Genomic DNA, 138,833 nt, shown 5'->3' with positions numbered 1-138,833 from the left:
CTGGGCTCCCAAGTCTGATAAGGGCCCTGCCCTTCAAGAGCTCCCAGTGTGGTTAGATGGTGGGCAGTGGGCATAGAAATTGTGCAGCTGGTCATAGAACAGGCCATCTGGGGCCTCTGGGGACACAGAGAGGGCCTGGGAAAGCCGCCCAGAGAAGAAATGCCTACATAGAAGTCTGAATGATGACTGGGAGATAGTGGGGGCAGAAAGCCCCAGGTGGAAGGAACAGCATGTGCAAAGGCCCAGAGGCAGGAAAGAAACTAGGCTTGTTTGAGGGAATCATGGGAACATATGGCTGGAGTCTAGTGGGGGCATGTAGGAGGAGAATGGCAAGAAGGGAGTCCAGAGAGGAGGGCAGGGCCAGACCTCTCACCATGAGCGACCCTCCTACTATGGAAGGGTTTAGGTGGCACGGTGTGGGGCGGGGGCAAAGTCGGAATCTGGTTTTAGAAAGATCATTCCTGCTATCTGGTACAAAAGCTGTGGTCGACATTCAGGCAGGAGATGAAGTGGCTTTGGCAGCGGGGCTGGGAGTGGAGATGGAAAGGGGAGTCTGGCTGGACCGGGAAGAGGGGCAGGAGACAGGTTTGGTAGGATTTGGTGTTGGCTTGCATGGAAGGGGGGAAAAGAGAAGCAAGAGTCACAGGGCCCCCAGAATCCTGGCTGGCACCAAGGGGTCCCTCCCAGACACCCTACATAATCTCTCATTTGGTATCTGTTGCGTCATTGGTAGAGACAGTAATACCTACCCCGATGATGTCTGGGCCGTATAAGACCGTGCATGGAAAGTGCTTAGCAAGTGCCTGGTTCCCACGGTAGCTGGTGGGGCTGGGGGAGGGTCTTATTACTCCAGGGACCTGTCATCTTGGTCGTTGTCCCTATGGGTCTTGTGCTGGATCTTTTGTATTCCTTAGGGTGTATCCTAGAGCAGGGGTCCCCAGCCCCTGTTAGGAACTGGGCCGCACAGCAGGTGAGCGGCAGGCGAGCGAGCGAAGCTTCATCTGTATCTGCAGCCGCCAGCATCACGGCTTCAGCTCCACCTCAGATCGTCAGGCATTAGATTCTCATAGGAGCCCAGGTCCCTGGTGCCAAAAAGTTTGGGGACCACTGTCCTAGAGTATGCCTAAGGATGAGTGGGGTTGCTGGGGCTGCTCAAGCCACCGACCATGGAGGCATCTGGGATGGAAAAAGGCAGTGCCCCACCCCTCCCCAGCTAGAGCAGAAGGCCAGCCTTAAGCCCCTTCCCCCCCAATGCCCGATGCCCAAGGTGGGACTGGGCCCTCGGCTCTCATCTCCCCTCTGGCTGACCTTGGGTGGGAAGGGTCATCTTCGAAGTTATCTGTGATGTTCTCATGATGCTTTGGGGGTCTGACCCCTGACCCTAACCAGGGTTGTAATCCCTCTTCCTGCTTTCAGGTAACCTCCGTGGCTACAACCTGGTAACCCCGAGCCTGACAGCCCCCAGCCTGACACCCCCTCAGCTGGGCACCCCAAATCTGCAGCAGTTCTTTCCCCAGGCCACTCGGCAGTCGCTGCTGGGTCCCCCTCCCGTCGGGGTCCCCATAAACCCCTCCCAGCTCAACCTTTCGGGGCGGACCCCCCAGAAACAGGCCCGGACCTCTTCCGGCACCCCCAATTGCAAGGTGAGTGGTGGCTGGGGTGGAGCAGGTGGGGACGGGGTGGGAGAGGGCTTACCTGAGGATCCGCCCGCTCCCTGCTGTGGCTCACACGGGCCTCTGGGCAGGTCACACTCCTCTTCCTGCCTCAGTTTCTTCATCTGTAAAATGAGCAGGAGGTACGTTGGACTTGTCTAGCGTTTTCCAAACTTCAGATAGTTAGGAACCCCTTATGTGATTTTGCCATGTCGAAACAGGAACAGGATGATCGTTTACTTAATATTTCTTTTTTTAAAAAAAGTCGGAGTATAATTGACATATAACGCATTAGTTTTAGATGTATTCTACAGTTCTCTTTAAGATCAGCACAGCCCAATGGAATTAAAATGCAAGCCATATATGTAATTTGAGTTTTTCTAGTAATTACATTAACGGAGTAACACGAAACAAGTGGAGTTAATTTTATTCATATATTTTATTTAACCCAATATATTAAAAAATTATCATTCCAACATGAAGCAACGTAAAAAGAATGACGATATTTTACATTCTTTTTTTTTTTTTTCTTTTGGCATTAAGTCTTAAAATCTGATGTGTGTATTTTATACTGACATCTCAGTTTGGCTTGCCACATTTCAAGTGCTCAGAAGCCACCCACATGTGGCTAGTGACTCCTGACTGGGAAAGCACAGTGTTAAATGAATTAGGTTCTTCTCAGTTACATTTAGGAAACTTCATATCACTACCTAAAATTTAAAATCAGTGTAAATTAACTGCCATACACAGAAGTAAAAGAAAGGTAATCGGGGTGGAATAATGTTATAAAAATCCTGAACTCGACAGTGTTGCCATTTGAAGGTTCTGAGCCTGCACCCCTGGCTCCTGCTGGTTGAGAGGTGGTAAAATTGTCAAAAAGACTTTCCCTGACATAAGCAGAAAGACTCAAGGAGACTTGCAAAGGGAATCACGTCCTGCCTGAGTCCCCCTGCAGGGGACTCAGAAGTGCAGATGACGCATCTGGCCCGGAGATCCTGGGGAGCAGGGTATTGGGGTGGTAATGATGGTAAGACATTGATGCAAATAATGCTCCCACCAGTTAATTAAGACTGTGGGAAATGCCACAAAGGGGAAACCCCAGGCCCACTGAGGACCTGTCCTAGGGATCTAAACCTGCTCCGGGGTCAGGAAGGCTTTCTGCAAGAAGGGCCTTTGAGACTTGGGATGAAGGCCTGGGGCAGGAAGAGGCCTGGGGCTTCCGGGAACCTAGAAAGGCCAGTGTGGGTGTAGAAGGGGGAAGGGGGAGAGTGGAGAGAGCTGCGGCTGGAGGGGTGGGTGCGGGGCAGAGGTCAGATTGTGTAGGGAGTCGGGGAGGTGGTGTCAGACTCTGGGTGAAAAAAGAGTACACTCCAGGTCTACAAGAAACACAGGAGGGTTTCAGCTTGCAAGAGACAGGAGACATGATCAAGTTTGCCTTTGAGAAGGATTCCTCTGGCGGCTTTGTGGAGACGAGGGTGGGGAAGTCAGGAGGCAGCACTGCAGCCAGGAGAGGGCCTGTGTCCCCAAACGTGGGTTTACTTGACAGGTGGCTAGATGGAACTCCCTAGACACCATTCCCAGGGTGTTTAGGATCATCTCTTGGCAGCTCTGGGGCCAGGCCCGTCAAAAGTCCCCAGGGCCCTTCATCTCCTGGTGGACTATTGCAGCTGCTGTTGGGCAAGGATGTGCAATGGTGGGTAGTGGATGTCAGATATGGTTTCTGAAAGGAAGCAGGATTCTTCTTCCCAGACGACGCCTGTGGAAGACGGGGCAGACCCCCCAGAGGGGTCTGAGGAAGCCACAGAGCCCCGAACAGACACACCAGGTGAGAGAAGTCGCTGGCCCTTCAGAGGGGACACAGGTTGGGGCAGGTGGGCGTAGGGTTGGTAATGGCAGTAGATCTGGGAGGCAGGGATCCTGGTGGGGGGTGAGCCCAGGTCCCATCCCCCAGAGCTTGTTCGTGCTTCACCTGCCACTGGCAGTCACTCATCCGCTCTTCATTCTAGATCGAGATTCCCCTCCCTGCCCAGATGGCATCGCTAAGGAGAATCATGCTCCAGCACCTGAGCCAGAGTCTTGTGAGGCATCTGAGCCACCAGCTAAAAGGTCTAAGAGGTAACTGATGCTGAAAACCTGCCGGGGTCCAGGAAGCCTGTACTCCCATTCCTGCAAAGGCAAGTGGGTGTACGTGGGGGCAGGAGCCTTTAGGGGGAGAGGAGCAAGGAAGGGGCTTTGGCTTCTGGCTTGGAGGAGGGCCAGACCTAATTCTGCGCCTCACCTGGGCAGACAGACTCTAGTGCCTTTACTGTGACTGAACCACCTGGAAGCAGACGAGGTGGCCCAGCTGGAGGGGTGAAGATATGCACCTGGGACCTCGGAGTGGCCAGAGGGTGGGCAGCTTTACAGGGCCTTGGATACATATTAGCAAGTTGTAGGAGGCGGGAGCGAGTGACCTTGCCGATTTATTTAGGTGACACTGGGGCCCTGAGAGTCGAAGGCCTCGTCTTAATACGCAGCTTACGTGTGGTAGAGCAGTGATTGGAGCTTGAGTCTTGGCCTTTTTAGGGAGCCCCTGGGGCCAATTGGAAGACATGAATTTGATCTTCTTTTGATCCTGCCTAGCTCAGAGGAACCCACAGAGAAGGGGCCCCCAGGGCAGCTACAGGCGAAGGTCCAGTCACAGGCCCGGATAACAGCACCGAAGCAGACACAGACACCTGAGCTGCTGCCTGAGCCGCCAGAAGCCCGAGTGCTGCCACGATTCCAGCCCCGGGTTCTGCAGATCCAGGCGCCGGTGCAGACACAGACTCAGCCACAGATGCCACCAGTGGACACCCAGGTGCAACCAAAGATGCAGAAGCAGGCACAGACACAGACCATTCCAGAGCACTTAGTGCCACAGCAGCTGCAGCTCCAGAAAGAGGAGGCGGAGCCACTGAAGCAGGTGCAGCCACAAGTGCAGCCACAGGCACATTCACAGCCCCCAAGGCAGGTACGGCCACAGCTGCAGAAGCAGGCACAGACGCAGACATATCCACAGGTCCAGGCAGAAGCACAGCCCAAGGTCCAGCCAGTGGAGCATCCACCGGAGCAACCTCCCTTACAGTCGCCAGTGCATCCACCCGACCGGACCCAGGAACAGCCTCAGACCCAGCCACAGGTGCCAGCATCGGATCCAGCACTGGTTCCGGTTCATTCCACTGTGCCAGAGATGCCGCCTAATACGGTAGAAGCTGGAGCAGGTAAGTGATTGCTGGCTCCCAGCTGGTCCAATGACGGGACAGCTCTTTCCTCCCTACCCGGACCCTTCTTTCCTCCCATGGCACTGTCCAGCCCTGACTGGGTGCTGCCTGGGATCGAGGGTTGGATCTAGAACCAGGATTTGGGGCCATTTACACCAGAGGCTTCAAGGCCTTGGCTGTGGGCAGAGAAGGTGGCCCTTGGGCCCAGGTCTCTCTGAGCCAGGTGAGAGATGGACCCTGGGAAACAGAGCACATCTATCATTTCAGGCCTGGAGGAGGCCTTGACGGAGCCAGTGGGCGCCCAGGCCAGTGTGGAGGAGACCCAGGAGGAGCTGACCGGTGGCCTGGATGTGGGAGAATGTGAAAAAAGAGCCGGAGAGATGCTCAGGGTGGGTAGCGACGCTAGTGGGGCAGCGTGAGGACCACAGTGCCCAGCAGTGGCAGGGCCTTTCCTGCCCCAGCCCACCTCGGGGCCCCTTGTGTCCCCCTCCCCCCCGGGAAATGGACCACAGCCCCTCTGCCTGGGTTTGACAGTGGTTCATCCAACTCTCATGCTGTTGTGTTGTCTTCCCATGCCTTTGCCCTGAAGATCCGGAGGTACTTTTGGTGACAAGAGTCCCTTCAGCCCGCTCATCCCATAACAAGGGCCCCTAGTCCCCTCACATGGGTATCATTTTTCTAGTGCAGAGAGCAGAGTGACAGCCTGTGCTGGGGGTTTGGGTCCCAGCTCCGCCTCACGGTGAATTGTGGCCAAACCCATTTCTTTCTCGTGTTTCCATCTGTCATGTGAGGAGTGGGTTGGGTAGACTTGAGGTAGGTAGGCCTGGCTTTCAGTCCTGACGGTACTGCTTCCTAGCTATGTGGGCCTGGGGCAGTCACCTAGCAGCTCGGAGCCTGGAAAGTGGGCCGTAGGAGGGCCCGATGCGATGTTCAGCACCGGGGCTGGCCCACCATCGATGCCCAGCTGCTCTGCTCCTGCTCCCGGTGCAGGTGTGGGGTGCCGGGGGCTCCCTGAAGGTCACCATCCTGCAGAGCAGCGACAGCCGGGCCTTCAGCACTGTACCCCTCACACCCGGGCCCCGTTCTGGTGACTCTACCTCTGCCACCCCTGCTGCCACCAGCACGCCCTCTAAGCAGACCCTTCAGTTCTTCTGCTACATCTGCAAGGCCAGCTGCAACAGCCAGCAGGTACCGCCAGCCGGGCCCTGGGCGGGGGGTGGAGTGGAGGGTCTGTGCGGGATCCCCGGCCTGCTCTGTCCACGGGGGGAGGGGGGCCTTGTGAGCCCCACCCTTGGCAGCTGTGCATTTGCTCAGAAAACATTTTCTCACCAGCCATGAAGGGAGGGGTTTAGAGTCAGGCAGAACTGGTTTGAATCAGCCCTGACCAGCTGTGTAGACCTCCGAAGGTGAATTCTACCCTTTGTGCCGTGATCGTCTCACGCATCAGATGAAGAAACATTTAGAACCCAGCTCGTCGGGTGGTTCTGAGGATTCAGCGACTTGACGCTGAAGTCCTGAGCCCCCGGCCCAGCCCAGCATGAGCCTAGCGTTCATAACAGCATCATGCTTGTATTATTCCTTCTGGTGCTGTTGTTACCTCTGTCCCACTTTGCCTCACCTGGGCAGAAGGGGGACCTGGACATTAATGAGACTGCTCCTTGTCCTTGAGGCACTCAGGGTCTCCAGGAGGAGCAGGAGCTCTGGCTGCCATGTGCTCACTGTGTCCTCTGTTTCCGCCCTCTGGGCCACACAGCATTATCAGCGGTAGCAGGGCGGCCATGAAGCCGAGGTCGGAGGCCTCCTCCCCGGGCCCCAGGCCTGACTGCTGTTCCGGGGCTCACCCCTCACGCCCATCCCTCACTCCCACCTATGCAGGAGTTCCAGGACCACATGTCGGGGGCCCAGCACCAGCAGCGACTCGGGGAGATCCAGCACATGAGCCAAGCCTGCCTCCTGTCCCTGTTGCCTGTGCCCCGGGATGTCCTGGAGAGAGAGGACGAGTGAGTGGGGGATCGCGGAGTGTCTGTCCTGGGGGTGGGCAGTCTCACGGGCCAGGTGGGGCTGAGAGGGGCCCCGAGTCTGCCATCTGCAAGGTCTGCCTTTGTGTTAAGCATCACCCTCCCCCAGAGGCCTCTTCATGCCATTACCTTTGTGGCCTTGGACCTCAGTTTTCCTCATCTGTAAAATGTCCTGGGGAGGGATGCAGTGAACCAGTTCCTGAAGGTTCCATCCAGGCAGGAACAGTGTGGCCATCCACGTGGGAAGGAAGTGGGTTGTGGCACTGGGGCTGCTCCCCTGTCCCCCTGGCATGTGTGCTGACCCCACCATAGGGGCACGATGGTGAGGGTCAGGTCATTTTGTAGCCTGAGGTTAGAGCTACTCTGCCTCTCCCCCTTTCATTGTCATGTGTGCTTGGTCGATCAGACACCCCATTGGCCTTCCCGGAGCCTGGGATCAACTCTCCGGCGGCCGTGGGGCGGGGGAGGTACGGGGCGGGGGCAGGTGGAAGCTGGAGGCCCTTTCACAACCCTGTGGGCAGTCACAGAGGCCTGCTGGGGCTGGGAGGCGTCATCAGTGAGAGAAGCAGGTCGGTGTTGGATCGGGCCATCCTGGGGGACATGGTGGGCTCTGCGTCACAGCTGCCCCTCAGCTCCCGGTCCCGTCCCTTAGTTTTTCAGGAGAGACCAGAAACGCAGATTTGTATGTGAAATCTCCCAATTTCAAAAGGTTAATAGCTAGTTCAGAATTAAAACAAACCCCAAGGAGGCCAAATGAAACCCTTTCTCAGGCTGGACGGGCCCTGAGGCAGTCGTCAGGGACTCTTCCGTGGGCGTTTACGGAGTTATAACTTGAAGTCACAAGTGGGGTGAGGGGACAGGAGCTCCGAGTGACAGGGAGCAGCACTGTCTCCAAAGGCGGCTGTGTCTCTGTTAGTCCTCAATCTGAGAACAATTTCCCTGCGTGGTTTTGCAGTATGTTCTCGAGCCTTAAACATCCCCCTGCCCCCTGACCTAGGAGTCAGACGGGTGAAACAATCACACAGGAGAAAGGTGACTGGCTCACAAAGATGTTCCTAGCAGAGTTAATGTAATCGTGAAAAAATGTAATTAGGAATTGTCTAAAATATCTCAAACTTGGAGATTAGTTGGATCATTAAGTTTAGCCCATGTGGTAGAGCAATTAATAAACAGGAGAATGGCGGGAATTTATGTCTGTGATCCAGTGTCAGGTTAGAACAGGATTCATAATTGCATTTGCAGAATGAGCTTGATCAAGTCCAAATAAATCTCGTGACACAAGAACACTGAACAGGTGGGGGGATTCATCAAACTGGCCGATGACATCTCCCTCGAATGCTGACTTGGCCCCGAGGCCACGCAGACAGTGGCAGTCCTGTGCCAGGCCCTGGGGATTCTGGGATGGAATGCCAGCCTGTCAGAGCCCACCACGGCCCAGTGCGAGTGGAGACAGGATCAGGTCCTGCCAATTCATCACGGACAGTGTGCGGCAGGGGCACTTTGGGGTCTCAGCGGGAGCCCTGGCTTACTGGGATGGGGACAGGTTCAGGAATGGAGGAAGGGAATAGCTCTGGGAATGACAGGGCATTTAAACCGCAGGAGAAAGAGAAGTTTTCAAGGCCAGATAACTTCAGTTGCGTCACTGTCCTGGTGGCCCCCGGTATCCCGAATGCTTCTAAATCTCATTCCCCGCCCCTCGGTTTTCCTTGGTGGTTCTTGTTTAAGTATTGGTCGAGATGAATCTCAGAACCATTTTAAGTTTCCGAAAAATATCCTGTTGGAAAGGCACTGCATTTATGGAGCATCTGGGAGAGCTGCTGTCTGTCCAGTAAGAACATAATGTCACACTCTGCTTGTTTTGTCCTCATTCAGAGAGCCTCCTCTGAAGCGCTGGTGCCACACCTGCCAGGTCTACTACATGGGAGACCTGATCCAGCACCGCAGGACACAGGACCACAAGGTATGAGGGCCTGCGCGCTGTGAAGGCGCCTCCGTGTGCTGTCTCCAAGCCAAGGGCTGGGAAGGAGGTCGCCCAGGTTGGGAGTGAAAGTCAGGGCCAGCCTGTGTCTCTGCAGGGCCAACACTCGTGAGTGTGGCTTTTCGATGAGTCCGTCGTGTTTCTTCTCTGGGCTTCAGTTTCCCCGTCTGTCCAGCATGGCAGAGCACCATCTCACCTTGCCGTTCAGCCGTGGGGCTCATGGGGCTCCTTTGGCGGTACCCTCTCTCCCTGTTTTCTCTCTGTCCTGTCTCTCTCTCTTGCCATCTGCCGTCCCCTCTCAGAGCCAGCGGCAGAGGGAGGGTACCTGTTGCCCATGCTCTGGTACAGGGGCAGAGTACAGCCAGCTGATCACAGATGTGGTGGCCTGCAGGTGGGGGGTGAAGTCTCACCGGGCACTGCCCGGCTGCACATGGAGACACTGCCCGCCACCCGCTTGGTCTGCCCTCCTTTCCCTAGATCGCCAAACAGTCCCTGCGACCTTTCTGCACCGTTTGCAACCGCTACTTCAAGACTCCTCGCAAATTTGTGGAGCACGTGAAGTCCCAGGGGCACAAAGACAAAGCCAAGGAGGTAACCTCAGTTCTTTCTGGGGGACATGGGGGCCCAGAGAGGTACAGAGCCTTAGCCAGAGCCACAGAGCAAATTGAGATTTATCCCAGTCAAAACTCATAGCAGGTCCCGTGGGATTGGGATTCCCAGGGGTGTGGGCTCTGTGGGGCATGGCACCTTGGCCGCCCTGAGCTGACCTGAGCCCTGGCCCCCTCCCCCGGGCAGCTGAAGACTCTCGAGAAGGAGATAGCGGGCCAAGACGAGGACCACTTCATCACAGTGGACGCCGTGGGCTGCTTCGAGGGTGATGAGGAGGAAGAGGAGGAGGAGGACGAAGAAGAAATCGACGTTGACGAGGAATTCTGCAAGCAGGTGCTTGGGGAAGGAGGGGGTTCGGGAGGCAGGCTGGAGGCTAGAGTCAGCCCAGGGGGACTTTGTCCCACTTCCTAGGGGCCAAGAGGCACTGTGCTGGCCTTTCTAGACACTCATGCCTGCCACAATTTAGTACTAATAGGAGCTATATTCTAGATGATTATAGGGTAGCAGGTGAAATATGCAGGGGCCCCCAAAGCTGGCTGAAATTCTGACCTGTGTTGAGGAAGGGAAAAGGCATCCTGGGCTGAGGGAACAGCGTCAATAAAAGGCATGGGGGGGACTCTGCGTTGTGTATAGGAAGCGTCAGTGAAGATGATGACGACGGTGAGCAGTCGACATTTTTTTGAGCACCTACTACGTGCCAGACTTGCACCCAGCACTTTCCTGCAGAATCTCACCAACCTGGATGCCAGGAAGTGCGACTCCAGAGCCTGTGCTGGGAACGCCCTCGCTCCTCTGTCGTCCATGAGTGGGGAGCTGGAGGGTCCTGGATTCTTTTCCGTTTAACCAAAGTTTCCAGGGCACCTTTTCTGGGCCAGGCCCTGGTGCTGGACACCAGGGATTCGTGGGGACCAAGGCCTGGCCCCTGCTCTCACAGAGCTCCTGTTACGGTCTAGGGTGGTGACGGAGCACAGAGGGGCTATGGATGGAGGGTTGTGAGGGTGGCCCTCAGCCCTGAGCAGCTTCGGGCTGAAGCCAGCTGTGCTACTCAGTGGTCAGCAGTGGTGTCCTGGGCAAGCCTCTTGGCCTCTCTCAGCCTCAGTTTTCTCTGCTCAGAAGTAGTAGCCCCAACTCAGGCTATGAGGAAGGGTTGCAGCCCAGAGTGGCAAACGGAAGTAGGTTCACTCTTTGAAGTCATGTTTGCCTGGGACACAGTGCAAGGCACTGCTAGGCATGGCGGGGCTGACGTGGCTGGAGTCAGATAGCCTTGTCTGGAAGGGGCATATGTCCAGCAGGTGTGATGAAGGGTCCTAGATCACTTGAAACTCACAACCCCCCAGGACTGAGGTCACTGCAGCATCAGCTAGAAACTTAGGGACCTGGCAGGGGGCTCGCAGTTAAGAATGTAACCAGGACTTGGGACCCACAAGGGTTCACCACCCTGCACCTCCCCAAGCCAGCTGTGTAACCCCAGGCACTTGAGTGGGCCTCGGTTTCCTATTACGTAAAATGGGTGAACCACAGAAGATTGTTGTGAACATTCAGTGAGGTGACATGTGTGATGTGTTGGGCACACCTGGGATGTATTATGGCCACTGGGAGCAGGAGGGCTTCCTGGAGGAGGGGACTGAAAGCATAGATTGGGAAGGGTACTCTGGGAGGCAGGATCAGCTGTGCAGAGGTTCAGAGAATGCCACCCACAGCCTCCTCGACATCAAGGGGACGGTATGTTGAAAAGCATGGGTGGGTCCCAGGGGTCCCCTCACCTGCATTCAGGGGGTGGGGTCTGGGGGAAACCAGATTTGAGGCCCACACTTGCATGTTCCAGGTGAGGTCCAGAGATACATCCGTAGAGGAATGGAAAGGCTCAGAGACCTACAGCCCCAACACTGCATACGGTAAGACCCCAGCCCTGACCCCAGCCTCCAAGTGACCCATCCCAACCATGGCATCCTGGCCAGGTAACCTGTCCCCTTGTCATCTTCTTTTTCCCTCAGGTATGGACTTCCTGGTGCCCGTGATGGGCTACGTGTGCCGCATCTGCCACAAGTTCTACCACAGCAACTCAGGGGCGCAGCTCGCCCACTGCAAGTCCTTGGCCCACTTCGAGAACCTGCAGGTGAGCCGGGCCTCCTGCCCGGGACTCAGACTCCATCCGAACTGATGGAGATGATGGCCAGTGGCCACATCCGTCCTGTGCTTGACCTTGGCCCCGAGGCCCACCCAACAGGGAGGCCCTTCCCACAAAGGGAGCCAGAGCCAGCGTGGTGCCGGGCTCTTTCCGCTGTTGTTCTGGGGGGTTGCTAAAGGCCAGGCCGCTAGCCCTAGAGCCCTGGCCCAGGGAGTGTGAGCACATCACACGGGGTTGCACAGTATGTCCACTGCTGTCTCAGCCTGGTTGGGGAAGCACCTGCTGGCCAGGAGCACACCAGGTAGGAAGGGAGTCCCACCTCACCTGTACCCTCTATGTCTAGAAATACAAGAAGGCCAAGAACCCCAGCCCCACCACCAGGCCTGTGAGCCGCCAGAGTGCCATCACTGCCCGGAACGCCTTGACTGCTCTGTTCACCTCCAACGGCCGCCCACACATCTATCCCAGCGTCCAGGACAGAGCGAAAACCCCCCGCAAGGTGACGCCTCAACCCCCTCAGCCCCCACCACCCCGGCGCTCAACCCGCCTCAAAACCTGATAGAAGGAGCTTCCTACACCAGTGGCGTCTGGGTCGAGATCTGCTCTGCTTTGTAGGAGTCCGCATGGAAACTGTGACATAGTGTTTTTACTCAGAATCCAATAAAAGAAAGTAGTTTGGCTGTACAGTCCTCACCAGCACTTCTGCCTGGGTGGATGGGGGAAGGGGTACATCCCAGCCAGCTCTTAGCAGCGCCCAGCCTCTGTAGGCACAGTGTGGGGGCAGAATTGGAAGGCCAAAGACAGGTTCGCTAGCCAGGGAACCTGGGATCACACGGCACTTCACCTCTCCAGCCTGTTTACCTCTTAATGATGCATCAGGGCTGGGAAAGTACCTTCAAGTAAGATCTCATTTAATCTGGTTCCCCCCAAATTAGATGATGAAACAGAGGCCTAGAAAAGTCAAGTAACTTGCTGAAGGTCATACATCTGGTGAGTGGCCGGGATTTGACCGTGGGCCTGAGCGCTGGACCCCGGTGCTGGCCTCTCTCTCCAGCTGGACCCTGTGGAAGCAGAAGTGCAGGAACGGGGGCCCTTGCTGCTCCTCTGGATCTGAGTTCATGGTTCACTAGCGAGGACCCCGCCCTTCTCATCAGGTGACCCCGTCCACGATGAATCATCAGTGTGTGGGGCCCAGGCTGGGTTGGAGCTTTAGTTCTGCTATTTCCCCATTTGGAAAGATCCTTATAGACAGACAAGTAGATCAAGCCTGTCATTGGCCGGCTGAGGCCAAGAGAGGGCAGTGCCCAAGGTTGAACAGCATGTCTTGGTGTTGGTGTCTTAGTGAAAGGCCCCAGGACCCAGGGAAGCTAAGAGCATCACACACAGTCACATAGCATGTCCAGTGCTCTCTCAGCCTGGCTGGGGAAGCAGCTGCTGGCCAGGAGCGTACCAGGTGGGGAGGAAGCCCTGACCTCACCTGCACCCTCTGTGTCCACACAAGAAGGCCAAGAACCCCAGCCCCGCCACGGGCCCACGGCCGCCAATGCATGAGCAATGCCTGGAACTCCTTGACTGCTCTGGTCACCTGTGTCGGCCCCTGGGGTCCTCATCTCAGGACACAGGAGAGAGGCGCAGTGCTGTTGGAGACCCGTTTAATGTGGACATTCAAGGCCTGGGTAGGATGGAGAGTGCCCAGGAACTAGGCAGGCAGGCAAGGTGGGTGGGTCGCAGGTCCACACCTGGACCCCGGAGGGGAGGCCCGGTGGTGGGGGCTGGCCCAGACACGCCGAGGGGAGTACCTGAAGGTGGCCCAGGCAGGAAGACCCACCAGGGGACCTGCAGGCCAGCCCTTGAGAAGATATGTAAGTCAGGTAGTGTGTGCCCAGGCCAGAGCCTGGCTCAGGAATGCAGGGTTGGGGCCTGTTGGGGGCTCCTGGAGCCTAGGGGCTGGCATCGCTGGGGGCCTCCCCGAGCTGCTGCTGGAACTCGAGGCGCGTCTGCCGGTTGGACTCAAGCAGCTCCTGGAGGCGGGCATGGAGGTGGTCGTTCTTCTCCTCCAGGTGGTCCAGACAGGAGTTGATCTGGTCCAACATGGAGTTGATGGCAGCATATTCTAGAAGGAAGAGGAAAGAGAACCAAGGTCCTGTGTCTCTCCAGGGCTCACGGATACCTTCCCTCAAATCGTTATCCCCCATCCTGCCTCCAGAAAGTCTTTGGCAAGGCCTACTCTTCCCTGAGCCTCTCCCCATCTGGAAAATGGGTGGATATCAAAAGAGGAAAGGCTTTGGATAAATAATACCTTGGCACACCATCCTTTTTTCTAGGGTTAGGATGGTCAGGGGTAGATCCGCCAGACAGTGTCCAGCCTAGGAAGTCCTGCCGGGTGCCAATCTCCTTTCTACTTCCTTTATCTGCCTAGAGGCCAGAGCCCACATGCCCGAGTTGGGTAATCAAAGCCTCTGTCCCCAGGCAGCTCTTCTATGGCTTCTGCCCTCAGGATAAAGTACCCAGAAGACTCCAAGGCCCCACTCCCCTCTCCAGCCCCATGTCCCATGCCTTTTCCTTTCCTCTCTCACATCTGCCTCAGGCCCCTTGAACGTGCTATTGCCTCTGCCTGGAATGCACTGTGTCCTGCTTTCCCTCCTCTCTTCCTGGATAAGTCCCACTCATTCTTCAAGTCTCAGCGTGGATGTCGCCAGAGGGAGCCCTCCCAATGGCCCAGACTGGATTACGCCTCTATTCCTGATACCCCTCCTAACACTTCCATGGCCCTCGCCTCCAGATTGACTTGTGATTGTTTGTGTGCTGGTCAGTCTTCCCTACCAGACTACAGAGTTCCGTGAGAGGTGGAAGGGTCTTGTTCACTGCTGTTTCTCAGAGGTCTTCACTGCCACACAATAAGCATTTGTTGAACGAATGAATGAATGAATGAATGGATGAATGAATGAGGCCTCTAACTGCCTGGCCTTTCTGCCTTTGCTTAACTGTTCCTGCCACCACCCAGAATGCTTCAACCACAACAGCCATTTAAGGACAAGCTCAAAACGCCCCTTCTTTTGAGAAGCCTTCCCTGGTCTCCACCAGAAACCATCACTCCCTCCTCCACAGCCGCTCCTGACCTGCCTCTCTCAGCAACACAATGTCCCTTAGGACCCAAGGTCTGGGCCTGTGCCCAATGCGGGACCCAGTTCTGAGCCAGTCCATGACTCAGATACACTTCGCTGCCAGCTTAGGACACAGGGGAAGTGGCTGACAGTGTTTGGAAAAGGCCAGGGCGGGAGGAGGGTGTCTGGGATGTGGGTAAGAATATGTCTGCATTCCGGAGGAAATGCATCCATCACCCAGAGCTGGCACACCTCAGAGAGGCCAGAGTCCTGGAAGGTCTGCTGGATCTTACAGCCCACCCCTCTTGTGGCACAGATGGGGAAATCGAGGCCCAGGAAGGAAGGGACCTGCCCAGGGTCCTCCACTTGGTGGCAGAGCGAACTTGGGGATCAGGGGCACTTGGGTTTCAGCTCAGCTCTGCCCCACCCCAGCAAGTTCCTGCAGCTGTCAGGGAAAGGGAAAGAACTGGGTAGCCGTGAGGATTCAAATATATCAAGAACTCAGGTAGGGTCTGGCCACAGCAAGTACTTAATAGATGGTCACTATTACCAATGTTTCACTTTGTGTCGGGAGACACAGCCAGGAGAAGGATTTGGAGAGGCAGGTATCTCCACACCACTGGGGCCAGGCTTTACCTGTCTCAAGGGCACTTTCCAGTTCCAAGCCTTCGCCTCCCTCCGCCCCACTGTGCTAAGTCCTGTGATTTTACCAGCATCCACTCAATGTGTCTGAGAGGCCCTTCTGGATGCTCCCACCACAGCTGCCAGCATGATTACACACACCTGGCCGCTGTTCACCAGCAGTGCCCAGGGCAAAGCTGGCCAGCCCACCACTTGGCCCTGTGGGAGGTCTTCTACCTCTATTAAATGCAAACCCTGGGTGACAAAAGTGTTATAAAACTATTGGGGTGACGGATGTGCAACTCTGCGAAGATTCTAAAACCCACTGAATTGTACAATTTAAATGGATAACCTGTATCATATGTAAATGATAGCTCAATAAAGCTGTTACCAAAACAAAATGCAGACTATACTTACCCCACATTTACTAAGCCCTGCACTCTGAGTGAATAAACCAATCGCTATTACACTAAAGAGAATAATAATAAGCACTTACTGAACACTTGCATGCTTGAAACCTACTAAGTATTTTCCATTTGTTTTCTCATTTAATTCTGACACATCTCAATGCAGGAGGCACTAATTATTTTGCACATGGGGAAACTGAGGCTCCAGAGGGTAAGAAAGGGAATTGATGGTTCACTCTCCACACGCCACCTCCCACCTCCCACCTCCCGCAGTGCTGTGCACGAAATAGGCTGCTCTGTAAGAAAGTGACATTCACCAGGGCTTCGGGCCACACGGGAAAAGGTGGTAGGGAACGCTGACTCAGCAGGACGGGCGCGCCCACCCAAGACAGCCCCTTCTGCCCAGTCCAAACCAGCCACGTCTGATCCCCTCACGAGCCACCATCCTCACAGGGGCTGAACGAAGTGGCTGGAGCAAATGCCAAAAGGGTGCGTGTCCCATAAGCCGCCTGTTTCCCCATTTATAAAACGAGGACGGTTGCCCACAGTTCTGGAATGGTGCGGTTTCCAGCGACCCACCCGCAGGTGCTCGCCCTGAACCCCGAGACGGCGCCTGTAGCTGCAACTCACCCAGGGACGGGGTGCGGCGGAAGGGCTCTGCGGTCCCTTCTAAGCCCCTATCCCGGACCCGATTCCCTTTCCCAGGGGTACCCCTGGTAAAGCAAAGGTCCCTTCGGCAGTTCCCCCTGAGTCACCTGCTTCCCCGAAGCTGTCGTCCTCGCCTTCCGCGCCCGCCTCCACCGGCATGCCCAGGTCCCCGTTGGGGCCCGACATTGCGGGCTCGGGCGCCGCAAGGGCCGCGAGAAGATGAGACGCGGCGACCGTCACGCCAGCAGAGCGCGCCGGGCGGAAGGCGGCGGCGGCGAAGGCGGCGCAGAGAGCGCGGGGCCGGAAGGGTGGAACCCGCGCCCCGACGCGCCCCGCCGCGGCCGGGAGCCCCGCGGCCTGAGCTCCGCCCCGCCCCGCCCCGCCCACAAAGAGAACCGCGTCCCCTCCCGCCGTCAGGCCCCGCACCCGCACTGCCTCACAGAGGCGCTCGGGCCCCCTCCCAGCAGCCGCGCTGGGCGCTCCCGAGGCCGCCTCCCGAGAGGCCTCGGTGCTAAGAAACTCAGCCCCTAAGCCAGGGCCAGCGAGCGGGATAGAGAGGCGGAGGCAGCTGGGGGACCCCCATTCTGCCCCCCTTCCGCGCCATCCTGCCTCTGAGGACCTGCGGGTGGGCGAGCCAGTGCCTCCGCATGGTCGAAATCTGAGATACGTGGTTTCTAAAAAATCCCTTATGGCTTCGGGAATTTTTCCTTTCACAGTCGAGGTCTGTGTGGCAGAGTGCTGCGTGTGGCTGTCGGTCAGGCAAGGTTGAGGGATAAGACGGGCCCAGCCGCTATCATCTGGAAGAGGAAAGCCTGCCCAAAGCCACCCAACTACCAGGTGTTGCTCCTGAGCTGGACCCAGCGGCGCCATCGCTGCTAGGGGTCCGATCCCCGTCACGGGATCAGCTGAGAATGAAGCCCATGTCCCACCGGAGAGGGGCTCACTTACTGGAATCCTGTAAGCTATGGCCACCAGGAGGCCCCATGGCTGCAGCAGTCCTTGATCTCACACTGGTTATTCGTAGGCCTAACTTGGGATAGGGGTCAGTCGGGCCCAGTAATGTTTCTTGACTATGACAATGGGGAGGGATCCTCTCTGTCCCAGAAGCTGTTGGACCATTTCACCTGAGGAAGGTGGAGGTGCGGCTGAGTCCACACCTGTAATCAAAGTCATCACTGACTTGTTAAGCTCAGCAATGACTTCTTTTGAGTGGAGGCGAGGCCTCAGCTGAATCGGCGCCCCCAAAATTTCAGTGACCACACCCTTCCCCAGGTCAGCTGAACCTCTTGACTGGAAGGAGTGGGCACCCTTCCTCCCATCCCCCTCCAGCCAAGCCTCTGCTTCTCCCCAACCAGGGCTGGCCACACCCTCCCAGTCCCCTTGGGAGGCGCCCATGCCCATGGAGCAGGTGGCAGATAGCGCCGGGGCCATTCCTAGAGAGGGATGGATCTTTGGCTCTGAGAGGGTGCTGAGAACATGCCTGGGGACAGCTGGATGCTCAGAAGGGTGGACACGTGCATCATGAATCTGTGCAGACTCCATGCATGAGCTTTCACACCCACCCGCTGTGTCTGTGTGGTGTGTATCTGTGTGCACCTTGGCATGTTTCTGGAATCTATATGTCTCTCTGAGGGTCTGCTGCCCATCCCCACATGCTGGGAGTGTCTGTGTTTCTCCCTGGCCTCTAGGCTCACACCTATAGTCAGGTCCGGTGAGCCCAGGAGTGATTTCACATGTGGGAGAAAAACACAGGTCTGTTTTTTTTTGGATGTCCTGTGCTCATAGGAACAGACGTATTTGGATTGTTAGCACACCCACATGTTGTGACCTGCGTTTCTACTGTGGCTCTGCCTGCCTGTGTACCACGCACAGCCACAGGTGTTTCTAGGCCCTACAGGGGACACAAGGCTCTGCTCTTCTGATTGGTGAAATACCGTGGTCCCAGGGAGGGTATCTCAAATGCAAGTGCCCAGCTCTTCTTTTTCAGCCTCGCTCGTACCTCTACCCAGTGCCAACCCTGCTCAGGCCCACTCTTTCTCAGAGAGACGACCCAGCCCCAGAGAGTGCCCCTTCCCCCATTGGGGCTCCCATACCATTGAAGGAACCAGGCAGGGGAGAACTTGTCCTGTTGGAAGTTAGACTCCATAGAGAACTGGTCAGGGTCTGCAAAGCCCTGCAAGTCCTCCAGCAAGACCAGCCCCACCTACAGCCTTCAAGGATGTGGCCCAAGAGCCTGAGCCCGAGAGCTTCCTACCCGAGCCAGTCCCTGCCCTGCCTCTGGGGTCCCTGTTCCTCTCTCTGCATCTCACAAGCCCTGGCTTCATTCCGTCTCCAAGTCTCGAATGGTGGGCTGAATAATAGCCCCCAAAGACATCTGGGTCCTAATCCTTGCAACCTATGAATGGCAATTTATTTGGAAAAAGGGACTGTACAGATGTGATTATGTTAAGAATTTTGAGAAGGGGAGGTTATCCTGGATTACCCTATGGTAATATGGACCCTAAACATATTCACAGGTGTCCTAATAAGGGAGGCAGGGGGAGATTTGACTCCAGATAGAAGCGAGGAGGCCGTGCAACAACCTCCACAGAGACGTGTGGAGAAGCCACACTGCTGTCTTTGAAGAAGGAGGAAAGGACCACAAGCCCAGGAGTACAAGGAAGGAAGCTCTAGAAGCTGGAAAAGGCTAAGGCGGCTTCCTCTTGGAGCCACTAGGGGAAGCCCAGTCCTGCCTATACTTTGACTTCAGCTCAGTGAAGTTGATTTTGGACTTCTGGCCTCCAGAACTGTCAGAGAATAAATGTGTGTTGTTTTAAGCCACCAGTTTGTGGTGATTTGTTATAGCAGCAATAAGAAATTAATAAACCGGGTGACCCCGGGAGGAAACACAGAGCCCCATTCATGTCCTCAGAGTTTGATCCTAGAAGGCCCAGCAGCCCCAGGTGGTGATGGGAAGCTGTGTTGCTTGGGCCAAGGCAGAAAAACTAGCTCTGCTGCCAGAAGCGGAGACCAAGGCTTCTGCTCTGCCGGCCAGCAAGCAGGGCTCTGGCCGGTGGCCCTCTGGGTGCCCTTCTCAGTGTGGGCCTTTCTGGCCCCATCCTTCGCTCAGCTCAGGTTGCACCAAGCTGGCCTCTCCCTGGAGTCTGGCCTGGATTTCTGAGGATGTGGCAGCACCTGGTTGGGCCTGGGTCTCAGGCCTGTCTTACTCCCTGGGTGCTGAGGCTGGGTCCGCTCACAGCTCCAGTATCTCCCCACTCCTGGGCTGAGAGAGAATGGGGTAGGTGTGCGAGTCCGTGGGGTGGAGAAGCCCAGATTTCTTCAGAAGCCCGCCCCCTCTGGCCTCTGACCTTGTAAGTGGGGAGGAGCCCAGAGAGACAGTTCCTGTGTGTGATGCAGGTGAAGAGAGGCTGGGCGTGGGTGTACAGGGCCTTGTCAGGCCCCAGACACAGACCTGGCCAAGTGGTGGTACAGGCCTGGAGCCCTCAGACCTTCTGGAATCTGGAGTCCTGGCAGCTTATCCCCCTCTTCACCTCCTCCAGCCCTGCACCTAGTGGTCCAGAGGTCATCAGAACAAGATGTGGGTGAGGGACAGTGCTCTGAATGGGGTCAGCATGGACATTGCCACTGACTAGTGGGGGCTGGAGGGTGAGCACTGGGCCCACAGGAGGCTGGCAGAGGGGCAAGGGACTACCCCCGGGGACCCCCTCTGCCTGGCACAGCCTCAAGCTGGGAACGTCTCTGCCTCACCCACCGTGCACCCTTTCTGCCCTGGCTGCCATCTCCTAGCATCCACATGTGTCCTGGTGAGTTGGGGGTGACAGCATCTCAGCAACCCCCCAATCCCCTCCCGCTCCCCAGTTCTGGCTGGGCCTTTGCTGTAGGATCTGTTGCAGATGGCTGAGTCCATGCATGAGGTGTGAACCCATCAGTGTTCTCATTGGACTGGGCACCCCTCAAAGACAGGGACATGTGAGAGGTACCACTGGCCTGCGGGTGAGCCCAGGATTGGGAGCTAAGAAGTGTTAGGTCGAAGATGGACTTGGGTTCTGCGGCCTCCATCCCTTGCCGAGGACTGCAAGGGGGTCTGGGAATGATGCAAATGAGAGCCCAGGCTTTGCCCTTCCCGCTCCCAGACAGCCCAGGGGGCAAGGAGCACAAACAGGGGGCTTGGGGGCATGCATTTATTTAGCAGTCAGGGGAGGGGCTCCATCAGTAGAGTGGCCTGGGGAGCAGCTGGTGGGCCAAACTGTGAGATGGGTCTCCTGGTTCTCTTGTTGGCATCCGGGCAGGTTGGGGCAGCTGGGCAGCACCTTGGCCACAGGCCAATGTGTGAGCAGTCGGGGTGGAGAGACAGGAGGCATCTGAGAGGAATAAGTATGGCTTCAGTGCTGGGTGGGGAAGCAAAAGCAGGCCTGAGCCCCACAACCTGCTGCACTTTGGCTCCCGTCAGCCCCCTCCTTTGCCATACTCACCACTGGTTCACTCATCGATGCACTTGTCTGTGGGGAAGAGAATAGGCATGAGTGTGTGTGTCGCTGTGGACCACCAGGGCCCCTACACTGCCCCCAGGCTGCCCCAGCAGCAGTAGCAGGTCAAGGGCGTTTCTTCAGCAGAGGGGCAGATAATGTGGGAAGGTGATTGGGAGAAAAACCTGAGAAGACCTGGGGGTCACCTGTTCTCCGGAAGAGGCAAGTGAGGCCTAGCCACCTGCTTGGGCACCCAGGCCTCCTGCCCATTCACCTGATGAGCCCTGGCAGCCCCTCAGCCTTGGAGAGAGTGGCGGCTCTCTGAGTGGCCTGACTGGAGCCCCCTGCCCAGACCTGGCTGCCTGAAGACAAAGACACCTCCCAAGTCCATGGTGAGGAAGCCCCAAGGGGAAGGAGGTGATGGCCCAGGACAAAGGGGCCTGGGAGTGGGAGGAAGTGGTGGCCCAGGATGGCAGGACCTGGGGTGTAAGAGGAGGTGGTCCCGGGCAATGAGACAGGGGAAACTGGATCTGGGCAGGCCCAAACTATCTGTCAGGGAAGAACACTTAGGGGCCAGACCCCTGGGGACCCCACAGAGCCCTGGGGTGGGGCATGGTCTTCCTGAATCCAAAGTGACTCCCAAGGGGCTCCAGTGACTGGAGCATGGGACCAAGTCTGTCCTCTTCCTCTTTCCCTGATAAGGCAGTATCAGGCCTGGACAGTCCCCACATCTCTTTCTCTTCTCCCCAGTTGGCCATTACCGATTGGGACAGGGAAGAGGATGTGGTCATCGGTGAGGCCCAGGGATTTGGTGAAGTGAACGAAGTCCTCCTTCAGCTCAGGGGTCAGCTCTTTGGTCCTCCCTGTGGCCAAGAAGGCAGGTGAGTGGCCGGCAGATACTCCATAAATATCGTCCAATGCATGAATGAGCCTCAGACCCCTTACTCATGGAGAGTCTGTGAAAAGCCCTCCCTCCTCCCTGGGGCTCAGAGCAAAGCTGGCACTGGAGGGGACCGCGGGGTCTGGGTCAGGGGTCACACACCCCTTGAGTGTGCCTAGGAGCTGGAACCCCCATGCGGTGGGTGGAGACCCACCGTAAAGGGTGATCTTGAAGTACTCCTTGTTTTTGGAAACCTTCTTGAAGAACACCATGGCGAACTGGTGGTAGTTGGTGGCTACCACTCGCACGGTATAGCTCTGCACTTCAGGGTAAGCTGTGGGGAGGACAGTGAGCGGTCAGCCCTGGCTGGGAGGACTGAGCAGCTCCTTTCCCCCCAGCCCTCTACAGGACAGCATCTGTGTGGAGGCGCAGGTGTCCTCTCTGGGAGGATCCCGCCCCCAGGAACCCCAATCCCAGGGCCCAGATCACTCAGGGCATACCCTTAATGTTGCCCAGGCTGAACTGGCCGGGTTGGAAACTTGGAACAAAAGTTCTGATAAAGTAGTCACAGTTTTGGTCCCTGTGGGAGCAAGAAATGTGTGGGTGAGTGGGGAGACGCACAGCCTTGGACCTCCCGGGCTGGACGAGGTCAGGGCTGCAGCTGGCGGAGCCGGGATCCTGGTGCCTCGGGTCCAGCCCAGCCCATCCCCCACCGCGGTAGAAGGCTGAGTCTTCTCCTCTGAGCCTATCTTTGGCTGTCCCTGCCAGGGTCTGCCTTGGGCCACCTGACCCTGCTCAGACCCTCCCTCCAGCCCCCACTGCCCTGCCCAGAACAGACACTCAATGGCTCGGTGGTGCTGCCTGGAGGAGTGGCCCTCTAACTTGAAGTCTGCCAGCCCCAGCTGTGAATACACCACATGACCTTCTGAGGCAGGGTGGCTCCTTCAAGGCCCAGCCCAGAGGCCACTTTCCCAGAAGCCCCTAATGAAGTCCTGGGTAGGGTTCCAGTGACCCTCCTCCAGGACATCCCTGCTCCCTCTGTCTTATTTCCTGAGGACTCTCTCTATCCACCCCCACTACTATCTGCATGTCTGCGCTGAAGTAACCAATAAATACTGATCTAATCAAGGAAGGATGGAAGGAAGGAAGGAGAAAGGAAGGAAGGAAGAAGAGGGAAGGAGAGGAGGGAGGGAGGGAGGAGGAAGGAAGGAAGGAAGGAAGGAAGGAAGGAAGGAAGGAAGGGAAGGAAGGAAGGAAGGAAGGAAGGAAGATATGAATCCAGCACAGAGCAGGAGGATCGATGACCACCCGTCAGCTTCGGTCACCCCTTTTCCAGACATGAGTCTGCCTCTCAAACACCCGGTCCCAGGGCAGTCCCCCAGGGCATTCTCCCAGGTCCCCCATGCTCCCCCAGGAGGTGGCAGCTCTCACCTGAACAGGATGGAGGTGACATTGTAGCTGTGGTCTTCTTTCAGCTGGTAGGTGGTGGAGTACATCTTAAACTTGCCTTGCTCTTCTTTGGAAACTGCATTCCCTGCCAGGCCCACCACGTACCACTTCCCCTGGAACTGCAGGGGAACTAGTGATAAGCAGAGCGGTCCCCAGGGGTCCCCTACTGCTCTGTCCCTGATTGCACCTCTGGGTAACCTGGCCCCAGAGCCAAGAGCCCCACTACCTGTGCCATAGGGCTCCTGACTGGGCACTCAGGCCAGGGTTGGGCCTGCCCTGATGAAGCCGGCAGGAGCTAGAAGCCATTAGGCCACGAGTCTGGCAGGGATGGGGTGACTCTTGGCAGGTGGCCGGCTGGACCACCTGAGCCTCAGTTTCCTCATCACATAGAGGGACTGAAGATGTTCCCACTTTGCATGGACTATGGAGACTATGGGAGAGAGTGTGGACCTGGGAAGGTCAGCGAGGTTGGGGTGGAGATGGGGGCATGGGGCGTGGCTTCCATCAGGGGATCCAAGGGCAGGCTGAGCTGAGGCTTAGGCCCACCTTGGTCCATCATGCTTCCTAAGGCTGTTTGCCTCTCCTCCCTCCCGCTCCCACTCTTCCCAGGCCCCTTACCTGGTCATCTTGGAAGTCCTGCTGTAGCGGGACCTTGAGCAGAGGAGGGGCTGGGATCAGGTTTGGAGTGGAGGCCTGGGCCTGCGTCTGCAGGGCCCCCAGCAGGGTGAGACCCAACCACAGGAGACCTAGGGTCATGATTTCAGGGTGAGGACACTGAGCGGCTGCTGAACCTGGCAGTGGAGGAGGAGGAGGTGAGCGAGGAGGCTGGCCTGGGGGAGGTATTTATGGTCCACTTGCCGGCTCACCCCTGGGTGATTTATCGTTTGCCAAATTCAGGAAGAGTGAGGTAAGTACCAGCAACTCATGCTGAAACGTTTGGTGAGATTTCTGCCCCTTTCCTCTGTGGTAAGGATTATGCAAGATGGGGAGGAGGCGGCAATGAGAGTCATGAGGGAACATTACCTGGAGAGCCACACCTCTGGCAGGGACAGAGGGTCCCCTGGCACTCTCTGTACCCATTCCTTCTGCTCTGGTTGGCCCTGTTCGTGGTCAGTGGTTCTGATCTGGTTGAGCTGTCATCTCTGACCTCCAGGAGGCCCCTGCTCAGCCCAAGGCCAGGCTGGGGTGTGTACGGAGAGCACCTGATGAATACAGAATGCCTCACCTCAACAGATAATGTCCCATTTCCTCATTCTCAGAAGGAACAGGGAAGAATGGGGCAGCCAAGAGTAAACATCTCTGACTGGCATTGTGTGTCTTCAGAGCTCAAGGATCCCACATCCTGGTCCTCCCAGGGGCCCCACGCGGGCCCTGGGACAGGGAGGGACCCCTTCCCCAGAGGCCAACCTGAGAGGGTTCCTGCCTTGAGTCGGCCTCTCCCCTCCTCCATGCCCTATTTGCAGGAGTGGACCTGCACTGCAGCTGGCCCCTTGGGACTTGGCCCCTCCCGTGGGCCCAGTGGGACAGAGACTTCAACCTGGGCACTCCAGCCGCACCTGTAAGCTGCTCAGCACAACAGAACCCGGAGGCTGTAGTCCAAGCTCCAAACGAGAGGGGGGGACTCTGAGGGACCTACTTGAGCTGGGTGAGGTGGGCTGGGATGCGCTGGGGCCTGAAGGCTGGCTCTCCACCCTATTACTCTGGATACCAGGTGCTTTGGGTCACAGAGAGTGCAAGGACGTGGCCTCATCCTTGAGAGGTCATTGAGACCATCCGCCATCTCTGGCCACAGCCTTGAGCTGTGGAGCCCAGCGGCTCAGGCCTGAGTCCTGAAAATGTTTCTGTCATGGCTGATCCCAGCTTCGTCCTATAAAGTAGTTTCCCCACTGGGTGCCTGGCTGTCCCTGGGAGGTAGGGATGGGTCCCAGCCCCTGCGCAGTGTCTCCCAGATGTCACCATGAGGGCTGAGGCTGTCTGGACACCTGGCCTGAAGGCTGAACTGAGGTTTTGCTGGCCTCAGGAAACTGACAGGGACCTCACTGGCTCTACCCACCTGCTGCTGGGGAACCAGCACCCCCAGCCTGGGAGTCTCAAGAGAAAGGATTTTGACCAGGGTCCTGAGCTGGTGTGTAGGACACAGCCTCGGCCATCCTGATGCAGAAGCCCCCTCAGGCCCTGCCCTGCCTGCCAGTCTGGGTGATGAAACGGCAGGAAGTGGCGATGAACCAACTTCAGGGGACTATGTTGCCATGACAGCCCATGTGTCCTTCAGAGGTGCCAGTGGCCACCCCCACCCCTCATCCCCATGGCAGGCCCAGGGGCTCTGCCCCCGCTACTCTTATTGACCTTAAAAGGTATGTTGGAGCCTGTGGTGACTGTTGAATATGGGGAGACTGACAGAGGAGCCCCAAAGACTTTTAACTAGGGGAGGGGCATTCCCCTGAAACACCAAGGAGTTGCCGGATAGAATATTCTAGACTCTGAGAGTCAGGGGGTAGAGTGGCCAGTGCTTTCTGGTATGAACTGGGGAGCGGGGTAAGGCCGGTCTGCAGCATGAGAAAACCAGGGCCAGGTGCAGGAGGGGAGACGGCCCAGCTCACAGGCACCTGTTGGAATCCTCTCCACAGCTGCCGCTCCAGGCCCTTACCTGGTCACCTTGGAAGTTCGGCTGCAGTGGGACCCTGAGCAGAGGAGGGGCTGGGATCAGTTTGGGATGGAGTTCTGGGCTTGGATCTGCAGGGCCCCCAGTAGGGTGAGGCCAGACCTAGGGGCATGATTTCAGGGTGAAGAAGTTGGGCAGCTGGTGGGCCAGGCAGGCGGTGAAGGAGGAGGAGGGGAGAAGCCTGCAAGTCTCTGCCCACCCCTAATCCCCATCAGTGCCCCCTCTGTAAAGAGAGCTACGCTACAGATTCTTCGAGGCCATGCGTACGCAGTGCCAGGTACACACACGTGGGTTATTTCCACATGATGTCATCTCTGCTTCTGACTAAACCCACACGGGGCCCATGCTTCTCTGTGCTGGCTCCAGGCCTGTCCAGACCCACCCTCCTCTTCTCTGTCTCTCTGACCTCGTCTGTGTGTGGTCTTGGCCTTGGCTGACACCTGGCCATGGCTATCTCATCACTTCTTCCTTACCTGGCTGCCTCCTGCCTTCCCTCCTGGCCCAGTCCTGGAGGTCAGGCTGGTCCAGGAGCTGAGGGAGAGGATGAGTGAAGGGGACGAGGCTCACTTAGGGATTTGAGCCTCAGCAGTGTGCAGTGTCCCAGCCATGCCTTGTGGGTGGTGTTGGAGAAGGTTACTGAGAGGATGTGACCACAAGTTATCCTCGAGCTGGACCCAGGCCGCTGGAGGCTCCTCACCACCTCTCCTGTCCTTGAAGCTATGCTCTGCCCTCCATTCTCACAGTGGGTGTTGTTTTCAAGCACGCAGCCTTGAAAGAGCACTGCGTTGTTGGGACTACCTGGATGGTACACGTGATGGAACCCCATTAAGGCCTCGATGTCAACTTTAAGATTCTGGCAGGTGGGCGTGGAGATCTACTTATCTTATGGCGCCTAGACAAGCCTCATAAGCAAGTTCCCTTGCTTCTTGAAACTGCCACCTACCGATCTGGAGAGGCCTGCCTCCTTCTTCGGTTTCTTCTTGCTCTCTGTGTACAGGGGCCAGTTTGTGAACCAACAAGGGTCCAAGGAGAGTCACGGTGATGGCTGGGGCAGAGGTCAGGCCAAGCCGTGCCTGATCTCAGCCAACCAGAGGTGGGTGCCGGGCCGGTTGGAGCTGGAGGGCATGGGATCAGCAAGGGTGCTTCTTGCATTCTGCCTTAGAAGGGAGGGGTCCTGCAGGCTGGGCTGGGGATAAAGGTAGAACTCTCTGCCCACACTGCTCAGAGTCCAGCAGGGGTTCGAGGAGCGGGTCAGCTCAGCACGTACACCTCCCACACGAGGGTTGCGTGAGGACCGTGGAGTAGACTTGTTTGGACTTGGGCCGACTCCAAGGGCTCCAGGTTGGACAGGACCCTGGTGGCCCCACTCCTCGTCCACTCCTTTCCTACTAGGTCTGGGCCCTTGTTCAAGGAGGAGACTCTCGGATTCACTCTGCCCAGAGCTGGGGGCAGTCCCTGAGGCCTGAAGCTCTCAGAATGTGTGGCACTGTGTGGGGCACGCCATGCACTTGGCCCCGCTCTCGATTTTCACTGCGGCCCCAGGCTGCTCCTACAGGACCACCCAATGACCTCCCTCTCCCTCTCCCTCTCCCTCAGAGCTGTAAATGTCCCTAGTGAGGCCACAAGCCACACAGAAGAAGACAGGGCTGGGCTTTCTGAGTCCCATTCTACATCCCTTTAGCAATGGCAGGCACTTAAACACCATCCACACCTGGTTTCTCTGTGGCAAGAAGCCAGAACTCTGGCTGCTCCAGACCCCTCACTGTCTCTGGCAGGTGGCCCTTCCCACTCCACATGACCAAGAGGAGAAATTCCCAGGGACTACAGTGGCCTGGCTTTCCACACAGGGACCCAGGCCCCACCCCTGGTCTAATTGAATCAGGAAGGCAGCAAAGTGTTCTCTGTTCTTACTGCATCTCAGGAATCCAGTCCAACCCCCTGGACTGGTTTCCGGATGCTTGTGAGTGGTGTTCAGCCAGCTGCGAAGGTTGGGGTAATAGCAATGGCCTCTGACTTTCTTGAAGGGCTGGGCAAGAGGTCCCCAGGCAGGCGGTAACTAGGCTTCTTGGAGCTCGGGGCCACACCGGGGAGAAGCTTCCATGGAGATGCCCCAGGCCAGTCATGGCTGTAGGAACCCTTGGTGTCCACATATGGGCTCTCCCTGGCTGCCGCAGGTCCAAACACTCGGGAGCAGGGAGGCCTGCTCCGTGAGGGCCGTGGCTGGATTCTCTCATTTCCAGAAGCAGCTTTCCAGCCCCCAGGCCCCATGTCTCATGCCCGGGCTCACCAGGACTCACTTACGGACTTCCTGGCTCCTGCACCTTCCACCTGATGGGAACCCTTCCTGTGGAAATGCTCTGATAGATGACACCCCCACCAAATACCCACTGGATTCCTTCCCCTGGGGAGATCCTGGGGGTCCACTGGGCAGGGGCAGCAGGTCTGGGTCCAAGGCTGTCTCCCAGTTCTGGTCCTCGGGTGCCTGGCCCAAGCATGTCCCTTAGAATGGTTGCTCCTTTCATGCTGGGGCACAGACTCACCCATGCAGGTGAGAGGGCCCTCGATGACCACAAGGCGGCTGGAGGCCAGTGCTCTGAGCAGGGTTTGCAGTGGGCTCCAGGTGTCCAGCAGGTTGTGCCGTCATAGGCCTGCTCCTCCCAGCTCTGCACCCCTCTCCTGCCTGGGCTGTGGCTCCCAGCACCCCAGCAGAGGGCATCTCCACCTCGGCCATGCCTGGGTCCTTGCTCCCTAGGCCCCTGGCTGGGCCTCTGCTGGTGGCTTGTGTGAGGACGGGTCTGGCTCTCCTGAAAGGCTGATTCTCCTTTGTCCCCTGAGTGCTCAAGAGAGTGCCCAGCCCAGGGGGCAGGGTAGTAGGTGCTGGAAAGGTTAAATGACAAGAAAAAGGGAAAGGCTAACCATTAGTTTACAATACCTGTCTTCTGCTATTAAAATTTTGGTGAGTTGTGAAAGTAATTTTATTCTTCTCTTAGATATTTGAAAACAGAATGCACTCTATTCTATTATGAATCAGGAATTAGAATACTGTTGATCTTCAGGAAAGGGAAAAATCTGGGCCATACCAAAAGAAAGAAATAGCTTTTTTGTTTTTTTTTTCTGAAGAGAGTAATACACACATTTAATTTACACATCTTAAAAACCAGGCATCAGGACACTAATCTTTATGAAATTTTAAAAACGTAATAAAGAAAAGGTAATAAAGAAAATCCTTAACATAATCACATCTGCAAAGACTCTGTTTCCAAATAAAAGTCACATCATACATTCCTGGAATCAGGACATGATTGTCTTTTGAGGCCATTTTTCAGTCTATCATAGTCCGCTTGACCCACCTGGACCCCTTCTCCCCATGCCGCAAGCCCCACCTGTTCTGGGCTGCCCACACCCCGGACTTGCTCACAGAGGGACTTGGGTTCATCTCAGAAGGGGCCCTGGGCCCCAGGTGGCTTGGCCTGTGCAGGCAGCTGTAGCCTCGCTTCTGAGAGCCCTTAGTCTCCCTGGCTGAGAAGTGTCAGGGCTCAGGTCTGTCCCAGGCAGGGATCCTGGGTGCCCTGCCTGGTGCTGTGGCTGAAGCATGGGAGCCTTGTCCTTCCACCATTGGCTTCCCTCCCTGTGTGGCTCAGGGTTCCTGTAGGCTCGGTGGTTAGTATTAAATATCAAAGGTGGTGGGAAAGAGTTACCCCAGAGGGCCTGGTCTGGCATTCGAGGTCCTCAGGTTTCTGCCCTTCCCTGTGCTGAGCCCTTCCTTTCTATCTATCAATTACCCTCACTGGGAGCAGGCAGGGAGGCGGGTGCTTCCCCTAGCTCCTGCTCAGTGAGGACTATTTTAGGAACCCTTGGGAATGTAAGGGGGGTGCGGAAGGGTTGACTCTGGATCTTGGGGATTGTGGAGTCAGACCATAGCCAAGAAAAGCCAAAAGGCAAGGGATGGGCTGGATCAGCTCCTGAAGCAGCGCTCCAGAGAGGGGGAGGCTGCCTCGGAGGGGCTGCAAGGGCAGGCAGAAAGCGGTGCCCCCTGTCTTCCAGTGGTGCCGAGGGGACCTTGGGGAGGAGCCATTTGAGAAGCAATCCTGGCTGAACAGCAGTCTGGACACTCTGAAGGGCCCCTTTCCACCAGACAAGCAGATCTAGCAAGAAACAGACTCTTCATGCTCCACTAGGCTCCCAATGGACAAGGGCCTTAAGTGTGTGTTTTATAATAAGAAAGGCTGCAAAGCCAAGAGCAAAGTGTCCAAAGTAAATATTTAGAAAAGAAACCACAGAATAAATCCAAATAGGAGGAAATAAAGAGCAGAAATTAATAAAATGGAAAGGAAGATATGTAACAAGAATATCAATGCCAAAAGTTGACTCTTGGGGAAAATAACGTAGGTAGAAATTCGGAAAAATTTCTCAAGACAGAAAGCTATAAGGCATAAATAAACAGAAGTAGACAAAAAAAAAAAAGGGTTATAACTATAGAATCTATAGACATTAAAAGGGTAAGAGAATGCTATAGGAATGAAATGGGAAATTTCTCAGAAAACTGTAACTCACCAAAATGGATTCAAGAAGCAAAAGAAAGTCTGAATGGCTTTACAACCATCACAGAAATTAAGTCGGTTATTAATGAATCTTCCCGCAAAAAGAATGTAATATAACTGCACATGTTCAAAGTGCACAATTTGACAAGTTTTTAAAAATAAACCTTTAATTGAAAAAATTTTAGATTTATAGAAAAAGTGTGAACATAGTTTGCAGAGTTCCCACATATCCTGCATCTAGTTTCCCTTATTGCTATGACATCTTAGAACGGCACATTCATTACAATTAACAAACCACTATCGATGCATTATTAACTAAAGTCCATACTTTATTCAGATTTCCTTAGTTTTCAGATAATGTCCCTTTCCTGTTCCAGGATCCCATCTGGGACCCCATGTTACATTTAGTTGTCATGTCTCTTTTAGGCTCATCTGGGCTCCGACAGTTTCTCAGACTTTCCCTGGTTTTGATGACCTTCCTTGAAAATTTTGATGAGTACTGCTCAGATATTTTGTGGAATATCCTTCTACTTGGACCTGTTGGGTGTTTTTCTCATAATTAGACTGGGGTTACGGGTTTAGGAGGAAGACCACAAAGGTGAAGTGCCATTTTCATCATATCATATCAAGAGCACATATTTCCACGTGACTGATCACAGCTGATACTGACCTTGATCACCTGGCTGAGGTGTGTGGTCAGGTGTCTCCCTGCAAGATTCCTCTTCTTTCTCCTTTGCATACTGTCCTCGAGGGAAGGAAGTCACTCTGCTCAGCCCGGACCTACGGAGTGGGAGTTTTACTCCATCTTCTAAAAAACAGGGTGCCTACAGAGTTTGGAATTCTTCTGCATGGGAGATTTCTCTTCTCCCCATTTATTTATTAATTTAATCATTTATCTGTACGGCTCATGGATATTTATTTTATACTTTGGGTTATAATCCAATATTCCTTTATTTTGTTGATCAAATTGTTCCAGCCGGGTCCTTTTGACAACCTCCTTTCATTGCAGTTTTTGAGCAATTTGATAAGTTTTGACACATATAAATGTCACGAAACCATCATCACAATCAAGACAGTAGACATATTCATCACCCCCAAGATTCCTCATGTCCCTTCTGTCCTCCCCACCTCACATCCCTACCCCACCCCCAGGCAACCACCAATCTGCTTTCTGTCACATGTTTGCATTTGCTAGTTTTATATACATGGAACCAAATGGTATATAATCTGTATTGCCTGGTCTCTATCATTCAGCCTAACTGTTCCGAGATTCATCTCTTTAGTAGATTCTGGATAAGATCAAGGGCAGTGAGACACTTGGGTAGAGCCTAATGGGGTGTTAGAGAGGCTGGCAGGACTCCTGGGTTCTCCCTTGCCAACGGAAGCAGGAGCCGAAGAGGAGAAAGTGGTTAGATGGGAAAGTGGCCAGTTGGGTGGAGGTGCCAGGATTGAGGTAGGTTTGCCTGCGGGACATCTTGCTGTCCTAGAGGCAGTTGTAAACCCAGGCTGGAGTCAGGATAGGGCTGACCTGAAGCCACTAGCTGGGCATTCATGAAACAGATGGTACAGAAACCACGGTGGGGAAGAGGTAGCCGAGGCTGTGTGCACGAGGCCTAGAAGGGCCAAGACTGAATCCTGAGAAACCAGATTCGTAAGAGGCAGGGCTGCAGAATAGAGGATCAAGGAGACAGGGAAGCATGTCCGGGGGGCTTGTTAAAGAAGAGACAACAGGTCCCAAATGGAGTCACTTGTGCTAAGCCCACATCACCAGACTCAGTACCTAAGCTAACACCTAACCTAACTGCAGTTTCAACCTTCCCCAGAAATGTAATTTTAACTGGGTCAGTCTGGAATCTCCTGGTCAGTAGCAGTAATACTCCTTCCTTGTCCTTGCCTTCTTCGGCCTTTAAAAATCTCCCAACTCTTCGGAGCTCTTTTCTACTTGCTAGATGTGATGCTGCCTAATTCATGAATCGTTGAATAAAGCCAGTTTGTTATTTAATTGACTCAGTTGAGTTTTGTTTTTTAACAGAAGAAAAATGAGAGGTGGAGTCACAGAGCCACAGAGAGGCATGTGTCCAGGAGAGACTGGCCACTCAGGGCAGATATAGAGGGCAGGTCACAGAAGTTGTAGCCTGGAACAGGCCTCATGGGCTGGCAGAATCTAGGCTATGCCTGGACAGAGCTTCCTCCTCTCCTCGGTGTGAGAACCCTGGGGCTCAGCCACCTGTCCCCTGACATCACGCAGCAATAGTAGCAATAGGGAAGAAGAGCACAGCCATGCCTGGGATTTGCTCAGACTTGTGCCTAGGGCTCCATCAGCTCAGCTGCAGCTGCTTCCCCAGCCCTGAGGTCCCATGGACATTAAGCAGGGCTGTGCTTAATGCTGGCCACAGACAGGAGGCCCCTGAGAATGCATAAGGAAGAGGCAGTATAGGGATCAAGAGCTGTAAGCACTGGATTGGGCAATGTTATGGCGCGAACGATTCTGAGACCCACGGAGCCAATTGAGATTAATTATGAGCCTTTATTAGCCGGCCGGCGACTCTACCACGCAGGGCTAGAGGAGATCAGCCCCGAGCTTTCAGAGCAGGCAGCTGATAAAGCTCAAGACCATATCCTGGTGGTCTCCTGAACAAGCCAGCAGATTACAGAAGTGGAAGTTGGCTTTTAGCATATCTTTGCCCTGGAACAACACCCTTAATTAACAAGTAAATGGATTACAGAAGCAGACATTGGCCATCTACATATTTTATACAATACACTTCCTAAACCACACACAAGCAAGTAGGACAACTTCTGATATCTAAAGATATTTCTTCCCTGTAGCTGACTTAGCTAGTTCGCTCACTTGAAAATTTTCCACCCTTAACAGGCAAGCCAAGAGGCATGAGCCTGCCCTAATGTCCTGCCCAACCTTGGCCAGGAGGACAAAGGGAGTACTTTGTCAAGCATTTTGGTCACTGGATTGCCTTCCTATATTTGGCAAAGCTAGAGCAGCTGCCAGGTGGTCAAAAAATAGGGGTCTCTAAGGCTCACTAGACTCCCTAGCCGCCAGCCTTTGCCCATTCATTTTCCTATTTAATCCTGACACATCTCGGTGCAGGAGACACTAATCATTATTCCTATTTTACAGATGGGGAAACGGGCTGGAGAAGATGAAAAGGGAGCTGATGGTTCTCTCTTCATACTCCTCCACTCCACCCCTACCTCCACGCCCGCTGTGCACGAAATTGGCTGCTCTGTAAGCAAGTCACGTTCGCCAGGGCTCCAGGCCACACCGGAAAAGGTGACTGGGGATGCTGACTCAGCAGGGCGAGCGAGCCCACCCTGACGGCGCCTTCTGCTGAGCCAAGATCCACCGGCCCCGCCCCCCTCATAAGCGCCACCGTCTATAAAGGGGCTGAACAAAGTGCTTTGAGCAAATTTCAAAAGGGCGAGTGTCCCCGAATTGCCTCAGTGTCTCCATTTGTAAAACGGGGACGCCTGCTCACAGTTCTCGAATGCTGCGGTTTCCAGGGACCCACTCGCAGGGCATCTCCCTGAACCCCAAGACGGCGCCTGTAGCTGCAACCCATCCAGCGGCGCGGAGTGGACAGGGCTCTGCGGTCCCTTTCAAGCCCCTATCCCGGCTCCGATTCCCCTTCCCAGGAAGATTCCCCTGAGAAAGCGAAAGTCGCTTCCGCAACCCCCTGAGTCACCTGCTTCTCTGAAGCCATCGTTCTCGCCTCTCGCGCCCGCCTCCACTGGCATGCCCGCGTCCCCGTCCGGGTCAGACGTTACGGGCTCGGGCGCCGCAAGGGCAGCGCGAAGATGGAATGCAGTGACCACCTCCCGTACAGACGCGGGGCAGAACAGCGCTGGGCGGCACCTAAGGCCCCGGCCGCCAGGCCAGAGCCCCACCCCCATGCCAGAATTCCGCCCCGGCCGCCGTCAGGCTCCGCCCCCACGCCCCGAGCCAGGTCAACTCTCGGGAAGGTCGGACCAGCAGAGCCCCGCCCACAACCTGTCCCGCCTTCGGGTCTCCGCCCCCTCCCCGAGCACCGCCCCCTCTCGCTGCCGCTGGGCGGGGTCGTCCCGGGGCTGCCCGCCGAGAAGCCTAGGTGGTGGTGGTGGCTCCGGGCCTCATCTCCGACTAGCGAGCCCGGCAGCGGGGCGGGGGCAGCCTGGGACCCCCATTTTGCTCCATCCCGCCGTTGGGGACGTGCGGGTGGGCGAGCCGGAGCGTCCGCGTGGTCGAAATCCGAAACACGTGGTTTCTAAGGTCCCCAAACTGTAAAGAAGGTTTTATGGTTCAGGCCATAGCAGAAACGGTGCAGCGGTGCGGGAGGGCAGAAAGAGCCCGAGCTGCTGGCGCCTTCCTACTGTGGGTCGGGTCGGGCCGTTTCCGCGGCCCTCAAGGACCCGAACCCATGACCTTTTCCCTGACACTCCGAAGGGTTCAGTCTCTTTCGACTGGGAGCACAAGGTAGAAATGACTAACGAGATATTACGGATGACATTGGGGCTGAAAGACCACACAGGGAGCTACGTGGCCGAGCCGGGGCTAGTGCCCGAGTATTCCTTGCATTCGTCTGGGGTCACCGCCGAGACCCGTTACATCTACAAGTTCCAAAACAGGGTCATTTAGCGACTCCCAGACATCCCCGAGTGTGTTTCTGCGACTCTGCCGAGTGAATGAAAGCTGGGCGCCAAGCGTGCACGCCCAAACCCGCGAAGGCTATTCCTCTCCGCGCGGTGTCACTGTCACCCCTGGCAACCCGCGGGGTGCCGGAGACCCGGCTTTTTAAGGGTTGCCTAAGCCCGGCGATCTTCGTTTTGCACGCCCGCCCGCGGCGCCGGCAGAGCGAACATGGCTGTAGCTGCACGGGCGCTGTGGCCCAGCGGGCGCGCTCTGACCTGGAGGCTGGGTGGTCGACCGGCGCCTGGACTGCCGGCTCAGAACCCGGCCGGCTTCGCGGGGGCGACGGGAGGCCCGAGCCCAGCCGTCAGCACTCACAAGCGGAGCCCGCAGCTCCTGGGGGCGGCGGCGCTGGCCCTGGGGGGCGCCTTGGGGGTGTACTACACCGCGCGGTGGCACCTGCGTGCCCAGGATCTCCGCGCCGAGCTTCCAGCCACGCAGGTAAGCCTGGGCTGGACCGAGCCAGGGTTTGGGGAACTGGGGTCAGCGCCGAACTTTGGGACTTCTGGGAAGCCGCGGGGTCAGGAATCGCCTCCTGCAATCGCTTGTGACCTTGGGCAAGTGACTTGGTTTTGTCTCCGAGCCCTCAGCGTCCTCATCTGTGAAACGGGACCCCTGCTGATGCCTGCTAACTGGAATAGTTGTCTTTGTCTTAGAGTCGTTTTTCTAACTTGTCTTAAGACTTTTTAATGGGAAGATTTGGAGATCACAGAAAAGGAAAAGCCACTATGAAAGACCCTGGATGCTCCCCAGGCCACTATGACATTCTGTCGGCCCCCTCTCATCATCCCCAAATCCCATGATTGTGTATGTATTAGTATTATTAGTAGTATTTTTATGGAACCAATGACCCTTAGACTCCAGGCCCCGAGACAGGGAGGTCACGGAAGTGTCCCTGGAGCCAGCAGGTGGCCCAGCTGCCCTTGCAATGCTTTATAGACAGCACCAGCACGCTGTTCTTTGCTTCCACCTCCACCACCCACCCACCGGTGCTTTCTTCTGAACTCGGAGTGACGGGTGGTTGACAAGAAAGTGGAGTTCTTCGCTCCTCCCTGCCCACCTCCACTGGTCCAGACTCAGGTTCCCATGTGAACCCTGAGGGCCGTGGACAGCAGCTGTGACTTTCAAACATGAATGTATAGCAGGCTCACTTGGGGCTTTCCTGCGGCTCCTGCAGCATTCAAGCTTGCAGTCCAGATGTTTGAGATTTGAGGTAGACCCCACTCTGGCCAATGCTGGGCCACTGGCTGGGTTGTACCCCAGCTCTGCCCCCTCACCAATGCCACTCCCCCAATCCCAGAAGTCCCTGGGATTGGGGGAGTGGCATGGGCACTCTGAGTTGAAGCAATTGCTGTGCATCTGGGAGGGCACACCTGGGGATGTCTGGTGTTCCCTTGGGTCTGGGTACCAGGCCTCAGAAGCCCTTCTGCCATTGCTCCCCGCCAGCTCTCCCTGTCCGGCCGCCTGCAGCTGACCCTCTACCAGTACAAAACGTGTCCCTTCTGCAGCAAGGTTCGTGCCTTCCTGGACTTTCACGCGCTGCCCTACGAGGTGGTGGAGGTGAACCCCGTGCGTAGGGCCGAGATCAAGTTCTCCTCCTACAGGAAGGTGCCTATCCTACTGGCCCAGGAAGGAGACAGCTTGGTGAGCTTCGAGAGCCCCCCCACCATGCCCTGAGTTGTCCTAGAGTACCCCCGAGTTGGGCCCTGCTCTGCGGCCCTGGAAGGAACTTGAGATCTCAGCCTCAGCTGAGGATTATGAGGGCAAAGTAGCTGGTATACAGTAGATGCTCAATAAAAGCAGGATGCCATCCTTCCCCACCAACACCAAACACCAGCCTGGTCTAAGGAAGGCAGAGCACCACAGAGCTTTACGATGCAGGTTCTGAAATCAGGGTGGCCGAGGTTCAAGGTGTGGCTCTGCCCCTCACTGGCTGTGACTTGGGGCCAGTCACTTAGCCACTCTGGGCTTCTTTCTTCACCAACCAACATACTCTCCACGTTGTAGGGGTGCCTGGCACAGTGCTTGGCTCCTAGTATGTAGCTTCTGGAGTCCACCCTGCCCCTCAGTGTCGAGGAGGTCAGGTGGGTGGATGGGCAGGCCCAGACCCTGGATGCTCCCCAGGCCCTCCTCCCCATCGGCCACACTTGGGTCTCCCTTACTCTGGACCACCCTGGGAGTGGGGACTGTATCTTGGGGGGCGGGAAGGGGAGAGCTCAGTGGGCATCGGTTTTCGGGGTAAACCCCCACAGGTGGGTAAACAGTCCCCTGGTTCCACCCCACTGGTTTCTGTGGGATGCCTGGGCATCGGTGGTGTTTAGTGGCCCCTGTGGCACTTCCGGGCCTATCAGCCCCCTACACACGACTCAAACCTACCTCTCCTCCAGCAACAACTGAACGACTCCTCTGTCATTATCAGCGCCCTCAAGACCTACCTGGTGTCGGGGTAAGGAGCCCCCGGAGGCCAGGCAGGCATCCCATTTTGTTCTGTCTCCAGGGAGACCTCACCTGAGTTCCTGCATGGGGGCAGGGCGGGGCTGCTTCTCACATTTCCAGAATGGGCCACGGGCGTCCTGCTCTGAGACTCCCTTCCTCTCTGCACATCCCCTTCTGTCAGGGGAGTGCTCCCGGCGCCGGCCCCACATCCTTGCCCCAGGACCTCCTGTGTCACCCACCAGAGGGTGGAAAGCTTTTGCGGGTTGGTTGTGGCTGCACCCCAGGGCTAGGTCGGGCAGGGGTGAATAGTCACCCCACGGAGGTGAGGGTGCAGTCTCCCGGAGGAGGAGGGAGCGGGGGTGAGACTCTGGATGATTCTCGAAGGCATCCCCTGGAAGACATCATCACCTACTACCCACCCATGAAGGCCATAAATGACCAGGGCAAGGAGGTCACCGAGTTCTGCAACAAGTACTGGCTCATGCTGGACGAGAAGGAGGCCCAGCGACTGTATGGTGGGAAGGAGGCCAGGACGTGAGTGCGGCTGGGGCCGGCCCGGGGGTGGCAATGAGGGCTGGGGCGTCTTCCCCAGAGGGGACCTGGCCGAGCGAGGCACTCCGAGGGGACAGCAGTGTGGGAGAGCACGGGGCTGGGGCCAAGCCGCAGCCCGGGCTGAGTCTGCGTGAGGACCTGCTGCTTAGCCTCAGCTTCCCGTCCGTACGCTGGGCATCTAGACAGTGGGGCTGCTCCCCCACTTCCAGGCGCTGGCCTGGGAAGCCCAGCTGGCCTGCCCCTCTGTCCCCTTGCCTGCAGGGAAGAGATGAAGTGGCGGCAGTGGGCGGACGACTGGCTGGTGCACCTGATCTCCCCCAACGTGTACCGCACGCCGGCCGAGGCCCTGGCCTCCTTTGACTACATTGTCAGGGAGGGCAAGTTCGGGGCCATGGAGGGCGCTGTGGCCAAGTACCTGGGTGCAGCCGCCATGTACCTCATCAGCAAGCGACTCAAGAGCAGGTGACGGCTCACGCGTGTGCATGTGTGTGCTCATGGTGGCCTGCCCGCTGTCCCCGCCTGGGCCGGGTTGGGGATCCCCTGATGGACTGCCCCCATCCCCGCCCAGGCACCACCTCCAGGATGATGTGCGCAAGGACCTCTATGAGGCTGCCAACAAGTGGGTGGCGGCCGTGGGCAAAGACCGGCCCTTCATGGGGGGCCAGAGGCCGAACCTGGCTGATCTGGTGAGTGTGGTAGTGGCGGGGGTGCCTGACTGAGGGGCCTGTCTTTGGGGTCAGAGAGGCCCAGACTGGGAAAGATGTGGACTACATCTCCCGGCTCCCCACCTCAGAGGTCCCTGGCTCCATCTGCTGTCAGGGCCTTAAGGAAAACCAGCTACAAGAAACTGCCTTGGTTCCCATAACTGATAAGTTTAATGGAGGCGTTGGCTTCAGGCCCGGCTGGATTCAGGGGCTCAAGTGGTGTTACCCCTGCCAATTCCATTGGGAAGCATTCCCGCAGCCCGGGTGGGACAGGCTGATCGGTGGCCCAGGTCTCAGCTGGGCGCTGGGGGAGGTCTCAGGACCTGAGAGTGAGCGGGGGAAGGGGTCGTCCAGAAGGAGAGTGTGGACGTGGGGCAGGCGAAGCCTCAGCCATCCTGCACATCTCCTTTAAAGCCCCGTGAGGGGAAGCAGCCCGTTAGCCCTCCTGGGAGCTCTCACGGAAGGGAGGGCACGCGGCCACTGGGGCGGGTTTGGACGCCCCCTCCATGCCCACCGCAGGCGGTGTATGGCGTGCTGCGCGTGATGGAGGGCCTGGAGGCCTTCGACGACCTGATGCGTCACACCCGCATCCAGCCCTGGTACCTGCGGGTGGAGAAGGCCATCGCCGAGGCCCCCCAGTGAGCCGAGCCTCCCCGCTGGGAGGAACTGGGATCCAGCAGAAGACGTGGGCCGCCAGGGACCCGGGCCGCCGAGCCAGCGCGCAGCAGTGCTGTGCAGGGGTGAGGACGGGAGCGTTCTGCCTCCTGCCCGCCCCATGCCCCCAGCATTCTCTGCTTCTCACACGGGACACCTGCCAGGGTTCTGGGACACTGAGGGATGAGGCCCAGGCCCAGTTCCCTTCACAGCCCCCGAGGGGCTCGGAGGGGCTACCTGCCACCGCCCTCCTCCTCCCCTGCCTCCTGCTCTCCAGCTGTTCTCCAGGGCCCGGGGTGGCTGCCCTGCCTGTGCCCTGTGGGTGGGGATTGGGCTGGGCACCTTTCCTGGACCAGGGAAGCAGGGGCACTCCGGTTTAGGGAGAGCCCTATCCTCGGCTGCTCTTTCCAAATGCTCCCAGGACTCTGTGACATGTTTGAAATAAAGGTGGCCGCTCCCCCTCATGACGGTGCTGCGGTGAGGTCTGTGGCTGGAGCTGCACGTGGCCGCCAGTCCGGGCGGCTTGGGATGGGGCCCAGCCCTCCTGGTGACTACTGTTCATCCACTGTTACTGAGCTTTCAGGCCTGGGGTGAAAGGCTTAGCAGGCCTCCTGTCACATAATCCGTAGGACACCAGCAGGGAGGCCCAGAGATTTCCCAGGGTGCGGTCTCTGAGGGACAGACGGGGACTCTGGGTGCTGGTGCCCCTCAGCCTCGGTTTCCTTGCCTGTCATGTGGGCATAACGCTAGCCCCTACCTCACCAGGAAGTTGCGAGGGTTTGATGAGAAGCTGTGGGTCTCAAGTGCGCGGAAGGATGTCGGGCTCGGCAGGGCTGGAGTCATTCCCGGACACTGAGGCTCTGAGAGCGCAGCACCTTCCATGGCCCCCCTGGCAGCAGGTGGCCACCCTCAGGCTTCGGTCCCAGGCCTGGGATTTCACAGAGGTGGACACTGTGACGGGCGCGATACGGAGGAGCCAGCTCTGGGAGTGAGGGGGCTGTGGGTGGAACCCCCTTCTGAGCAGGGTGCCCGGGCTGGAGTCTCTAGTCCCTGCTTTTGGCAGATGAGGGGCGCGGTGGCCCACCACGGCTGGCCAGTTCACCCAACTCCATCCACTGGGTCCTCCCTGTTGGGGGTGACCGGGCAACCCTTCCAGACCCACTTGGGAGAGTTTTTAATTTTTATTCTTTATAACTTTTAAAAACAAAAACAATGCCTGTCCCTCGTGGCAGCGAGCATTCAGATGAGGCGGCAGCGCGGTGAACGCTCTGGGGGCAGACAGCGTAGCATCTGGAACCAGAGGCCTGTTTCTCCCGCAGGGCTGCTCACCACCTGCTTGTTCTCGTTCCTGTCAGTCAGCATATGTCACAATGGCTCGTTCTTGATGGCTGCAGAGTGTCCACGGCACATAAGCACCACAGCCCACTGGCCAGGCCTGTGTCGAGCACCATGAGGCTCCCCCTTCCTGTCCCCCTGGGAGTGTCGAGCATGCGGGGCTGTGGGAGGAAGGAGGGAAGCCGTGGCCTGTGGCATGAGGAACATGGAGCCTGCCACTGAGAGGCCAACAGGTATGAGGGTCCCCAGAGCCACCGCTGTGCCCAGAATGTTATCCCTACTTTACTGGTTGGGCCTTAAGTCCCAAGGGGCCTTTGCTCCAGGGGCCTGGGGTGGCCTTGGATCCTAGGGCCTCCCTCAGCAGGGCAGGAAGTAGGCCAGGACCACCGTGGGGCCCCAAGGGAGGGCCTGCCCCATGTCCTTGCCGTCCCCACCCCACTTCCCCTTCCCTTCACAGCCAGGCTCTTCCTGCCATCCTCAGACCTCGCCCAGGGTTATTCAGTGCCTCTCCAGCTGCTCAGGGAGACAGGCTCACCTTGCCTTTGTATCAGTGCCAAGTTTCCCTAAGGAAACATCTGATGTGGCCCGGCTTGGGACAAAGTGTCCACCTGTCCATAACATTGTGGCCAGGCTCTCACTGCCACAGCCCCACCCTGTGCCCCCTGCCCTTTCTGCTCCTTCTGTCAGCCTCCCAGTTATGATCCCCACCCTGGCTTCCCCTTGAGGCCCAGTCCGGCTAAGGAAGCCGTAGGTGCAGAGGGGACCCCAGCCACCAGCCACCTCCCCTCTCTCTGTTTTCATTTGTCACAGAGATGTTTTCTCCTGTTTCCACATTTCACAGAGGAGGATACCGCTGGTGGCTGACCCATGCTGGGGCCAGGGGCCTGGATCCTAACGGGGCTTTTTTTCCCTGGGGCTGCTGCAGGCACGGAGGAGCATGCCTGTGTCTCCTTCACTCTCTACTGAATGGTCCCCTTAATGAAATGTCCAGGGACTGTGCTAGCTAGACACGATCTCTGTGACTGGAGCTGGAGACTGGCTAGTCAACCCCAGGCGACCGCCGGATCACCGAGGATGTCCCCCCGGGGAAGAGGTGAGAGAACCCTGCTTCAGATTTCTCACACATTCCTTGGCCTGGTCCCCGGGGCGTGTTTTCTCAGAACCACCAGAGGGCGGTAGAGGATGCGAAGCCCTGAGATGGAACCAAGGCCTGATGCTGTCGCCTTGTGGCCAACTCGGGGATGGCAACTTCCCTGGGCAGTCTGCATTACCCAGGGACTCTATTTGCCCATCTGTAAAATGGGTTTAGCATGCAAGGGTCTGAAGATGGGGAAAGGGCCTCAAACCAGGAACCCCTGCCCCACCCTGGTCATGCTTAGGTCACGGCATGCCCTTATGGCCTCGACGGTGGCAGAAGGCCTGCAGTGAGAACACTGCCACTGCCTGCTATGACCCTGGGCAAGCCCCATCCTTGCCCTTCTTTGGGCAAGCCCTTGGAAGTCTACTGTCTGTTCTCGGGACACACTCCCTGCTCTGTTCCCAACTGAGCTCCCAGAACTCATGGTCAAGAGCTCCAGGAAGTAAGAAGGGAGGAGGGGTCTTGAGAATGGCGAGACCCCCTCCTCCCTGGGAGTCAGGAGGGCTCCCTGGGGAGGGTGAGCCATGGCTGGGCTCCAAGGATTGGGAGACTTCCAGTTTGCTTTTGCTCGTTTGTTAGGTTGTCAGAATTTTACATTTCACCTCGATTATGCAAATAATGTCCATGGTACATAAATAGAACTGGCAGATAAACAAAAAGATACCAATTTTTCACCATTCTACCACCCATAGATTTACCCACTTAATGACTTTTTGGAGTGTAGCTTTCCAGTTTATTTTTTATGTAGCCCACATATAGTACATCTCTATTTATATTTTATATGTAATAAATATATATTTATTTATCTAACAGTTTTGTGGCAAGCACTGTTTTAAGCTCTTTGCATACACTACCTCGCTTAATTCTTACAACATCCCTATGAGGTACGTACAGATATTTTACGAACGAGGAGACGGAGGCATCAGAAAGGTTAAGCAGTGTCACACGGCTAGTAATTGGCAGAGGCAGGATATGAACCTAGATCTCTTGGCTCCGGAGTATGTGATTTTCATCACGTGTCACATTGCTCCTCTTTCTAGATCAATTTGCCTGTATTTCAAATAAAACTTCAGATCACACAGGAGCTCCTCGATCATGAACACATTCCAGATCAGACTACTGTTCTCTCTCACCATTACTAATGACTGTGCAGTATTTAACGGTGCGCAGTGTTCCGTGGGATGACTGTTCCTTGCTTGATTTAAGCAGTCAAATGGGAAAGATCTTGACAGGCAGAAAGGTCTAATAGGGACAGGAGGAGTTGTAGCAGGGGAATGGTGTGGGGGGATGAATGGCCCCCAAATATATCCAGGTCCTAATCCCTGGCCCCTGTGATTGTGTGGTAAAGAGAATTTGTAGATGCGATTAAATTCATGATTTCGAGATGGAGTTTCCTGGATTACTCAGGTGGGCCCTAAATGTGATCGCAAGTGTCTTTATAAGAGGGAGATTTGACTACAGGAGATGCCACAACACAAGCAAGAGGCTGAAGTCACCCGAGAAAGAGGTCACAAGCCAGGGGATGCCGGCGGCCTCTGGAAGGCAGGAGAGGCAAAGGAATGGGTTCTCGAGAGCCTCCAGAGGGACCCGGCCTTGCGGGCACCTTGATTTCCGCCCAGTGAAGCTGATTTTGGACTTCTGGCTTCTGGAAATACAAGAGAATACATCGGTGTTGTTTTAAGTCACCAAGTTCGTGGCAGGTTGTAACAGCAGCCACAGGAGACTAATACAAGTGGTATAAGCCTGTGTGGTCAGGAAAGAGAAACTGCTCCGGTGACCTTGGGCAAGTCTCTGCCCGGTGTCAGCGTCCTCTGTAAAATGAGGGGCGGGGCCTGGGCTCTTTGGTGCAGGTGAGGTGCCCCACCCCGGTGGACGCGGTGGCAACAGCACTCTCTCTCAGCCTCCAGATGGTTCTTCCTGGGCCACAGGGGCTGTGCTGATGGCTGACAGCAGACGGCCCAAAGAAGTCATTCCTTTGTGGCCACTACCCTGCCCACCTCCAAGTCATCGGAAGCCTAGAAGCCCAGGTTTATCTTACTCCCTGGGGGCACTGGGGCAGCTGTCTGGTTCTCTCTGGCCTATTTCCTCATTCTTGGTTCCTCCCTGCCCTATCTGCTGGTCCTGCCCATCCAGCCTTGGTTGGCCTCTCCAGCCACTGTGACCTGGGCTCACCAGTCTGCTCCAGCTTTCTCGTGGGCCCTGGAGGCCAGGGACTAAGGTCCACGCCTGAGCAGCTGGGCTTAGCACACGGCGGCTCTTCCTCTCACCTTTGCCCTGTATTCCAGCCTGCTCAGGCCAGTGAGATCAGGACTGGGGCAGCCCAGCCAGGAGCCGAGGGCGAGAACATGGCCTCAGAGTCAGCAAAGCTGGTTTGCATCTTAGCTCACTGTTCACCTTGTAGGAACCTGGGGAGTCTTTCCCCTCTGAGCCGTAAGGAAGGTACTGTGCCCACCTTGCTCGAGGAAACTGAGGCTCGCAGAGGCATGAGATTTGCCCAGGCTCGCAGAGGCATGAGATTTGCCAGGTGCCAGGTGCCAAGCAGAGGCCTGCCCCACGTTTCCCAGCCCTTAATCATGGTGAGGTCCTAGGCAAGACCCTTCTCCTGGAGCCTTAGTTTTCTCATCTGTAAAATGGGGACGTGGCAGCAACAGTACCTCCTAGAACCGCTGAGGACAAAGTAAGGGCCCGTGTGTGTAGTGCCCCAGCTGGTGCTCAATAAATGTCACTCTCAAGATTTAGAGATGAAAGGGTCTAGCTTCAGGAAGGAGGGTAAAGGACCTGTCACCCAGAACAAGTGGCTGCCCCCACCACTCTCCGGGTTGGATTTCCTCTCAGATGCCAGTCAGATGCCAGGCCGGCATGAGCCTCCTCGCTGGGCGGCTGGAAGGAGAAGCGTTTCGGCGGAAATTACTCTGCGTTTGGAATCCGGGATGGGGAAGGGAGCTGGGAGATAAAATTGTTTATTAAGGACCAGCGATTTCCATTTCCTGTCTCATTTGACTTTCCAACAGCCCTTCCAGGCAAATCCGGAGGTCAGGGGCCTGAAATGGGCTCGCTGGGCTCAGACACAGGTCTCGGCAGGGCTGGTTCCTTCTGGAGGCTCCAGGGGAGAATCTGTTCTTGGCCTTGTTCAGGTCCTGCAGGCCACCTGCATTCCTTAATTTGTGGCCCCTTCCTCCACCTTCAAAGCCAGTGACCTGGGGCTGAGTCTCTCTTGGGCCATCTGTGGCTCTCTCTCTGCCTCTCTCTCACACATGGAAAGATCTCATGATTACTTGGGGCCACTCAGGTAATCCTGGATCATCTCCTTATTCTGAGGTCAGCTGATTGGTCTTAATTCCAGCTGCATCCCTCAAACAGGTCACCCGATTCACAGGTTCTGAGGATTAGGACATGGACATCCTTGGGAGGGGCGTGATTCTGCGTGCCACACCATGAAACATTTGGATGGGCCTCATTCAACCAGTAACTGTTTATTAAGCACCGGTGGGCGCCTGGCACCTACTGGGAACAGCAGTGAAGAAATCAACTGCATTACATCTACGAAAACCCCATTTCCAAATAAAGCAACATTTCGAGGTTCCCAGTGGACACGAACGTTGGAGGGAACACTATTCAACCCAAGACAAGTGGCATATGCCAGTTTCACCCCTGGGCACACTTCCGTGCCTCCCTACAGCCTCTGAATGCTAGAGGCCTAAGCAGGTTCCCCAAGCTGTTTCATACTGTCCCCGACCCAGGACACCCAGTGCTGTCAGGGGACTGGAGTGCGGACAGTTATTTAGCAAACATTTTATTGAACACTCTGTGCTTCAGGCGTCTTAGGCACTGGAACTTAGAAGGGCAAGCACAACCTTGCCCCCAGGGGCTTCATCCTTGCCAGGCGAGACAGGCACAAAGCAAATAAAGAATGTCAGGTGGGGCCCCCCAACATCTAAGTCAGAAAGATGGGCAGGAACCAACTGGGAGGCCAGGGAGGGGCAGCTGTGAGGTGGACAGAAGCCCAGTGGTGCCCAGAACGGCTCCAAGCAGGAGAGAATGACTGAGACGTGTGGAATCACAGGGCTGAGGGGGTACTGGTCAGAGCACCCTAAACCCAACAAACACGCATTCTAAAGAGGGAGTGCTTCTGAGAAGCCCAGAGGTGGCTTTTCCATGATGAGAAAATTGGGTTTGTTTTCTAACATGTGAATGCGCTGACACCGCCCAGGCCCCAACCAGAAAAATCAGGGCTCTGCCATCAGCTTTTGAAACAACTTTATTAGAAGGCTCTTTTTCAATGACAACTTCCATTTCGTTCTTAATTTGTTTTTTCACAAATTCCAGTTATAACTATATTTATATATAACGGTAATTTTTGCATTGATCTTTGCATCCTATTTAAATTGTCCTCATCAGGCCATTCTGGTGGGATGGAGGTACAACTGAGGTTGCAGGTTGACCAGCATTACTGAACAGGGGCAGCAGGTGGGGGGGTGGCGGGAGGAGCCCACGTCACAGGTGGAGTGGGGAGCTGGCTGCCCTCTCCTCTAGCCCTACCCCAAACTCACAGTGATAGGCGCCTTGCTGCCTTGTCATTCAAAAAGGGTGAAATAAAGCAATCCTCCCAGTCCGAGGAGGGATCTAGATTTCCGTGGTCAATGGAACTGAGATTTCTCCCACTCTTCTGCCCCCAACCAAACCCTCAGATCCTAAGGCTTCCTGGGTGCACGCACACCCCAACCTGCCAAAGGGCATCTGTGCAATCAGGGTCCCCCCACCTTCTACCTGTGGACAGAAGTGACGTCGGTGCTAGCAGTGGTGGGAAGGGTCGCTCCCACGGACCCCCTTCCTGTCCTCACCCCACCTCTCGGATGTTGGGAAGGTACAATCGACCATGAACATAAATATGAATAAAAAATGAACTTGACAATGACAGGCTATTAATTAAACAAATCTATAAAAATAGGTAGGACATAACTCTGTTCAAATAAATACGAAATAAATAGGCTCCAAGCAGTGTGATACATCGCGTCAGTGGAATGTGAGGCTGGTCCCACTTGCCCCAGTTGGGACTGGACATAAATCCCCAGGGGCATCAGAAACAGACTTTAATGCCATCAGCCAAGCTACCCACTCCCTTTGTCTTCCTTCTGGAAGCAGAGAATCTGCACATTTGTCCAGCTTGTCTTTCTGAACAAAACCCTTTTCTCGACAACACATAATTAAGGCCTCTAACCCTTTTCCTTCTCGCCAGGGCACGCGGACACAGGGCAGAAACTGCCCTTCGCGCTACAGCACGCCCCACTGCCTCCAGCCAGAGTGGGGACGGGACGTTGGTTCTGAGCTGGTGCCAGTCCTGACAGAACCCCGGGAGGCCCCCCAGCAGCATGGTGTGGAGGCCTCGGGGATCCCAGGACCAGTGCTCGCCTTCCAGACAGCCAGCGGTGGGGCAGGGCCTCGCCCCTGCACGCACGTGCACATCGGGATGCCCAGCTGCTGGTGAGCTCAGATGAGGTGAGCGCAGAAGCCAGACTCCTCCCTCCTCCCTCCACGACTGAGGAGTGGCTGTGGCAGGGTCGGGTGCAACCACCTTTGACCACGGGCTGAGGAGAGCGGAGTGAGGAGGGATGTGGGGAGTGGGCTGGCAGCCCTCCTCCTACCATATTAAAACAGCAGTGAGGAAGAAGCAAAGTGGGCACAGGGAAGGTGCCCACAGGCAGACCAGAGGGCCGGGGCCCGCGGCCCATGTTCTGGGTGCGAGGAAGAGATGGAAGAACTAAGCCAGCCTCCAAGCCCTGCTGTTTGGCAGGCACTGCGGGAAACGTCCTGTCCCTACTGCACATAAATAAGCCTGTGTCCTGCTGACCCCTGGACCCCAGGGAACACCAATGGGTCTTTCCTGGAATGGACATGGGGGTGGGCCAGGGTCAGCAGGACGTATCCGGTGGGCCCGCCAGCGTTTCTCCCCTCCCTTGCGGGTGCATCCCAGGGCTTTCACAGCTCGGCTTAAGTCAGCTTAGTGTTGGCACATTCACAGAATGAGATGGCTACACATCCCGGGGCCGCGGGCCCAGGATTAGCGAGTCCGCTGGGCGGCGCTGCCCTCCCTCCCGTCACCGCGACTGCACGCCCAGAGTGATCTTCAGGTTCTCGTACACCACGTAGCTGATGCTCACGGCTGGGATCACCTTCATGAAGTTTGGAGCCAGCCCCCGGTACAGCCCGAAGGCCCCCTCGGTCCGCAGGATCTGTTTGAAGAGGCTGCTCATGGTCACCTCTGGAGCGCCCTCAATGGAGGCTGCAGTGAGAGAGGCTGTACATCAGAGGTCTTTCGCCACCTCCTCCCTGGGTCCCATGGGGCCGGGCTTGGACCAGCCTTACCTTGAGCCTGCATCCGGGTTCTGACCAGAGCCAGTGGGTAGCTGGCCAGCTGGCCACAGGTGCTAGACATGGTGCCGCAGGCCAGGAGCACGAACACGCCAGGGTCTGCGCTGTTTACTGCGTAGCGCTGTAGCCAGGCGTTCTTCAGCGTCTGCAAGGGGAAGGGGGACAGGGATGAGCAAAGGTGCCTTTGAGCCCCAAGAAGAGCTCGTGAGGCAGTGAAAGGCTGGAGTAGGGGTGCCGGGGGGACACGGATGCTGGATCCCCATCACATGGGATCCGCGAGGCCACTGTAACCTGATTTACTTGGCCTGGGCTGGCTGAGCTGCTGCCCTTTGTTTATGCTGGCACTAGGGATTCCCAGGTAGGACAGGGAATGGGGATGAGGCAGGGGCAACACTCTGCCCAGAGAGCCTGACTTCCGTGTTCTGGAGTCTGCTGGGGGCCCACTGAGCCCCCAGGGCACTGTGCTCTGGAGATCTACCTGCTGAGCCTGTGGGGGGCAGAACCTAGGGGCTGTGGTGGGCAGGCAGAATGACAGGAGACCTTTGCAATGAATAGGCCGAGTCTGGAAGGAGACACTCTTTGTTGCTGTTCCAGGTCTAAGCCATCCCCAGTGGTCTATCAGGCTGGGGTCCTGACAACGGGTGGGGCCATGGCGAGGAGAGGGTTTCTGAATCTCTCCCTTTAGTTCGAGGGGCCTAAGCCTTCTGGGGCCTCACCTCGTAGACGGCTAGGTCTATCCCGGCATAGGGGATGATCCCCAGCATGTTGGGAACGTAGCCTTTGTAGAAGGCGGTCACTCCCTCTCTGGCCAGGATCTTCCTGGCACAGTCCAGCATGCCTGAGTACTGGCCCGTCTTCCGCAAGGCCATCCGGGTCTTTAGAACCTGCGGATCCCAGCGAGAGCAGCAAGTGTGAGCACGGCCCACTGCTCGTCACCCTCACCCCGACGCGCACTGCCTGCCCCAGGACCAAGGTGGCCCCTTACCTCCATTGGGTAGATACTGCTCTGGGCGATGGCCCCTGCCAAGGACCCTGCCACAAGTCTCTCGTGAATCCTCAGTGTCTCCTGGTCACTCCCAACAAGACGTTTGATCTAGAACAGGGAGTGAATAAACTGATACACCCCAGGGACCAGTGCACCCGCCCCAGTCCCACCCTCCCTCACGGAGCCAGTCAGGTTGAGCTGAGACATGGTGTCCCTGGCACATGTGACACTTCCCAGAGATGAAAGGAACTGGCTCCCAGTGGACATGGCAGCAGAGCCAGGGTCAGCCCCAGGTCCCCCACTTCCCACCTCGCCCTGCTGTCCTCAGGTACAAGTGACTGGGCATCAGCAGGGCAGGGACCTCAGCCCAGGGGAAGCTCGACAGGCAGTTGCCAGTTGGCAACTCTCCTGGGGAGCCGCATCCTCACCTGTTCGTAGGCCATAAATTTGATGGCTGACTCGGGGGCAATTTTGAGGACATTGATGCCATTGCCCCGCCAGAGTGACTTGGCCCCTCCCTCGCGAATCATCTGGGTGAACCCACCCACGATGCACATGTTGTTGCTGCGGGAGGCGTGGACCTGAGGAGGGAAGGACGAGAGGTCAGAAAGAATTCAGTGGCCACAGGGCTGCCATCGCCTGACACGTAGCCTCTTCTCACTGGCCAACAGTCAAGGTCGGCAGGCAGGCTCTTCCGTCTTGCATTCTGAAGACTTTATTATGAAAAAATTTCATAATAAAAGACTTTGTTATGAAAAAATTTCAAGCATATACAACAGTAGCTTCCATGAATCCACAATCAGCTTTAACATTCATGAAACCACAGCTGCTCCTGTCTCTGCGATGCCCCCCTGCCGCTGGGCTACTTTAAAGTATGTCCCAGGATGGTGTCATTTTACCCAAGTGAAATGCTTTCTACCTCTACAGCATTCCTGGGCATTCCCTGAAGACAACAAACTGAAGAGGCCCTGCGTTTGAGCCCCTTAGGCTCAGAGGAATGAAGTCCCGGCAGTCAGGTGACTTGCCTAAGGTCACATAGCTGTGAGGGTAGGAGAGGGTCAGATTCCAGGCGTAGGGCTCTTCCCTCTGAACCACTCTACTTCCTGGTTTCAGCTCAAGAAGGGGGTTTAGATTCTCCATCCCCAGGCTTCAAACACAGGCAGGCCCAGGAGGGCAAAGGGACAAGGGAAAGGATGACATCTTTTCTGAGCAGGTCTCCTGGCTCAAAAAGTGCCAGAACACAAGCAAGGGGACAAGCGGTGATTGGCCCCTGTTCGGACGATGCTGAAGTCCAACAGTGCATTCTTGTGCGGCTTGATTTTGCAACCCTGTCCCTGACGTTGGTCTAGCTTATCTCTGCCCTATGGACGTGGAATCTGGAGTCTGGCCCAGGTAATGGCGTCTAGGTCAGGTGAACATCTGCTTTAGGTACATCTTGTATAGGACGCCACCTGCATGTGGCGTCCTATACAAGATGTACCTAAAGAAAGGTTCCTGCCACACCCCAGTTCTCAATGGCTTCACCTGTCTATATTAGGGCCCTATAATGTGATCCCTGGCTTAAAGGCCTCAGATAAAATTAGATCGACTATGTGTGAAACGTTACCCTGGCCTGGTTCTAATGTTACCCTGTCTGAGCAATAATTCCAATCTAATTTATTGGGATAGAAAAATAAGGGCCCAAAGCAGGGCCCCAAACAAGGGACAGGAAACCCCCCCACTGAAGAGCCCCGGGGTGGAAAGCGGGAGGTTTGGGGACTGTTTTCCTGCATACCTGCATGAGCACCTTGAGTCTGTCCAGGGGGGCGGTGCAGGTTCTGGATACGGCCCCCGCCCCACCTCCGGCCACAAGGTGTCTCCACCACATCCCCGTCTGCCTCTCCTCCACCGTGAACTCATCGGGGACTGTCAGATTCTCACCCACATCAAAGATCTGCAAGGAAGACCGACAGAGATAAAACAAACAGGCCCTGACGCCTGCGGCAAAGCTTCCGGTGGACAGCTAGGTCTACAGCCTTCCACCATCCAGCATGGCCGACACCCCAAGGGACCACTCAGACGATGAGAAAGCCAAAGACTCTGGGTGGGAAACTAATACACCTCCTCCCTTTCGCTAGCTGAAGGTGGCGAAGCTCTGGTCCGTGTCTCTGGCCTTAGAGAGGTCAAGGTATAGAATCTGAGAGCACAGCTGGAAGAAAGCAGTTCCAAAACCACAGACACAGCCCTTTCAATCACTGTCAGGGAGTTCCTGGAAGAACAGCTTACAAAGGCAATTTCAGGCTGGCTGTACAAAAAGGATTAAGTCAGGGGTGAAAATTCTCCTGAAACCTGATGTGTAACCAGATCACACTGGCAGAACATTACGTAAGGACTCAGCAAATATGAGCGGGTTGCGGTGCCTGCGTAACACCCCCTCCTCTGGCCGGCAACCTGGCTGGTTAAACAGAGCCAGCTCTTCTCTGACCCCGGGGCTGCAGGTCACACCCAAAGGTCAGCCTGTTCCTACCCTAGGAGCAGTCCACTTAATTTCACCCATCAAAGATAGCACATGCCCCCCTGAGGGTGCCCTGGCCTGCGCACTGAGGGAGACAGACCAGGAGGAGTACCTCTGCTACACCTCCCCACCCCCCTAGAGCTGATAGTCCGGGGTGGATAAGACTGAAATTGAGAGGGGACTCAGCGAGGACCCGCAGAGAGGGACACACCCCGCACGAAAGGGAATCAAGGGCAGGGTGAACGCGGCCACTACGGGCGAAGCTGCACATCTGTATTTCTCAACGACACCTATGACGGGGTGAAAGGGCCGCACGCATGCGATGGTGGGGACCTATCTTTTTGCCGTGGAGGGGAGCAACAACACCTATACTACCTGTTCTCTGTAGAGCGCCCCGCCCGCCCCAGGAAGCCTCGCATTGCTTTGGGAGAACAAGGAGCATCTGGGGAGGGGTGTTTGTAGTTGGCCTTGAAGAACAAGCAGCACCCTGGGCGGAGGAACCCTGTGTTTGGGGAATGGTCAGGTCGTTTAGATGGGCTGGTGCGTGGGAAACAGGCAGGCCGGGACCCCCACCCCCACGATGGGGCCTGATGCTGGGCAACAGGGACCCTGTGGATGGCCAAAGCAGAGACCACCTTCGGGCCCTGGAAGCGTGGGGCTCACCGTGGAGTGCTTCCAGTACAGGATGATCTCGGGGATGTTTTCCACGGGGTGCAGGAGGTGATAGTCTCGCCACTCGTTCCAGTCGATGGTCATCGTGCCGTTCTTATCCATGCTGCAAGGGAAACACAGGTGCCACTTCAAAACAGGCCCCATCTGTCAGCTGCACTTCCCGCCTCCAGGTGAGTCAAGGGCAGGCACGTGGCCACCGAGGAAACCACGGAAGGTGCCTGCCCCCCAGGAGAAAAGGCGAGGTGGCTCCACACCCCACTTTGTACAAAATGGGTTTAACGGCCCACAAGAACCCTGTTCCGATCAGGCACAGAGATCAAGGAGGAAGGCAGTCACCAGGGTGACACGGATACTTACTAGGTGACAGGGCCCCAGAAGTGGCCCATTCGTATTCTGACAGACAGACAAAGGGGATGCAGAGGAGAGAGGAGAAACAACACATATAAGTGCTCGGAGCAGATGTTAGTGAGGCAAACACACAGCACAGCACGAGGACGCGCCCTCCACAGCAGCCAGGGAGTGGGCACAGGAAGCTGCTGTCCCTGACCAGCTGGCTTCGGGCCCCAGGGACGCGGAGAGGGTCGGCCAGGAGAGGGAGCCGCTGCTAGGGCTCTTCCTTGCGACTTCCCAGCACAGCAACTATGCTGTCCCCCAGGACTGCCACTCACTCTCGACCTGTCTTTTAGGGCAGCGCATCTGACTGCGGTGCTCAGTTCACTGTAAGTGGAACGCTGGCACGTGAGCCCTGTGCCCATTTCACGAGCAGGTGGAGAAGGTGTTCCTTGCTCGCCTTTCACCTATTTGAAATCCCCCCAACTAGTCTTTTCTCTTCATGGGTCACTGGTGAAGGGGCACACTGCCAGCTGACCAGGAACCCGGGAGGGCTTACTTATTCATCCCTTCAAACCGCCAGAACCCAAAGTTTGGAGAACAGGGTCAACGCAGTGAATGACACCAGAGAGTCAGTCCAAGAACCTTTCTTTATCACGGTGTATTTCGTTAAACCAAGTAAAGAGACTGGCTAAGCACTCACCTCTTGAGAATTTTTTCTGCCTGTTGTTCAGATATCTTGACTCCCAGGTCCCGCAGGGACTGCATGATCTCCTGAGCATCGATTCTTCCTGCAACAACAGAGGCTGTGAGCTGGGAGCCAGGCCCACCGAGAACCCAAGACCAGGCCTGCCGCTGGCTCCAGAGGCAATGCTCACCATCGTTCTTTTTGTCCAAACTCTTGAACACTAGCCTCAGTTTCTTCTCGTGATCTTGGAGATAATGGACGAACTCTTCAAAGTCTAGCTGCCCATCAAGGTCTTTATCACCAGCTTGTACAATTTTCTACAAAACAAAAGTAAGGTTTCATACTTTAATTCATGCATCAGCTTGGGTCTTGTGGCACCCTGTTCCTGGGAAATAATTGTGCCAACCCATGAATAGAGGTGTCCCCAGTGACCGGAGACGCTTCCCCTGCTCTATTCCCAAAGCCACCACTTGGGCCAGAACCCAAGCAAGAGCCCACCTTGCTTCCCTCTCAAGCAAAGAGGAAAAGCAGCCCCCAGAGGAGACCTTCAGACAGGCCAGCAGTGGCGGCCTTGGCGCGCTCTCGTTCCAAGTGTTCTAAAGACTAACCTGTCGTAGCTGCCAGGATCAGCTGCTTGGCTCCCCTGCAGTGCTGTCCCTGGTGCCAAGCAACTGCCCACATGCTCTCTTCCCTAATGTGCGGGTGGCTTTGGAGCTCCAGGTTCCATTGGGAACTCTGCAGCTTGCTGGTTTTATCCCTACAGGTGGCAGTGGCCCAGGAACAATCAGGGTGGCCAGGGTGAGGGTATGGGGCAGAGCCAGCCCCTGCCAATGCCTCCTTGGCAAAAACACTGTCAGAGAGAACTCTAGAGGCTGGAGTTCTTGGGCATATGTTCGATGGTGCTACAAGTCCCTGATCTCTGGGGAACTTGATGATATAACCAACCTCAGCTTTCTCAACCAGGCACTGTAAAATATGGCAGATCCACTTAGTTTAGTGACCCAAGAAAGCTTGAAGAGACCCTGCTGCTTGGCAGTGAGGTTCCAAGTCACGAGTCCTGCTAAATGCTTTACCTCTAGTAACCCGCCGCCCTCACGAACAGCTGTCTGCTATCACTTCCCCATTTTATAGAGAAAGAAATAGGAGCTCGGAGAAGATACGTCATTTATTCAAAGTCACACAGCCAGGGAAGGCGGGATTCAAGCTGGGCCTTTTGAGACTCCAGAGCCTCCTCCCTAGAGATGCTGCTGCCACCCTAAAGGTTAATCTCAAGAAGGTGAGGGACACACATGAGTCACTCCAACCCAGCAACACCCCAAAACTAAGACTTAGAGTCTCCTAAGGAAAATGATTAGAGTCTTCCTGCATTGACCAATTCTCACAGTGAGAAATGCACCCACTATCCATAGACCAATATGGGTTTCAAAGTCTTCTGGGCCAGTGTGTTTGGAAATCGATGGACCATTGGCTCGCCGGCGCTCTCCAGCAATTACAATCACAGTCACTCTCTGAACCACCTGATAGTTCTCTGTGATTGCTCAGCCACTAAGGGTGCTAGGAGGAGGGCTGGGTAGATACTATGTCACCTAACATGAACCAAAGAACCCTGTGGGTGTGGCTGGAATGTGAGACCAATGCCGATAAATATTTTATCTATTATCTAGTTATGTTAACTTCCTGCAGACATTCGTGTTCTAAGCCAAGAACGATACAAATTATGTATAGGGATCGCTCCAGATTTATGGCAGGAGCAGAAATAGAATCTACATGACATTTAGGGAGGAGGTGAATGGCAGGCACAAAGCCCTTGGGTATTCAGTTGCTCTGCCACCAAGGCGAACCATGTGCCTTACTGGGGTGAGTGCCCTGTGATACAGACAATCCAAGAATGTGCTCATTGCAGCTGATTTCCAAAACATTCTCCAAGTCCTTGATTCTCCCTCAGTAGCCGATGGGCCTACTTTCTGTCTCCTTCCTAGATTACATAAATCACCATGCTCTGCACACCATCTGACCTCTGCCCTCATGAGCACAGGGGGATAGCACAGGATAGGATTAACAGAGGTCAGCGTGGCCCTTTAGGGGCCAAGAGACCCCCACAGTCTGTAGCTGATTCCCCATCTTTAAAACGGTAATGATTTCCACTGCCTCCCTGCTCCACAGCGATGTCTGGGAGGCACCCCTCACCTCACATGTTGGTTCGTTTCACCGAGGGCACAGCCCTGCCAGCTCTGGCTCTGTAGCTACAGACCCAACTCCTGGGCCTCTAATAAGAAACCTCTGCCCCTGCCACCCCGCCCCCCTGCCTTGGCTCAGAGAGAAACAGCCCCACGGCAGCTGGACAGTACTCCCTGCTTCTCAGAAACCCTCCCCAGTCCCCAGCAAGAGAATTCCTTTCCATCTCTCCCACAAGTGCCTTCCCTATAATTCCAGTGTTCCCTGGAAGTCACATGGAAGCCAGTCATTCCTGTGACCTAACCCCTTCCCTGGCTAGAGCCACATGACAAGCGGGGAGAAAACTCGCACCTTTCACACATGTACCCCTACTGCAGCACTCATCCGCTGGACAAACACTGATAAAATGCCCGCTGCCTTCCACGGCCTGGCGTGGCCCCGGGTACAGACCTGCTTCCACTGGCGGAAGGTGGAAAACTCCTGGGAGGGGATAAAAACACTGAGTTTGAAGATGGACTTCAGCTGGGCGGGAAGCCCCTCGGACTCAAAGTACTGGAACTCAGTCTGGGCCTCCCCGATGAGCGGCACATACAGACACAGGCAGAGCATGCTGACGAGAGAGCCGGCGCTCAGCTGCCACCGGCCACCGCGGCAAGTTCTGGCAGTGTGGAGAATGGGGAAGATATGCCAGAGCACAGCTGTCATTGGCTGCTCAAGCCCCGCCCTTTTGCTTAATTGAAAAAAGTCCGCCCACTCTAAGTCCTGCCCACAGCCAATGAGCACAGATCCCTTAGGTTGCTCAAGAGGAGGGGTGTAGAGATCAGGGCTGACGTATGTCACTTGCTCCCGGAGTTAACTCTTCGGAGACAAGCCAACCATTCTGACCTGCCCTGGTATCCTACTCAAACAAACCTTCACCCTCCGGCTGCCAACCCCTCCAAATGAACAAATAGTTTTCAGCCTGTTTTTTCACAAGGTCCCTAAACGCGTCACACAATACGGTGGTTTCTGCCCCTTAGTCAATCATTCCCAACAGAAAAATGAGTGGATGTAGAGATTGACTCAATGCTCGTTGGCAAGGGTCCCAGTTTAGCTGTGAGGGTAGAAATCAGCGGTGGTGCTGGTGGTGACTGAAAGCCGGGTCCCCAGCCACCCGTGAAGTGGCCCCGCTGTGGGCTCACTCATCTGAAGCGGGGTTGCCTCCTCCCCCACCAGCTGGCTGAGCACTGGGCTGCCGTGGCCACACAGCCTTCTGGGCACAGTTCTAGCCAGCTCCAGTGACCTTTTTCCGGGCCACTCCACAATGTGGCACTTCAGAACCCACCCCTGCCCCTGGGGGCCCCACAGCGACATGATGCGGGCAGGAAGAGGACACTCTGGGCTAAAAGGTCGTTCGTTGTGCTGAGAGACCGCACCAATCTGGGGTCAGCCAGGGCCTCATTTAAGACCCATTGGGGTAGTCTCTGAAGCCCACGTTCACTCAAAATACTCGAGGGTTCAGCATAATTATAGCTTTCTGGCCTGGGAGCTATGCTGTTCAAGATGGATGTAGTTAAACTTTAAATTAATTAAAGTGAAATGAAATGAAAAATTCAGTTTCTCGGCGGCATGGCCACAGTTGGAGTGCCCCACAGCCTCATGTGCTCACTGGGCAACACTGCTCTAGATTGGCCCTTTGAGGTGAGGATGAGAGAAAAATCTCAGGTCCCGGAAAGTCAAGATTTGATCTTGAGGATTTCAGGGAGATCCTCTCCAGGCCAGCCTGCAATCTCTACCTCGTTCCTTCTCCACAGAAGGTGTCAGAGATTCGTGCTGTGGAGGAAGAAAGTACGTCACAAAGAAGAAAAAGCAACTGGTCTCGCCTTGTTCCTGCTACAGTGTACCATTTCCTAATATAGACCGAATCGCACTACCAGGAGGGATAAAAAGGGATATAGCTATCATTTGGGGATCAACAAAAGTGAAAGGAATTTCTTAATTTGCTAAAAAGCTTTTTGTGAAGAATTTGAAAAAGGGTTTTAAAATAAAATGTTGATGCTTACGCACATTATGAACCAGATTTTATTACCTCATATGACATATCGGCCCTTCTAAAAGAGATCTGATGATGAGTCAGTACAAACAGGTCTTGGGCTTCACTAACATGGATCCCATGAGATACCCAGACACAGCTCAGGACTATCCAGGTTGATTCCAGCTCAGTCTCCACCTAAATCCCATGACACTTAAGAGATACTGCTGTCAGTTAAAGCTGTCCGATCCACAATGTTCTGCTTTGGGGTTATTTTTAGAGATAAGATCTTATCGCACATCTTATCTCTCTGGGATCCTGGAAGGCAGGAGGCTATTGTTTCAAACCTTTGTACCTCCTGGTGTGGAGGGAACCATTGCCAGGATCACAGAAGGTGCTAGATCTAAGCAGTTTCTGTATGAATGAATCGGGCTTGGCAGGCCTCTAAAATCCCAACACAACCATTCTTGAAGAAGTCCTCAGGTTTTATTTTATCCAGCTCAACAAGACAATGTATTATTTTTTATTTTAAAGGAGGTTCTCATTTATAAATAAGAGCTCAATTTAAAAATGCTGATGTTCCTTTGTTAAATTATTCACGTATCCTTCTGAAACGAAAATAAATTACACAGATCTGTTGAAGTATCTTATGTCAACGATGACTAGTTGTTCCAATATAAAATGGCAGATATTTTGGCTAAATAAGTAAGTTGTCAACTGTAGATGTTAATTTCTTAATAACTGTATATTTCAAATAATTTTGGTAATCATAAATGTACCATTGAGGTTTTTTCTTTGTACCGTTGAGTTTTATGATATATTTAACAAGACAAATCTAAGAGATTTAAAAACAATTTGAAATAAAAGTAAAACCTCTGTATTATATTTGACATATAAGGAAAAATAATTAAAATTTTATCAAATAAGAGCAATGATTTTCTAGAAAAAAATAGCATGGAATCTCTTCGATTATAACAAAGCTCATTACTTTACAAAAGTATCAGGAAATGTTCTCTGAAAAATTCTACATGTGCTTATCAAGATGTTATTTTACAATGCTAATGTTAATTCTATTCCAATGTTAATTTTTTTTTTTTAGGCGAGGCAATCCTTGGTTGAAGTCACAGACTGCAAGGACCTTGTCAGTTTATGATCCCTTATTTTATTTTTTATGCCTACCTAGTTCTTCCTAGGTGGTCTCTCATCCAAGTACTAACCAGGCCCCACCCTGCTTAGCTTCCGAGATCAGACAGGATCCGGCTTGTTCAGGGTAGCATGGCGTAGGTAGACTGTATTCCAATGTTAATTTTTAAAAAGGGTTTTAATTTATGTTTATTTTGAAACTATGACCCACTGTTAATTTTTAAAAAGGTGATGACTTATTTTTATTTTGAACTGTGGTCAAGTATAACAGAATGTCTTCACTGGACAAACTTAAGTTGGCATCTAACCAGCCCATCCTTCCAAATTTCACAGGTCATATGCAGAATCACGGAAGTTCTTCCCAAGACAATTTCCAGGTACTGTGTCCAAAGTAAATGCTTCAACCCTAAAATGATCCACAGTGGGGCCCAGAGGGGCACTGGGGTCACCCCTTAATCTCTGTGGTGAGCAAACAGGTCAAGAGAGGTAGCCCAAGCCCCGGCGCCTGGTGGTGGTGGGGCCGAGCCTCACCCAGGGCCACTTCAAAACAGCACCCAAACCTGACACCACCAAAAGGAGGTTTCAGAATTCAGTTTCTAAAGAACACCTGTAAGGCTGACACAGAGAATTATGGTAAGCAGTACTTCGAATTGGAAGGTGGTAGGTGTGTGGGAAAGGCGTAACCCGAGCGATTTTAAGCTTAGCCTGAGCTATAAAAGGCAACCAAAGAAAAGTATCCGTGTTATCGCTTCGGAATACATACGAAAGAAATACGAATAAGGAAGAAGACGAAAGCAGGGCTCGAGTTTGTTCTTGTTATCGCACGCCAGCTCAGGCCCTTTAAGGTCCCGGCATATCGCGCTGTGTCTCTCCCAGTCCTGCCATCTACGATCTCTGCTCTCTTATTCTAATTTCGTGACCCAGATCTACTTTTGTTTCCTCTCTTCTGACGTCCATTCATATGACAACTCGCATTCAGGAACAATGGCGGCAACTAGATTCCCTTAGTTGATTCCCCAGGTATCATATTTCATTGACTCTCTAAAGTATCAGTTCTTCTCGGAGCATCTTCTCGCCCTCGATTCCGCCCATGCCACCACAAGCTTTCCTTGTTCTACCACTCTGCTTCCTGCCAATGAAACAGGTGCTTCCTGTCGGTGAGTAAGACAGGGCAGGTAGACTACCTTGGGGAGTCCTGCATTAGGTCATAAAGTATGTCCCCCTCCTCTGCAGTGACTCAGACCAAGCCAAAATATTAACATGCGAGGGAGCCTTGCCCGCATCCTGCTCTAGCCCCACCTACCGGTAAAACACGAACCTCATTTGCTGTTGTGGCCACAGTGTCATTTGAGGATCACGTTGCCATGACAGCCCAGTGTAGCCGGTTTCCAATGAAACCTAGCTACACTTGGCAACTAGACACACAATAAGCAAAATTCTCTGAGCTTCTGAGAAAACAGCCTCTCAGGATCCGAAAGCTTGGATGCCCCCGAGGGCCCCTCCCACTCCAGACTAATGGCTTTCTCCTCCAACTGCAGAGTAACTGTAAGAGTAAGACAAAGGGGGAAACTGGAACAGTTCCTAGTATAAAAGCTTGTAGCGACCTGACTCACTAGCAGACATATTTAAATGGGGGAAATGAGAGCAAAAAAGAAAATAAAAAAGTTAGGGCCGCTAGGAAACTGAGAAACCTGAGAGCCAACGTGAACTTGTCTATTAAGGTTTCCAGAACGTTTCGGGAGCCTCTTCCTGAGAGAACGGTGAGGCTAGACCCCATCGGCCAGTGATCACAAACCCCGAAACCTACTTCCAAGAGCAGCTGCCCGGGAAAAGGACACAGGCTGCAGAAACACTCCTACTATTCCAATGATCAGTTGATCTGCTTTTAAAAAGTCCACACTACCCAGATGTCTTTCTTGCTTCACACCAAACCGGCTGATCCATCACCCTTTTGGGGTTCCCGCCACGCCCCCGCCAGCTGATTTCCTCTCCCTTCTGAGGAACAGAGCCAGTGAAGGGTGCGGGTCTCAGGTTCAGACCCCTCGCTCCTGATTCTACAGGCCAGGAGCTAAGCTGTTCATTACAGGAAGTCCTGATGTGAGGCCACTCTGAGGGCTGGCAAGAGGTGCCAGGATGAGTCTAGGAAGAGGAGCAGTTAATTATTAAAGTCAAAAGGAGGTGACTTTGAAAGGGAGCCAGCCAAGTCCTATAATCTCTTGGCAAGCAGATCCGTAGATAAAAGTTCGTCACAAAAGATAGCACCACCGTCATTTCTGAGCTTGTCTAAAATGATCAAAAGGTAGAAAGCGACATTTCTCAGCAGCACATCTAGAGCATAATACAGACTCTGAGATCCCCACCAATCGCAAGCCAGTCCCAGACTAAGGATTCCCCTCCAGGCTTAAAGGACTGCAAAAGTTGTTACAACAAAGATCCCTCCCACTTAGCAAAGGAAAATGGAACATTTATTTCTTAAATGTAGCAATTCATTTCAACAAATGCTTTTCCAGAAATCTACAATGAGCCAGACACAGGGCAGAATCTTCTTCTCTATTTGATTTTTACCCAGAGAAAGGAGAAAAGATTCAAAATAACTAAAGCTTAGGAGGTGAACAAGGTCACTGCCACTGTAGGCAGGAGAAATCTCAGCCAGATGGTGCTTCCACTCTAATCCTGAGAACCCACTTGGCTGGTCTCATTAAAAACTACTTTCTTAAGGGAAAGCAGAGAAACGCAGGGCAAAGCTCCACACAGATTAGGAGTGTGATATCACCTCTACCCCTCCCTATTTAACCCTGGGCAAATCACTTAATCTTTCGGCACCTCAGTTTCCTTATCTATGAAAAGCGGGGTGGTCAACACTTACCTTGGCTCTTAAGAGGATCAGATGAGATAACCCACCATCAGGGCAGGAGAGGGATGGAAGGCCCTGGCACTCACAGACCTACAGACCCAAGAGAGGCACCAGCCCTGCACCTTGAGACTCCAGCCTCTCCTCTGACCACCCACTCCCTTCCTCCCAGCCCCAAAGACCCTCTGCCCACCAAGGCAAGGGGTCTGACCTCTGGGTGCAGGATAGGCTGGCCCTGCCCAACTAGCCCTGGGTTCAACTTTGAAGGTTCACCCTGTCGGCCACTTAGCTCGGTCCTCCCTACGTCGTTCAGATATGTTAAGACATAAGACACACCGTAATCGTTTGTCCTTTACTTTCGAATAGCTTTCTGGGGCCAAACGGACAAACCTAAAGCAAATCTAAATCTATTGCTTTGACCTTCCTGCCCCAGATGGCCACACTGAAGAGGTCATAGCAGGGTAATAAAGCTCTTACAGGGGCCTCAGAAAGATTCTGAACTGAAGATTTGGGTTTCTTCATTGTCTAACTCTCCTCCCTGGTCCCCAACACCAAACTGACTGATTTATAAGTCCTCTCTTCCTCCCCACAATCCAGCTTTTTCCAGGAAAATGTTCCTAGACCAGCCCCCCTAAACTAGGAGGTCCTCTTGGGGTTGTCGTACCTTAGGAAACTGCTCAGCAGGTCCGACCACCAGCAAAATGGTGGGTCTCTTTTCGGTGGCCTCAGCCCTTCCGTCCTGTTTCCCCAAAAAGCTTGACATCTTGTCTCCCTGAGCAGGAGCTGGGGTGCCTCTGACTTCGTTATCATTCCCTTCTCTGGAGCCTTGGCACCCAGCCCTAGGGAAAAAGCTGGACAGAAAATGCCACAGCATCTGCAACATCACGGCTTTCTCCCAACGTCGCCGACGGTGACTGGTCACTTTTAAGGAGGGATGTGACCACAATATCAAGGGTCGCTGGCTACACAGCTGCTTGGAAGACTAGCCTGGGGAGTTGTAAGGCTGGAAGCTCTGCATGCAGTGGCTGTTTCCTGCTCTTTCAAATTTGCTAGCACTGCTGTCGTGCCTGGCCTGAGAAATAGCTCACTGTAAGAGAGCCCCGCCGGGCTGCTGGCAATGAAGAGAGCAGCTGGAGCTTGAAAACTCACTTCTGTAGGTGAACGGTGATCAAATGTTTGGCTTTTTTAAAAAAAAAGGAAAAAGCAATAGCCCGATAGACCTCTCCCAGAGGCAGAAGCAACTTCGAGCTCTCAATTATTCAACTGTCTTCGCTCAACTAATGATCATCACACAAGCGAGGACCCGAGCATCCAGCCTGCATTCTCACTGCAGCAGGGCGCGGCCAATCACCTCTGCCGACACTACCAAGTTCATTATCCCAACCAACAACATCCCTCCAATCACAGGCGGCCGATTCCCTGCCTGCAGCCTTGTACTTCTGCAGGGAGGAGCCGATGGCAACCTCCAGATGAGCGTCCAGGCTCACCAATCCACCCCGAGCCCAACTTCCTTCGTTCCGCTGGGTTGTTTCTGGGATGACATTTACCATCAAGTTTAACATGATCAAAAGTCCCTGGCAACATCTCCTAAGACACCTAGCAATACTCTTCTTGTTCCGTGATGCCATTCTTTTCAACCATGTATAACACGATGCACTCCACCCTTGTCTCCCTGTACACGGTGAGCTGCTTGGAGACGGGAACCAAGTGACAGATCTTTCTATCCTTCGTAACCAAAACCAGACACCAATTAAGTCTGTAGACTGATCTGTGTAAATGCTTATGAATAAAAGGAAATTAATTTTTGCTCATTTGTTTAATTTACTAGCAGACAAATGCAGGGACTAGCTACCATTATTCCTTGCAAAGGTGACCCTGTGAAAGTGTTCATAACCATTATTTTTAAAACAAACATGAAAAAGTTTAATAAACTGTGTCAGGAAGAGTATAGGGAACCGCACACCCTCATACGTTGCTATGAGTGAGTATATCAGTATGACCTCTCTGAAGAGCAATTTAGTCCCAGCTACCAATACCTCAAAAGCACAAGCCCTTTGACATAGCAATTCTACTGTAAGCAATTTATCCTATAGATATATTTGCATGTGAGAAATTTGTATATACATATTTATGCTATATAGGTGATCAAATATAAGGGTTATTTTTTTGCAACCTTGCTTATAACAGCACAAGTTTGGAAAGAACTTAGTCCCTTAAAAGGAGAATGGGTACATAAATTATGGCACACCATGCAAGGGGACCCTATGCAGCTGTTAAAAAGAACAAGGCAGCTCTGTATGTACTATTGTGAAAGATAATATAAACAGAGCCACTTCAAAAAGGAATCGGGAGCTGCCAACCCAGTGGAACTGCCTTGTGGGCCTTACTCCTCAAACCTTTGCAATGTTAAAACTGGGGAAAATAACCTTTGGACTGGGTTAATTAAAGATATCTTTCGAATTAGCATCATCATGTTAGTTTATCTGCAAGTATGGAAATTCCTCCTTTAGTTTAAAAGCACCCATAGAAATTTGTTTCTTCTATTCAGGTAATTATTGCCCTTCCCTTTCTCATAAATACCCCTTGCTTTTACCTCCAAACTGGAACGCTATTTGGGTTTTTGTCTGAATCAGTGCTTCTTGAATACCTATTCTTTTGGGTCTCAAATAAATGTTTGTTGCCTCTTACTTTGGCTTTTTATTTTTAGGTTAACGTTACTATGGAACAATTTGAAAATATCTTGTTAAATGAAAAGAGCAAGGTGTAGAAGAAAGGGGATAGAGAGCATGCTGTCATTTATTTCTAGGTTTTGTATATGTGAAAATATCTCTGGAAAGACACACTAAAATTGAAAAGATGGTTTGGGGCAGGGAGGGCACTTGCGGGTTTGAAGGGAGAAAGGCAGATGGGAGATTTACTTTCACTGAATATCCTCATATCCGTGAAACTGAATGATAAGCATGTATTACCAGGCATACATATGACGATTACTTAAAAAACAACACAAGAAGGAACAGTAAGATGGTCCTTGCAATCTGTGAGGTCAACCAAGGGTTGCCTTGCCTAAAAAACAAACAAAACTATTCTATAGGTTTGGATGCTCTTTCCACCTATTAGCTATTTTATTATCATTATCTAGAAAATAGTGCGTTCATGCAACTAATTAGTTTTTTGTCTTCTTTGTTTTCAAATTGGGCACTGTCCTAATTATCCTTTATTTGTGGCATGCCCTTAATTTGGTAATCTTTTGGTTTTTGTCTTCGATTTCTAAGTGTCTCAGTGTACCTGGGTCCTTGGTTCAACAAAGGAAACCCAGAGGGATTAAAAAGCACAGCCAGCAAGACAGGGGCCCACTTTGCAACTAAGTAGTTTTAACACTGCTAAAGAGAAACCCACAGGCCAAAAATGGCGTCACTTGTGCTAAAAGCCCATGATACCGAACCTAGATTGAATATCTGACCTAATTGCAGTTTCTACCTCTCCCAGAGATGTAATAATCTTAATCAATCAGTCCAGAATTTTCTGGTCAAGCAACTGTAAGGTAATCTGTCAAGTGGGCCTTCGCCGTTCCCCACACCAGTGGCCCACAGAAAGAAGAGGCAATCGTCAAGGTAAAAACACTTGCCATGCCCCGCCACCAAAGAAGCCATCCTGGATTAAAAATAATCCCTTCTTTTCTTTTGTTAATAGCTCCCTTGTCCCACCCTTCTTCCTCTAAAAACCGTCCATTTTAGACAACTCCTTGGAGCACCTGTCTCCTTGCTAGATGGGATGCTGCCCAATTCATGATTTCCTTATTAAAGCCAATTAGATCTCCAAATTTACTCAGCTGAGTTTTTTTTTTTTTAAACAATAGTAACTAAAGAAGAGCTAGTTCAGAGCCAAAAATCCTACTAAGTAAGTAATCCTTTCATGAAAATGAGTCTTGTTTTCAGGCACTGAAAGTCCGATGAAATGGAGCAGACAGTGATGTCTTGGGTGCCCACCTACAAACATAAGAGAAATCCCATGTTTAGTTGGTTACTGGCTTTTAATTTAATGGATTCCTACATATTGTAAAACTGAGTTATGAATTCAAGGGGTTCTGGCCAAGATGGAGTAACAGGGACCAATTCGGCTTCCTGCCAATAACAAACTTCCAGAATACATGTAAGAAATGATGGTTTTCAAGATATTGGACATCGGGCAAGGAAGGAAGTGACTCCTGAGAGATTCATACAAATGAGGTGAGCCTAGCTTTCTGGCTGGTATAGAGGGCGGGACTCAGGCAGAGGCCAGCAGTCTCCCAGTGTTGAAGAGACGGAACTGGAGGGCCAGGGAAGGCAGCGCAGCTAGAGTCTGCAGGACCTAGCACCACACAGGAGACAGCTGTGCAGAGAGCAAGTTCTGATCTACTGAAGGCCCCTCTGAGTCACAGCACATGCAAGTGAAGAAACTGCCTAAGCGTGGGAAGAGGCATCACAGCACTAAGAACAGTTCCTGTTCTCACCGGCCAGAGTGGAAACCTCATAACATAGTGAGTGAGGTTCAGGAAGGGTAGGGTACTCCAAGAGTTTTGCCTAGTGAGGCAAAACTAGCCCTACGGTAAACGCTGTTCTTGCCTAACAAAGCTTTAAAAAGCCCTAAAAGGCTCAAACTGTTTCCAAAAAATTGCATCTCAGAATAAAGCTCAAGGACATTTATAGGAATTCAAAAATACCCAGGAATCAAAAAGATAAGATCCAACAAAAATTTAGCAGGAATGCAAAGAAGCAGGAAAAGATGGCCCATAATGAGGACAGAAAACAATCAACCGAAACTGATCCAGAAATGACATAAGGATAAAATTAGTACACAAGGATATTGAAAGTCATCATGGTATTTCATGTGCTCAAGAAGCGAGCGGAAAGATCGTGATACACAGAGACACTGCAGATACTCTAGATGAAAACTACAATGTCTGAGATGAAAATATACTGGTTTTAACAGCAGATTAAATGATACAGAAGAAACAATTAATGAACTTGAAGAAGACACAGCAATGGCAACTTTCCAAGTTAAACGCATAGAGAAAAAAAACAAAACCAAAAAATGAGCAGAGCATCAATGAGCCTCGGGAGAATCACTAAGAAGCTAATATACACGTAACTAGAGTCTGTGAAGGTGAGGACAGAAAAAAATAGTCCCCCAACTTTATTGATAATTACAAATTCACAGTTCCAAGGAGCTCAACGAACACCAAACGTAAGAAACATCAAAAAAGGAAAAAAGAAAAACCTACACTAGGGCACATCACAATTAAATTTCTGAAAATCAGTAATAAGGAGGACAATCTTAAAATCAGCTAGAGAAAAAAATACCCATTACATACAGAGGAACAAAATAAGAATGACAGGGGTCTTCCCATCAGGAACAACCCAGAATTCTATACCCAGAAAAATACCGTCCAAAAGGAAGGTAAAAGAAGACTTTTCAGGCATACAAACACTGAAAGAATTTACTGCCAGCAGATCTGCTTTATAAGAAATATTAAAGGTGTTCTTTGCATAAAAGGAAAATGATATTGGCTGAAAATCTGGATCTATGGGAAGAAATGGAGAACATCGGAAAAGGTACCTGCAGAGTCAATATAAAAGACTTTTTTCTTATTTAAATCTCTGTTAAAAGATAAGCGACTATTTAAAGCAAAAATAAAGCAATTTTTTTGTGGGTTTATAACATAAGTAGAAGTAAAAGTGTATAAAAACCACAGTACAGAGGCTGGGAAGAAAGAAATTAAAGTATACTATTAAGATTCTTAAACTATTTGTGAAGTGGTATAATATCAGTTGAGATAGGCCGTGACAAATTAAAGATGTATACCATCATTCCTAAAGCAAGCATCAGAGAGAGAGAGAGAAAGCCAACAAGAGATAAAATGGAATTACAAATAATATTCAATCTACCGAAAGGGAGAAAGAGATGTTCTTCGATACAGTGTAATTAAATTAGAAATCAACGACAGAAAGCTATCTGGAAAATACCTAAATATCTGGAAATGACAACACATTTCTAAATAATCCATATATCAAAAAAGAAATCAAAAGGGAAAGTAGAAAGTATTCTGAATCGTGTGAAAGCACAACATATCGGAATTTGTGGGATGCAGCAGAAGCAGTACTCAGAAGGGAAGAGGTCAGAAAAGAAAGGTCTCAAATCAATGGCCTTCAGCTTCTGACCTCAAGAAATCAGAAAAGAACAAATTAAGCCCAAAATACGCAGAAGAAAGGAAACGGTAACCTAGGTGAGGGAGAGACCATGTCTTATTTATCCTAAAATCTCTCTGGTTCAGAACCTAGGCCAGAGACCAATGAAAATTTGTGCAATTGCAGATTTTGCCAATATTTTTATTTTAAAGCATTTCTTGTATCTTTGACTTCCTCATGGGTTAATACAGTATTTCTCTTTCCTTTTACAGCAGCATCACCTAAACCAGAAGTATCTGGTAGACTGTTAAGTCCTTTTGGATTACATGCAACTACTAAAATACAAGTCTACCACACTTAGCTTTCTTGGGTGTGAGGGACCACCCATACCCAGAGACAGGGCAGGCTACTATAAGCCTCCTGTTGGTGTAGCTTATAAACATCAACAGAAACTGGTTAAGACGAGGCTCATCACCTACAGAAGTAGGTTCTAAGAATCTAAAAAATAGAGACCTGGTGAATAAAAAAGTGCCACAGGATCTCCCATACTTTTCAGAGAAAATGACAGATTCCAATGGAATGGACCCCCAGCAGGAGGTGAGTGGTGGGCGAGTGAGCGAAGAAGCTTCATCTGTATCTGCAGCCTCTCCCCAGCGCCAGCATCACCGCCTCAGCTCCGCCTCAGCTCATCGGGCATTAGATGCTCATACGAGCACTGGTCCCTGGTGCCAAAAAGGATGGGGACCGCCGGCTCAGGGGATAAGTGGCCCTGGAGCATCATACTGAAGGACAAGTGGATACTCCTGAGGGAATCTTTTATGAGGCATTGCTCCCCACAACCCACTCCAGGGCCATGCTCCACGTCTCACGTCTACCAGTTTAATTTCTTACTACCTATCTATCTATCTTAGAGTTATTATAATATTCAGAAGACATGTTGTCAGAAAGATGACTATTAACACTTTTTTAAAGACTGAGAAATGAAGCCAGATTTTATTTGACAGGAAGCCAGGCTGATTTGATTTGAAAGTGAGCACTGGCTGGGCCAATTAGATTATGCGGAGGACATTTACAATAAATTCAATGAGTCGAACGTGCAAAACTCTAAGGTTTTGACCAGAACCAAAACCGACAAATAAATACATTTAAAGCAGAAATAGAACATGCCAGAAATCATATCCTCTGCAGCTATTAAACTTATGTCAAAAAACTTCAGATGTCAACTTAAAAATGTGCAAGGGGGTACATTATTTTTAAAAATGTTTTAGGACAGAACGATCTCTTTTACACACTGATATATGGTACCGATTTGTTATTCCAGAGACACAACTGCAGCAGGTGACCATCCATCTCCTCTGACATGAATCGACCGGAGAATTTAAATGTTTAGATCCTACGTGCTGTCCTGAGCGGCTCTGTGGCAGCTGGCTTGCAGAATGTAACACAGGAGGACTGCGCAGCCTTCTGCCAGTGACTCGGCCCGCAGTTAGACAAAGAGGAGCCAGGTGCTCGCCTCGTTTGGCACAAATGAAATCAAGGTATCAAGGATGACAACTGCAGTGATGAAAATGGGGAGACCCCCTCCATCTATTTCCATTTTAGGAAGTAAAACCGGAAACTCTAGCTTAGGCAAAAACTCCCTGAAGGAAACTCCCATGACTGTGGAAGAGAATTGTGCTGCACGGAGAAGTCTCTTGTATGGCTTCCGCTTACTCCTGGTAAAAAGCCAGTCCCCGCTGAGGTCCCAAGTTCAAGGTCAATGCCTACTAACAAAGACGTCTTTTTTTCCTTTTATCTAAAAGAAAGTTAGGTGTGTACAAAATTATCTAGTTTTAGTTGGGTTACGTGTACGATTTTGAGATTTAACATGTAAATTACAGTTTTGCGGAAGCAAAGAGAGACCACAGAGAAACCCAGCAAAATTTCTATTCTTTTCCTGCTCTTAAATGAGAGCATGATTCTGCTTCAGGATAAGTATGTGCCAAGTATAAAAGGGAGGAGAAGAATATGATATTGAAAAAACCCAATCGCCTAAAATAATCAGAAATTTCTCAACCAATCTGAAACTGATCAGTGGCAGCCAAACCACTGGCTCATGGTCAGCCTGCTTGTCACAGCCATTTTACCCTCATTCACGCCTTCCCATTTCCCGCGTGCAGACGCAAACCAGCAGGTTTATTATTAAAGCAATACTAAATGTTTTCGGTATCTTAAGAGTGATCTCAGGATCGCACCCTAAAGCTGAGGTTGTCTGAATGAATGCGAACACAGCTCTCAGCAGCTGCTTGCTCTGTGCTGGAGGAGTGTAGAGGGAAGAGCGCGGACCAAGGTGGGAACCCACCCAACGTCTGCCTTCAGCAACTATACATCGGGGCTGCCAAGGGTGCAAAGGACAGCTCGGGGAAGCCTGCGTAAGTGGAACTGGTTTAAACCAAGCCAGCGCTTAGAAAAGGCATTTCGTAGCTATAGAACTATTTATCAGATGCTATCTTTATTCCGTATATAGGTTAAAGAAGAGACTTTCAAAAAGAATACACTCGAGGTATGAATGAAAAAAGGAAAAAATAGTTGACCGTGTCCATAAATGCATCACTAAGGGGTGCAATAAGGACATCTTCCCTCCTCCAGTGCCTCTGTGGGACCCTGGACAAGTCATTTAACCTCTCTGGGCAGCAAAACGTGGAGACTGAACTGGACAAACCTTGAAAACTTTTCCAGTTCTAATGTCCCATGCATTCAAACTCAATCTAAAGGCATTAACCAAAGGCGACAGCAGCGTTTTACATGTGAGATGGGAAAAAGGCCACCAGGTTGACGAAGGTGGGCACAGTGGCTGGCTGGTTTTAACCAACAGGACTATTCAATTGGGTCAGACCTACGGGCAAGGATTTAAGTTTGTGCTTATTCTTGGTGATGTGAACTTACCTCCCTCTGCCCACCTTCGCCCCCACCACTGGCATTTCTGTGGTTTTTGAGAATTTTCTCACACGGTGTAGGTGGTTCATTTTGTGTCTTAGAGCCAGGTCAGACTCCAGCCAAGGGGAAGGAGCACTGGACAAAAACAGGCCCGAGGCCCAGGGCTGATGGAGCGTAGAAAGCTTCACAAAGCCACAGCAGGAACAGGGACAGCCACCATCTCCAGTTTCCACTGTGGCCCTGGGAAATTCAAGCTTCCTATAAAGCCAAGCCAAGAGTTTAAAGCAGATAAGAAGCTCTTTAAGCCCTACCTTTATTATTCATTTATTTACTTCAGAGAAGGTGCATCTTTAAGATGTCTTTTTTTTAGGTATTGTGTCGAGTCTTTTATATCCCATATTAGAAGAGTGTACCGATTATTTCAGTTGCTGCTTCCTGAGCATCATTGGGGGCGTTAAAATGCTAAGATCGTGCCATGCACAGATACGGCAATGTCATAAGCTGTGACTATAAAGGCTGCCAAGTTTTAGGGGCTAGTTAAGTACCCACAGTCATAGTAGGAGGCGGTGTATATTGAACTAAACTGGGCAGAGTCAAAATCCTGGATTCTGCTACTGGCTCTGTCTTCGACCAGTGCGGCCTCTAAGCCTCAGCCCCACTTCTGCAAAATAATGCAGTCTGAGAGGTAATCTCCAAGGGTTTTAACCTAGCTCTACTCGAAGTTTCCATTTTCACTTCAAAGTGAACTCAAATCTCCTCGCACTAGGATTTCTTTTTCTGTTTTAACTTTCCTAATGTCTATAGGGCCCGGGCCTCTGAAAGCTACATTTTCCTCCCCAAACGGCTGCAGGCCTCTCAGCTGGCAAGAGAGGGCGCGCTACCTGGGTGCTAAGACCCTTTATACTGACATCCCCAGACTTTCTCCTTCCTTCCATTCCACTTTTCACTTAAGCAATCCGGGAAAAGTATCGATGATTACGACCAATTCTGGGCATCTTATTTTCCAAGACTCAACGGAGGAAGAAGTCATTGCGTTAAACACCTGCGTGTCAGACACAGTACCAGGCTCTTTTTATACTGAATCTAATTTAAGCCCCACAACAACCTGATGAGGCGGGCACTCAGGCCACTCTGTCTCTGATGAGGAAACTGAGACCTCGAGAGGCTGAGCAACTTGCTCAAGGTCACGTGGCTAGCAAATGGCAGAAACAGTATTTGAACCCAAATTTATATCACAAAGCTTAGACAGTATTGTTTTTAAAAAACGTTTTGGGGGTGACGTCAGCATCATGGCAGAGTGAGAAGACTCCATTTCTCCCCTTACATTTACAACAAGCTAGACAACTAAAACGCAACAAAGACCCCCTGCTCAACGCACAAACACACCTGAAAGATCCGCACGTTGGGACACTTAAAGGTGGGCGTGTTCGGATGAGTAGGGAGACAGGACAGGGGGAAGGACAGGGACGATGGCTGCAGACACATTCGGTGTTCACTGCAGCTCCAACAAGCGTGGTAGTCGGGGAGAAGTCAGACTGCAGCCCTCACACTATGGCCTGGAGAGTAAGAAGCAGTTCACCTTTTGCAAAAGGCATCTCCCTTCCCCACTGCCCATTATCACAACAGCCGGGTAGAGGTGGCTGGGAACCTTTAAACTATGCAATGGTGGAGACAGCCATTGCTGGAAGGGGAGGCAGAGCCGTGAGATACAAACTCCGTCCTCTCCCTGACATCCTCTGACAGAGCCTGATAAAATCCAAAATACAGTGGGAAAAGGAGGTGGCTCCGAGAGCTAGGAAAATCAGTTCTCTATCGTCTGCTGCACCCCCCCACCACAGCGAAGCAAGTTGGTCAGAGGGGACACCATCATCCCAGTGGGTACATGGCATTTTCCTTAACTGAATGACAACACTTAACAGCAATCCCAGAGGCGCAAATAGTGCAGACGAAACAAGAATTTGCACTATAACAACATTTACTGAAAAACAAAAGAAAGTACCCTATCGACCTGCTGAATTGTTGAGTGCAAAACAGTATCTGAACAACAACAAAGAAGATCACCTCAATGCAGAGACAGAGAAACAATCCATCGAATACCATGAACTACTGATGTAACTTGGGATCATAGAAAGAAAATGAAAAGTCTCCAAAAACCAAATGCAAAGTCATGGAAGACTGATTTAGATGACAGAGAATCCAAGACAGCTGCTATGAAGTAAACTCAGAAGGGCAGTTCAATGAGTTCAGGAATAAAATTAGTGAACAAAAGGAGTACTTTTCCAAAGATACTGAAACTGTAAAAAAGAACCGGATGAAATTTCTGGAGCTTACAAACTCCATAAATAAGATGAGGACTGCATTAGAGAGACCACTGGAAAAAGACCAAATGGAAGAGGGAATTAGCAAACTCAAAGACAGAAATCTAGAAATTACCCAGGAGGAAGGAGAAAACGAAGAGTTAAAAAAGATGAAGGAACTATATGAGAAACATCTGCCTCCATTAGAAAGAGCAATCTAAATAAGAGGTATACCAGAAGGAGAAGAGAAGGGAACAGAGAGCCTCCTCGAGTAAATATTGACGAGAACTTTCCAAGGCTATGGAAATAACTGAAGTTTACGACAGAGGAAACAGAATACTTAATTACATTAACACCAAACAAAGAGAGCTTCTCCAAGACACATTTTATTCAAATTTCCAAAAATGAATGACCAAGAAAGAATTCTCAAGGTGGCAGTGATGTGGCTGGGGGGCGGGGGAGAGGGGGAAGAAACTGTAATCTACAAAGGAAGCCCCATTAGATAATTATTGGATTTCTCAGGAGAAAACTTCACAACAGGAGAGACCGGAAGGAAATATTCAAAATATTGAAAAAGAACCATCAGCCAAGGATAATATAGCCAGCAAAATTATCCTTTAGGTATGAAGGAGAAATAAAAAATTTCTCAGACAAACTAAAGCTGAGAGAATTTACCACCACAAGACCTACAAGAAATGTTGAAAGGAATTCTTCTATCAGAAACGAAAAGACAAAAGTATACGAAACTTTTGAGTAAGGTGATTAACAGACAGGAAGAGGGAGGAAACTGCAAATCTAATACAGAATAGGTTATTAAACAATTATATCATGAAAACTGAAGGGAAAAGGGGCATTAAAATAACTATAACTACTACAGTTTGATAACAAATGCACAAAACATAAAAAGGGATAATTTGTGACGACAAAAGCATAAAAAGAGAGGAGGAAAGATTTGAATAGGTACAGGTGAATGAAGATAAGAGGCAATCAAAAAAAAAAAAACAAAACAAAACACAGAGTATTGTAGGTATGAGACATTTCACAGAAACCTAATGGTAACCACTAAATAAAAGTCCAGAGCCGAGACACAAAACATAAAAAAAGAGGAAACAAAGAAAAAATTCATAGAAAACCATCAAACTAAATAGCCGTCAGAATCACAAGGGAAAAGAAATGATGGAGATAGAAAGCAACCAAAAAACAAGAGATAAAATCGCTGTAGTAAGTCCATATATCAATAATCACCCTAAATGTAAATGAACTGAACTCACCAATCAAAAGGCACAGAGTAGCAAGATGGATTACAAAATAGAACTCAACTATATGTTGTCAGTAAGAGACTCATCTCAGCTCCAAAGACAAACATGGGCTCAAAATGAAGCTGGGGGAATGGTACTTAAAGCAAATGGCATTCAGAGAAAAGCAGGTGTAGCAGTACTTATATCAAACGAAATATATTGCAAGATGAAAAAGGTAATAAGAGACAAAAATGGACATTTTGTAAGGATAAAGGGGATAATTCATCAAGAAGATATAACTGTTATCAATACATATGTGTCTAACCTGGAAGCACCAAAATTCATAAGGCAAGTACTAAAAGAATTAAAGGGAGAAACTGACAAAAATGCAATTATAGTAGGGGACCAGAACACCCCATTGAAAGCAATGGATAGATCACCCAGCCAGAAAGTCAATAAGGGAATACCAGCCTTAAATGACACATTAGACCAAATGGTCTTGATCGCTAGTTATAGAACTTTCCATCCAAAATGACAGAACATACATTCTTCTCAAGTGCACAAGGAACACTCTCAAGGACAGACCATGTGTTGGGACACAAAACTAGTCTCACTAAATATCAGACTGAAATCATATCAAGCATATTTTCTGACCTCAACGGTGTGAAACTGAAAATCAAGTACAAGAAGAAAGCTGGAAAAACCGTAAATACGTGAGGGTTAAACAACATGCTACTGAACAACTATTGGGTCAAAGAAGACATAAAAGAATGGATCAAAAGCTATATAGAGACAAATGAAAATGAAAATACTACACATCAAAATGCGGGGGAATGCAGCAAAAGGGGTACTAGGAGGGAAGTTTATAGCATTACAAGCCTACGTCGGGAAACAAGAAAAATCTCAAACGACGTAACATTACACCTTAAAGAGCTAGAAAAAGAAGAACAAACAAAGCCCAGAGTCAGTAGGAGGAAAGAAATAATAAAAATCAAAGCGGAAATAAATGAAATAAACAAAAAGACAATGGAAAAAAATTAATGAAATGAAGCTGTTTTTTTGAAAAGATAAAATTGACAAACCTCTGGCTAAACTCATGAAGAAAAAAAAAAGACTCAAATAAATAAAATCAGAAATGAGAGAGAAGTTACAATATATAAAAATACTATGAAAGCTATATGCCACCAAATTTGACAGCCTAGAAGAAATGGACAAATTCTTAAAAAATATAAAACCTTCCTAAACTTAACCTTGAAGAATTGGAAAAGCTAAACAGGCTGATCACTAGTCAGAAAATTAAAACGGTAATCAAAAACCTCCCAATGAAAAAAAGTCCGGGCCCAAGTGGCTTCACTGGTGAATTCTACCAAACATTCAAAGACAATTTAATACTAATCCTTCTCAACCTCTTCCAAAAATTTGATAAGGGAATATGAGGCCAACTTGACCCAGATACCAAAACCAGGACAACATACAAAAAAGAAAATCACAGGTCAGTGTCTTTGATGAACATAAATGCAAAAATCCTACACAAAATACTAGCAAATCTAATAAAACAATACATTAAAGGGATATTATCAGGTGGGGTTCATTCTAGGGATGCAAGGATGGTTCAACATCCGCAAATCAATCGATGTGATACATATTATCGAAAGATAAAAATCGTATGATCATATCAATAGATGCAGAAAAAGCATTTGACAAGATACAATATCCATTTATGATTAAAACACTCAATAAAATGGGCATAGAAGGAACACTTCAATATAATAAAGGCCATATATGACAAATTCTCAGCTAATATACTCAATGATGAAGAATTGAAAACTTTTCATCCAGGATCAGGAACAACGAGGAGGCCCTCTCTTGCCGCTGTTATTCGACGTAGTATGGAAAGTCCCAGCCAGAGCAGTTAGGCAAGAAAGAGAAATAAAAGACATTCAAACTGGGAATGAGGAAGTAAAACTCACCGTTTGCGGATGATATTATTCTATATATAGAAAACCCTAAAGACTCCATCAAAAACTATTAGAAACGATAAACAAGTGCAGTAAAGTTTCAGGATACGAAATCAATATACAGAAATCCATTGTGTTTCTATATGTATTAACAATAAAATATCAGAAAGGGAGATAAAGAAAACAATCCCAGTTACAGTTGCAACAAAAAAGATAAAATACCTAAGAATAAATTTAACAAAGGAGGTGAAAGACTTGTACACTGAAAACTACAAGACATTGTTGAAAAAACTGAAGAAGACACAAAGAAATGGAAAGATATTCCGTGTTCACGGATTTAAGAATTAACATTATAAAACTGGCCATTATTACCTAAAACAACATACAGATTTAATGCAATCCCCAACAAAATCCCAAAGGCATTTTTCACGAAAGACCCCAGACAGACAAAGCAATCTTGAGAAAAACTAACGAAGCCAGAGGTATCATACTCCCTGACTTCAAACTGTACTACAAAGCTACAAAAATCGAAACAGTATGGTATTGGCAGAAAAACAGGCCAAAGGAACAGAACTGAGAGCCCAGAAATAAACCCACATATATGAGGGCAACTAATTTTTGACAAACATACAACTGAGAAAGGAGAGTCTCTTCAGTACACGGTGTTGGGAAACTGGAAAGCCATCTGCAAAAGAATGAAACTAAACTGCTATCTGGCACCATACACAAAAATTAACTCAAAATGGATTAAGGACTTGAATATAAGACCTGAAACAATAAAATACATAGAAGAAAACAAAGGAACGAAACTTACTGACCTTGGTCTCAGAGGCGATTTTGACCCCAAAGTCAAAGAAAGAAAAAATAAATGAATGAACATAAACTAAAAAGCTTCTGCACAGCAAAAAGAACCATCCACAAAACAAAAAAGCAACCAACTGAAAGGGAGAAGATATTTGCAAACAACACCTACAATAGGGAGCTAATAATATCCCATACTCACACAACTCAACAAGAAAAGAGATCTGATTAAAATAAAAAGTGGGCAGAGGACCTAAAAAGACACTTTTCCAACCAAGACATACAGATGGCCAACAGATACATGAAAAGATGCCTAACATCTTTTTGTATGATACCATACAAATCACCATTAAGTGTACAATTCCATGGTTTTTCAATAGTTACAAGTGAAATGCAAATCAAAACCACAATGAGATACTACCTCACATCTGTTGGAATGGCTATTGTCAACGGGACAAGAAATAAGTGCTGGACAGGATGTGGAGAAATGGGAACCCTCGGTCACTGCTGGTAGGAATGTAAATTGGTGCAGCCCCTATGGAAAATAGTATGGAGGTTTCTTCAAAAAATTAATATAGCTACCATATGACCCAACAATCCCTCTTCTGGGTATTTGCCCGAAAAATCTGAAAACACTTATTCGTAAAGATATATATACCCCATGTTCACTGCAGCATTATTTACGACAGCTAAGAGATGGAAACTGACTAGAAGTCCATCGATGGATGACTTAATAAAGAAGATGTGGTACAAATATACAACGCCATAAAGAGATGAAATATTGCCATTTGCAACAACATGGATCTTGAGAGTATTATGCTAAGTGAAATAAGTCAGATGGAAAAGGACAAAACCATGTGATTTCACTCATATGTGGGATTTAAAACAAATTCATAGATGCAGACAACAAAATGGTAGTTATCAGAGGGGTGGTAACTGGAAGGGGGGTGGAGGCGGACAAAGAGGGTAAAGGGGGTGAAATACATGGTAACAAAAGGAGACCAGACTTCAGGCGGTGAGCACACAAGAGCATTCAGATGTCCTATTATGAAGCTGTATACCTGAAATCTATATAGTTATTAACGAATGTCACCCCCAATAGATTCAAAAATAAACTTAAAACAAAAATAAAAGCAGTTTTATTGAGATAAAATTCACATACCAGACCAATCACCATTAAGTGTACAATTCAATGGTTTTTAGCAGTCACAGATATGTGCAGCCATCACCACAGTCAACCTTGGAATATTTTGATCACCTCAAAAAGGAATCTCAAACCTTCTGGTTATCACTTTCCTATCTCTCCACTCCCCTCCCTTCCCAGGCCTAAGCAACCTGTAATCTACTTTCTGTCTCTGTAGCTTTCCCTATTCTGGACTTTCATATAAATGGATCGCATAAGATGTGGTCTTTTCTGACTGGCTTCTTTCACTTAGTGTAGTGTTTCCAAGGAAAGTCTATACTCTAAACTCCCACGGTACACTGCCTCAGATGAGGGACTGTGAAAGGTATGGGCAGCTTATCACGTGAGAAGTGCATGAGAAGTGCATGTTTTTACAGCAGCTGAGCAGCCGAGAGCACAAGAAGATTAGATAGCTGTCCTCAGATACTTAAAGGGCCCTTGTATCACTTTTGTGTGTTATTCCCTAAGGTAAAATTTGGGGCAAATGGGGAGTAGATACAAGCAGGCAGACTTCAGTCTGACATAAGAACTCATGATGACCCCAGACCACAATGGAATGGCCATCTGCGAAGGATGCCCCAAGGGGAATGCTCCCCACACTGAATAGGAGGCTGGCGATGACAGCCAGTGACCCTTCCAAGGCCCAATTCCAGGATCAAATTCACATCAGTATGAGAAGAAATGGTTAAAATGAAAAATCTGCCACGACTTGATGCGGCAGGTCCTCTGCAATGACAGTTCTTTTTTTTCCCTTTCTTTCTTTTTTTTTTTTTAAAGCGAGGCAACCCTTGGTTGACCTCACAGATTGCAAGGACCTTGTCAGTTTACAATCCCTTATTATTATTTTTTTTATACCTACAGCACCTGGTCTGCCTAGGTGGTCTCCCATCCAGGTACTAACCAGACCCCACCCTGCTTAGCTTCCGAGGTCAGACGGGATTGGGCTTGTTCAGGGTGGCATGGCCTTAGACCTGCAACAACAGTTCTGTTCACCGAACTGAACATGCGGCTGTACTCAGATGGACTCGAAATAAATACCAGCAAAATATCCGTTCCTCTCATTCCCCTGCGGTTTCAACAATTAATGACTCTTTGAACATCAAAGGAACTCACTCAACTGAAGCTCCAGATCAGGCCTAATCTGCTATATTCTCGTTTATTACTTGGTCTTAGGATCAGGGTACCTGACTATCTTTTCAAATACCAACTAATTTTTTAAAAATCTTAAAAACAAAATCTCATTTTGATAATTACTTCAAGCCAGGAACCAGTTTGGCAACAATATAACACAATCAGTTTAGTGTATGAACTCAATCCGAGCTGCAAATAGCATTCTTCTCTTTCTAATGGGCCATTATATTATACTAAATGATGCTATTCCTCTTCTGTGAAAAAGGCTCTTTTTTTCTATAGACTGTCTTAGTCTAAGTCCGGCTATTTAGATAAACACCTTTCCCCTACATGGAAACACATTTAAAAGGTATAGAGTTTAACAGTACTGTCTGATTAAGCAATACCAACTTGACCTTAATGATCCTATATTTGATTATTTCAAATGAACAGAGATTGCCTCATGTACACTGCTCAGGTCAAGGAGAGAATTAGGGCAGGGCAGATTCTCATTCTTTGACAGGATAATCTCTGGATAATCTTGAAACCTATTTTGGGAATAACAGATGTGGTTCTAAATGGATCTCTCATCTTTCTCAAATTCTCCCAAAAGCCCACACTGGAACTCTCTTGATGTCTCTCAGAAACAGCTGGTATAGTTAGAGAGTATAGCAGGAATCGGAAGATGGTTCCAGTTCTTTCTCTGGTCTAATTCCTTAGTGGTCAAATGAGTTTTGAGGTTGTTTTACAGTCTTTCTGAACCGCTGTTCCTTCCTCTGTAGAAAGGAGTGAAATCACTTTCTTGTCTATTTTATAAAGTTATTGAGGCTTAAACTAGCTGGTGCATATACAAGTCTGTAAATCAGCAAACCACACATTTTCTAGAATCCTCACCCGCACTAAACACCGGCCCATTAGGAGAGCCCCACAAGCCTCAGCTAAAGGGACAACTGTTTACATCTAATCCGGCTTGCGTTCTTCCTCTAATTGGCTGCCTAAGTTCCAACCTATGTTTTAAATTTGTTTTAAGACAAAGATTTTGTTTGGTCACATGAAAATGCCTTAAATAGGCAATGCTATAATTAGCTCCAGCTGAAGCCTCATTTCCCAAAGTCACTACCGCTGTCGTCATCTTTTTTTTCTTTAATAGATCCTTCCCTTCTTTTGTCCCAGGACGGGCTCCTTGCTCCAATACCCTTTTTAAAGAAAATTTCCCTGGCTGGCTGCCATCAGTTTCTCTGCCCACCTCCATTTTAAGTCATTTTTCCTCGACTGTTCCAATTCTTCTGAAAAAAGGACAGATACCAAAAATAGCTGGTTTATTTCTAAAGAAAACCTGACCCAATCTGTTGTAAGCTAGCAAGAGGTCTTGTATAGTCACGTGGCCTTCATTTCACCCATCACCCACTGTTAAGCACTCCTAGCTGATTCCTGAGAAACCCTAGCATCTCCGACTGATCCTCAGGGTCATATGAAGCAGCTGCCAAAGTTTGATGATGTGTTTTCCAACGCCTATTCCCATGCCAGATGACCCATTTCTAACCCAAGGGCCCCCAAATTCTCTTTTGGCTTAAAACTACAGCACTGCTTTTTCTGTATGTAGCTAACACTGATAGTATTTCAACAGGAAGTGGTATGGGGGTTCATGAGGCAGGGTGTCTTCCTGTTGCCCAGTTACTTACAAAAAGGCAGATTCTCTTAATACCTAAACCGTTTGCCACAGGACTAACATGCATGCCTCTACGGATAATAAACGAATGAAATGGATCATTTCCAGTCTCAAAGCTGTATGATAATTTAACTTACACAAAAGCTGAAAGAGTTGTAGAAACAGAGTCCATACTAAATCCATACACTATAAAAATTAAAAAGAATTGTTTCATATCACAGAACTTAGATCAGTCACAGAGTCAAAGATTTTTGAGCCAATGTGATCCCAAGGGCCCAGGCTCCGTACAGTTAATCAAAAAAGTTTCTTTCAGCACTGGAAAGAAAAACGATCACTTTCTCCTTATTTGCCCTTAGAAATTTACTGCCAAAAAATGGATTCGGATCAATATCAGATGTGCTGTGAATCATAAATGCACTGTGACTCTCGTTGAGGCACAACCCACAGCCAGATGCCCCCGGTGTACCTGGCAGCATATGCCAACTGTGTAGGTTCATGGAAGCAGAAAGGTAAACCTGGGCCCACACCTCCCTGAGCTGAAAAGGCACAGACTCTCTGAGTTTAGCTAGATGACCTTTCCAAGTGATTTATTCATCAGATATGTATGGGAAAATATCAAGCTCACAACTGCTTTTTTACGAAAAACTCATTTAAAAAAGTTTTTTTTAACTTTTCTCTAAACTTCTTGGACTTAACCCAATGATTCTATTTTGCCCTATTGTGTTACCCTTGGTCTTTGTAGGCAGATCCTAAGTAGGTTAAATACCTTGGATGTTGATCCAAGATACTTTAGACATGAGTTAAAAACACCTTATGTACACTCACCTAACCAACAAATTGGTTTAATTCTGGGATTTTACCAAATTATTTCATAATTGACTATGAGGTTCTCTAATTGTTATACATACAAGTGGACCAAATGAACTAACTTAAGAGAAACAGGTTATTACGTAAAGTTCTCAGTAGTCCTCCAGGTCGTAAATCCAGCAAAGCCACAAGTAAATGAAATACTTGGGAAAGAGTAGCTACACCCACAGTCAGATAGGAAAAAACGTACCCTGAGAGACAGAGGGGGAAGAAACAGCCTCTGCTTGAGGTTCTTATAAAGAAAGGACAGCAATTCTCTTTCTAGTAGGCCCAGAGACAACCATTCTCCATCCCCCCTCCCCCTGGAGGAGAGTAATGATATCCCCTCCTAGGTGTGCAATACTTTCACTTTTAGGAAGTATTTTCCCCCAGATTCTTTCAGGATCTGCAACCCTGCAAGGGATCGCGGTCCCATCTTCTGGATAAGCATGTCAATGCGGATGAGCCTAAACCACGAGAACTGTCAATCCTCACCACCCACACCGACACAGATCTGCCTGAAACCCCAGTTCCCATTTTTTCCAACTCCCACGTGCTTTTGAGAGGAACCAGAACAGGGCCCACAGGCTGGCATGGAAACGAGAGCGGAAGGGAGGAGGGCCACTGGAGGAGAATGGATGAACACTTCAGTGGTGGGTGGTGGCGGGGGAGTGCATGAAGTTTAGTTTTGAGGTCAGGAGGTGACTAAAGGTGGACTTCTGAGACTTGGCCATCTGAGACTTGGCCCAAGCAGGGAGGGGCTTTCGCCTATCAGAAGGCCCAGAGGGTGCCACCTGTGCACGAAGAGCCTTTCCCCCGGCCTAAGCATCTACAGAGGTAAGGAAGGAACTCCACTCCCACCAGGGCATAAATAGGGTGTCCATCTGTCACTCGGGGGTCCCACCCAGCCCAAGAGGCCATCCAGCAGACCTGCTCCAAGGGTCTGCCCAAGAAGCCGCGTCGTTATGACCTGTCACCCACCCAGTGGCCCAGACCTGTCGCCCGGACTTCCCCGAGGTTCTGGGGCACGAAGGGGCCATCACCCCGCCCGCGCGGACAGTGCGCACCGCCTACCCGGAGCTCGCCCTCGGTGCGGTGTAGTCCCAGGCGTCGCAGCCCCACGGCCAGGTCGTTGACACACAGGCCGCCGTCGCGGTTGACGTCGAGCGTCTGGAAGAGGCTCCACAGGCGCAGCCGGTGGTCCGGGCCCCCGCAGACGGCGCCGCCGCACGGGTCCACAGACGCTGGCGACGAGGCGGACGACGAGGCGGCGGCTGCGGCGTCCGGCGGCGGAGAAGCCACGCAGCGGCACAACACACTACTCACCATCGGGCGCGAGGCAGGGACGCCGAGCGGAAAGGAGAACGCGGAAGACACGCCGGTGTCCTCAGTCTGCGAGCGCGGGCTCCGAGATGCCGGCAAACTGGCGGGAGGGGCCGCTTCCGGGAACCCCGACCCGCGGCGCACCACCTCCCTGGCCACGCCCCCAGGCGCACTGCTGGCCAGTCACAGGACCGGATAGCCGAGGGGCGGAGCCTCCCAGAGACGGCCGGCACAGTCCAGGAAGACCCAAATCAATGGAAAGGGCGGGGCGATTCCGGCTCAGCCCGGAGCCGATTCAAACTGAGGGAGGCGGGGATTGGCTGAGCCGGGCCGAAGAGAGGCAATCACGCCGTTATAGGCAGAAATTATGTAATTGGCAGGCGAAATGCCCTGTGTCCAATTTCCATTGAGAAATATTGTTTAGACTTCAGAATCGTTAGGATGGGAGGAGCGGTCATGTACGAAGAGATCGTAGTCTCCGGTGGGAAATAAAATTTGTGTAAGAAGTAATGTGAGCTGTAGCTGAAAACCAGAATTTGCGCCCATGGGTGGAATTAAAAATAATTGGCCAACGGCTAAAGGCCGAAAGCACTAGGGATCCTCAGGAAGCCAGGTTTTGATAATCTAACTCCCTAGATCACCAATAAAATAGCTGAATTTAACAGCGTAGTAGTCGTAATACTGATAATTGAACGACAGCACAATCTCCAATGGAAGTGAATAAAGATTCAGTGGGCGGAGCGCTCTGTAGCGACAGACACACCCTTAGACCAATGATCAGGCCAATTCCAGTGAGTGGGCGTGCTCTGTGGCTGAGCGACATATCTAAAGAGCCAGTGAACGACGTGATATTGAGCTGCAGCCAACCGGGAGGGCAGGTTCCTCTCGAAAAGCGCTGGGAGGCGGGAAGAGGGGAAGTGGGCGGATCTCCGCACACCCCGGCGGAAGAGGCAGATTCAGGAAGCCATTACGCAGCTGGCTGGCAGCGACTGGGCCGGTCGGTGCTTGGCCCTACGCACTTTGCGTAGCGAGGGGGGTTACCGAAGGCCTGGTGCTCGGCCTTGGGCAAGCCCGGCCTATCCCCTATAGGGGGGTGGGTGAGAGGCGAGGCTGAGAAAGAAGAGAAGGGGAATTGGGGCGATTGAGGGGGTTGTAATATATTTTTCAAAAGGGGTAGAGAGAGGCCATGGCCGTCCCAGCCAAGAAGAGGAAGATGAACTTCTCTGAGCGAGAGGTGGAGATCATCGTGGAGGAACTAGAACTGAAGAAGCACCTGCTGGTGAACCACTTCAACGCTGGGGTCCCTCTGGCTGCCAAGAGCGCAGCCTGGCACGGCATCCTGAGAAGGGTTAACGCCGTAGCCACCTGCCGCAGGGAGCTGCCTGAGGTCAAGAAGAAGTGGTCTGACCTCAAGACCGAGGTCCGTCGCAAGGTTGCCCAGGTCCGGGCAGCTGTGGAGGGTGGCGAGGCCCCAGGGCCCACTGAGGAAGATGGAGCTGGTGGGCCAGGGTCAGGTGGTAGCAGTGGTGCCGGTGGCCCAGCTGTAGCCCCCGTACTGCTCACCCCCATGCAACAGCGCATCTGCAACCTGCTGGGCGAGGCCACCATCATCAGCCTACCCAGTACCTCAGAGATCCATCCCGTGGCCCTCGGACCCACAGCCACTGCAGCGGCAGCTACGGTCACCCTGACACAGAGTGAGTGACCTCTCCTGCCCAGTCCAGCGTTCATAAATGGGAAGGGCCAGCAAGAGCTTGGGCAGCCTGGGGAAGGTTGATTGCAAAGGGCCAAAGGTCAGATAGGAGTCTTGGAAGACCATGAGGCCTTCCAAGAACTCCCCAGAGAGAAGTGATCTTGTTCTCTTTGGGAGTTCCTCAGCACGCAGTCTGGACTTCTGATGAGCTGGATTGCTTTCAACTGTGTTTTGCCACCATTCATGTCCATGACTGAACTATGTGGTCCTTGAAGACAGAGACCACGTTTATATCCCCACAGGACTTACCACAGGGCCTGGCACATAGTAGGCAGTCAGGATATATTTGTTCAATGAGTAGATAGATGGGAATGATCATGCCCAAGTCAGACACGGATTCTGGACATAGACGTTCTGGGTTTTCAGTGCTGCCAACATTCATCAGACACAGCTGAGGAACCTCATGGTTCCTGGTGTTAATCTACTCATTTATAGCTCATCCAACATTAACACTTATTTTGTGCCAAATCCTGTGCTAGGATAGCTAAGGTGTCTACGACAGAGGCCATAAGACCCATGTATGAATAACTGCACTGTCAGTGGGAGAAACTAAGGACTGCCCAAGAAGCCAGATGGTTCAGAAAGGAGGCTTCCTGGTCCGGGTGGGGACACACAGTTGATGTCGGCATTGAAGGATGAAGAAGATAGACCTTTCTCTCTATGCATGGAGGCCCAAACAGCCAGACTAGAATCCCTTTAAAGGTTCTCAGCTGTGAACAACAATGGAACATGGATTGGACTTTTTAGTTCAGATAAGGTTTTCATCAGTGACTATTAACTGCTCCTTTGTGATGGGTTATAAACTGTATTGATCGCTGATTCTCAGTGGAGGTTTTGGGGAATTGGGTGTATGTGTGAGTGCCATCCCCTGCAGTGTCATATTTCTCAAGGATATTGAGGTGGGAAAGAAGATCAAACTCTGGCCTAAATCAACTCCTGTTCTGGAACAGGAAGAACCTTTAGGTATTCCATTGACCAGAGTGATCAAGGAGATAGGGAGGCATTTATTGGGCACTTAAACTGCTGCCTCTCCACTCCCAACTCCTTTTCTGCTTGACTGGAAAAGGCTTGAAGTCAAGAAAGCACAGAAAGAGATAAGACTAGTGTGGCTACAAACAGCTCATGTAGAGAGTCCCACCAAAGATACCTACTGTGTGGGGGCACTACGGGGAGCATGTGGCCCTACCTGTATTAGCCAAAAGCAGCCCAGTGGGGTGTTAGTGAGCACAATGGACTCTGGTGTTGGGGAGACCTGAGTTTGTTTCCTGGACCTGCTGAATAAGCCATGTGACTTTAAGCAAGTCACTCTATGTTTCTCAGTCAGTGTCCTCATTTCTGAAAATGAACACGACAGGACCTACCTCTCGATGTCATTATAAGGATCATCAAGCTAATGAGTGCAAAGGGCTTAGCGCAGTGCCTGGCACGTAGTAGGTGCTCTAAATTTTTTGCTAGTGTTATTATTAGCATCTTTGCTTTTGCCGGATTGAGGACTGACCCTTTGGTTACCAAGTAGATTAAGATTCTAAACCCCTTAGATTCTCGATTAGGTGCACGAATAGCTATAAAGCCAGAGGAGGCCTGAATTCCCCAGAATAGGGCTAATGTCCTGCTCTCCACGTGGCCAGCTTCACTCTTTCTGAAAAGTGACCTGATGCTGCCTTTGTTCTTTCTTTCCGCAGTCCCCACAGAGACCACCTATCACACGCTCGAGGAGGGAGTGGTCGAGTACTGTACTACTGAGGCCCCCCCGCCCCTGCCAGCGGAGACCCCCGTGGAGATGATTGCCCAGCACGCTGACCCCTCAGTCAAGCCCCAGGCGCTCAAAAGCCGAATCGCCCTTAACTCGGCCAAGCTGATCCAGGAGCAACGGGTCACCAACCTGCACGTGAAGGAAATCGCCCAGCACCTGGAGCAGCAGAACGACCTGCTGCAAATGATCCGCCGCTCCCAGGAGGTGCAGGCCTGTGCCCAGGAGCGTCAGGCTCAAGCCATGGAGGGCACCCAGGCGGCCCTGAGTGTCCTCATCCAGGTCCTCCGGCCCATGATCAAAGATATCCGCCGCTACCTGCAGAGCAACACGCCCAGCCCCGCCCCCACCTCTGACCCTGGACAGGTGGCCCAGAATGGACAGCCGGACAGCATCATTCAGTGAGAGCAGGGGTTGAGCCAGCCTTCTGCTGTGATTGGGTGACCCTGCCGTGGTCTCGTAAGTGGAGTCTGTGACTGGCCTTTGACTATGGCCAGCCACATAGGCAGCTCTTTAAGCAGACATTTAGGGGGTCTACTGTTTCTGAGACAAGAAGGAGACTGGGGAGAGGAATCGTTGGGTCCTGGGACCCAGACTCTCTTACCCCCATCACTTGTGCTTTCTCATTAAGAACCTGAAGGCCGGTTAGCTGGGGGTCAGGCATTGGGGATGGGACACGTGTTGTCATGAGCCAGGGCTTGAGATGTGACTCATACTCAGTCTAGGACAGTTGTAAGGAAGGTTCTTGCTGGGGGTCGTCACACAGCCAGGGGGTCTTTGCTGAAATGCCCCCAGCCCCAAGCGCCATCTTTTTGAGTAAGGTAATGTCAGCGGTGCTGGCTGTAGCACGGTAATATCTTCTTCCTCCCTTGGGAGGCAGAGTGACTGGGCCTGAGGAGGAAACCCCATCCTTTTTCTCCTCACTGCGCCTCAGTTCTCAGGGGACTCTATTTAATGCCGTGCTCTTCCCCCACCCACCCCACCAGTGAGTGGTGACAGAAACACAGCAGAGGCCCTTGTCAGTGCCCTGCGCTGCCTCTGCAATATACCCAGGATGCGGCCCGCTGGGCTCAGGAATGCTGTGTGTGGTAGGGACGGCTTGGTCACCATCTGGTCTTCCACTGCAGCCTGGGCAGCCCCGTAGCGGTTTGTCCCAACAGCTTTTGACTCAGGTCAGGCATCAGGCCCTGGGTGCTGTAAATTTTAGAGAAAGCAAACCAGCATGGGAGCTTGTCACCCCACTGCAGCGGGTGTGTGGTGACCTGCTGGCTTCTTTCAGAAGGCCTGCTTCAAGCCAGTTGTATTTATTCTGTCCGTGAACCCCTCCGGGGAAGGCCTCCAGGATCTCTGAGGGCCGCTCTGGCCATGCCCTTCCTCCTCTCTTCTCTACTGTCTGCACACTTCCAAACTCAGTACCAGAAAAAGAGCCTGCTGGGCATCACACCCTGACTCCCTTCACATATCATCCAGAGCTTGGAGTTCTTTCGAGACCCCTACTGGCTGGCTAGGTGAATCGGCAGGTCTGATTGGCCCTGAATGTATGAGACAGGAGCATCACAGACCTGAGAAGTGGGACCTTGATTTCTGTGCCGGGGAAGAGCAGACAGACCTCAGAGTCCTGAAGGAGGTGGTGCTCGTCTTGATGCTTTCTCCCACATGCAGGGAACTTACCCAGATGGCATTTGTCTATTTTGTTTTCAGAATGAAATTGATCGCATCTTCCCAGACTGTTTCCCAATTTTGCCATCTTGCTGCCGGTGCCTTGACCACACGGACTGGTAGTTACAACGAAAGGCTCCAGCTCTCAGCTAAACGATGAAGGTGCTGCCCTTCTGGGCGCGTACGTGCAGAATTGCTCAGCTCCACTGTCGCAGTCACAGGAAACTGTCCCCAAAGAGGGTGGGGAGGTGACTGCTGTGCCACCATCCTCTCTGTGGAGGACGTGCAGGGCTAGCTACAGAGCAATGGAGAGGAATCAGGCCTGTGAGGGATTTGGGTAGCGGAAGGAAAGCAGCAGCCCCAGGCAGCCTGGGCATCCTGCGTCAGTGGAGCCTGGTGGCCCAGCAACGTAGCTGTGGGGACTTCCGAGGATTTTCCATTTGGTTTGGTTTTTCTCTGGGATTGGCAATCTGAGCCAATATTGTGTCTCTTCCAATTGAATATAAAGAAGAAGCCTGGATACTTAAACTGACTGGTTCTTTCTAGGTCATAATTTTAAATTAAAGAAATATCTTTTTTTTTTATATACCCATGTCTGTGTGTTTATTGGTTATCTATAGAAGAGATATGGGCTGGCAGAAAGCAGATGGGGCTGACACACTATGGCCCAGAGATAAAATATGGCCCCTACCTGTCTTTATAAATAAAGTTTTATTGGAACACAGCCACACTCCTTCATTTACTTAATATCTTTGGCTGTTTTTGTGCTAAGGTAGCAGAGTAAAGCAGTGGTGACAGAGACATCTGGCCCTTTACAGAAAAAGTATGTCTATCCCTGGTTTAGGGCAGTGTTTCTCACTCTGAGTGAGAATTACCCAGGGTGTTGGTTAAACATATCCAACTCTTGGGCTCCTCAAAACCTGGAAGAGACTCCTGGAGGGAGAGCTCTAAGGATATGCATGGTGAACAACAAGCTCTCTGGGTGATTCTGGTATTTCCTGAAGGTAAGAACTTTGGATGGGAGCCTGGAAGAGTTAAACTCAGCTGGAATGGGGATCCTGCCCCAGAGGGCTGGTTCCAAGCAGAGATTTTCATTTAAGACTGGCCTTTGTTCTGGAGAGATCCCAGCCTTCTCAGATATAGTTATCACGCTCCAGTATTTAGTAATAATAAAAACTGACCATTCTCCAGCCCCTACTCTTTCCAGGCCTTATAAGCATTCCTCATTGACTCCTTGCAACAGTCCCGTGAATTGGGTACTAATATTGTGCTCAGTTTGCAGATGAGAACACTAAGGATCAGAGAGGTTACACAGTTTGCCGAAGGTCACACAGCTACCTTATTCCCTGTGGAGGCCCATGCTCTTAACTACTGCTCTTATCTCTTAACTTCTCTGACCTTACTGCCAATGAGATGTGACTTCTCCTAAAGGTAATTTGAGCGTGACATTTAGGAGTTTCTAGGTCAAAGGAGGAGGACTGGGAGACAGTTCCTGTTGTTATTGTCCTTGACACTTGGAATACCGACCTCTCCTACTTGCAGGCTTTGGACTTACTCAGATTAAGAGGAAAGAGGGTAAATTAACAGAATTAAACCCGGGCTGCTGGTGAGAACTGTCACTTATATCAGGGTGATTTTTGGGGATTCCTTCCTGAAATGTGGAGTTTCATGTGGTTAAAACCACAGGCCCACAATGGCGTCCCCTGTGCTAAAAGCTCATGATACCGAACCTAGATTGAATATCTGACCTAATTGCAGTTTCCACCTCTCCCAGAGATGTAATCTTAACCAACCAGTCCAGAATTTTCTGGTCAAGCAACTGTAAGGTAATCCGTCAAATGGGCCCTCGCCGTTCCCCACACCAGTGCCCCACAGAAAGAAGAGGCAATCGTCATGGTAAAAACCCTTGCCGTTCCCTTCCCCACCAAAGAAGCCATCCTGGCCTAAAAATAATCCTTTTTCTTTTGTTAATAGCTCTCTTGTCCCACCCTTCTTCCTCTAAGAAACCTTCCAATTTGTACAGCCCCTCGGAGTGCCCTTCTCCTTGCTGGATGGGATGCTGCCCAATTCACGAATTGCTTAATAAAGCCGATTAGATCTTCAAATTTACTCAGTTGAATTTTGCTTAGCAATGTAAAGAAAATTCTCTCAGCCACTGAAGCTTGCTACTTCAAGCACTGAAACCTTTTACATTTTAAACCGTTTTGATAGAAGTCTTTCAAAGATGTCCTTTGTGAACTGTCTTTGACCTAGCTGTTTCTTATCCAATAGAATTTGCACAACAGGCCCGGCGGAAAGCACCTGGGCTCAGGCAGGTTTGGGCTTGAGATCATCTCCACCATTTATTCACAGTATCAACTTTTCAGGGCCCCAGTTTTCTCAATTCCAAAATGGGGGTGTTGAATGACAGTACCTACTGGACAGGATACAGTAGCATGGTGAGGATTCAATGGAAATAGCTACCATTTATTGAGCACTTACTATGACCCGATGCCATTCTAAGCACTGTATGTATGGACTCATTTCATGAGACCATATATGTAAAACGCTTAGCGTGTGCCTAGAACACAATATGTGTTTAATAAATACTGGCAGCTCTCACCACTACGACCGTGTCTGATACCCCCAAGAGGAGTCTTTTCTGCAGATCACAGTGGGAGCTTTGTCCAAAGTGATTTGAGCCACATTACAAAACAATGACCCTGGAACTAGAGGGCACGGGGCACAGGGAGCAGAGACTAACTGAGATTCAAGGCAGTCTGGGGCATGGGAACCAAGGCCAGTACAGGAAAGAGCTGGATGCTAGGAGGCTCTTGCTGCAAGTGATCTGGAAGAGGCTGGTTGAGCAAGTTGTCAGAAGTTGAGCTGCCACATGTCACAGTAGTCTAATGTAACAGTCAAGCCTGTGATCACTTACTATGATGATATCAGCAAGAGGAGAAAGTGACAGCTCCCCCAGTGTCCATGGGACAGCGCCAGGTAAAGGTTAGATGTGTTGCAGATGGGCAGTTAGCTCACTGCTGAGGGAACCCCCAACTAACTGCTCCTGCTGTTTTCTGGATTTGTGGGTGTGTTGGGGGTGGTGAGAGGGAGAAGGGCTAAAAGTGGAAAAGTACTGAGTAATGAGTCAGAGCAAAGTCTCCCCACTCCTCCTGATAAGGAGGTCTTGGCAAAGGCACTTGGAGGAAGGCTTCGGTTGACAGCCCCCAATAAAGAGGCCTCGCATGGAGGCACCTGGGCTAGGAATGTAGCTTTACGTGCTAGCAAGGCCAGCCAGGGGTCCTGCCTTCTTGATGGCATCTCCCTTTGGAGGCTGCAGTGTACTGACTGTGTCCCAAGTTTAGTGTGGGGAGAGCAGCGCTCCCATTGAGGCCCGCCATCTTAAACCTCTGTAATGACCTATGGCCAGGCCTGAAAGATCATAGGTAGGTTTGCATCCAGGAGCTGCACTCTTCACAGGTAAGAGCCAGGTCTTTGGAGCCGGCCAATTTCTAAGTGGCTCTGTGCCCTAGTACAGGGTCACTTAATTTCACCAAGCCTTGGCTTCCTCACCTAGAAATCCTTCTCTAATGAGGTTGATGCGAGAAGTTAACAAGTTAGTGCCTATAGAACACTTAGCACAGTGCTTGGCACCATCTATGTAGACCTGCTTGGAAATCTCTCTCAAAAGACTTCCTGAGCCCTGGAGAAATTCAGGACAATTGGTAGAGGGTGGCAAGGTGGTTGCTAAGAGAAACAGTCACACTCACTCTTTTGTTTAGAGCTGATGAGCTAAATAAACTTGGTATGGATATTTACAAAGAGGGATGGGATTCTTGAAGTGGCCTGCCCTGCACAGAGGCTGTGCTGGAATGTGCCGGTTCTCTGCCCGCTCAGGTCATCATCTGTGCCCCACTCTTCTCTCCCCCCACCCACAACTCCTGGGCAGGCCTCAAGGTTCAGCCTGTATGTCACTTCCTCAGGAGGCCCTTCCCAACCACTCACCAGCCCAGGCAGCCCCTCCCCTGCTCAGCACTCCCTAAATCTCTTTCAAAGTGGACTTGCTTGTTTTCTAACGGAATTGTGGAATGTTTTGCGACTTTCCTGACCTCTACACACTGATGCCAGTGACACTTCCCCCTCCAGCCATGATGATTGGAAATGTGTCCAGACACTGCCACATGTCTCTTGGGGGTGGACAAAAATCACCCCCAATGAAGAACAACGGTCTTACAGCACAGCATCTGTCTTATTCAGTTACTTTCCAAGTGTATAGCACAGTCCTGCAACAGGTATTTGGTTCACTTTTTATTGCCGTGTTGGTTGCATTGAACACCTGTAAGGTGTTTTGCATTTGCCCCATTTGATAGACGAAGAGACTGAAGGCAAGACTCGCCTGGTGGCACATCATTTGTAAATGGCAGAGCTGAGAGTCTAGCCTAGGTGTGCCTGGCTGTGCAGTCTCCTCTTTGTGAGTCAGCCACCTGTGAGAGCGTGATCATGAATCAGCTTTCCAGAGCTGGGGCCTGGACCCTGGACCTGTGACAGGTGCCTCAGGAGCCCCACCCTAAATGGCCTTGCCCTACTTGAGTGCTATGACCTTGGGCAGGTCGCATCTCCCCACTAGGATATGGGGAGTCCCCTTCTGTGCAGCCCCTGCCTCTGGGTGCTGAGAGGATTAAATGAGGTAAATGAACTAGATGGATGACGTAAAGGCTGTGCATGGGTGACATGAAGCCCAAGAGCCCCACGCAGGGCCTGGCCCTGGGAAGGTAAAAAATGAAGAGGCAGGAAGGGGCCCACCTGAGAATTCTCCAAGATGCTAATACTGAGGTCACAAAAGCAAATGCCTACAGACTCCAGCCACTCAGATAAGAGTTCCTTGGCTCAGATAACAAGGTCTCCTCTCCCCTGCTAGCCTCTGCATGAGGTTGGCTAGATGGAGGTTGAGCTAGGCTTCAGGAAATGCTGACAGTCTGGAATGTGGGCCCTTCTTGCCAGATATTCCTTTTTTTTTTTTACAAAAGCAGCCAGAAATCTGGGATTTTATGTAAATCTCCAAGTTTAAACATATTGACTACTAAATATTTGTCAATCCCGTGCAAGCCAAATAAAACACACCTGCAGCCTAGAGTCAGTCCATGGAAATCAGTTTGCAAGTTCTGTATTTAACCCTTTGGGGGCCAGTTTGTACCCCTCGGGAAGAGCCAGAGGAAGGCAGCTGGAGGCAGAGGTTGGTAGACAGGAGGCCTGGGTAATAGATCTCTCTTTCTCTTGTAGCTCAGTCTCCCCATCCATATGATGGGGGTTGGCCATCCTAGGTGGAATGGTCCCTAGTAAGCATGGCCCTCCTGGAGGTCCCTCTTTTGCCCAGGCTAGATTTGACTTACTAGGAGGACCGGGGCTGGGCTCTTTGCTTTGCTCAAAGCTGAGTCAATCTTGACAAACATGGCAATGATACTCACATGCCACCTGCCTGTCAGGAAGCACACACAAACAGGGACTGACCAACACTGGGGGTTCCCACTGAAGCTGAGGCTGGCAGAAGCACTGTTTCCAGGTAGGGGTCCCACAGGGTCCTGTCTGGGTGGAAGGTTGGACCAAAAGACCTCTACGATCTCTTCTGGCTATTTTTAGTGACTACTCAGCACCCAGGACTCCGCCTGGCTGTGGCATTTCAGTTTTGTTTTGAGGAACCATCCCTTCTCCACTCTTAGCTCATGCAGTTCCAGGGAAGGATCTCAAGTCTGGCTTCAGTGGTAAGGATGTGGTCCAGGACTGGTTCATGAGACTTATGCATCTCTCTGTTCACAGTGATTGGTTAAGGGTGAGCACACGACCTGATCGGACCAATGAGAGTCTGCCCTGGGACTTAGGCTCATTCCGTTGCAGTTTCCAAGCAGACGAGATGAAAACCTGAAGCTCTGGGGAGGTAATCCCATGGAGAAAGTTCACCTAATAATGAAGCCAACCTAACAGAGGCTAAACAGAGGATAGAGAAGGATTTCAGCTTGGATTTGAGTACTTGAATCCAGCAGTTCCTAAAGATGGATATACCCTCCTGGAGTTACCAGTTATAGCATCTGCAACTTATGTCATTAGTAGCTGAAAGAGTCCTAATGCTTTTTCCCCACCGTAAGGATCTGCTCTTCAGATTCCAGGTCAAAATATCTTCAGAGTATTTGCCTAGACCATCTGTTTCTCGGGTTATAACCCAAGGGGCTTTCGCTATAGGTCCATTGGAGTTGTTAATGCATATTTCTGAACTCCATCTTGCACCAAGGGAAACAGACACTGGTGGTGTTGGCCATGTGTGTGTGCCTCCGAGTGTTAACGAGCTCGCACGTGATTCTGACTAAATCTCAAGTTCAAGAACACCAGTGGACCTCTGCCTCTCCTCCTTTCCACTCTCCTTCCTCCCTTTTCGAACCATATGATCCTGCCTGTTTGGCCACAACTGATTGGATGAGGGAAGGATACCTGGTCCAAACTGGGCCAATTGGTTTTTTTCCCCCAAAATTTGAAATTGAGATTTAGAGACCTGCTCAATCTTTGAGACTGTTTGAATTTTCTCGCATTTCACACACCAAGAAGTAAAAAAGATTGCTCAGCAGCAAGAGAAGAAAGGAACATGCGAGAAGCAGGGCTGAGAGAGTCTGATCTAAGAGACCTAAGCGACCTGGTTCCATAGAGCTCTCAGCCCTGACCCCTGCTGCACAAGTCCCCCTTCCCCACTGCCTACAGGGGCTATAAAAATGAGAGGGTCCTGTAGGCAGTGGGGAAAGAGGACTTGCGCAGAAGGGGTCAGGGTGATTTCTATGACTTGTACCCAAAAGACCCTTACCCTTAAGATGTTTATTTCTCAATGGCTCAGTTTCCTTATCTGTAAAACACCAGCATTGTGATTTACGACACTCTCCCCCATATGCGGAGGTCCTAACAGAAGAGTGCCCCCCCTCACCCTTAAATCACTCCTTCCATCAGGAGGTCTTAGTGACATGGGGTATCAGGGGCAGAAGGGTTTTGCTACAACCGTGCTTCTCAAACTTCGGTGTGAATTGAAATTACCTGGATTCTGTTTAAAATGCAGAAGTGGAAGCTGTGAACATTGGGTAGGTCTGGTGGGGCCCAGTTATCTGTTTTTCTGTTTGTTTGTTTTTACAGTTTTATGGCAGTATAATCGACATACAATAAACTTCATATATTTAACGATTTGATGCGTATATATGTATCTGTGAAACCATCACCATGATTAAGACAATGAGAATGTCATGAAAATCTCTCTCACCGAGTTTCCCGGTGGCCCTTTACAATCATCCCTCCCCACCTGCTCCCTCCCCACTCTTCTCCAAGCAACCGCTCGTCTACTTGCTGTCACTATAGATTAGTTTGCATTTTCCAGAATTTTACCTAAATGAAATCAAGCAACACGTACTCTTCCTTTGTCTGGCTTTTTTCATTCAGCCTAATTATTTTGAGATACATCCCTGTGCCGGCCTATCTGACTGACAAAAGACAAAAAAAGAGGGCCCTCAGGCATTACTGGGGAGGAGGAGTAGGGAGAACGGGGAACACTCCTTACACTCCGAGCCCACTCCTGAGGGAGTGGAAATCGGTGCAAAATCCTAGGACAAATTTGCTGATAGTTCACCAAAATCCTTAAATGTGGGTTCCTCTGACATAGCAAGTTCAGTTCTAAGGTTTTTTTGTTTGTTTGTTTCCTTAAAAAAGAAATACACAAGATCAGTGAGTTATCCGTCCCGGGATCTTTGGGCTTGGGGTTGTGTTAACGGGAGGAGGCTGCAAAGGAGCCCGGCTGGATGATCTGGGATCTTGGCACTGTGCCATTAGATGCTCAGAGACTTTTTGCCCTCAAGCCTGGGGGGAAGGCTCAGAGGGACTAGGAAGTCAGCGCGACTGGAATTTGATCTGTCCCCAGAAGGATGGCTTGAGGAAAGCACAGTGCAGGTCTCACCCGACTGCCTCAGGTATCTGGCTCCGTTCGGAACCTGGCCTGGCCTTGGAAGGCTCCAGGATTCAGGCTGTAACCAGCCACCACTAGTGCAAACTTGGAACCAGGGACGCTTGGCTGATGCAGCTACCTGGGACCTAAAAAGGGACAGCCCTTTGCTCTCCAAGCACCAGTAATTTTCCCAGTACTCAGCGAAGTGGGGCCTTGGCCAAGGCCAGGGCAGGACTGCTGGAGCTAGGTGTGAGGAGGGAGCTTGGAGCCTGGAGATCTGTTTTATTTCTGGGTTCTAGATTAGCTCCTATACGGCTATGTGACTTAGGGCCAGCCTGTTCCCCTTCCTAGGCTCTAGTCTCACCTCAGCAGTGAGGAGGTAAATCAGATAGACAGTCCCTTCTGGCCCCTCCAGCGAGGTTTGAGAGCTTGGGTGCTGAAACTAGCTAGACCTAAGTTCCATTTCTGTCTCTATCACTTTCTGTGACTTAGCGCATTATTTAGCCTCTTCGTACCTCAATTTCTATCTCAACTGGAAGCCCTACGATGGCTTCCCATCATGCTTTGGAAAAAGGCCCTCATGATCTGCTCTCCCCATCTCTCCAGCTCCAGTTCCTGCCGCTCTTCCCCTCATTCATCACATTCCAGCCACGCTGAAGCCCCTCGACTCCTCCTCCCAACCCCAGGGCCTTGACATATGCTCTTCCCTCTGCCTTACGTGTCTTCAATCTCTCACCCTATCTAGGACCTAGTGGTTCATCAGGGGTCAGGTGCCATTTTCTCAGGGAAGCCTCCTCTGACCCTAGACACAGTCACTCCTGCCGCTGACCTCTCTCATAGCACAACTGCAGTCATTACACAATGTCTGTGTGATTATTTATTTGATGTCTGTCTCCCTGTGGCACTGTGATCATCCTGAGAACAAGAATGAGACAGTTTTGTTTGCTGTGTCTCCTGCCCCTTGCACAAGCCTGGCAGAGAGTCGGCACCCAATAATTTTGTTAAACAAGCAGCGCTAACAGCATATTTATCCTAAGATGTGTTTCCACTTCATATTTTAACATTTCTGAAATCAGGACACGTTCTATAACTGCAGAGACCAGGTAGCAACTGTGACATGTTTGTCAATACCTGCACGAGCGTGTCAAAACTTGCAGCTGGGAAGGTCATCCCTGAGGCAACAGCGCATACTATGAAGAAAAGCTCTTGATGACACTGGACAATATTGTCTGGAAGAACACAGACCTCAGTGACTCTGAATGAAAAAATGATGCAGAAAAGTCAGACTCTCCTTGTGCAGAGGTTTCAGGAATATCTTTACTAAATTAATTGATCATAGTTTTATTTTTATGTATGCACCATAGTGCGATATGATAAAAATGTCCACGTTTAAAAGAACAGCTTCGATAAGTATAAAATAAAATTTCTGAATGATAAAGAGGTACTGTGTCATATTTTACTGGGTAGTACTTTTTTGCTTTTTTAGTGGCACAAAAATAAATAACGCATCTTTCAAATGAAGGCGTCTTAGATTTGTTTCAATACTGTAATTGCCGCTTTATTGGGATGATGGGGTCACTCCAACGAGGGATCCGCGTAGGGCGCACAGCTCTGGGCGGCCACAGGGGGCGCTCTCTAGACTGGAGTTTCAGGAATCTGGGCTCAAAAAAGCTGTGCTGCGTGTCGTTCTCAATGCGTCCTGTAGGTGGCACGAGACAACCGCAGTTCGGCGCAGTCCTGGGCACAGCCCAGAGAGTTCCAGGCTGGAGGGTGGGGATGCTTGAGGCTGGAGGGAGGCCCCAGGAGTATCTTGTCCTGGCGGGGAGCAGGCTCTTCCGCCACCCCAGGGAGAGAACATGGCCAGTTCTACCAGCCCGTCTAGCCCAGCAGCGGCTCTGGGTGTGGAGAGACCTCAGGGACCGAAGTCAGGGGCCCTGCCCTGCTGTGTGACTCGGGTTCCCCTTCCCTTTCTGGCCTGTCTTCCTCTCAAGCAGTGAGGATGAGAGAGCCTGTCAAACCCGAGCCCCGACCTTAAAGGTCTGAGGTGATGGAAAGGCCTCCACCAGCTGCCCAGAAGGCCACTGGCTTACTTTACCTGCAGAGCCCAAAGTCTGAGAGATCATGACAATTCCCTAATCCCTGGATTGGGAAACCAAGGCCCAAAAAGATTACATGACTTTCCCAAGGTTATAGAACTGTGAGTGATTGGAGCCAGGAATGAAAGCTAGACATGTCTGAGCTCCTGTGTCAGAAAGAGATGCAGGTCAGAGTGGGAGAGAATTGCCCACCAGAGAAAATCGGCTAAAAGAAGTTCCTTAGTAAGATGATGGATTATTTATCCCCCTACTGGAATGACGGTAAAGAGATTTTCTTTTTTAAAGCCATTGCTTTCTTAGAAAGGATGCAAAAAGCACAAACTTTACTATAAAAGAAAAACTCGATAAATTAGACTATCAAAATTTAAAATTTTGCTTTTCTAAAGTCATCATTAAGAGGATGAACAAACAAGCCACAGACTGGGAGAGAAATACTTGCAATACATACCTCTGACAAAGGACTTGCCTGCAGAATATACAGACATCTACACTTAATAATATGACAGCAACTCCATTTTAAAATGGGCAAAATAACTGTGGAAAACAGTATGGACGTTCCTCAAAAAACTAAGAGTGGATCTACCATATGATCCAGCAATCCCTCTACTGGGTATTTACCCCAAAGACTTGAAAACTCATATCTGAAAAGATATTTACACACCGATGTTCTTAGCAGCATTATTCACAGTGGCCGGGACATGGAAGCAACCGAAATGTCCTATGATAGATGATTGGCTAAAGAAGCTGTGGTACATATATACAACGGAATGTTACTCAGCCATAAGAAGAGATGAAATACTGCCATTTACGACAACATGGATAGACCTCGAGATAATCATGTGAAGCAAAATAAGCCAGACAGGAAAAGTTGAAAATCACATGATATCACTTATATGTGGGATATAAACCTAAAAGCAACAAATGAACAGGACAAACAAACAAAGACTCATGGACATGGGCAATAGACTAGTGGTTACCAGAGGGGGTGGGGAGGGGAGAAGGGGTTGATGGGGTCAAAGGGGTCAAATATGTGGTGACACAAATAAATCTAACTATGGGAGGTGAAAACACAGTGTAAATATACATATGCCTTACTGTTAAAATGTACGGCTGAAACTTATTGGATTTTGTTAACTAATATCGCCACAAAAATAGTAAATTAATTAATTTTAAAAAAATGGGCCAAATATTTGAAGTTTCTTCACAAAAGAAGATATATGCATAGCCAATAAGCACTTAAAAAAGGTACTCAACATCATTAGCCATAAGGGAACTACAAATAAAAATCACAAGGAACTATCACTACACGCCCACCGAAATGGCTAAATTTTAATCCTAAGTGTTGGTGAGGGCAACTGGAACTCGCATATCCTGCTGATAGGAATGTGAAATGGAGTAACTGCTTCAGAAAACAATTTTGTAATTCTTGTGAAGTTAAACCTACACTTAATTCACACCCAGCAAATCTACTCTTAGGTATTCACCCGAAAGGAAGAAAACCATATGTCCTCTTAAAGACTTGTTCGGGAATGTTCATAGCAGCATTACTCATAATAGACAAAAACAACTCAAATGTCCAACGACAGGTGAAAAGTTGACAAACTGTGGGGTGTCCATCCCATAATACTTGGCAATAAAAAGCAATGAGTCATCGATATGTGAACAACATCAATGAATTGCAAAATAATGATGCCGAGTGAAAGATACCAGACAAAAAAGACTTTATACTGTGTGATTCTTTTTATATAAAATCCCAGAAAATGCAAACTAATCTATAGTGGCAGAAAGTAGATTAATGGTTGCCCATTGGGGTGGGGTGTCTGGGAGGGTAGGAAGGACACTATTACAAAGGGGTGTGAGGAAATCGTTTAAATATGTGCCATTCATTCTTCATCAATTACATCTCCATAAAGCTGTAATAAAAAGGAATTATTAACCTCAGGAAAAATATAAAGAAAGGAAATGCATGCTCAGCTATGAATAATATTTACATAAGGACAATGTAAAGGCAGAAGAATGATTTTTTTATTGACGTATAAATATATTCAGTGAGTTGCATAAAAAAGTGGACAAATCTGAAATGTGACTAGGGATTTCTCCTCGATTGCAACATTACTTCCACAGTGGGTGATGGAGGAGAGGAAATGGGGTGGGGGAGGAGAGCTAAACCCTCCTTTATCATAACCGGTACATAGTGTAGACAGGGTGTTGGGGGGATGGGATGACGGGGGGATAGGGTAGGTAGTAGATAATGGCTAATATGAATGTATCAAAGCGAGTAGTTGTGCTTACTACTTAGAAATATGAGCTATGTAAGTGCTAGGAAAAAATCCAGCTCAGGGTCAAAAGTGGTTACTTCTGGGAAGGTGTTGCGGGCAGACTCGGGTGGGGCAGACAGGAAACCCCTGCATCTTATCTTCTTTGTAGCACGAGCTGACTTTGCTCTTCTGTGCGCACTCCTTATTTGATCAATTCTGAGATGCCTAGTATTTATATTTTAACATCTTTAAAATCAAGATGCATCTTCCTATAATCCACGGTGCACCTGCCAGCTATAATTGGCAGAGTTTTTAATGGCGCGTGTTATAATTGATAATGTCATAGATTCACTGAAGTCTGGCATTATTTCGATAAAATGATTATGTTCAAGGAAAGAAACGAACTCATTGGAACGGCTGCTGTTTATTGAACTACTGTGGGTCAGGCACTGTGCTTCCTGCCTATGTTTTTACTTAATATTCTGAACAATTCTGGATTCTTACTCAAATTTTCGAGACAAGGAAATTGGGGCTCAGAAAGATTAAGTGACTTCCTTAATATCACTCAGCCAGTAAGTGACAGACATGAATCAAAAACTAGGGGCTGTCTGACTCCAGAGTAAGTTAGCACTGCCACGATTAGTTTGAAAGATCTCCTTCTACCACCCCTTTGGTCGAAAGGCCTAGAAAGAGACAGAGGTTTGCTCAAAATCACACCACAAGACTAAGGCTGAATTGGACCTAGACCTGGGCCTTTAACCCTCGGTCTAGTGTTCTTCTCTTGAACCTAATCTCTCCCTTCCTTACTATTAATTCCATGCTCAGGACATCACTGAGAGCTTGGGTTCCAGCTCCACAATGCAGGCGACACTTATAGGGCCCAGGCAGAGCCCTGGGAAGTGGCCTCAGGGCAGGGCTCACAACCTGGGGACTTAGCAAACCTGTGTCCTGTGAACACAGTTGTGAGTGCCTGGATTAGTAGCCAGGCAAGGCTGGCCTCAGGACAGAGCAGCCCCAAAGGAGGAGCCTAGGGGCACCAATGTGGAGGGGAAAATGGCGGTGGTGGGGGACACCAGGAGCTTGTCAGGAAGCCATACTTGCGCAGCCAGCTCACTCTATTTACGTAATGGCATTTGTTTGGGGTGGCTGGGGCACAGGGCTGTCAGTGGTTATTGTGATGGGGAAGGTGATAAATCTGGCCAAGCCAGTCCACTGGCTTTGCCTCCTCTTTTGGCTGAGAACTGCTCCCATCTCCTGTTGTTGCAAAGAGTCCTCGTCACCATTTACTGAGCTGCTGTCTCACCGGCCCTCCTAACAGAGGCCCGGAGAGGTCAAGCCACGCATCTGCAGTCACACAGCTAAAAACCTGACTGACTCCAGAGCCTGTGCTCCATCACTTAGCCGTCCTGCCTCTCCCATGGCGTTTACACGTGTCTGATGGTACTCATCCTTTTGAGGCACAGCCCCCTTAAAGGGAAACCCACATCCTGTTTCTGGTCATGCCTCGCAGATAGAATTTTTGATAATGAGGCATCAGGAGCTAATCTCTGACGTAAGGCTCTGCCTCCTCTTTCCTTCCTCTCTCCTCGGGCCCTGTTGGAGAGTCCCCCAGCAGCCCCCGACCTGCACATGGCCATGGCCTGCCTGTGGCTTTTGCAGCTTTTTCACACCTCGTGGCTTGGAGCTTCACTTTCTTCTTCTGTGAAATAGGAGGAAGCCTAGAGCTCACTTCATCAGGTTCTTTGGAAATTAGATGAGCTGATGCGTGCCTGGCACTGAGCTGTTGGGGACCTGGGAGGAGTCAGGGGACATGAGTGTGACCCCTGGTTCTGTCACTGACCAATGAGCAGCCTGAGGCTCTCTGCCACCCTGAGCCTCAGTTTCCTCATCTGCGTGGTGGGGGTGGTGGCCCTGCCCCATCTTCCATTTACCAAAAGCCGGTCCAAGGCCGAGACTGACATTACTGTGGTTCGTGGTCATCTTTGCTGCTCAGCTTCGTTGACCCACTGAAAGAGGCCATCTAGAAAACTCACACCAAGACTCCTGTGTTCCCGAGGGAGCTAAGAATCCTCATGTGACTGAGCCAAGGGGCCCCTGTGGTCCTCTGTAAAGTGGGCACAAGGACTGTCTCTGCCTCACTGCAATGTGATGAGACTTCAGTGAGTTGATGTGTGTAAGTTTCCCAGAGGAATTTATTCCACAGAAACTTCCCTCTTACAGGTGTGCAAAGGGAAGCAAGCAAGGAGGTTCACCACAGCGGGATCCTGAATGAAGATAAAGGGAAATTTCCATATCCTATCGGCAGGTGACTGCGGTGGCAGTGCGCAGGGGGTCCCAGTGCTCCTCCATGCCTGGTATTCAGCCCTGAGAACCCCTCCCAAATGCACCAGAATTGGTCTGAGTGACCAGTGGCAGAGTGGTCAGCTGTCATGGCATGTCACTTCTGAGATGAAGTTCTAAAGGATTGCAGCTTCCGTCTTGGGTTCTCTCATTATTCACTCTGGGGGAAGCAGCTGTCATATCATGGGGATACCTGGACCACCTATGGGGAGGCCCATGAAACTGAAGTCTCCAGCCACAGGAACCGAGGCCTGTAAAAACTCACAGGAGTGAGCCTGGAAGCCGATTCTCCAGCCTTTTCAGAAGACGGTAGGTAGCTCCAGCTGACAGCTTGACTGTACCTCATGAGAGATCCAGAACCAGAACCACCCAGCTGGGCTGCTGCCCGGTTCCTGACCCTCCAAATCTCTGAGATAATAAGTTTGTTGTTCTAAACTACTGAGCTTCGGGGTAAATAACGAGTCCAGGGCCCCGTGAAAGGCACTTGGCATACACGTGTGATGGAATGCCAGGACAGTGTTAAAAGGCATGAGGTAGATCCCTGTGTCTAAACATGGAAAGATATCTAAGGTATGCTGCTAAGCGAAAGGAAATTGTGTAGGCCAATATGTATTGTGTGCTGCTTTTTGCGTAAAAACATGCTGGCATTGCAGAACGACAACATCAAAAAAATCTGGAAGAATACATTCAAGCTATTAATAGTTTTTTCTCGCAGAAATAGGAAGGGAGCCCAGGGGACCCTCACTCACTTCTCTGATGTCTGAACTTTCCATGATGTATCTGTCTTAATTTGGTAAACTGGTAGAAAAATACAATAATTGTTAAAAGACTTGCCCCAAATGAGCCTGATAGAAAAGCATAATGAATTGACTTCAAACACTGATAACTCTTGAAATCTCAGGGTTTAATTGATCAAGTGGGAATTTCTCAGTCTTGTAAAGGTCAATCAGCCACAGGGAGGAATGGATGGTGGGAAGGGCTTTGCTCCACGGAGCCACTGGGGGTCTGACTGCCTGAGGCTCTACTATTGTCACACACGGCTTCTCAGGTGGCCCTGAGCATAGATTTCCAGCTGGCAGATGGGAGAAATTAGAGGGTAGAGAATGAAGAGAAAGATTTTTATGGGTCAGGTCCGGAGATGAGGCTCGGTCACTTCTGCCCACATCCCGTTTGGCCAGAATGCAGTCACCCTCTAGCTGTGGCTCCTCCTCAGTGACCTCAGGACCTTCTACCCCTTGGGCCCCAGGTTGACCATCCACTTTCATTTTATTCTCCCATCCGAGAGCCTCAGCCACGGGAATATTAGCGCCAGACCCTCCTGCTGCCCCCAGCTGCTGCTGCCACCCAGAGGAAGGAAGTGTTGATGTGGCACATTCTAGAAGTATTAACTCTCTGCTGAGGGAGGCCCAGCCTGTCCGGTGTGGCCTGTCAGGAACACAGCCTTTTGACCTGGTGCCCTCTCCTGCTTCCCTTCCCAGGGGCAGGGCCCAGCACCTAGGGTGGGGCTGTTTGAGAACAAACCCAAGGTCATGGAGTCCCAGCAATTGTTTGTAGACTGCCATGTGCATCCGTGTGTATCTGCGAGCTAACAGCGCCAAGGTCAAGGAGCATTAGGGCTGCTGTCCCCACGCCCTGCCTATACACCAGGCGCTGAGGGCCTGCCCTGGAGGAGTGCGGGGCCTTCCCAGCCACTCTCTGAGGCTCAGAGAGGTAACATCACTCAGTCAAGGGCACACCGCTCCTAAGGGGTGAGGCTAAGAAAGAGTGCACATGGATCTGCCTGACTCCTTAATCCTTACTCCACGCCATTCGTTCATTCATTAGGTAATTGTCTATTCACCCCCTACTGTGTGCCAGGCTCCTTGATAAGGACAGAGTAGCAAACAAAACCCCAAGCTGACCAAGTCCTTTCTCTCATAAAGTTTTTGTTCAGGGGTGGTGGGAGACAGAGAATAATAATAGTGACGATAATAATAATAATAATAACAGCAAACATATATTTAGGGCACTTACAATGTGTCAGGCATAGGCCAGCCACTTTATATATTCTTGGTGTTCTCTCAACAATCTTATGACGCAGTGTATTATTATTGTTCGTCACAGATGAGGAGGCTGAAGCCCAGAGAGGTGACATAACCTGTTTGAGGGCAGAGCCAGTATGTGGCAGAGGCAAGATTCGAACCAGAGCCCAGGGCTCTTAACCTCCACACTCAACTACCTGACGAACAACAAAACAGCAAAACACACACAGATAAAGAAATGAGATAATTTCAGCTAGTGAGCAATGCTACGAGGAAACTAGAGTAGAAAGATACGGTCGAGAGTGCCAGGGGACACAGCGGGTAGGGCGATGGCTGTTTAGGATCAGTCTGTGCCAGCTGGTGACATTGGAACTGAGGCCTGAATCGTAAGGAGGCAGCAGCCATGGAATGATGTGGGGAGAGACATACCAGGCAGGGAACATGGCATGCCCTGAGACATGCATGGGCAGGGACGAGGTAGACCTGTGTGACCAGGAGCCTAAAAAATGAGAAGAGAGAGACATGGAAAGTGAGCTCAGAGAGAGGTGGGGGCACCCAAGGGCCTCGAAGCCACGGTAAGGATTTTGGATTCTACCTGAAGAGCAGTGAGACACTGTTAGAGGATTGAGGCGGGGGAATGATGTTTTTCAAACTGTGGTTCCTGAGGATTTTCAATTTTTGAGTTTTTAGTTTGATAATTTAGTCAAACTGCCAGCCTCCATACTGGACCAGTGGAGGCTAGAGCCTGGCCTGTCTTAGCATTTCTGCCTGTGTCTGAGCCAAGTAGGAGTATGCCAAGGGCTCTAGTCCCAAAGAGAGACCAACAGAGAGGAGAGGGGAACTGTACGAATTACCTACTGCTGGGTAACACGTTACCCCACAATTCAGCAGCTGACAACACACAGTTACTATCCCACGGTTTCTGCGGGGCAGTAACCTTCAGCCCAAGGTCTCTCACAAAACTGCAGTTAAGGTATCGACAGGGGTTGGAGTCCAGTCTCAAGGCTTAAATGGCAGAGGCTTTGCTTCCAAACTCATTAACCTGCTTGTTGGCAGCATTCAATTCCTCCTGGCCCATTGGATCGAGGGACTCAGTTCCTCAATGGCTATTGTCCAGAGGCCTCTCTCAGTCCCTTGTCACATAGGCTTCTCTGAAATGTCACAACATGGCAGGTGGCTTCATCAGAGCCAGCAGGTAAGAAAGCAAGAGAGGGCAAGCAAGATAGAAAACAGAGTCTTTTTGTGACCTAATCTTAGAAGTGACATCCCATCACTTTTTTTTAATTTATTTTTTTACTTATAGTTGACATACAATATCATATTAGTTTCAGGTGTACAACATAGTGATTAGACATTTATATACCTTACAAAGGGCTCACCCCAGTAAGTCTAGTACCATTCTGACACCATATGTAGTTATTATCATATTATTGACTATATTCCTTTTTCTACACTTAACATCCCTGTGACTGTGTTTGTAACTGGCAGTTTGTACTTCTTAATCCCTTCGCCTTCTCTTGCCATCCCTCACCCCCTCCCATCTGGCAACCATCAGTTTGAATCTGGTTTGTTTGGTTCGTTAGTTTATTTTGGTTTTTAGATTCCACATATAAGTGAGATCGTATGATATTTGTCTTTGTCTGACTTATTTCACTTTGCATAATATACCCTCTAGGTCCATCCATGTGTTTGCCAATGGAGAGATTTCATTCTTTTTAACGGCTGAGTCATATTCCATTGTGTAGATGTACCACATCTTCTTCATCCACTCGTCTAGTGATGGACACCAATCCTCTATTGACGAACACCTAGACTGCTTCCATATCTTGGCTGCTGTAAATACTGTTGTGATAAACATAAGGGTGCATATATCTTTTTAAATTAGTGTTTTCATTTTTTTTTCAGATAAATACTCAGAAGCAAGATTGCCAGGTCACGTGGTAGTTTTATTTTTAATTTTTTGAAGAACCTCCATACTATTTTTCACAGTGGCTGCCCCAGTTTACAATCCCACCAGCAGCGTGTGAGGGTTCCATCACTTTTTTCTTAATAAACTAGATGTTAGATTTACAGGAAAATTGCAAAGATAACACAGAGTTTCTATAGACCCCTCACCCAGTTTTCCTACAGTCATCACCTTAGCTTACCATGGAACATTTGTCAGGAGACACCAACTATGGTACATTATTATTACCCAAACCCCAACCTTTATTCGGATTTCACTCATTTCTACACTAATGTCCTTGTCCTGTTCCAGGATCTAGTCCAGGATACCACATTACATTCTGTCATCGCTCTTTGATTTTTTTTTCTGGTCTGTGACAGTTTCTCAGTCTTTCCTCGCTTTGTATAACCTTCAGTTTTGAGGAGTACTGGCCAAGGATTCTGTAGAACATTCCTGAATTTGGGTTTGTCTCTGTTTTTCTCATGATTCTGTTGGGGTTATGGATTTGAGGGTAGGATACGACAGAAGTGGGTGAAGTGCCCTCCTTGTTACCTCATATTAAGGAGTGCATGATACACAGGTGACATCACTTATGAAATTAACCTGCTCTTGGTGAAGATGGTGTCTGACAGGTTTCTCCTCCGTAAGGTTATGATTTTTTCTTTTTCCATACTCTATTCATTAGAAGTGAGTCAGTAGGTCAAGCCCATACTTAAAGGGTATAAAATTAAACTCCAGCTCCCTGGAGGAATATGGTAAAATTATTTAGAATTCTTCTGTCAGCATGATTTGTCCTCAATCTCCTATTTATTTATTTATTTATTTATTTATTTATTTATTCAATCATGTACTTAGATCAATATGGATTATGTATATTTTTAATACTTTGAGTTGTAATCTAATACTACGTTATTCATTTTGTTGCTCAAATTGCTCTGGCTTTGGCCACTGGGCACTCTTTCAGGTGTCTTCTGTGTCCCTTTGACATTCCCCTGTCCTTTCGCTTTTTGAGCATTTCCTTGCTTTCTGGCGCTACAAGATGCCCCAGGCTCATCTGATATTTTCCCTGTCTTTGCCTTAGCATCAGTCATTTCTCAAAGGAGCCCCGATGACCTTTATTGGAGAATGATATTTAGAAACCAGAATCTGAGTGCTGGATTCTTAGCAGCCTCTTGCTGCTATGGTGTCATGTAGGCCCTCTCAGCCACCCCATGACTTACCCTGTATCTATTCATTAAGAGCTGGTCACACCGGGCAGGGGTCACACAGAGGCACGAGTACCAGGGGGTGGGATCACTGAGAGCCACTTTAAAGGCTGCTCGCCGCAATGACATAAACCAAAAGGGGCAATTGTGAGGGTCGGGACCACCACTCACCCACATCGGCAGGGGACAGGCGGGGACACAATGCCGCCGTGAACAAGAATGAGAAAGTCCTTTCCCTGCCAATGGGCAACGATCTCTAGAATCCTCTGTGGCAGAGACGCAGATGTGGCATCAGACTATTCTGTTTTCTTGTTTAAATGAGAGAGAAAACAGAATATATATTTGCATTTGCATAAACTGCCTCTGGAAAGACACTCAAGAAACTCACAACATGGAATTCTCTGGGAGAAGGGTGGGAACTGTATCTATAACTCTCTATATAATTTAAAAAATCTTCGGAACACTGTGAAAGTATTATTTGTTCCAAAATAAATTAAAAATTTAAAAAGGTGCTGCTGTGGCAAGCGAAGGACAAAAATCTGATGATTTCCCTGTGGTTCAGAAAAAGAAATATAGTAGGCAAGCTAGGGCCCCCCGGGGAAACACACTGGCTGAACTCATCGTGGGGGGAGGGCAACCTCATTCCCACAAAACATCATTGTCTGTCACATTCAGTTTGCGCTGTAGTTTGAACGCTGTCATTCTTGTAGTTTGGTTTGTGTGGTGCAGTATGGCCTGACTGCGTGGGTCCAAATCCGGGCTCCGCCCCTTCCCAGCTGGGTGGCCGTGGGAAAACGACTCGCTTCTCTGAGCCTCAGTTTCCTCTTCTGTAAAATGAGAATGATAGTAGTGCCTGCCTCATAGGTGGTAGTAAGAATTCGGTGAGTTACGACAGGTTAGGTGCACGGAGCAGGGGCGCAATCAAGGGGAGTTAGTGTGATTATCAAGTTCACAGATATTTAGGGAACAGAATAATTGAAATAAGTTACGTCACCTCTGGGGCGCTGAGAGATTTTTCCCTTTTAAATGGGTGTTTGTGTTATTCGGGCTGGAGGAATGTTGGGCCCCCACGTGCATGTGGCCTATATGCCTAGCCCAGCGCTGTTCACACATGGGCTAGCACCATCTGCCCTCTCGCCTTCCTTCCCTCCTGCGACCCAAACTGAGATGTGAGCTCTGCAAGGCAGGGAGGGGCTGCTCCTTCTGGCATCTCTGCTGCCCAGTCTGGTGTCTGGCACAACAAACGTCCAGTAAACGTTTGGTGAATAAATGATGCAAGTAGGAATGAATGAATGGAAAATCCGGCAGTGTACATGTGATCGTGTTACCGATCCTCCCCTCTGGTGATCATGGAAGGCTTCCAGGAGGAAGTGGGGTGGGAGTTGTGGTAGGAGGGGTGTTCTAGGCAGAGGGGACAGCATATACAGAGGTTCAGAGATCAAGAACATTTTATTCTTTTGGGGAACTGAAAGCAGGTTAATCTGGGTGGAGTCAGGGTGAGGGCAGAGGTGGAGAGGGAGGGGAGGGTGGGCAGGTGAGTAGTGCCCAGAACACTCACCATCGGGAGGAGGTCGGACTTTGCCCTGAGCAGGAGAGGAGACAGGGCCTGGGGTGGGACATCAAGACTAGACAGAAACAAAGGAACCCCCAGCTGAGTTGGTGTCCCCTGGGCTAGCTTTGGGCAAGTGCTTCTTCCTTCTGGGTCTCAGTTCTTTCATCTGTGAAATGGGCACCAGGTTCTCAGGATGGGAGACCTAGAGTGGACCACAGCATGCACTTCGTAGCCCGCTGGTGGGCTAGGAGCGTCTGGCATTACGTATTACGTTCTTAAAATGTTTCTAACTTTCAGCTCAGCAGTTCTTTTTCTTAGAACTAATCCTGAGATAATAATTATAAACTTGGGAAAAGATTTGGTCCAGAGGATGTTCATTAGGATGTGGTCTGCAATGGCGGAATAGTAGGAAACAGCCTAAGTGTCCAGTATCAGGGGAATGAAGCTGTGCTACTGAAAGTTATGCTGAAAATTTTTATCTAATGACACGCAAAGCTCTTCACAGTACATTTAAAGATTCTTTAATGCAAAAAGAATATATCTCACTTTTAAAATATTCAAACCCTAAAGAGAGGTACAAAGTAAAAACTGAAAAGTCGCCCACCACCTACTCTTTTACCCCTGAGAGTTAATCACTATTAGCAGTTCGTTAAATCATCTCTCAGACTTACATCAATGCATGTACAAACACATAAACATATATACACATACATATGTATATTATGCAATATATACGTGGTATCTTATTAAGAACATGAATAGTTTCTTGATAAAATATCATCTAATTACATATATTGTGCCACATTGTTACTTTAATGGTCCTCAGTGCATCTTGCCTCCCAGCATCCATGCCTCTCTCAGGTTGAATTTGGATCTGGCCATGTGACTTGCCTTGGCCAAAGGGACATTAGCAAGCATGATGCAAGCAGGGGCTCGAAAAGGGTTTGCCCGTTAAGGCTTGTCCTCTTAAAATTCCCACTCTTGGGATCCAGCCACCATGCTGTAAGGAAGCTCCAGTGTAGGATGCTTAGAGGCCATGTGGAGGGAGGCCCTGGAGGATGACAGGTCACCTTGGGAGTTCTAGCCCAGCCAAGCTCCCAGTTGAATAAAACTGCATGAGTTTGGGGGTGGTTTGTTCCTCAGTAATAGATATTAGAAACACAGATTGTTCTGCAACTTTTTAAAAACCTTAATACACTCATGTGTCATGAACATCCTCCCACGTCAGCTCACACCAACCAGTTTATGCTTTGCAATGACTGCACAGTTTTTCATGGGATCAATAAAGCATAATTTACTTATCTGTCTCCTAACGATGAACCTTAGGTGGCCTCCAATTCTTTGTCGTGATAAACAGTGTGAACATCATTGTCTACTGACATTAGAGTATATTTAGAATAAATTCCCAGAAGCAAAACTGCTGGGTCAAAGGGTACACATGCCAAAAGTTTTCTCAGATATTGCCAAATCACTCTCCAAAACTGTCTTACCAATCTGCTTTCCCCCTGCAGCGGTGAGGGGGGCCAGGCTCCCAGCCCTTGTCCACACCTGATGTGACTCAGTTTGAACAGACGCTTAAATAGCACCATCAGCCAAAGTGAGCATGTGAGAACGTTACAGAGGTAGCCAGGGTGGGGTGAGGGCCCAGACTGTGATCTGCTGTGGCTGCAGGGAGCGGGGTCTGGGCCCCAGGCCACCCCCCTCCTCCCGGGTTCCTTCCTCTTCCTCCTGGGCAGCTGTGCTCAGCACATCCTCTTTCAGTGCTGCCCTTGAAGGCGCTTTCCAAGCAGACCTGCCTCACAGCCGGCCCGAGTTCCTCTGGCCTTGACCCCGACTCACAGGGACCCTCTGGCTCTTCTGGGCCCCGGCCCCAGGCCCAGGCCCCATCTCCTGCAAAGAGAGGAGCCTCCCAGGTTCACCTCGTGACTTCGGACAAATCTCTGATCTTCCTTCAGCCCATAGCTACTTTTTAAAAAATGTGGGTGATAACAATATTAATCTGGGGGCTCCGTTTATTCCTTAGTGAACAGTTCATCTCTGTCTGTCTATCTATCTATCTATCTATCTATCTATCTATCTATCTATCTATCTGTCTATTTATCTATCATCATCTATTTATCTATCTAATCTATCTATCTATCTGTCTGTCTGTCTGTCTATCTATCTATCTATCTATCTATCTATCTATCTATCTATCTATCTATCTATCTATTTCTTCAGCAAACATCCTGAAGAGGCATCCTGGCCTCTTGGCCCCACGGTCTAGTGGGAGGCAGAGACTGATCAGGTAACCACAGAGATATGTATTTTTATGTACTTATATATAGAGATATGTCATCTGAAATCAATATAAGTACACATGAACCTGATTTAGCTAAAAGGTGGAACAGCTAGATGTCCATTGAATTGACACCTGAAGGTAGAGACAGGGTAACTGCATTGCAGGTGGGTGGAATGAATGGCTTGTGCAAAGGCCCTGAGGTGGGAGTGGCACGTCACATTCCTTTTGGGACTGAAGGAAACCGAATGCAGAAAGGGAAGGGGAGAGAGGTCTGAGATGAGGCCCGAGGGGTTGGCAGGACCACACCATGCAGGGCCTTGTGGGCCACAGTGTTGGCCTTTAAACTAAGAGCACTGAGTAGTCATCGATAGGATGATGAGCCGATTAGTTGAGATAACATCATGTAAAGTCCTCAGGCCACAGTTAGCGCTCAATAAGTGTTGCTATGAATGAATGAACGAATGAATGAATTTAACTTTCTTTACACGCTAGAAATTGGGCTGGAGAATCCCCTTTGGTCCCCAAAAGGCTCTGGTTAGTCTGGGCCAGCTGTGTTCCATGATTGGGAAGAACCCCAGAAAAAGACCCAATGTTTTCAGAAAACGCAGTCCGAAACCAGAGAGTGTTGGTAAATTGCCCCAGGGTCACCGGGGAGGCAATGCTGGGACTTGAACCTTGTTCTCTGACCCAAGCCCTGTGCTCTTTCATCCCATCCCTGTTGCTAGCGGCAACTTCTTATTATCACCCTGCCCTGCTTGAAACTCTCGGTGGCCGCCCACTGCCTCTGGGACGCACCCCCGCCTGGCGTGGTTATCTCTCTTTGTCCCTCGGCCCGAATCCACACCGAAGCAAGGAATACTGTTCAGTATTGCCCATTCCCACCTGCCGGGGGGCCCATCTGTCCTTCTCCATTAGTTTCCTTTGATGCTATAACAAATTACCACAATCTTAGTAGCTTAAAATAACACGGATTTGTTGTCTTACAGTTCTAGAGGTTAGAAGTCCAAAATGGGTCTCACCGGGCTAAATCGAGGGTCGGCAGGCCTGCGTTCCTTCTGGAGGCTCTAAGGCTTTTCTAGCTTCTAGCAGCTTCCTGCATTCCTTGGTTCATGGGCCCTACCTCCATCTTCAAAGTCAACAACGTAGAGCTGAGTCTTTCGCATGCTGCCATCGCTGTTTTTTCTCCCTTTTTCGTATTGAAAGGCCCTTGTGATTACATCAGGCCCACTCAGCAATCCAGAATCATCTCTCTATTTTAAGGTCAGCTGATTAGCAACCTTAATTCTCTCTGCCATGTCACCTACCATATTCACACTAATCCCAGTATTAGCATGTAGACACCTCCGGGGGGCCATTTTTCTGTTGATCTCATCTCCTCTCCCTCCCCTCCCTGGGGACTAGCGTTCCTCACCATCCTCATCAGGCAGGTGTGAGCCCAGGAGTAAGCATTTACATGTCCAGAGAGAAAATGAAGCTCCTCGTGCAACACACCTCTGAGGAATGTTTCTAAGTTTGAAAAGGGCTTTCATATACTTGGGGATTAATATTATTTGTTCTGCTCCGCATCTGAGAAAACCTTAGTTAAAAGGTCAAGTGGCTGGTCCAAGGTCACGGGGCAGGAGGGAATATCGCTGGGCTCAGCCCTAGGCCCGACCCCCAGCTCTTCCCCTCCTTCCCTAATCCCTCCTGAATAGCTGTCTCAATGGTTTTCCAAGGCCACTCTAGGGGACCCCTGTGGCCGATTTGCCCTTATTTCTGGCTTTTGGCCAAAAGTCATGGGGTCATACTTAAAAGACTTCCTCAAACCCTGTAAGTCATCACTCTGGAGGTTTCTGCCTGAATTAGAAGCAAGGACAGTTTCTGACACAATGCCAGTAGGCTTTAATGGGTGCGAGTTTCTAGGGGAGCTTTTCACGGATGTGTTTGGAAAGCATTAAAAATCTGCGTCCCTTTTACCTGTGGATGCCACAGGAAGGAGAGAGACAAATATGCAGAAATGCGCGTACTAGGTTGTGTATCACAGTATTACGTAGAACAGCAAAATATCAAAGCCAACCAGGACTTCCATCAATAGGATCTTGATGAAATAGAAGGATGGATCCCATGTTGTAGTACTGAACAGTCATTAAAAATGACGCAGCTTCCCATTTGGTGATGTACAAAGATGGCCTTGGATAAGCACACGAAAAGATGTTCTACTCCATAGTCACTAGGAAAACACAAAATAAAGCCATGATGAGATACCATTACACACCTATTAGAATAGAGAAAATTTAAAAGACTGACCATAACAAATGTGGCCAAAGATGTAGAGTCACTGGAAATCACATATACTGCTTGCTGGTGGGAGTGTAAAATGGTATAACCATCTTAGAAAATGGCTTGGTCATTTCTTAAAAAGTTAAACATACACTTAACCATATGATTCAGCCATTTCACTACGAGGTATTTACTCAAGAGAAATAATAGCATAGGTTCATACAAAACCTTGTACATAAATGTTTATAGCAGCTTTTTTGTAATAGCCTCAAACTGGAAACAACTCAAATGCCCATCAACAGGTGAATGCATAAACCAACTGTGGTATATTCACTCAATGGAATCTACTCAGCAATAAAAAGAAATGAATTACCAATTCATACTGCATAGATGAATCTCAAAATAATTATGCTAAGTAAAAGAAACCAAAATGAGTGCATACTATGTGACTTCATTTATACAGAATTCTAGAAATGCAAACTAATCTATAGTGACAAAAAGCGGGATCAGTGGTTCCTGAAGAGAGGCAGAGTGGGAGTGTGTGTGTGTGTGTGTGTGTGTGTGTGTGTGTGTGTGTGTGTGTGTGTGTGTGTGTGTTGCTTGGGGGGTGGTGGCAGCAGGAAGGATTACAAAGTGGCACAAAGAAACTTTCCAGGGTATGGATATGTTTGCCATCTTGAATGTGGTGATGGGCTCATGGATGTATACATATATGAAAACATACTGTATACTTTACATATGTACAATTTATTGAATGTCAATTATATGTCAATAAAGTTATTTTTTAGAAAAGATGCCCTCTTGATACATTGCTAAATTATTTTTTAAAAGGCAGGTTCTAATGATACCTAGTCTGACTTCTGGGGGCGGGAAAAGGCATTTGCATGTGTGTATTTTTTAGGTGACGGGATCGGAGGCAAAGTAGACTTTTTCCTTTAAACTTTTCTGTTTATGTAATGCTTTTTAACAACTGCACATCTGCATTTATAGTCATAATAAATAAAACGATTTCCATTTTGTAAGAGGAAAACTAAACAAGCACCCTAAGAGGGCCTTACTTCCCTCCTCCCTGCCCATCCTCTTCAGCCGGAGGCGGGAGATGATCCAGACTCTAGGGCTTCCTGTGAACTGGTCCCCAAGCACAGTGGCCCCCAGGGCAGTGACGAAAGCAGCCCTGCAGATGCTTCCCGGAAAGCCTGGGGGTCAGCCTGGGCTAGATCAGTAAATCACCCACGGAAGGGGCCCCAGCATTTCCTCTGCAGAGGTGGGGCCAGGGAGGCGGGGGGAATGTGTGCAGTGTCTGAGTGAGTAAGGGACACCCAATCGTGCTTGGCTATAAGGGAGTGGGGAATTTAGAAAGAGGAGGTGTGCAGCCCAGCTCCCAAGGGACTGAAACAAGGAACTGGAAGAAGTTTAGTGCCTGAGTTCTTAGGGCCAAGAGCTACCTGCTTTATTCTCTGCTTCTTTGGGCGTGTGGCTACTCATGGCAGGCAGCGTATGTGCCAATGAAGACTAGTTCTGAGCCAGATTTCCAGGATAGAATCTGATTGGCCCATCTTGGGTCACATGGCACCCAGTCAGCCAATAGGGTAGGGTCAAATATAGTAGGATGCCTTCTAAGGAGTTCCGAAGGGGCTCTCAGAGAAGGGGCAGGAGTGGGCTGGACCTTTCCCTAAGATGTGTACACTATACTCTGCAAGCAGAGCAAATCTGACTGTGTGGTTTAGCCCACAGATGGCATGAAGCCTCCTTGTGTGCCAGCTGTCCTGAGGGTACCCAAGCTCTAGCAAGCCAGCCTGGTCCAATCCCCCTCCCATGGAGTGCTTTCCCACCCAGGTCTGTGCCATAGCAGGTCCCTGGTGACAGCTGCTCAGACACCTGCCCCAGGGCAGCAGAGCTCTGCCCCAGTAAGGATAACGAAAGCCCTGTGAGGAATCTGAACCAGGTTATGGGAGAGAAGGTCAGGCACTGTCAGTAGGAGCAGAATGGGAAAATGCACACCGAACAGAGCAGAGGACTCAGAATAATGGTGATTCTGAGGGGCTTTTTGTCACCATCACCGATGTTCCAGTACCGTGCCTGAAACACTGAGACAACAATCTCCACAACAGGTCACAATAGAAAGGCACGCTTTTTATAATAAAAAGACAGGCTAAGCTATTTCCATGCAGAAGGATGCTGAGTAGGCAGACATCAATGCCTGCTACAGATGGAATGTTGGAGAACCTTGTCTAATCACTAGCATTTAATGCTAACGGTAGCAGTGATCCAGCACCTTCTACAGGCCAGGCACCCATCCAAGCACCTCATCTATCCACTCCTGTAGCGCTCCTAACAACTCCAAGAGGTAGGTACTATTGTCTCCGTTTTCCAGATGGGAAAATAAGGCACAAAGAGGCTCAGTAACTTGCCCTAGTTCTCAGAGGCAGGATTCAAATCTGGGCGGTCTGGCCCTGACGACATGCTTGTAACCACTGTCCTCTCAGCACTGGCACGTGCCTGACGGTGTTCCAGGCCCTGGGACGCAGACCAAGACACATATCCCAATTCGTGGGCCTCACTGCCTGGTGGGAAGAGAGCCAGCCATAAATAGCAATGACCCACATCTTGAGCTGCCACTGTTGTTTCAAGTGCTGTGAGCTTGGTACTCTAAGATTATTTAGAAGGGGACCATCTTTGCCTGGGGGGAGGGGGCGTTAAGAAGGGTTTCCCTGCAGAAGTGACACTGGTTGCTGGGGTCTACAGGTGGCAAGGAGTGGGCCAGGAAAAGCAGTGAGGGCAGAGTGTGAGGGGAGAGGTGCAGGTGAGAGGGATCGGCATGTATTGCATGCCCCAGATGAGGTAAGTGCCTTTATGAAGGTCACCCCAGGCAACAGAGATAGGACATGATGCCCTGGCCTCCACTGGCAATCACAGCTGAATACCGGCAGCTCTCTGAGGTGGCAGCAGGACAAACCCATGGACGCAGAAGATGTTTGCTACCAAGTGGCCAAAAGGATACTTAATCATTTCAATGCCGGGTTTGTGGGAGTCATGATGATTCAGGGAAAAAGCCGCTTGCCGGATTCTGGAAGGGAATTCAGTCGGCCCAGCTACCCATGCGTAGAGATGCTAATCAGAGGCCAGCCTGGCCACTACTCACCTTGAAAGTGGGGCCTAGCGGTTTGCACAGACTGGCACTGGCCTCTCTCCAAGGGCTTATTTGGATATTGAGTTTAAAAGCAAATGCTGGGGTTTTGAGAAGTGCTTTGGCCCCGGCCATCTATGGCTATTCTTGACAATTACGGTTAACTTCTGGATCCCAAGGGCAGCAGCAAGGCTATCACCGCAAGAGGCTGCTCTTGAGGGTGAGGCATCGCTCAGCAGGGTAAGACAACAGTTGGGGCTCATACCCACCAGTGAGGACAGGGGAACTGCCGCTCTCTAAGCAAAACCGGTTTTGCCTTCTTGAAAGGAATGTTAAAAATGTTCTTTGACCTGTGGCCCAGAGGTTCTACTTCTGCAAATTACCCCCCAGAGACCGTCCTATCAGCACCCAGGGGACATTTACATGGGTGCTCACTGAAGAGTGGCTTGAAGTTAAAAATCGCAAACACCCCAAACATATCCTGATAGAACTGGCTCAATCCAGTGTGGATGTCCCCACCACCGACAATTGTGCAGCCCTTGAAGAGAGTGTTCCAGCAAGGAGCAGCCTCTGAGACTCCCTGTTAGGTAACACAAAACAAAATGAAAGCGACAGAACTGTATCATTCCGTTAAAAAAAAATACTATTACCGCAAGCTCTGAATAAATTAATCTGAGCACCTATACGCCATACTGTTCATAGAGGTTATATCTGGGGAGCTGCATTACGGGGCACTTTCATTTATTAAACTTTCACTTTTTGTTGTATCAAATCGTGCAATGCTTAACATTTTAAACGGGGAACATGTGTTCCTTTTGCTTTGAGATCTGTCTTCTTTTTGAACGTAAGCGTTGACTGCTATACGCTTCCCATAAATTTGGATGTGTTGTGGTTTTGTTTTCATTGGTTCTCCGGATTTTTTCTAATTTCCCTGGTGATTTCTTCTTTGACCCATCGATTGCTTAAGAGTGTGCTATTTGGTTTTCCACATACTTGTGACTTTTCCAGCTTTCCTTCTGCTAATTGATTCCTAGTTTCACTCCACCGTGGAGCGTGTGCTGTCTTCGAACTCAGAGATGCAATGATTAGGGGAGAAGGAGAATGTCCCCAAAGCACGGTGATTAAGCGCTCAGGCTCGAGATCCAGGCTCCAGATTTGAAGTCAGCTCCATCATCAATCAATCACCCATGTGACCTCTCTGTACCTAGGTTTCCTCACCTGTGAGAAGCAATCCCTCATGGGATTGTTGTGAAGATTAAAAGACTTTGCATACAGAAAACCTTAGACAGAGCCGGGGGGCACATGATAAGCATTCAGCGAAGTGTCAGCTGTGACCACGGTGAGGAGGAGGAGCAGGCAATGGTGGCAACCGCACAGTCTGGGGACGTCTCCACTGAGCCAGCGTGAACCACTCACAGGTGGTTTGCATTTGAAGAGCTCTTAGGAGCATAGTGCTTACTTAGCCTGGCACATGGACCCCAAGGGCAAGGTCAACACATAAGCTGTTGTTTAGAGGGTGACAGCATCAAGACCTTCTTTAAAGCCAACGGCCTTGCAGAATGGTCTACACCACTCTGCCTTGGACCGACCGCATCAGTGGTGTTGATTTCTAAACTCCTCACCCTGCTCCCCTCTCCCTCCTTCCCCGCCCCAACAAAATCTCACTGAGGTCAGGACCCTTGTCTGATCGTTCTCACTTGTGTCCCCAGTGCTTACAACAGCACTTGGATCACAGTGGGCATTCGGTTTTTGTTTTCATCAAACAGGTACTATTCTAACACTTTATAAACATCTACTCATTCACTACATATAACATCCCTGGAAAATAGGTAATATATTCCCATTTTAGAGATCAGGAAACCAAGGCACAGAGAGGTTATATAACTTGTCCAAAGCCACACAGCCAAGAAGTGGCAGAGTCAGAGTTCAAACCCCGAGTCGTGTTTGTTGAAGGAATAAAGGAAGGAAAGGTGGGGTGCAGGGTCTAGGGTCTCTAGATCTGAGATGCAGAAGCTGAGAGCAGGGCCCTTAGCAAGCATCGTCCTCCACCCTCACTCCCCGGTGGTTCCATTAGCGGGAAGTGAGGACTGAGGACTGGGAGGGTGGGACCCCAGGGCCAAACACGACGTTAAAATTCAGGGCCCCCCAGCTTGCAGCTCCATGATCCTGAGCAGTCAGGGGTTTGGGATTGTTGATGGAAGAAATGTCCAAATCCGTAGAAAATCTTTATAAGAGTTTGAGCGAAACTGACAACAGTTGCCAGAAGCAAGATCTCAAATGCTCTGGGGAATGAGTTTTGCAGTTTCTTTTCTGCGTTTGGAATTAAGGAGGGAACACAAAACTGAAGAAGGAGGATTAAATAAAGGTGAGAGAAAGCAAGGTGGGGGGATTGGGTTACAGGATAGTTAATAGACTTTATGCTCTCTTGAGAGCGAGCAGTTACGACTTCCCAGGGGTCTGAGAAAAAAAGCGTTTCGAAGGTATGTTAACCTGAAAGCACAAGACAATGGCCAGGGCTTGCTTAAGGCAAAGATAAACCTTTTACTAAAAAGTTCTATGCCTTGGGAGTGACTATCCACCATGCCTGCCCACTTAGGAATTCATGATCAGATTTGCAGAACCCCTTTTTCATCCATGGGATGCATCAGAAAGCCCCAAGTGTTAAATTCTCTGTGGTCACCGGAAAAAGGTCTACAATGAGTTGAGTAGAAATAACAGGTTATAACACACGGTATGATTTTAATAGCCAACATTTGATGAGTGCTTCCCTAGTGCTGGATAATTTACAAAGCCCTCTGTATATATTACTACCTTGTCGAATTCTCAAAAGAATCTCATGATGTAAACATGGCCACTAAACCCATTTTATCGCTGTCAAAACTGAGGCTCAGAGACTCCAAGTAACTGGTTCTAGGTCACAGAGCTCAAAGGTGAAGGAGGCTAAGACTCACACCCTGGTCTAATCGCCCATCCCGGCTGCTCCCCGTGTCCACTACTGTCCCCCCAGTGCCTCACCACTGATGATTTTCACAATTTAAAAATAATAGCTGTTGCTGACAGTAACACCAGGGGCTAAGCCAGAGCTGAAGGTCTGTCTGCGTGCCGGTACCTGGGAAACAGGGAGGTGAACTGGGAACACCTCTCCTTGGTAAACACAGCCCTGATCACTGGGTGAAAGTTATCAGACTCTTGCCCAGTTACATAAGCTCTGAGTCCACCTGCTGACTCCTGGCCCTGGCCTGCTGGGTGTGTGTCGCAGGGAGGGCGTGTCTGAGAAGATCTGAGAGGTCTCCTAGCACCCAGTCGGGATTGTCTGAGAAAGGCCTCAGCCAACTCTTCCCTCCACTCTGGTCAGGACTGGTGGGCCACAGGAATACTTCCCAGAAACAACATGCCTTCTCAGGGGCAGGGGGCAGGGGGCGGGGGTGGGGGAGGCGTCCTTCAGGAAGCCCCGCTCTGCGGCTTTGGTTTGACTTTGCACAGAAGGAGTTCAGCTGGACTCTCTTTCCTAAGAGGCTCCATGCCATATACTTTTCCCTCATCATTTGTGTAACTGTGTGACGTTGTCATTATCTCTATTTTATGGGTGAGGACACTGAGGCAAAAAAAGTTAATAACTTACTTGAAGCGATTGGGCCAGGGAGTGGCAGGGCTGAGACAGAAGGCCCTAGAAGCTATGTGCTCATGAAGTATCTTGACACCCAGGGGGTGGGCAGAGAAGGGAAAGTCGAAGGGGGTAAATTCTTAAATCTCACCAGCAGGAAAGGTCATGTTGGGAGCTGGCCTGGAATAATTACATCATCCACTCTTAATACTTTCCGTGTCTCTCATTACCTTTAGGATAAAGCACAATATCAGTAAGTGGCTTGCACGGCCCTCCCGTGGGATGGGGCCTGCCTACCTTTCTAGCTTTGCCCTTGCCTCTGGCAAATCCCAGGTTCCTACATTCCCTCAGCTCAGACTTCCCTTCTACCAACTCCCCTCTCTCCTAGCTGACTTTTACCCATTCATCAGGCTCCAGCTTATATGCCACTTCCTCGGGAAAGCCTGCCCTGACCACACTCACCAGGTCAGGCCCCCTCTGTGTCCCCTCCACTCCCTGAACCCCTCTGACCCTCAGGTGTGTCATAGCTCTCATCACTTGGGCTACATCTGCGTGCTCACCATCACAGCCCCAGTTCCATAGCAGATGGCATGATAAATGTCTGTGAGTGAAAAAGGAATGAATGAAGTGAATGGATGAAGTGCCGGGTAGACCTTGGAAGGCTGGGGTAGGAGGCAGACACAGGGAGAGGATGATGGGGCTGCTGGGCTGAGCTTCAGGTCATACTAATGACAGTGATATAGGGGTAGGGCCAGGTCTGAGAGCCAGGAACACAGGCTGAAGTTTGGACTTTGTCCTGTCGGTGATTTGGAGTCCTGAGCTGAAGGCATGCACAAACCGAAGCCCTAGTTTAAGGTGAACCTGTCTTCAAAGTGGTAGCGGGGAGACAGGCTGCTCCAGAGAAAGCCAACCGTCGGTTTCTGGACATGATAAAAATGGGGTAAACACACTCTCACATTTCAACCTGGAATCTGGCCTGATTGTGCAGTGTCGGGTCAGGCACTGGGCCTTGACCTTCACACACTCCCTAATCAAATCTGTTCAACAACCCCAGGAGGCAGGGATTCCTGTGGGCCCTCCTGGGCAGATTGAGAAACTGAGGCTCAGAGAGGTAGAGTGATCTGCCCCAAGTCACAGAGGAACTCTCCAGCCCTGCCTTAATTAAACTGTATCGCGGCTCACACAAAGGTAGGAGGGATCTAAACCATCTGGAACTGTGCTGTCTTATATGGTAGTGACTAGCCTTGAATGGCTATTTAAATTTTAAATTTAAGTTACATGAAAGTTAAACTTCAGTTCCTCGGTCACACTGGTCACATTTTAAGTGCTCAATAGCCACATGTGGCTAGTGCTTCCCATATTGCATGGTACAGATATAGAATATTTCCATCATGGCAGAAAGTTCTATTAATAATGCTGGTCTAGACCATGGAGGTGGACAGGTCCTCAGGGACCATTTAGCTCAATGTTCTTATTTAGCAGAGTATGAGAGGTCAGGAACAGGTTCAAAGTCATACAGTGAGTCAGTGACAGGGTGCCTCCTGACTTCCAGTTTAGTCCAGCTTGCTCCACTGAAGCAGGTCGACTACTGTCTCTCAGCTGGCGCTTGGCAAGGGGCTTCTGTGAGGAAAAAAGACACCATAAAGTCCAAAGACAAATAAATGGAAGAAACACTTTAATATAGATAACAAGTTGATATCTATCATATGTAATAAGCTACTACAAATAAATAACGAAAAGAGGACTACTCCAATTTAAAAAAGACAAAGGTCACGGCCAGGCAATTTACAGAATAAGTTTAAACTGCCAAAAAAAAATATGAAAAGATGCTAGTGAAAGAGACATAAGCACAGCAGTACAGTTTTGTTTGTCAAACAGATTGGAAAAGATGGAGAAAACGTGGGAATGGGCGCTGTCTTATACTGTTGGTGGGAGTATACATGGGTCTGACCTTTTTGGGAGGCAGTTTGGCAGCATCTCTCGACAGTAAATATGTAAATACGCTTTGACTCAGTAATCCTTGGGCAGAAACCCAGAGCCGCCTGACTCCAGGTCCCGTGTTCTGAATCGTGACTAGCTTCCGTGAGTGATGGTCAAGCTTGGGTTGTAAAGGGCAGAGTTGGCTGATAGGTCAACGAGGAGATTTGTGGACTTGGCTGTGGGAGGTTTAGGCAGGACACATCACTATGGGCGAGTTCTTTGGAGCCTTTATCTTCTTGTGTGACGGGCTCGGATATTAGTGAGAAGTCCAGCACAAATCGATACGCCCTTGGTCAGCTGCTGGGGTGGCTCGGCTGCTGTTCCAGTTCTGCAAATAATTGAAGCCTAGTCACTGGTGAATCAGCACGAACCACCCTTGGCAAGCAGGGCTGGGAAAGCAGCTTGGCGTGGCACTCTGTGCTGGGTGTCAGGTGACTGAAAGAGCTGGCCAGCTGGGTAGCTGCCCTCAGGATGATCTGGGCAAGTGACATCTTCCACCCTTCTCTTCGTTTCGCCTTTCTTTCCCTTTTCCTCTCTTTCCTTTTTTCCTCCTTCTCTCCTCCCGTCCTTCCTCCCTCTTTCAATGAGTGCCAAATATGCACCAGGTATTGACACAGAAGGCCAAGTGCCCTCATTTTCTCTGCACCTGGATGGCTGGTAGCTTGGGGGTGCAGAGCAGGGAGTGAGCATCATGCCTGATGTGGGGGGAATGCTTGAGGATGCTTCAGCTGAAGCTTGATGCTTACTAGGAGTTACCAGGTAGCAGGACCTCTGGGCAGGGTGGCAGGGGTCTGAGGGAGAGAGTGGTGAAGAGGCTAAACGGCTGTTTCCAGAGGGACCTACATGTCAGACTAAGAACTTTGGACAAAGGGTAACAGAGGAGCACAGAATGGCTTTTGTTTATCATATCCTTAGAATGATATATTATGACATTATAAAAAGAATTCATCATACTACAAAAATCAAACTATACCCAAGAATAGTCATTAAAAGAGAGTAAAAATTTCCCTCCAAATCCTCTCCTCAGGGGGAAGCCTCTAGTGACAGTTTAGGGTATACCCTTTAGGATTCTTTTCCATGCCTCCATAAAGTATTCATTTTCTTCTTCATAAAATAAGCTCCTTCTTTACATACTGTTGACTTGCATTGGCGCAGTGTGGACATCTCGTACCTCAGGACACACACCATCTCCAGCGTGGCATCTCGTTGATGGTTCCCTTCATTCCACAAATATTTATTGAACCGGATTGTGTACCAGGCACTGTCCCAGGTGCTAAGGCAGGGAACAAAACACAGTCCTCACTCTCAAGGCCCCCCTCTTCCTGCAGCCAGACATCCGGCTGCTCCCGATATTTTCATATTACATACAAGGCTATAGGGATCATCTTGCATGTACATCTTTTCATACACATGTGAGTATTGCTATTGGGTAACTTACTTTAAAAGGAATTGTGCGCATTGGGTTTTTGGGGGGGGATTTCCCCCCTTTTCTTTGTTTTCCTTCTTTTCTTGCATTTTTTTAAAATAAATATTTATAGAAGAATTTTGATAGTTATTGGCAACACTGAGGAATGTTAAAGCAGGGGGTGACAGGGTTAAATGTTACAGTCATCCACCCATCCATCGATTTACCTATCCACCCATGTATTCATTTGACAACCATTTATGGAGTATCTATCATGTGGCAGCCCTGATCTGGGCATGGGGACACCATGGGTGAGGTGTTTGACCCTGTGAAGCTCAGGCTCTCATGGGAGAGAGAGATACGTAAATAGCACCGTAAGAGTTTGTCTGGGTCCAGGGGAGGGTAAGGATTCTCTAAGGCCATCTCGCTTTCTCCAGCTGTGATTCTATTTTAGAGGCTGTAGTTCCACTCAGTTCCTCTGTTCCTCTCTACTCCTTCCTCACACCTACCGCAGTGTTTACGCTTACTGACCTCCTCCCTTCATGAACCTGGTGGCATTTAGTCAAATGCAAAACCCTGGGAAGTTCTAATTGAGTAACTGTTATCATTGCTTAGCAAATTTTGAGCTCTTCCTCTGAAATGTGTCTCCTTTCTCCTCCCATCGTTCTGGCTCCACCCCGATCTGAGCCACCAGTCTCCCCCGAGATGACTGTAACAGCCTCTTCACCTGGCTGCTGCTTCTGTTCTTGCCCCTGACAGTCAATCCATTCTCCACATAGCAGCCAGAAAGAAAAAACCTCTAAAAAGGTATTTTGTATCTTGTCACTAACCTGCTTATATTCTCCAATGGTGTCCCTTTGGGCTTAGAATAAAATCTAAACTCCTAGGCCCACTGGGCCCACGTGCCAGACCCTATGCTTCTCTCTCCAATCTCTACTCAGTCTCCTCCAGCCACATCGAGTCCCCCAAATGCCAGCTCCTGCCTCTGCCCCCGATGCTTCCTGGGCTTGGGTCCCCTCTATAATATAGGTCTGGGCTGAGATAACACCTCACCGAGACCTTCCTTGATCATCCCATCTAAATCAGGACCCCCACCCAACGCAATCATCCTCTCTCACATTTCCCTGGGGTTCCTTCTCTAGACCACTTATTTGAACTATCCCGTGAGGTATCGGTTTCCTTGTACCTCTGGTCAGGTCCTCAAGGAGGTAGGGCAGGGTATGTTGGGAATTTTGGGGGGCTGCAGAAGTGTGGAAGTGCTGGCTGGAGCTCCATGCTAACCACTTGCTCAGATCCCCACATCTTCCCAGGCCTAAGCCACTTGCAAGCACAGCCTCTTGAAGCCCTCACAACATTCTAAAAAGGTTTGTATATTCACTCTCATTTTACAGGTGAAGAAACTGTGGCTCAGAGATGGAAAAGTTTAGGGTATATCCTTCAAGATTCCTTTCTATGCCCAAAGTTAGTGTGACACAGGTGGTCAATGTTGTGTCAGCCAGATTTTGAACCCTTTTGGCTCTAGGGCAAGTGGTCCTAGCCATACAATACTGAACTCTATTTGGAGCCCCCAAGCCTCAGGGCGCTGAACCCAGGCCACACTGCCCATGTGCAACAGAGCTAGGATTCTAACCCAGGCTTGTCTCACCTTAAATGGAGCATCCTGTCCCGGCATCAAACTTTCCCCCTTCCCCAGGCACCATCTGGGAAATGAAGGAAGGGAAATTTCCTGGGTTCCCAGCCCTGAGGCTGCAGAGAGATGAATACCCAACCACAGCTAAGTCTGGCAACCAGGTCCCCACCCTGCTTCCTGTTGGAGTGGCCCAGGGTTACTTATGGTCACAGCTGAGGAGCCAGCCAGGCCTTGGGACATCCTTAGTTGGCTCCCTCCTCTGAATCCCTTCCCGGGTTCAGGTGGCCACAGGTTCTTCCCTGTGGAGCAAGCCCTGACAGAATTGATGAGTAGCACAGCTTAACACTCTAGAGCCTGTGTTCCAGAGTCAAGACCCTAGTCAAGTGATGTCAATTCTCCAGGCCTTGCCTATAAATGGGGATACATAATAGCACTGGGAGCTCCTATTTTTTTTCTTCTATCTATGTTTTCTAAATTATAGGACAAACTGGAGAGAAATACAGGTTGCTATCCATTTTATGGCTGGGAAGCAGGAAGAAATCAGAAATCTGAATTCTCAGTTACATGTCTGGACCTGACTCATCCCTATATCCAGCTGATTCTGTCTCTCGAATGCCTCTTCGATCCATCCTCTCATTTCCCCCAGTGCTGAGGTTCCATCATCAGTCTCTTGCCTGGATGGCCACAACAAGTCCCTCATCTGTTTCCCATCTTCTCCCCATTGCACTACCTGCAGCCAGAGTAAGCTTCTTAAAACAAAAAGCAAATTTGTCTGGGTCACATTTCTGCTTAAAATGTGAGTGGCTCCCTTCCTTACTCTGGTCTAGAAGCCTCTGCAAGATCCAGCCACTACAGGCCTTCTAGTCTCATCTCTTGCCCGCTGCCACCCCTTCCACCTCTCCCAACCCCCTCCGCCAATAGCCTAGGTATGAGCTTGGCTCAGAGCAGATTGTCCCTAAACATTTGGGAACTGAATGAGTGAACTACATGAACCACAGTATGTCGAAGGCCTGGGAGGTACAAATCTCCCAGTTTCTGCTACTAGGGCAGTTAATCTAGTCAGGAAGACTAGGCATAACTAAATGAGAAACTAGCCAATGACAAAAGATTTAGATAGCAGCTTGAGATGGAAGAAGCTGGGTCTTCCATAGGTTGAATGATGAACTGCTTCAAATCACCCCCTCGGAGAAGCATTTGCAGACACTTCTCTCCTCAGTGCTGAAAACCAGAGATTCAAAGCCTTTAAGACCTGCTGGGTCTAGTCTTCGCCACCTCTCTGGGTGCTTTTTCAGGAGGAAAAAAAAAGGGGGGGAAGGAGAGACTTGCTACCTTCCAGGACTAATTTAGTAATCAACGAGCTCAGGTCTCGGAAGACACTGGAGGGCTATTCCAGCCATAGTGTGCATATCGTTTCTTGTCTTCATTGTTTCTTTTCTTCTGCTCGCGCCCTCCTTCTTGCCCCGCCAGACCCGGTTTCCCGCTCCGCGACCTCCCACAGTCTTCCCGGGGCCCCTCTCTTTCCCTCCGCTCTACCCCCACCGAGGAGGCGGGCCCAGCCACGCGGCACACCAATCCGAGCATCCTGGGCCACTCCTGCCTCCTCAGGTCCCGCCCTACACCGCCGTTCGCCAATCACGTTCCGCGTCCGCCCCACAGGGCCGCCCAATCGCGGGTGGGCTGGGCCGCCGGCGCCCCGCCCCTTCTGCGCTCCGCGGCGGCTCCGCGGGCGTCCGCGCTGGGCCTCAGCGTTCTCGCAGCGGCGCCGCACAGCGTCGGGGTTGGGAGGCGGCATTGGGAGCGCAGGCGGCGGCACTGCTGCTCGCGGGGTGCTGGGCAGAGGCGACGGGCGCCACCGGCCGGCCGGAAGGGCGCCTCAGCTCCGCCGGGGCCCGCGGTGCGGGACCCAGGACTGAAGAGGAGGCGACGCTCTCGTTGTTCGGACCCGGGCCCGGTGCCCGCCCGGAGGGGTCGCGGCCGGACGTTCCCGGCTCAGAGTGTCCCCGACGCGCCTCCGGGAGAGGCCATCAGAGTTCCCGGCCGCCCCCTGAGGGTGTCCTCAGCCTTCCCGGACTCACCTGCACAGGCCGTCTGGCACCCAGGTGCGGGGGCGTGTGCGCGGCGAGGGCACCTCCCCCGGCCGCCAGCGGGGCGGAGGCGGGGCCGCCTGCCGCCCTCGGCCTCACCGGTCCACCCGCCGCCCTCAGTCTCACCGGTCCGCCTGCCGCGCCCGATCGCGTGGCGTGAGCTCCCAGGGGACCGTGGCTCGGGATGCTGCCCGCCGGCGCGGCCGCTCCCGTGCTGCCAGCCACTCCGGTCCTTGCCTCTGGGGCCATGCCCCGCTGTTTACATGCCGCTGAAGCCTCCGGCCACTCCGAGCCCCTCCGAGCCCCGGCTCCCCGAGGGTGAAGCCAGCCGGCCCGCGAACTGGACTGGTCACTCAGACCTGGGCCCTCCGATCTCAGATCCTCGCTTGCTCTGCCGCCTCCGCCACCATCTGGGCGGGATCCGGCTCTGGTGTTTTGAGGAGGGGGTGTGGTGTAGGGAAAGGAATCCTGGGGATTTCTGGCTCCCCTTTTTTGGGCCTTCGGGGCTTCAGACTCAGGGAACTCGCTCATGGCTTTCTTGATGAAGAAGAAGAAATTCAAATTTCAAACCACTTTCACCCTGGAGGAGCTGACGGCGGTTCCCTTCGTGAACGGGGTTCTCTTCTGCAAGGTCCGACTGCTGGATGGCGGGGACTTTGTCAGTTTATCGTCAAGGTAGGAGCTGGGGTAGTCGCGCCTGCAGAGGACGGGGTTGATGAACAAGATCTAGCCATTAGACGGGTGTAGAGGCGCCCCTTGGGGCCCAGAGTCCTGAGGATTATGTGTGTTTGGGGCAGGTTTGCACAAGGCAGGGCTGAACGATCTGGGAGGTCTGGGCCTGAGGAAGCTGGCTGGATGCCGGCACCCGTCTGCAGGTGACCTGCCAGGTATCTGTGGGTCTATTCTTTCAGCCTCCTCTTGGGGCCCTCAGGTAGGCCCATTCTGCAGACTTGCACAAAGGGCTCAGAGGGGTTTGTGCCTTGAGGGGTTGAGATGGGGAAGGATGTTCCAGGCCACCTGGAACCCAGCTCGTCACTAGGGCTGTCATGATTTAGAGCCTGGGTCAGCCAGCCACAGGTTCCCAGGCACTCCCCGTCTGGCTGGAGGGAGGTGGCTGGATTTTGGCCTGCCCAGCTCCCTCTGAGGGACTGTCCTCTTCTGGCTGAAGCTGGGCTGCTTTGCATTGCAAATGTCCTTGTCAAGGAGGCTGCAGCCCTCTTTGAAAGAGACTTGGTCAACTTTGGTTTTATGTTCTTCCTCATCCTGCTGGTCCAGCTGCCCAGCTCATTGCTGAGGGTTACCGAGTTCCCAAGCTGCACCCACTGACTTGGGCCCACCTGGGATCACATAGCCCTGGCCCACCTGGGAGAGTGCTCTGGAGTCTGACAGATGGTGGTTAGAGGCCTAGCCTGTCACTTTCTGGGCCCAATACAGGCCTCTGTGAGAGAGTTATGGAGACATTTCAGTAGATAGAAGGTGCTGCAGGGCCTGGCCCATTGCCTAGGACACCCTGGTTCCCTTCCTTGGTCTGTTCCTCTGCCCCTTAGGCCTCCTTGTGGGCCCACGTAGCTGGAACCGCATCACAGTTCTGAGATGGGATGCCTGTTATAGATGGAGAAACTGAGGCCCAGAAAGGGAAAGTAAGTGGCTTGCCAGGGACCGCTCAGGAGGCAGTTGTCCACTGAACTTGGCCTGTTTGGAGACCTGTTGGATGTATCTGGTGATCAGGGGAGGGGAGCCACACAGCCTAACTCAGATTTAGGAATCTCTGGTGTGGACAGGGTGGGGTACCTTTTCAGTCATTTGGGCCCGCTCAGGCCTGAGTTCCCCAATCTACCAGAGAGCTGCTTATCTGAGGAATTCAGACAAGGGCGGCCCATTACCGTGGGGGTGGTAGGGTGGGGGTGGCATACTCCGTTGCCTGGGAAGCCTGTGATCCCAGGCCACCCACACAGCAGCCCAAGGATTCAGGGAAAGGGCTGTGCTCATAGCTAGGGCCTGGGGTCTACCACTCACTGGCTGGGTGCTGTGCTCCCCGTTTTACTAGCACCTCTCACTTAACCTTTGACTGCGCTGTGAAGGTTGGATTGCGGGGACCTGTAGGATTATTATCCCCATTTTACAGAGGTGGAAACAGGCCAGAGAGGGAGTAAACTCACTTGCCTGAGTTATTACAGCAGAGTTCAGATTCAAGCTCAGGATATGCTTTTAACCACTCCTGTTCTGCCTTTGAGCCTTAGTTTCTTTTCCTGTGAAATGGGAGAGGTCATGTGCACCCTTGGGGTTGTGAGAGGGCGTGGGTAATGTATATACCATATCATGTGCAGCTTAGGCAAATTGTCGTGGTTTCTATGGCCAAGGGGCCCCAGCCCCTGGCCCCACCCAGGTCTTAGGTGGGGGACCTGCTAGAGTCTGCAGGGGACCTACCTGTGAGCTGGAGGAATTGTTATTCAGCCTCAGGTTGAGGTCTCTCCTGGCCTCCCAGGCCCTGGGGCCACTGTCACCCTACCTTGTCAGTCTTTCCATTTCCCTAAACCTGCCCTCTCATCCAGGAAAGTCTGGAAAGTTCCAAGTCTTGGCCCATGGAGTCTGGATTTCACCTCTGCCTCCCCTTCTTCCCTCCTGGCAAAGGGCCATAGATTCCCTGAACCCAACTGAGCCCGAACAGCCCTTCCCAGCCCTCATCTTGGATGAAACCTGAGCGGGGCTGAAGAGGGAGGAGCTGACATTGGGCCCCCCCAGGGTTGGGCACTTATCGGGCTCCGGTACCTGTTTGCTGCTGTGCAGGTGTGGCTGGAGGGAGCAGACAGCGACATTTGGACCTGAGGCTGCTTTAGAGCTGCTTTAGATTATGCTCAGGAGATGAGGTTCTTGGGTTTGTTTGTTTTTTACCCGCTCCACTCCCATCCTACTACCCTGGTCTGCAGCCTGGGAGCCCTGCCTCACAGCCTACCACTCCAGATGGCCAAGGCCCTAATACTTTGGAGTTGGGGTAGGGTCAGGGGTGATGGGACTGCTTAGATCCTGGACCCAGGTCCAGTAGCATACTCACCCCAACCCCAGGGATTCCGGAGGTGGCTCGGAGACTGGTGGCGTCGTCATGGGTGGTGTCTGAGTGAAGCAGGCCCAAGGCCTCACCTCTGCAGCACCAGCCTTCCTAGCTGAGTGTTTCCCTCTGTGTTGGGTGCCATGGCAACAGCCGCTTACACAGCTCCAGCCTGACCCACTTTGAACAGGTAGAACAGGTGGTGATTTACTTTACAAGTCGTGCTGTTCCCAGCGTCCTCTTTCTGAGGCCTCCTTACGAACTGTAATCCTCACAGCTACCATGTTCTGAGTGCCTGTGCTATGTGCCAGGCACCATGCCGAGAGTTTTGCAAATGGTATGTCCGGTAATCCTCTTGGCCACCTGCAGAGACACCAAGGCCAGAGAGGTGAAGCCACATGCCATAGGTCACCCAGCTGATAATACAATTGGGAAAATAACCCTTTTATCATTAGGGTTTAAACTTCCTTTGATTGTGCACTTACTGTATGCCAGGCACCTGCGGAGCACCTCGAATTCATGATCAGTTGTGTCCTCGAACCACTCCATGAGCTGATGAGTTAACTAGGGTCAGGAGACCTAAAGTGATGGGCCCGTGTCACATAGCTGGGAAGTGGCAGAGCTGTGATTTAAATTTGGGTAGGTCCAGCTCCAAAGGGCCTGTCTTGCCTTGGTGGCAGAGGGCTGGAAGCAGCTAGAGCCCCATGTGATGTCCTTAGAACTTTGAAGAAGGTTCTTTTCAGTGGATTGGAGGCACTGAGCTAATCTTGTGAGATCTGAGAATAAGGGGTCCTGAAAGTATAGGTGGGGGTGGGGCTGAAGTCACTGCGGTAGATTTGGTGCCAGGCCGGGCTGGCACTGCGGCACAGTGGGCATTTGCCAAGGCCCCTGCCCGGAGGCCTTCCAGGCAGATACATCCAAATGACATCTGGGAGGCTTTCCCAGGGGTCTTGAGAGGGATGCAGAGGTCTCAACCAAGTCTGGTGAGTCGAGAAGCAGTGGGCCGGGCTGTGGTCTGCCCAGGACAGACTGGGAACAGCAGGCTTTCAGCCTTGAGCCAGTCTGTCCTTCAGGAAGGAAGAATCGCAAACTTCCTGAGAGGTCTCTGCACCTAGCTGGCACTGGTCCTGTGGCCTGCGCCCTGCATGTGGCTGGTAGTGCCAGGGAGGGAGCAAGAGGGAGGTGCTGATTTACTTTACAAGTCTTCTCTGGAGGAGACGGGCAGAGAGTGCTGTGCCTCCTCAGCCAGTGGATGAGCAAACTGAGGCCAAGGGCAGAGAAAGCACTTGTTCAGGTCACTTCATGGGAAGAGCTAATGGCACAGCAGGGTGGATGCTGGTCTGGCCCTGATCTCTGTCCCCTGTGCCTCAGTACCCCTCTTTGCATGAAGAGGGCAGGTAGGTCCAGAAAGAGAGAAGGGGCTCCTCCTGCTCTGGATTTGGGTGCCAGGCTGTCCAAGAAGAAGCAGACTGTATGACTTGGAAATGCCTTGCCCCCTTCCTTTTTTCTTTGGCCACCTTGAATCCTCAATTGTCTCTTCGGTGGGGTTTTTATTTGGGCAACCTGTTGAAGGAGGGCACGCCTGCTCCCAGTATAGGCACTGCCTCCCCTCCAAGGGCCAGGCCTTGACCCTGGACGCCTTCCCTCCGTGGGCCAGGATGGGAGCCCTTGGAGGGTTGTTTGAGATGTTTTGGGCATGCAGGAGGCCTTGGACAGGCCAGCTCTGCAGCTGGAGGCCCTGTGCCCAGGCCTGGCAAGCCACCTGGAATGCCACCGGAGTCTGCTCTCTGGCAAGGTCTGCTCTCACGCACATCTTGGTGTGGAGGGAGAGCAGTGTGGACATGACACACACTTCATCCCTTGGGTCTGAGGGAATGGGGATGCGGAGGTGATGTTGGTCCCCGAAGTGGGCAGGCATCCACTTTCCATCAGAGCAGGAGGGAGGAGGAGGCCACGTTTACCGAGCATCCTCTTGGTCCTGGGCATTCAGAGGAGAGCGGGACCAGACATCCCTGCTTCCATGGAGCTCCCCATGGGGTGGGCGCAGTGCGCCTGGTGGGCACCACAGAGCCAGCAGAGCCATGCAGATCAGGGACGGGTCCTTCCCAGGATCCCACAGATCCCCAATGGGCCAATTGGGGAAGGCATTACTATTCATTCATCTGTCCATTTGTTTGACAGGTGTTGACTCGCACCCACCCCAGGCTAGACGTGGTGCTTGACCTCATGGAGCTCATGATCTCATGATAGGGCATATCATTGCAGTAGAGAGGACTTCCCCGAGGAAGTGACCCTTCTTAGGAGCCTTGAAGCCCAAGGGGGATTGGATTGGAGAGAGGGTGGCGGCCCCCAGGGTGCTTATAGTCAGTGGTCACGGCAAGGTCCTGGCATGGTCGGGGCGTGAAGAGGCCTAGGGAGGAGCTGGAGTGAATGAAGATATGGGGGAGCTGGGCTGGACTGTTCCTGGCATTAGGGGTCCAGCCAAGGGCCAGAGGAGTGGTGTGGCCTGGTTTGCCAGTTAGGCTGATGGCTCTTGGCTGCAGGTAGAGAAGATGAAAGGGGACCTGAGTGGCACCCAGGAAAGGACAGCTAGAGTTGGCCGGGCAGTGGCAGGCAGAGTGGGCAGGTAGGTTTCCTCGTCCTCAAGTGCCTGGCACCACATCTGCCGCCTGGTAGGTGCTGGAAGATGGAAGTTCAGAGGGTGCATAGTGGCGAAACATAGCCAGGGTTTCGTTGCCCCATACTGTGTTCCAATAGTTTTGACAGCATAAACATCCAGACTTTGGGTGTCTTTTAAACTGGAAGATCTGGCAGCAGAGCTGTGTGGCAAAGTTTGGCCCAAGGGGCTTTGCAACCGCCCCTTCCGTGGGCTGCCTTCTCTCGGCTTCTCCTGACCCCACTGCCCACCATTGCATCCCTGACCGTGGACTGCCTCCTTCTTTTTACTCAGGCCAGCCTGGTCCCTGGGGCCCCTGTGGGAGGCGTTCCATGTGCCATCTGGGGGGCATGAGGGAGGCAGGCCTGTGGAGAGAAGTACTGTTGGCAGGCCACAGAGGCCGCCCCTGAGAGCCAGGTGGTGGCACCAGGCCATCTGCTGGCTTCCCTTGGGGTTAGACTGTGCCACTGGGGACCTTAGTGAAGCCTGAAGCTGCCCAGCCTGTGCCTGTCCTTGGTGTCTGCTCCTTGGACCTGGCCTTTGCAACCAGCTGGCACTACGACTGGCAGGTGCCACTCTGGCAGCCCCTGCCATCTGCCCGCCAGCCTGGCACTGGCAGAGCCCTGACCTGCGGTGATCTGGCTCTGTGAAGTCAAGGCTGTTCCCGAAGCCTGTACCTCTCCTTGAGCTCCGCCCTGGGAGTTTTCTGGTCAGGGGTTCTTAGCAGCAACCAAACCGTGTGTCTGTAGGCCCAGCTTTCCTGGAGGTGGCCAGGGCCCCTGAGTGCCTTTGAACTCTGCTTGTTCGGTACCTGGAAATCCTGACTTGCACTCAGGAAACGCTGCTTGGGCATTGTGATAGCTGCTAGTGTGTCTGTCCTCGGGTCTCGGGAGCCTAGGGACTCAGTATGTGAAGTCTAGTGACTGCCATGTGGTGACCCTGCGGTCACTCGCCTGCTTCTGGGGATGGGCAGTATAACAGCCGTGGTAATCTCACTCAGCCACAGCAAGGCTTGAGCAGGGAAGAGAGATCAGATTTGCTTAGAAAGAGGCCCAAAACTAACATGGGGTAGGAGCGAGGTCTCTCTTCATTATTGACCTTGCCCGCAAGTGCTTTGGGTTGTGGGGACACCAAACCTGGCCCCAGAGCCCCAAATGTGCTCTGTAACCTGAGGTCTGCCACCCCCTGGGCCTTCTGGTGTCCTTGGTAGTTTTGGTGAGTGAGGCCTGAAGCTGCCCGTCCTGTGCCTTAGTGTCTGCTTAGAGCTGTGGCTGTAAACCATTGGTCTCTGGTCTGAGCCTCTGTTGGCACCCCGGGCTTGGAACAGCTCACATGCAGGCCTGGTACCACCTGCGCCCCCACCCTGCCTAGATGTCAGCTGGGAGCGGCCAGCGCAGCCCCTCCAGCCAACTTGTTCCAGCATCTGCGAGGAAGGGACTCCAGTGGAGGACTTTCTCCCTGTTCAAGTCAGGCTGTTGCCTTGCCCCACACACAGGGGAGGACGTGCCTAATCTCTAATCTGCCTCTGCTTTTTGCTGCCCGTGTGACCTTGGGGAAGTTCCTAAGCCTCTGTGGCCCTCCCGACTGATCCAGCGGAGCTGCTGGTACCTGCCTCACAGTGTTCTCGGAGATCTCAGTGACTTAATGCCTGTCAGATGTCCAACTTGGCTCCCGGTGCCTGGCAGAAGCACGATGCCTGCTGCAGTTCGTCCTCTTTCCTGGGCTGAGTCATGGCGGTGCGCTGCATAGTGTACCTCAGTTGCCCTTCTGTGGCAGCTGGCACTTCCCTGTGGACCAGGACTGACTGGGGTGCTCTGGGGAGACGGTACTTCCCGAACAGTGCACTCTCTGTCCTCTGGAGGGGTGGGGGTGCATGAGGAGCACACTTAGTGTCTAAGGGGCAGGGCCTCACGCTGGAGCTCAGGGTCCTCAGTGACCCTGTCCTGCCTTGGGGTGCTTGGCTCTTAGCCAGTGAGAGCTGGAGAGCTCCCACTGGGTGCAGCCAGGCTGGGCTGCGGGAGGCCTTTGCCTGTGGGAAGAGCCCTATGCACACTCAGCTGTGGGACCCACTGTGGTAGGCAGAAGACAGCTCCCCACATGAGGTGGAGGGCAGGGGAGCAGGTCAGAAAGACAAGAGGGGGCGGCCCCTGGCACTCCCCTAGCTTCCACCACACCTTATACTCTTGGTTTTGGCTTCTGTAGTTGCCTACGCCTCAAGCTCCCTTTTCTACCCTTCACGTGGCCGAACTGCTCAGCCCAAGGACCACCCCCTCCAGGAAGCCTTCCCTGGCTTCTTTTGGCCTTGCACACCCACTATGGGCCCTCATCTCAGGACACTACAGTCCCCGTCCATGCCTCTTAGCTCCTTCCCCAGACTGGCATCTTAGTCCCGGGGCTTTCTGTTGTGGGCCGGCGCTGGTGCAGGGCTGGAACTTTTTTCCTTGGCACTGAACCAGTGCGGACACTGATGGCGCTGGACTGTGTGCTGGTCACTGCCAGCTGCTGGGGTCCAGCCCCTCCCCACTGGTGCCAGGGGTATCAGTCCGTGTCAGGAGCAGCTCTCGTCGCATCCTGGGCAGCTGGGGCCACTGCTAGGTTGCGTTGGGTGGCCCCGCTGTGGGGGATGGGGAGGAGAAAGGGGCTAGGGCTGCCCCAGGCTCTGCAATTGGGTCTTGGCAGCTGTTCTCTGGCTCCGTGACCATGGCCAAGTGCCTTGTCCTTTCAGCCTTCACTTCCTTCTTCATCGAATGGGGTTGGGGTGCTCATACAGGGGCGGGAGAACTATCTGAAATCAGCGCCGTACCTGCTCAGCACAGGGCTGGGCTGAAAACAGTCTAAACCTGCCAAGACAGGGAGAAAGTACACAGCCCGGTGCTGGGGAGGGTGGGAGCCTGGGTCCTGGTCACACGCCAGGTGCCTTCTCCTCCTACCACTTCCTCTCTGTGCACTAGACTTCTCTGCAGACCTGGGGCTGCACATCTGCTGCTCCCCCGCCCCCCAGTCCCTCAGGGGCAGTTCCTGAGTATCCACTGTGTGTGCGCCCCATCCCCCTCCTGTTTCCTGGGAACGCAGCCCTGCCCCTGGGAAGTGATGCTGGGCTTGGTCCCTGGGATGAGTAGGTTAGCAGGTGGTGGGAGAGGAACAGCCCAGGGCGGAGGGACAGCAAAGGCAAGAGTGCTGAGCAGGGGAGAGCTAGCGGCCTGGGGGCTTGGAGTGGAGGAGGAGAGGAGGCCATGGGGAGGGGCTGGGACCTCATCTGAGCGGCAGCCACAGAAGGGTGTGAGTCAGTCAGATTTGTATTTTAGAAGCACCAAGGGCAATCACTTGGGGCTCCAGTTGGCCCAAGGGGAGGTGGCTGTCACCTGAGAGGGGTGGCTTCCCACCTCTGTCATCACTTGAGAGGGGTGGCTTCCCACCTCAGTCATCGTGGGATGATTAAAAACAAAACTCAAGCCTACTGTGCAGCAGTGAGAACAAACAAGCTGCTGCTACTGACGACAGATCAATCACAACGTGGAGGGAAGGAAGCTGGGGATGAGCGTGTGCCATTTATGTACAGTTCAGAGGCATTCTGATCAAAACCTCCCATCCTGGTACAAGTTAGAATGTTGTCATCGTTGTTGGGGTGGCAGTCATGTCTGGAAGGGGCTTCTAGGGCCTGTAAAGCCCTGCTTCTTGGGGGCCGGCTACGTGGGACTGTTCTGAGGATCTGCACACACTGTGCACCGACGCTGTTTGCACATGTCTGTGAGAAGCAGCGTGGAGACACCTCACACATGTGCTGGTGCTGAGTGCCAAAGTCCTCCAGACAAAAATGAGGTGATTCCCAGGTGCCTTGGAGGCCTCGAGGCGGTCTTCGGGTCTTTCCAGGTTCTTTCTGGCAGGGCAGCCTGAACCATCTGACCTGTTTATAAGCCGTAACTCATTTTGGCAGCTGCCAACAGTCTTCCTTAGCTGGGGCTTTTCCTTTTGCCTTTTGCAAACCCCAGCAAGGGCTGCTGGGCCGTGGGGCTTGGCAGGAAGCCTCCTGAGGCTGCCAGACCACAGGACCTCTCTGAGCCTTGCTTTTCTTCTCTGTAAAATGGGGTAGTAAGCTCCCGCTTGGTGTTTGGATTAAATAAGTTAACACTAATTATGTACTCAGCATAGCCCCGGGCACAGAGTAAATGCTCAGTAAAGGCTGGCAGTGGTTGGTATTAATCTAGGGCGATTATTGGAGGGGATCCAGGGTAGGAGCAGACAGGAAAGGTCCACGTGCCTCCTTCTCTCCCTTTGTTTCTCTCCTCTCTTCGGCGGTTCATCCATTCAGGAAACATTAGTGATTAGAGTCAGGCCACTGACCTGGGGCCCGTGAGCCGGGGAGACCATTAGACACATGAGCTCTCAGAGAAGTACCGAGCACAGCGGGGCGGGAGGCAGCAGCTTCTCCTGCCTGCGCTGGCTCTGACCCCTCACTTGGGGATGGGCCTTTGGCTGACTGGGTACGCTCCCTGAATGCCAAGAGAAGCCTGGATTCTGGGCTTCAGCGCCTCCTAAGGGTTTTGTTAAAGAGGAATCACATGGACCTGGGTGAGAAAGGCAGCGCCTATTTTGGATGCAAAGACCGAGGCTTTGGCTTGTTCCGAATGTATCCCCCGTGTTCTGTTTAGGCCCGGCTTGTAATAAGTGCTCAGTGAAGGTGTGTGGAGTGAGCGAATGGCAGAAGCAGTGATCAGCCCAGGGTGGGTCTGCGCTACCGCGGGAGAATCGGGTATCTGGGGAGGAGGTAGAGACTGGTAAGTCAAGTCTTCAGTGTCTCACCTGACCCCAAGCCCTTCGTCCAGTGGTTGGAATCTCAGAAGATGGCTGGAAAAACAGAACTGGATCTGTGCTGGCTGTGTGAGGAGATGTGACTTGGGCTGAGCAGTTCCTCATTATTCCCCAGTCACCTCAGAAGTCCAGGGAGCCATGGTGAGCTCTGTGTGGAGCAGCAGATCCAGAGATAGCGATGACCCTTGACCTTTCACACTCTGCAGAGGGTTAGCGGACATGGCCTGTCTCAGCTGAGAGGACCCTTTCCTGGGGGTGGAAATAGTGGTACAAGGAGGTCTAGGGCAGCTCTCGTTGGGAGCA

At 51.0% G+C, this 138,833-nt stretch overlaps 7 protein-coding genes and 1 pseudogene across 27 annotated transcripts in view; 4 read left to right on the top strand and 4 right to left on the bottom strand.

The window, feature by feature from the left end:
* Positions 1-12,316, top strand: part of CIZ1 (CDKN1A interacting zinc finger protein 1) — a 15,694-nt gene extending 3,378 nt beyond the window's left edge. For 3 of the 10 annotated variants that reach the window (XM_039861556.1, XM_039861559.1, XM_039861555.1), the window contains 14 exons: positions 1,417-1,643; positions 3,387-3,477; positions 3,659-3,767; positions 4,275-4,894; positions 5,162-5,283; positions 5,885-6,082; positions 6,770-6,894; positions 8,785-8,872; positions 9,368-9,481; positions 9,686-9,832; positions 10,133-10,159; positions 11,325-11,394; positions 11,494-11,615; positions 11,971-12,316. In XM_039861556.1, the coding sequence (XP_039717490.1) occupies positions 1,417-1,643; positions 3,387-3,477; positions 3,659-3,767; positions 4,275-4,894; positions 5,162-5,283; positions 5,885-6,082; positions 6,770-6,894; positions 8,785-8,872; positions 9,368-9,481; positions 9,686-9,832; positions 10,133-10,159; positions 11,325-11,394; positions 11,494-11,615; positions 11,971-12,186 (2,276 nt within the window). In that variant the 3' untranslated portion in view covers positions 12,187-12,316. The remainder of the gene's footprint in view (positions 1-1,416; positions 1,644-3,386; positions 3,478-3,658; positions 3,768-4,274; positions 4,895-5,161; positions 5,284-5,884; positions 6,083-6,769; positions 6,895-8,784; positions 8,873-9,367; positions 9,482-9,685; positions 9,833-10,132; positions 10,160-11,324; positions 11,395-11,493; positions 11,616-11,970) is intronic. The other 7 variants (XM_039861560.1, XM_039861557.1, XM_039861564.1 and 4 more) reach the window with 4 other exon arrangements.
* Positions 12,317-13,262: 946 nt separating this feature from the next.
* On the bottom strand, positions 13,263-16,720 carry BBLN (bublin coiled coil protein). The gene is made up of 2 exons (XM_039861566.1): positions 16,515-16,720; positions 13,263-13,740 (listed from the first exon to the last, which is right to left on the bottom strand). The coding sequence occupies exons 1-2, from the start codon at positions 16,591-16,593 to the stop codon at positions 13,568-13,570; spliced, it is 252 nt and encodes an 83-aa protein (XP_039717500.1). The 5' UTR covers positions 16,594-16,720; the 3' UTR covers positions 13,263-13,567.
* A 3,854-nt stretch (positions 16,721-20,574) lies between these two features.
* Positions 20,575-34,325, bottom strand: LCN2 (lipocalin 2). Of its 7 annotated transcripts, none has more exons than XM_039861635.1 (11): positions 34,107-34,325; positions 31,076-31,210; positions 28,405-28,741; positions 24,226-24,404; positions 23,821-23,993; positions 23,185-23,321; positions 22,254-22,333; positions 21,968-22,087; positions 21,635-21,736; positions 20,880-20,906; positions 20,575-20,768 (listed from the first exon to the last, which is right to left on the bottom strand). In XM_039861635.1, exons 1-10 carry the CDS (start codon positions 34,312-34,314, stop codon positions 20,887-20,889), a joined length of 1,491 nt encoding a protein of 496 aa, XP_039717569.1. In that variant the 5' UTR covers positions 34,315-34,325; the 3' UTR covers positions 20,575-20,768; positions 20,880-20,886. The 7 variants fall into 7 exon arrangements, with proteins under 7 accessions (XP_039717569.1, XP_039717568.1, XP_039717573.1 ...); XM_039861634.1 differs by having other exon boundaries at positions 31,076-31,213; positions 34,107-34,324; XM_039861639.1 differs by having other exon boundaries at positions 31,076-31,185; positions 34,107-34,322.
* A 208-nt stretch (positions 34,326-34,533) lies between these two features.
* PTGES2 (prostaglandin E synthase 2) lies at positions 34,534-39,893 on the top strand. Of its 2 annotated transcripts, none has more exons than XM_039861643.1 (7): positions 34,534-35,527; positions 36,533-36,730; positions 37,474-37,532; positions 37,907-38,056; positions 38,336-38,536; positions 38,643-38,760; positions 39,298-39,893. In XM_039861643.1, the coding sequence occupies exons 1-7, from the start codon at positions 35,258-35,260 to the stop codon at positions 39,418-39,420; spliced, it is 1,119 nt and encodes a 372-aa protein (XP_039717577.1). In that variant the 5' UTR covers positions 34,534-35,257; the 3' UTR covers positions 39,421-39,893. The 2 variants fall into 2 exon arrangements, with proteins under 2 accessions (XP_039717577.1, XP_039717578.1); XM_039861644.1 differs by having other exon boundaries at positions 34,538-35,527; positions 36,533-36,598.
* Positions 39,894-46,145: 6,252 nt separating this feature from the next.
* SLC25A25 (solute carrier family 25 member 25) lies at positions 46,146-83,259 on the bottom strand. 4 transcript variants are annotated; one of them, XM_039861632.1, is made up of 10 exons: positions 83,132-83,259; positions 53,634-53,760; positions 53,459-53,546; positions 52,417-52,528; positions 51,034-51,192; positions 49,688-49,840; positions 49,260-49,367; positions 48,991-49,158; positions 48,269-48,419; positions 46,146-48,185 (listed from the first exon to the last, which is right to left on the bottom strand). In XM_039861632.1, exons 1-10 carry the CDS (start codon positions 83,132-83,134, stop codon positions 48,001-48,003), a joined length of 1,254 nt encoding a protein of 417 aa, XP_039717566.1. In that variant the 5' UTR covers positions 83,135-83,259; the 3' UTR covers positions 46,146-48,000. The 4 variants fall into 4 exon arrangements, with proteins under 4 accessions (XP_039717566.1, XP_039717564.1, XP_039717567.1 ...); XM_039861630.1 differs by having other exon boundaries at positions 82,880-83,248; XM_039861633.1 differs by lacking the exon at positions 83,132-83,259 and adding an exon at positions 62,288-62,566.
* Positions 79,033-79,151, bottom strand: LOC120601844 (uncharacterized; annotated as a pseudogene).
* An 818-nt stretch (positions 83,260-84,077) lies between the features above and the next one.
* On the top strand, positions 84,078-88,876 carry NAIF1 (nuclear apoptosis inducing factor 1). Of its 2 annotated transcripts, XR_005652519.1 has the most exons (3): positions 84,078-84,825; positions 86,564-87,090; positions 88,333-88,876. XR_005652519.1 is itself a non-coding variant. In XM_039861645.1 (2 exons), exons 1-2 carry the CDS (start codon positions 84,315-84,317, stop codon positions 87,034-87,036), a joined length of 984 nt encoding a protein of 327 aa, XP_039717579.1. In that variant the 5' UTR covers positions 84,078-84,314; the 3' UTR covers positions 87,037-88,876. The 2 variants fall into 2 exon arrangements, 1 of the variants encoding a protein (XP_039717579.1); XM_039861645.1 differs by having other exon boundaries at positions 86,564-88,876.
* A 38,806-nt stretch (positions 88,877-127,682) lies between these two features.
* The window catches only part of EEIG1 (estrogen-induced osteoclastogenesis regulator 1), a 32,040-nt gene continuing 20,889 nt past the window's right edge, over positions 127,683-138,833 (top strand). The window contains exon 1 of the mRNA XM_039861372.1: positions 127,683-128,694. Within this exon, the coding sequence (XP_039717306.1) occupies positions 128,549-128,694 (146 nt within the window). The 5' untranslated portion in view covers positions 127,683-128,548. The remainder of the gene's footprint in view (positions 128,695-138,833) is intronic.

This window comes from Pteropus medius, unplaced genomic scaffold (assembly GCF_902729225.1).
Source record: "Pteropus medius unplaced genomic scaffold, Ma_sr-lr_union100, whole genome shotgun sequence".
Lineage (NCBI taxonomy): Eukaryota > Metazoa > Chordata > Mammalia > Chiroptera > Pteropodidae > Pteropus > Pteropus medius.
Note: the sequence above shows the minus strand (reverse complement) of the source record. Positions and strands in the feature narration are given on the sequence as shown.

Excerpts from the sequence above, each read along its gene's own strand:
- PTGES2 (XM_039861643.1), top strand. The coding sequence starts at position 35,258 with ATGGCTGTAGCTGCACGGGCGCTGTGGCCCAGCGGGCGCGCTCTGACC. Across the intron at positions 36,731-37,473 it reads CCCAGGAAGGAGACAGCTTG|CAACAACTGAACGACTCCTC; the intron begins GTGAGCTTCGAG and ends CCTCTCCTCCAG. Across the intron at positions 38,537-38,642 it reads AGCAAGCGACTCAAGAGCAG|GCACCACCTCCAGGATGATG; the intron begins GTGACGGCTCAC and ends ATCCCCGCCCAG.
- LCN2 (XM_039861634.1), bottom strand. The coding sequence starts at position 34,314 with ATGGGGGTGGGGCTCTGGCCTGGCGGCCGGGGCCTTAGGTGCCGCCCA. Across the intron at positions 23,322-23,820 it reads AGGACTTCCAAGATGACCAG|TTCCAGGGGAAGTGGTACGT; the intron begins GTAAGGGGCCTG and ends GTTCCCCTGCAG. Across the intron at positions 20,907-21,634 it reads CCTCTTCCCTGTCCCAATCG|ACAAGTGCATCGATGAGTGA; the intron begins GTAATGGCCAAC and ends TCTTCCCCACAG.
- SLC25A25 (XM_039861630.1), bottom strand. The coding sequence starts at position 83,134 with ATGGTGAGTAGTGTGTTGTGCCGCTGCGTGGCTTCTCCGCCGCCGGAC. Across the intron at positions 49,368-49,687 it reads AATTTATGGCCTACGAACAG|ATCAAACGTCTTGTTGGGAG; the intron begins GTGAGGATGCGG and ends TCCCTGTTCTAG. Across the intron at positions 48,186-48,268 it reads AACCCGGATGCAGGCTCAAG|CCTCCATTGAGGGCGCTCCA; the intron begins GTAAGGCTGGTC and ends CTCTCACTGCAG.
- BBLN (XM_039861566.1), bottom strand. The coding sequence starts at position 16,593 with ATGTCGGGCCCCAACGGGGACCTGGGCATGCCGGTGGAGGCGGGCGCG. Across the intron at positions 13,741-16,514 it reads CGACAGCTTCGGGGAAGCAG|AATATGCTGCCATCAACTCC; the intron begins GTGACTCAGGGG and ends TCTTCCTTCTAG.
- NAIF1 (XM_039861645.1), top strand. The coding sequence starts at position 84,315 with ATGGCCGTCCCAGCCAAGAAGAGGAAGATGAACTTCTCTGAGCGAGAG. Across the intron at positions 84,826-86,563 it reads TACGGTCACCCTGACACAGA|TCCCCACAGAGACCACCTAT; the intron begins GTGAGTGACCTC and ends TTCTTTCCGCAG.